The 121238-nt window shown below is 39.9% G+C and overlaps 1 protein-coding gene, 1 long non-coding RNA gene and 1 pseudogene across 3 annotated transcripts; 1 reads left to right on the top strand and 2 right to left on the bottom strand.

The window, feature by feature from the left end:
* Positions 1 to 1832: 1832 nt before the first annotated feature.
* Positions 1833 to 30389, bottom strand: ASAH1 (N-acylsphingosine amidohydrolase 1). 2 transcript variants are annotated; one of them, XM_003256719.4, is made up of 14 exons: positions 30195 to 30389; positions 21093 to 21139; positions 16856 to 16946; positions 15289 to 15375; positions 12800 to 12878; positions 10076 to 10150; positions 8499 to 8544; positions 7595 to 7739; positions 7004 to 7058; positions 6728 to 6809; positions 4943 to 5074; positions 4712 to 4835; positions 4209 to 4265; positions 1833 to 2995 (listed from the first exon to the last, which is right to left on the bottom strand). In XM_003256719.4, exons 1-14 carry the CDS (start codon positions 30318 to 30320, stop codon positions 2906 to 2908), a joined length of 1236 nt encoding a protein of 411 aa, XP_003256767.1. In that variant the 5' UTR covers positions 30321 to 30389; the 3' UTR covers positions 1833 to 2905. The 2 variants fall into 2 exon arrangements, with proteins under 2 accessions (XP_003256767.1, XP_003256766.1); XM_003256718.4 differs by lacking the exon at positions 30195 to 30389 and adding an exon at positions 29499 to 29784.
* An 87-nt stretch (positions 30390 to 30476) lies between these two features.
* On the top strand, positions 30477 to 64131 carry LOC105737909. Its single transcript, XR_004029811.1, has 3 exons — positions 30477 to 31002; positions 32408 to 32463; positions 63571 to 64131. It is a non-coding gene; the product is annotated as an uncharacterized LOC105737909 (long non-coding RNA).
* Positions 34219 to 35529, bottom strand: LOC100583882 (annotated as a pseudogene).
* Positions 64132 to 121238: the final 57107 nt, after the last annotated feature.

The following is a 121238-nucleotide window of genomic DNA, read 5'->3' as shown; positions in this document are numbered from 1 at the left end:
TGTCCTCTGCCTAGACAAGCATCCTTGAAGATGTCCAGAACCGCCACAGAGAATGGCCCAACACACACCAGTGCCACCTGGCTGGGAAACCCACTTTATCAACATAACAGGGAGGGAGTGCCCTAGGGAAAAAGAGAGGACTGATTTTCATGTGAGCTGAGCAACCTCCGCAAGTTGTGAAGGTTGAGGAGCCCAGCCACGCTTCCCCAGGCTTGTAGACGGGGCCGGCATGCAGCTCGGTATGGTCTAGAGCCTGCTGGCCACATCTGTCATGTGATGCTAAGCTGGCAAGTATTTTGTAAATTGTCACCAAGAAACAAAAACTATCCCTCACTTTGTGAGACTAACTTCAATAATGACTATGTGAGATTTTATAGTGACTTTTCATAAATTTCCAAACTATTCATATTTTTCATGTACTCCTGGGGTCACAGCCACAGAAAGACTGAGGGGCTCTTAATGCATTCCCCACAAGCTGAGCACGATTCAGACTCAGGGTAGTCAAAAACAAGTGACCTGTTAGCTCCTAACACCAAAGGGTTTCTGATCCCTGTGGGAACATTAATAATTGACACAAAACAAGTAGAAGGCAGTGACACAGTGGTGTCCAGGCTCAGCACGGTGGTCTTGTCCATGGCAGCAGAAGTGTGGGTCTCACAGGACAGAGCTGTTTCTCAATCCTACTTGTAAAATTAAGAATTCGGGTGTCATAAGAGCACAGGAGTTGGACAGACCCGGCTGAAACCCTGGCTCTAAGCCCTTCTGTTAATGCAACTTTCAGCAAGTTACCCTTTGTTCCATGGTTGGCAAGTGTGATTACAAGTGATACCGGTGTTTCCTGCGGAGGTAATCTAGGTCAAGCATGTTATCAATCACATGGCCTGGTACATAAATGGATAAGCAGGAGCTCTAACTAAGATGAGTGACTGAGGAGCTCGATGTGTGAAGGAATACAGGTAGGATTTAGCCTTCCCTTCAATATCAAACTCCCAAAACCTTGGCAGGGAGATTAGATATAGCCCATGGTTTGGCTCCAACCTGGACCTTATTTTTTTATAGTATTTCTAAAAATAGAGTCTCATTAATGTCCAATGGCTACTAAGCTTTGTCCTCTCAAAATTAAAATAGCACTTGCCATTATCCAGAAGGAATTAAGTCAGCATTGTGGTTAATATCCTCCCAGTCATCTTTTGATATTCTAGATGTGTATCTAGTTATGCATAAGTACATGTATAAAGTGTTACATAAATAGGCTCATCCCCGTATATCCTATTTTAAAACTGCTTTACCACTAAACAATTACTTCCTAAAACCTTAATACCTGTTATTTCTTGTAAACTTTGATTTACTCCTGAGAAATCGGTCTGAAACAATTGGCATCTCGCCTCTTTATTATCAGGCATATCAAAGGTTATTACATTAACAAAAAAATACATCAAGTTTACCTGACTTCATTTTTATAAGAGGTAGAAAATCTGAGTAAAGTTTTTTTTTTTCATTAATGGAATCCTATTTTAATATAAATCCTCTTATCATTCCTCTTGTTTCACTAAAGTAATCGTGGAATCACTAAAGTTTTGTGGAAGCACCTCCTGTCTGGGGGAAAAACTGCCTTTAAACACCTGCAAACTGGGTTGATAGTATCTGGTTAAGAGGTGGTATTAGTCATGTAAGAGTAAGATTGTGACCGTTTAGTCATATTTAATAACCCACTTACATAACCCTTGTTATTTAATTCAGATACGATGTTCAGCTTGTATTTCTTGATAATAACCCCCCACCTCCAAACCAACACAGATGTACACACCCAATCAGCGTGCATGACTGCTGACTGGCACTCTTTCCAATGACTGTTTATTAAATGTCAGGAACACAACTGTGATTATACAAAATGAAGTGGACACATGGTCTTGCATAAATGGCAGACATTTCAGTTAATCGTGAAGGTTGGAAAGGTTAACAAGTTCTATTAGTACTTTTCATAACTAGTTTGATTTCTGAAAAATAAAGTAACATAATTTTAGTAACTACTAAAATTTCTTTAAAACTACATGTGCATCTGAAGAACAAACTAAAAACCTGTTTATTACATGAATGCTACTTAAAAGAATTTAAAATATGCGTTCACTTCCTATTTTCCACAAGTCTTTGACTTGTTCGTTTACTAAATTCACAGAACCTGGGATGCAGTTTTTTAAGTTACCAACTTCCTTAGGGTTACTTGGAGGTAGAGTAATCATGAAAAAGGGAACACTTCAATTATTGTATAAAAGACTGCCTTGCATACTCATTACTTCTTGAATCCCCAAAAGTGCCATTTAGAGGCAAGGGCCCATTAAAAGAAACATACAGGTGAGTGTCTGTCTCATCCCTCTAATCATACGTAATAAAATTATATCACTGTCAATAACAGCAAAGATAATGGTATATTAATTTTAACAGTAGTTAGAACCAGAGGGAAAAGGCTGTTATATAGAAAAACAGACAAATATGTAGGTAAAAGTGAAAAACTGAAGAATGTGGAGTGTTTACCGTTCCGTTACTCACACAGATGTGCTGGATTCAATACCCACGCTGAATCTCCATTGATTCTATGGAGGTGGGGCTCACCATGGTTCAACTGCCCACCAGATCCCCAAAGGTCAAACTGAAACAAAACTCAATGAATTCTAGATGATTGTTTTACCTCCCCTAAAGAAGTTATCTGTAAATAAGAAAAAAGGGGAAAGGGGGAAAAAAAAAAAGTCTTGTCAATTGTCAACAGATGGAGGAAGACAAGCTTGTGACCCAAAGAGAAGCTGCCCCAAGTCTTAGTCTTTGGAAGGTCAGACAGCTGCAGTATTCGGTCACATGGAGATGGTGTCTTCATGTCTCAGAGGCTGCATTCTGTAGGCTAGGCGTGTGCTCACCAACCTATACAAGGGTCAGGGCAGTCCCGCAGGTAAGTTTCGAATTGACCTTTGGTAACATCTATCAACGTTGTGAATGTGGTCAGCTGAAAGAAAAGTTATTTTTACTTTAAGGACGTTTTCAATTCAGAGATGTTCTGATATATATTAGCATTTCTATACTTGTAGAATTTGCTTTAGAAGTTATTTAATATTAAATAATATAATTATGTTAATATATGCAAAGCATGTTATATAATGTATATATTTATATTAGTATAGTATAATCATACAAAATTAGCTATAGTCTCATCAAATAATTAAAGCAAACAACTTCAACAGGATCACTGTTTCAGGTCATGAACATACATAGGCTCAGGAAAGAATCTCCAACTCCTTACAGGAGCTTATCCCTGACAGCACATTGCTTCCCCCTCAATGCTTTAAGACTGCCTTAACCCTCCACACACAGCTGGCAGTCCTGGGAGGCCTGCCGGTGTCCTATGGAGTAAAAACCGTAGAGCTTTGGCTATCCCTATCCTTAAAGCATTTCCAGTACAGTGGGGGAAACTGCGGGCACCCAGATCACAAGGCACACACCCAAACACAAGTCACGAGATTGTGACTTGCTCAAAGATGGTACAGGCAAAACGCAAGTATGGCAGGGCCTGTGAACTGAAGGCGGGCTTCCTGTGAGAGCCAGGATGACCTGGATGCTAAAGGCCAGAGGGATTTGTCCCGGCAGAGTAAAGGTGGCGTGTTTACTTTAGGGAGAGCTGTGGAGAAGGACCAAGAAAAGAAGGAACAAATGGGATAATTAGGGGGGCATATTCAGAACGTTCAGGGAATGATTGTTAGCGAGTGGTGGGATGATTAGGAAACTTTTTGCATGTTTTAAAATCTATAGTGCAGGGAAAAGATAAACAGATGTAGTGAAGTTTAAGGGAAACCCTAACCCACCAAGACACAGAGCTCCGTCTGAAAATGGACTTCAGGCTTTGTTTTGTTGACATTTAGGTGTTAGTTATATAGTGTGAGATTTTTAATAGATACCAGTAAGAGTAAAATGCTAGACTTAATTCAAATGCCATGTAAATACAGCTATAAACAATACTCTGACCTACCAAGCCTCAGTGATCAATTTCTTTCTTGTATTCCAAAATACAGTTTTAGCCACACAAAAACATTTTTTAATAAAAAATCAGTCCTAAGCTGAACATAACTTCTGTGCTCAAACTGATCAAAGATAACAGAGAAAGATAAAACATAGGGCCAAATTCTTTCCCTAAAAGGCAAATATACACATAACATTTAAAATACCTTGTTGAGGACAGGTTTTGTTGACAGGACATCATACATGGTTTCAAATGAGATATTCTAAAACACAAGCAAACAGTTTTATTCAGTAAGTTAAATACAGAAGCCAATAGCCTTATCTACACACATGGATCACTAGAAACCAAGACATTCTTTAATCAACCTCCCCTCCATCCCCGCAGTGGAGTTTCCGTGGGAGTCACTGTTACAAACACAGGTAACAGTTTTAACGGATTACTTTCCTCTCTCTCCTTCCCCTTTTTAAATTCTTGCCTGTTTGTTATTCAACTTCAGAGTGGTATACAGCATTAGAACCAGAAAGGGAAAGTACAGCACAATTTTGCTCTTTAAGTTAAAAAAAAAAAAAAAAAATCAGTGGAGAGTGGCTAGAGATACTATGAAAAACAGGAGGTTTATAAATTACTTGAAGGCCAAAGAAAAATGCCAGAACCAAGAGAATCTTTCATGGCAACAGTTTCTTTCTAAAGATGACCCTGCAAAGGTACCTCTTGGGTGGTGCGGTTCAGACACATCTTTGCAGGCGTTCTGCGATCATCAAGAAAGAAGGGATGTTTCCAACGGTCATAATTTGTTTGCACCACATACCATCTACCCTGCTTAGCATCGAGTCTAGATACAAAAAGAGAGATTCCCTCTTAGGCTACATGCCTTAACACTCAAAGTATATCAGTGTACGCTTTTGTTTCTACTTCTTTTGCTTTAACAAACCTACTTACTCATATACATCCAATGATTCCTTTCTGTCTCGTGTAATCACACAACCTTCCCCAGACTGGTTGCCTCCCAGGATAAAGTAGGCTGGGGCCAATATCTTGGTCTTGGTCAATATATTCTTGGCTTCTTCATAACTATATAGAAACATTTAAAAAGAAAAATGAAACTTTTTTGTATTTTAGTAAATAACTGTATTTTTAAATTTTACTTTAAGTTCTGGGATACATGTGCTGAACGTACGGGTTTGTTACATAGGTATACATGTACCATGGTGGTTCACCGCACCCATCAACCCATCATCTAGGTTTCAAGCCCTACATACATTAAGTGTTTGTCCTAATGCTCTCCCTCCCCTTTCACCCCACCCCCCGACAGGCCCTGGTGTGTGATGTTCCCCTCCCTGTGTTCATGTGTTTTCATTGTTCAACTCTCACTTACCAGTGAGAACATGCAGTGTTTGGTTTTCTGTTCCTGTGTTAGTTTGCTGAGGATGATGGTGGGAAACATTTTTAGATGACTTAGAATGGAAATGTTTAGCTCTGTAGAAACTAAAGGAAAACAAGTATCTAAGGAATGTGTTATTTATTTTTATTTTTAGAGATGGGGTCTCACTCTGTTGCCCAGGCTGGTCTCCAACTCCTGGGCACAAGCGATACTCTTCCCTTCGCCTCCCAAAGTGCTGGGATTACAGGCATGAGCCACCACGGCCAGCCACAATGTGTTTTTTAAAAAAGGATGGTGAGCAATACCTCTGGGAAAAGCAATCCCTGACCCTGTACGGTGAACACTGAGATGGCAAGTGGGAATCTCAGGAAGCCCCTCTAATCTGAAGGAGAAACAAAGTGACCTCGAGATCATCTTCCACCCTTACTGTCCATGCCTTTCACTCAACAACAGAACAAAGGGAAATAATATCACAGTATATAGGACCTAGAGAATAGAAAGTAAACCTTTTGAAAATTAGGACTATTAAAAATTGAAGTGGGTTATCAAAGAACACTACTAACATTAAATCTTACTCCCTGGGAAGTATTAAAAATAGGATTGATGTCATTTGGACGCAGTGCAGGCTGAATGAAGGAAAGGCAGTTTTGCTATTGTAAGATTTCTATACCAAGGCAAGATATAACTTACAGGTTAATATGTAGTACATTTTGTATTTATTTATTTTGTTTTTTTAAGACAGAGTCTCACTCTGTCACCCAGGGTGAAGTGCAGTGGATTCATCCCAGCTCACTGCAGTCTCTACCTCCTTGGGCTCAGATGATCCTCCCACCTCAGCCTCCTGAGTAGCTGGGACTACAGGTACGTGTCACCATACTGGCTAATTTTTCTATTTTTTATAGAGACAGGGTTTCGCCATGTTGCTCAGACTGGTCTCAAATCCCTGGGTGCAAGTCATCTGCCCGTCTCAGCCACCCAAACTGTTAGGTTACAGGCATAAGCCACTGTGCCTGGTCTGTACTACCATTTAAATGAAGATTTTACTGTACAATTGTTCTTTTGTGTGTGGGTGATTTTTTTTCTGTACACCAAAAATATTCATAGGCGCCTTTCATAATGTCAGTATCCCTAGTGCGTTTTAAGTAATTCATTTATTTGCTGTAAAACACACAATCTGCACAAAGAAAACATGAATAATTCCACATGAGTGTCAGAGGTTCACCTAAGAAATTCTGCAATAGTTCCTCAAAGGATTGTTAAGCTGGAGCTTGACAAATATTTTTATTTTTTAATATGCATAATTTAAAATAAATATTTAATAGTAAAGTAACGAAACACTTTACCTTGTGCTATTTTCCAGAACTGTTCTGGTGAGAAACCCTATCCACATGGCATCTTTCTTTCCCAAAATCCATTCGAGAACACCTGGAAGAGATCCAGCACACTGTCAGGAACCGGAAGAGGTTATACTATGTAACCAGTCAGGATGCGGAAGAGGCTGGATTATGTAACCAGTCAGGAACCAGAAGAGGTTGCACTATGTAACCAGAAGGCACAGTCCAGCCTTCCTCATAAAAAAGCTCTGAGATTCCCATTTCACTTGAGAGTGCTCTACTTACCCAGATAACCACCGTTTATACTGAAACGTTCATTCAGTGTAAGACTGAACAGTCCCTGAGGAAAAGACAAAGCAACGACGTCAGAAACATCAACCATGCGCTTTAAGGCCCTGTCGCTCACTGTACTTCTGAGTGGGATATAAAGGCCTAGCTTGGGTAATGGGGAAGGCAAAAATAAATCAAAACCATGCAAGGCTTTTTAAAAAGTTCAAAGCATTTTTGATTCCCGTATGTGAGATAAGTAGGTGGGGTATCACTGGCTACGCTTTTTGGACAGGAAACTGAAGGGCAGAGAATGAACGCCTGACTTGCCTAAGTGAGTGGAAGACCCAGGACCAGATCCCAGATTGTGACTCCCAGCCCTTGACACCCAGCCACATGCTGTTTATCCCAGAACAGGCTCAGAAACCTCCATTTCCTTTCAACTCTTCTCTACCACGGGATCTCATACCTATGAAGTGACGAAGTACAAGGGGGTGAAATGGGGCTTCGTATTCTCTTTAGGTCCTCATATTCTTAGATTTCACCTTTTACATAACAGTAACAGGACAAAAAGCTACCTGTAAAATTATATAACAACAGACTCCTTACTGGTTTGAATCCTGTTAACATGCCCACATAGCCAGCAAAGCTTGAAGCCTTGAAGACAGTTTTGTTGTTTCTTTGGAAGTCCAAATTCACTGTTAAAGGTTTTAGCTCCTCAGTTATGACCCAGGTATCATTATTTATGTTCCACCTATAAAAGACACGTTTCAGTGACATTTAAGAAACACAGTGATAATGACGATGAACATGATGATGAGGGCCAGGCATTACACTGGGAGCTTTATCTACCGAGTCACCACTATCAATCCTAACAAGACCTTTACAATATGGTACCTTTATTCTGTTTTCCAAATGATAAAACTGAGGTCCAGAGAAGTTGAGTAACTCTCCCAATATCACACAGCTTATAAACAGTGAGCCTCAGATCCAAACATAGAATGCTAATTACAACACTCTTATTTTTTCAGAAAGGTCAAGATGGACACATAAAATAGAAGAGCGTGCCCCTCTTACCTCAACACTCGGTAATCCATTTATCTTCACTTATGATCACATTTTGGGTGTGACTTGGGACTTACTTATCATCAATGTAATACAACCTACTCTTCCTACAGAACAAAACAGTTCTGTGTTCTTTTTTTTTTTTTTTTTTTTGAGATGGAGTCTGGCTCTGTATCCCAAGCTGGAGTGCAGTGGCGTGACATTGGCTCACTAAACCTCCGCCTCGCAGGTTCAAGCAATTCTCTGCCTCAGGCTCCCGAGTAGCCGGGATTACAGGTGCCCACCACCATGCCTGGCTAATTTTTCTATTTTTAGTAGAGATGGGGTTTCACCATCTTGGCCAGGCTGGTCTTGAACTCCTGACCTCGTGATCCACCCGCGTCAGCCTCCCAAAGTGCTGGGATTATAGGCGTGAGCCACCATGCCTGGCCCTGTGTTCTTTACTTACCCAAGAAATACTCCAAAATCCATGTTTCTCCCATGTATTAGATGACCTATTTGAAGGTAGACAGAAGAGATGTGTAATACCAGTTAAGATTCTAAATCAAAGCTGGACAATTAATTTTGATTAATTAATTTATTTTTGAGACACAGTCTCGTTCTGTTGGCCAGACTGGAGTGCAGTGGTGCGATCTCAGCTCACTGCAACCTTTGCCTCCCAGGTTCGAGCAATTCTTCTGCCTCAGCCTTCCACATAGTTGGGATTATAGACACGTGCGACCACACCTGGCTAGTTTTTTTTTTTTGTATTTTTTTTTTTTTTTAGCAGAGACAGGGTTTCACCATGTTGGCCAGGCTGGTCTTAAACTCCCAACCTCAGATGATCCGCCCACCTTGGCCTCCCAAAGTGCTGGGATTACAAGTGTAGGCCACTGTGCCTGGCCTCTAATTTTGATTAATTTACATTCACAAAACCCTGTTTCTTCAAACAATAAGAAGAAACATCCTAATATCCTAAGCCTTCACCAGATGGGACTGTTGTCACTGTCAATCTGCCAGATAACCCCACAAATCAGAGAGCACGGGTTTCCAGGTAAGATCAGAATGTGGGAAAAGGGGCCGGGCGCGGTGGCTCACACTTGTAATCCCAGCACTTTGGGAGGCCGAGGCAGGCGGATCACGAGGTCAGGAGATCGAGACCACGGTGAAACCCCGTCTCTACTAAAAATACAAAAAAAATTAGCCGGATGTGGTGGTGGGCGCCTGTAGTCCCAGCTACCCAGAGAGGCTGAGGCAGGAGAATGGCGTGAACCCGGGAGGCGGAGCTTGCAGTGAGCCAAGATTGCGCCACTGCACTCCAGCCTGGGCGACAGAGCGAGACTCTGTCTCAAAAAAAAAAAAAAGAATATGGGAAAAGGAATCAATGGTCATGTTTTGGTTCACCATCACATGGTTCTACGAGGACACAGAAATCTGAACCTCAATTACTGTGATTCATCAAATGTTTCCCTTCAGGCATCATCCCCTAGAGCAGGACATCTCAAGGGTAAGATACAGGCAGATTTATATCCAGAGTATAGGTCGAAGATCAGGGTGAGTTAGCGAAGTTGTCCTGTGCTTTGTACTCTGGGAACCAGTCAGGAAAAATACGGGAAAGTGAGGCTGGTATCCATTGGGCTGCCTGGCTGGGAAAGGATGGGAGAATGTGTGTTCTGGGCCTCAAGAAAAGGACAGATGTCATGACGTACATGAAGATAAGGAAGTACCTCCTGCAAGCACTTCCGTCAAATCATGTGGATGGGTATAAGTAGACTACCAGGAAGAGAAGAATGTTTCTAGCCCCGAAACATTTCTTCCAGGTTTTTTGCATGTTTGAAATCAACTTTAATAGGCAGTATAGTAGTCTGAAAATAAGGAGAATTTTCAGTACAATCACAAAAATTTACCAAGAAATAAAAAGCTGTATGCAAATACACAGAATTTACATAGCAAGCCCAAATTTTAGAAGTTCTAATTTCATTTATTTAGAAGATTTTTCTTTATGTAGTGCTTCACGCTGCCCACCCTCCCTCAGTGCACAATTACCTTTTTTGTCTTCTGCTACTATTGAAGTACAAATGGTAAATAATTCATAAAAAATATTGAATGAAATAATCTCTCCTATGAGAAAAGGAAAGAAAATTTTGTGTTAATGTACAGAACCATGACAATGGGAGAAAAATTGGTTTTAAGAAAAAGTTTAAGTGTTTTCATTGTGTGAGTGTGTGCTTTGGCCAGTGGGGCTGTGCTGGAACGGCCGGCTAGATGTGGTTTTCTTCCCCAGCCTGGACTCTCTAGACTCAAGATGAAACAAGTCACCAAGGAGGCAGCCTTTGGGCCAGCTGAACATCCGGGCAAGTTGCAACTGTTCTCCAACATCACCTCCAAAATGTTTATCAACATGCTTCATTTTGAATTTTCTTTTAGGAGCGTAAATATGATCATTTAATACATCTGGCTCTTGGCTGTTTCCTGGAAATATATTTTGCCCAGATTTTTAAAGTGTGACTAAAATTTCTAAGGTGAAAAAGGAGATTCAAGAACTATTAAAATTAGTACAGAGCTGCCAAGAAACTCCATTCTAGGGTATTTTATTTTTTGAAAATTTTCCCAACATGTATAATACTGCTATTTAGCATTTAATTCAAAGGTAGGCAGCACATTGTATTTCTGTCCCATTTAACATTAACATGTTAAGCTCAACATGTTTTTTTCACCCAAATCCAATGTTTATTTTATTGCCATTAAATTTCTAATTTGGTGAAATTCTAGTTATTTTATTATAAATTTATAATAATTTATAATAATTATATAAATTTACACCACTTATACATCAGTTATTCTTCTTAATCCATAAGGTATTTCCATTTGGCATTGACTTGCTAGAGTTCTTTACATAATAAAGGAATTAGACTTGCTTTTCATAAAGGCAGCAAGTATACATTTCCAGTAATGTTGACTATCTTTTAAATCATTTTTTTAAAGAAGCAGCACACAAAACTAGCCACTTTTGTTGATAAATACTACTGATTTTCACAAATTCTCAATCATCTCTCTTATAAAATGAAGGTACTATTGGCTATTTAAAATAATGACACTAGTGCTTTGCTAGCTTAAAGATAAAACTTTTAGGGTCGTGGGGAAAATCTTTATCGTTACATGCCATAAAGCTTAAACTGAAATTTAAAAAATAGCTTCCCAAACCATCAATATCTAAGAATAATTTTAATGAATGACATGCAAGGCCTTCTCCCTGAAAATAAATATACTGCTCAGAGAAATCAGTAACTTAAATAAATGTTGAGAAAAACAAAGTTGGAAGAATTATACTACCTAATTTGAAGACTTACTATAAAGCTTTAGTAACTGAGTTAAAATAGTATTGATACAAGGGAAGACAAAAAGACAAATATGTTAATGAAACGTAATAGTAATTCCCCAAACAAAAAAATATATATACAATCACCTGATTGTATATACAGATACACGCTGTGTGTGTGTGTGTATATACATATATGTATTGTATATTTATATCAAAGACACCACTGCAATTTGCTGAGGAAAGGATAGCTTTTTGAATGAATGGTGTTTAACTAACTGGATATACCATATGAGAAAAACCTGATGCTTGACCCATAAGTCATAGCATATACAAAAATAACTCAAAATAGATCATAGGCCTAAATGTAAAAAGTAAACATTAAACATCTAGAAGAAAATATATAAGCATACATATGACTTTGGGGTAGGCCAAGATTCCTTACATGGGTACAAAAGGCAATACTCATAAAAGAGAAGACTGAGATATTAGACTTCAGTAAAATTAAAAATTTCTGTTCAAAAGACACCAGTAAGAGAATAAAAATGAAACTCATAGACTGGGAGCAGATATTCAGAATCCATATATCTGACAAAGGGCTTATATTCAAAGTATGTAAAGAATTCCTTCAATCTAATTTTTAAAAGGGCAAAAGACCTTCACAAGCCCTTCTCCAAAAGAAACAAAGAAACCAAAAAAAAAGTCAATAAACTGTTCAATCTCATTAGTCATCAAGGAAATGCAAATTAAAACTAAAATGAGATACTATGACACTTAACAAAAAGGCTCAAATAAAGATTGACACTATCAAAAAAATGAAAAAGAAAAGACTGACACTATCGAGAGGAGAATTATCAAGTGGAGAAAACTGAAACTCTCATACTCTGCTGATTGTCCACTGCTGTAATCACTTTGGAAAACTGTCTGGCAGAATCTACAAGGCTAAACACACAATTACTCTACCACACAACAGTTCACTTCCTAGGTATATATCCAGAAAATGAGTACATAGGCCCCCCCCCCACAATGTACTACAATATTTATAACTCCTTTATCGTTAATATCGCAAATCTGAAAACGACCCAAAGACCCTGTTGATACAATAGCACACCACCCATAATGAAATACAAGAAATCACACAGGACAGTTCGTATTGTTCAGTTCTATTTATACAAAGTTCACGAAGAGGCAAAACTAATCTATGGTGACATCAGAATGGTGGTTACTGGAGGAGGCAGTATTTTCTGCAAAGGGGCATGATGGAGCATTGTGGAGTGCTGGGCTCTTCCATATCTTGATCTGAGTCATGGCTACATGCATGCATGCATTTCTGAAGCTTCACTGAGCTGTATATCTAAGACCTGTGCACTCTGCTGTATGTATATCACACCTCAATGGAAATTTGTAAGAGTTTAATTACACTTTTTTTAAAGCTTCCAAGTGAACTTTACCTAAAGGTATATCAGTAACAGCGGCAATACCCTTCATTTCCTCTTCAAAAGGGCCAGGAAAGTTGCCAAGTAGGCCAGGCTGGAAAACAAATATATTAATAAAAGCATTTAACCTAAAAAGCGTCCTTTGAAATCTAGTTCTTTGACATATAATTTGTTCTAGACATTGCTATCACAGTAAGTGATAGGAGTTATTTTTTAAAAAAGCATTTTTACATCATATAGTTATAAAAAGATTCCATGTAATACTCAATATTGGGCCCCTATACAGAGATCAGATTCTCAGATTGTTTTTCCTGCATTATTTTTCCATCATTCTCAAGAGAAGGCAGGAACGAGAGTAATTCCACTTGGATGACCTAACCTGACCTACACCACAAAAACATCATAATAAGCACTCCTTATTTCTCTGCACGAATTCACTCTCTAGCCGTTGGCATGTACCCTTCTTACCATTTCCTTCCCACCCCCACAGAGACAAACCTGAACTATTCTATCCACAGCCTTGTGTCATGGTTAATGGCTGATCTTCAGCTAAGATGAAGTAACTGCATTCTCTTAGCAAACCACAGACATTGAGCAAATTCAGTGGTGGACATCATATATTTATTCTCAATGGCAACTACTAACATCTAGATCACAACTTAAGTTCACAGCCTTTTGCTGATATAATGTGCTTAAAATTCACGAATCTCATTTTTTTAACCAACTTGGTAATTATATGTAATGTCACGTAAACATATTATTTTTTTTTCCCTAGGAACTAAAAGCATTGCCCAAGTGGAATGTTCCAGCCATTTAACAAACAAATGTGACTTAATGGGTATTTATTAAACACTTACTATATCCAAGCACTATGCTTTATACACAGTATCTCATTTAACCCTTACCACCACCATATGAAATACGTATTAGTAAGTATTATTCTCCCTGATGAGAAAACTGAGGTTTCATAGCTTAAGAAACTTTCCCTAGGACGCACAGCTATTACGTGACTGATCCAGCCTTAAAACCCAGTATTGTCCGATTCCAAGGCGTGGCACAAAAACACTCTGCAATTTTGCCCTCCCCGATAACATTCAGAGTAGAGGGGAGATTAAGGCATATGGGGAACGTGGGGACCTCATCCTCTTTTGCTCCTGCCAGCATTTTTTGTTTTCAGGAAGTCCGGTAAGTATGAACATAAAGGATAGCCTGAAACAAAAGCTCCGAGAGCACGAACATGAGGGATAATGGGTTTGGTGCTTGGCAGGTACAAGTGTTATAGCGAGGATGTGCCCAGAGCACTCAGCCGCTAGGGCAATGATTCTCGACCACAGCAGATTCGGTAATATCTAGGGACATTTTTGGCTGTCACAACTGAGGGGGTGTTACCAGCATCCAGTGGGTAAGGGCCAGCGACGCTGCTAAACATCCTGCAATGCACAGGACAGCCCCACAACAAAGAGATACCCACCCCAGGCCAGGCCTCCTGAAATGTACAGGACCACCCCATGACAAAGAAATATCCAACCCAGGCAGGGCATGGCAGTTCACACCTATGATCCCAACACTTTGGGAGAACACTTTGGGAGGTTGAGGCGGGAGGATCGCTTGAGCCCAGGAGTTGGGAGACCAGCCTGGGTGACATAGCAAGCCTCCGTCTCTACTAAAAGTTCAGAAAATTAGCTGTGGGTGGCAGCACGTGACTGTAGTCCCAGCTACTCAGGAGGCTGAGGCAGAAGGATCCCTTGAGCCTGGGAGATCAAGGCAGCTGTGAGCTATGATCACGCCACTGCACTCCAGCCTGGGCTACAGGGTGAGATGAGGTCTCAGAAAAAAAAAAAAAAAAAAAAAAGCTGCCCAACCCCAAATGTCATTAATGCCCAAAATCTGCCATCAAGAGCGATGAGGATCCCTTTAACAGTTCTAGGGGCCAGGCCCTAGGTGTTTCATTGGTTCTGCGTAAACAAAAACGGGGCTGAGAAATGGAGTCTTCCTGCATGACCAGGATGCAAATGAAATGGTTTGGTGATTGCACAGAAACACTCAGCCCCAACAAGTTTCAGGGTCAGAGCTACTGAGGAACTCTGCAGAATATGGGGCCAGGCTGAGTATGTCATTTGGTCACATCTAGAAAAAAAAAAATCTCTGGATGTCCCTGAGATACTTAAGAAAAAAAAACCAGGTCTTCAATAGTGAACTCACTACATAAAGGGAAGGAAATACCACACTCCCAGATGAAATATGTTTATTTGACCAATGTCGTAATGTAGTCCCATCCCCTTTTACGAAACCATAATTTGCTATGCTGTTACCCTAATATCACCAATTCCCCAAATTTAAGTCCCTCTGAAGTTCTGACAGTGAGCTAGATGCACGCAGATTTGCCCAAGCCCCTGCGAAGAGGTTGCTGAATTATGCCTTTAAATAAATACCAGAGCATTTTCTGATTTCTGTGTGTAATGAGTATGTGCTTAACATTTATTGTGAGAAATAATATTTCTTACCAATTTTTCATCCACCACTTGCACAATTTTTCCACTTGGCACGAAAGTATTTATCATATTCTTCAGAGAATTCACTATAACCTTTAGCTGAAAAATAAATAAAATGCTTACTAAAAGACATAATGAAATGCTGTCAAGATTACCTTTTGGCTTACCCATATGTAGCTAAAAGAGAGTGCTATTTGACAATTTATACATATATATATAATATATATCTATTTTATATATATTTTATATATATATATATATATATTTTTTTTTTTAAACAGAGTCTCGCTCTGTCACCCAGGCTGGAGGGCAGTAGCACCATCTTGGCTCACTGCAATCTCTGCCTCCCGGGTTCAAGCGATTCTCCTGCCTCAGCCTCCCAAGTAGCTGGGATTACAAGCGTGCATCACCATGCCCAGCTAATTTTCGTATGTTTTTTTTTTTTTTAAGATGCAGTTTTGCTCTTGTCGCCCAGGCTGGAGTGCAATGGCACAATCACGGCTCACTGCAACCTCCGCCTCCCGGGTTCAAGCGATTCTCTTCCCTCAGCCTCCCAAGTCACTGGGACTACAGGAATGTGCCACCATGCTTGGCTAATTTTTGTATTTTTGTAAAGACGGGGTTTCACCATCTTGGCCAGGCTGGTCTCGAACTCCTGACCTCATGATCCACCCGCCTTGGCCTCCCAAAGTGCTGGGATTACAGGCATGAGCCACCGCACCCGGCCTAGTTTTTGTATTTTTAATAGAGAAGGGGTTTCACCACGTTGGCCAGGCTGGTCTTGAACTTCTGACCTCAGGTGATCCGCCTGCCTCAGCCTCCGAAAGTACTGGCATTGATTACAGGCATGAGTCACCGTGCCTGGCCTTGATAAATATATTAATACAGTAAGTCTAATTTTATCTTTAAAGTGAATTTGATTCTTAATTATTTACACGAAGGGAGATGACATAAAGGGAAAGAAACAAAGGTAAAGTTTACAAAAAAGAACAAAGGCTACAGAGGAATGACCTCTTTTCCTCTACTGTCACTTAATGTATATGGCAGAAAGGTATCAAAAGCACAATTTTAAACTATTCTCTGGGTACTTTCATAAAGTGTTCTTTTAAAAATACAATAATATTCAATAAAGTTAGAAATAAAAGATTTAATACAGAATCTTCACGGTCCTTGGGGGGAAAATAAATAAATAAAATAAAAAATACGGCCGCGCACGGTGGCTCATGCCTATAATCCCAGCACTTTGGGAGGCTGAGTTGGGGGGATCACTCGAGGTCAGAAGTTTGAGATCAGCTTGGACAACATGGCAAAATCTTGTCTCTACTAAAAATACAAAAATTAGCCGGCATGGTGGCAGGTGCCTGTAATTCCAGCTACTCTGGAAGCTGGGGCAGGGGAATTGCTTGAACCCAGGAGGTGGAGGTTGTGGTGAGCTGAGATCGTGCCACTGCATTCCAGCCTGGGTGAAAGAGTGAGACTCCGTCTCAAAACAAAAAAAAATCAATAAATACATAAAAATAAAGAAATAAAATAAAAAAATAAAAATAAAGATATAAAAGATTTAAGCATCATAGCATACCATTGGTGCCTTGTCAACCATCAATTCATGCCATCTTTTGTAGGGTGGTAAATCAAGATTTATGGTGTACCATGGAACTGGACCTCTGTACCTGTAATGAGAGGTGTATCATCTTGAAATGATGAAAGGGTTTTTTGTGAGGGTCAGTTAGATTCATCTATAAGGATATATGAGAGGCATAGTCTTAACAATAGTGTAGAATTTGGTTACCCAAACCAAAATTTGGAAAGAAAGTTCATTCTCTACCTAGTGCTTCTAGGTTGAGAACACAATCACAAGCAGTCACAGAAATCTTGGAATAGAATGATCTAGTAGGGAAGGTTCATGTGAATTGGTTTTCTATGAAAAAATCAACCATGGCTTAAGAGCTCTAACCTGATTATCACTGACGGGAAATACCTGCCATTTTTTTTCTCCTAAATATCTGCAAAGATTTAGTCTAGGCTCTAGACAATTCTCCAATTGGTTTCCAGTTTCAGAATTCTCTCTCACAGAGTGTAACACTATTGCCAAACCACTGTCTCCAGCGTTGGCTTCAGGAAGATCACCTTTTAAGCCCCAGATGGCAACATGTATTATCTTCCCATGATCAGCTTCAAGAACCTTCATGATTCTGTCAGCCATCCTAATCTTCCCTACTATATACCTCTTCTCTTCTCATTTTTCTGTACAAAGTCCAAGCCCAAGCTGTATTCTGTCATATCCTTTCTCCAACTTCCTACTCTTTAACTTACGTGCAGCAATTTCTGAGGATATAGCAACATCCAGTCACTTACCAGTGGAGCTGGGCCATATTTCTGGTGGATGAATCCTACAACTATTTTTGTTGCTATAGGAGCATTATTTTCTGGCCCTGGTTACTAAACTGAAATAGCTTTTAACGGTGTGCCATTTAGTGGTTTATCAGTACAAACCTATGCCTAAAAATAACCATCATCTGTTCCACTGATCTGCTCCTGAGACTGGCAGGGTGACTCTGGTATGTGCCACAACGATACCAGTCTCCTAAATAGAAATGTTGCCTAGATTTACGTCCATAGCTGGGGATGGGTTGTTACCTAAGTCATGAACTGTGGTTCTATTTATATTTCCACTGTCATAAATAATTACTTGGTTCTCTAAATAATGCTGTGTAACTTGGGGCCCTGGTATACGAGGTTTTATGAAACTGTTAACCAGCAGATATTCAGGTTGTGATTTAGACAGAAAAGAAAAGCATACTCAATTTTGGAAACGTACATTTAAACAAAATCATAGTGAACGAATTTTGTTCTTCTCAAAGCATTTTCAAGTTCCCCATTTTCTTAGGAGCTGATATCTACATGAAATACTGCAATACTTATATTCTAGAAAAAAGCTTTTCATCACAACAAATTAATTCCATTTCGGAAGGACCATAATTTCACATGTAAAATTTTGTCCCACAATTCAGTAAGTAATTATTGTTCCCCATATTATGGGCAGCTGTTACTAGTCTCCCCTCTCCCTTCAAGTGTGCATTTAGATTTCTATGTCTAGTAGCAAAGATAACTCAGTGGCCTGTTGGAGCTATGCGTGTCGTCCCTGTGAACTCCAATCAGCTGCTCCTCACCTCATAACATCCAACCAATCCCAAATCATGCCTCTATATGCGCCATAAATTCCTGATTCTTTTCCAGCCTAGAGTCTTGGGTAGCTCATGGATCTCAGAGAGGCGATGAGAGGGGATGAACACAACACAACAGACAATGAAGGGATTACAATGAAGTGGGGATGATGAGACCCCACAAACCTCTCTACCATCAAACCTGCGCTAATCAGAATTCGAGAGAACTGGTTAATCTAATAAACTAATTAAATAAATTTTAATGACTAAAGCTTAGCCATAATTGCACATTTTATCTTTCATTAGTTTTCTGAAACATTCGAGCATTTAACTTGTGCGCCTCAATTTCCCCATAAGAATACAAGAGTATCCACCTTATGACAGCAGGGAAGACACTACATGAAAAATGCAAAAATAAAAAAAAAACCTTAGCAGCATTGGTATTCAGTCAACGGTAGTTATCACAGTTCATCTTCCTACTTCACTGCAAACAAGAAATATCATTTCATCATTTTTGAGACTTAGTGTTTGCAATGTCCATGCCATTCGTAATATCAGCAACATCGCCTGAACCCACATGGCTACCCAGGTGGCATGGAAACTAGTCCAAGTGACACAACACACACATATACAAATAAGAGAGCAGGTGCTAGGCACCCTGTGAGCAGTGGGAAAGAAATGCTGAATGGGACTCAGATGGATTCAGGGGTGATCTGGCTATCAGTTCCTTTATCTCCAGCATTGATTTGACTAGTCATGCTGGACAAACAGGTTAGCTTTTTCTTTCCTCATATTTGCCCATGGATGCTGCCCAAATCTATGCAATTAATTGAAAAGGATGATCTCACAGGAACAGGACGACTGTCATTCAAAGGTACATAAATACCACACTTATCTCCTAGATGTCAGGATTCATTGATAGAGTTCAGAAAGGAGAAGGATAAGAGCAAAGCTGAGGCTTTTTGCATAGGAAAGCAGGCTAGTGAGGTAAAAAGAAACTTAGCGAAAAAATGAAGGCAAGAAACATACAAGTTATGCCCATGTATACATGTGTATGTGTTTAGGAGTATATATGTATGTATACATGTAGGTAGGTATGCACATATGTAGACACACACTCATATGCACATGGCAATAAGGAATCAGTAAAATGCTCAATCAGGGAAGTTTATGGTTTGCAGGGCATTCAATTTATAGACACATGTAAAGTGCACCTAAAAGGGAGTAGAAACGGCCTCAAACATGGAAGGCACCTTATTAAATGTTCAATGAATCAGGGTAGTGAGACCAGCCGAGAGACATAATCAATCAGTAAGGCAGACATGTCACTGAAGGCCAGAATGATGCCAGTGATGACAGAAAGGAAGACTTTCAGACACCAGGCCATTGAAGAAAGAGCTGGAATGAACACTGGCCCCGAACAACATCCAAACTGGCTACCTCTAAATTGCTTCCTGCCAAATATTGGTCTCTTTCTACATACAAGCGAGTAAGTCAAAAGAATTTAGTTTATTACAGTTTCACGCTATCTGGGACACAGCCTATTTAAAATACATCGTTTAGACAACAGCAGTACAACATATGTAATTTAGAATGTTGCAGAAACTGAAAATGTCATCTTGATATCACTAGATAGAGTTGTACTGTTTTCCCCTACAAACAGCAGGCTACTTTCAGCGAAAGGGCAGCATAGAAGAAAAAGATCACGACCCCCTATACCTGTTCCTTCTTTCCTCTGTTCTGTACCCACTGGGTCTGTGAGCTGTTATTATGGCTTTCTCACAGGCCCATTTAAACACTGAGGATTTGGAAAGACCAAAATCCAGACTAAAAATATTAATGTTAAACACTGAATCATGACATTCGTCCTCCTCTTAGGTGTTCCAATCCTGTTTTGTCCTCGACAGCTTTGTCGTGCCAAGGTTTATTTTGAGAACGTTTCACATACGAGGTCCTGTGCTTTTTTGTTACGATATAATTTGGTGGTTTATATCCAGGCACCATAGAGAATCACAGGTCATTTCAAATACAGCCCTTACATTTGTCAAAGATGAGAAAAACACTTTGCGGTAGACAGGAGAATTTAGTGGAGAATGAAAATCCTTTTCTTTTTTTTTTTTTTTTTGAGATGGAGTCTTGCTTTGTCACCCAGGCTGGAGTGCAGTGGTGCGATCTCGGCTCACTGCAAGCTCTGCCTCCCGGGTTCACGCCATTCTCCTGCCTCAGCCTCCCGAGCAGCTGGGATTACAGGCGCCCACCACCTCGCCTGGCTAAGTTTTTGTATTTTTAGTAGAGACGGGGTTTCACTGTTAGCCAGGATGGTCTCTATCCCCTGACCTTGTGATTCACCTGCCTTGGCCTCCCAAAGTGCTGGGATTACAGGTGTGAGCCACCGCGCCTGGCTGAAAATCCTTTTCTTTCCAATGATTTTGATGGTCTAGCGACGGGCATTTGAATCGGAAGATATTTTCGTATTTGTCCAAGATCTCAGCCAAATGCATAATGCACAAATCTGAGAAACAAACCTCTGTCTCGGAATGGAAAACATGACTTAAGATTTTATTCACTATCATTAGTTTATGAGCTATTATTACATACAGAAAAAACTTCACAAAGGTCAAAGGGAGTTTTGATCATCTGATGTTTACTCACGTTGGTCCTGAAGGAGGATAGGTTGATTTTCTGCAGTCCTCTGTCCACTAAAAAGCAAAGAAAATTAAGTTTCAGAAAATAACAAATGCTTGCTAATGGAATATGCAATTTCAAAAGCAGTTAACAATCTGTGAAGACAACATCAAGTCTGATTCTGCTCTTTTATACCATTTTGACGCCTCTTAAAATTAAGTCTTTTCCTTCCAAGAAAACTTCTAAAATCCTAAACCATTAAGTGGATTTTCAGTTTCAATTCAATTTGCAAAAGTGCTAGGTGTTATAATTTGGCTCTAATATTGCAAATATATTGAGTAACGAACAAATGTAACAAAGTAGATGGAAAATGTTTATGTTAGAGAGGCTGACTTAGCACTGAAAGTAAATGACCTGATAGGATGTATTATCTGAACTTATCAGCCGTGTGTATTGCAATCTGTCCTGGGATTTGCCTCCCAAACCAGATTTTCAGGGCACACAGCACAGGGCCCTTAATCATCTTTCCCTAACTTAGCATCCCGGCCTCATCTCCTGACACTCCCCTTAGTATTTATGCAGGCACTTCCTATCATCTCTCACCCTTCCATGCCTGTGCCTGTGCTATTCCCTCTTGCTAGAATGCCTTTTCCCTTACCTGGTGAACTGCTGGTTCTAACTTCCAAGATTCAGTTCAAGCAATTTCTTTCTTGTGAAGTCTTCGTCTACCTTCCATATGAAAATAGTCATACCCTCCTTTCCTCCCACAGCATTTGCGCACATGCTTATCAACAGGTTTATGACACTGCTTTATAAACATTTGTTTGTGTTCCTCGTCAATACCAGACTCTGTGCTCCTTGAGGTGAGGACAGTCCCCAACACTGAGGTCACTGCCTGAGACCATGAACGAAGACTCTTTTAGGGAGAGTTGTCCAAGCTTAGTGGCAAAATGGAATCTTCTCCTAAACTTATCAAAAAAAGTCCACACAGATTTATGATTCTTTTGTTACTCATTCAACATATCAAGTGTCTTTATCTCCTTTCCTCTGGAGAACCAGTTCTGTGAAAGTAAGATAATTGTTTTAAAAAAGTACAAATCCAAAATAAGATAAAGTAGAGTAGGTAAGAAAACTCTTCGAACTGTAGCTTGAGCTCAGAAAACTCTTGGAACTGTAGCTTGAGCTCAGAAAATGTATCTGATGCAAAGCTGTGTAAGAATGGAGGTCTAGCATCTTGTTTTAACTTTTGATAACAGTGGAAATATATAAAGTAGGTTGAAATTACCTGTGATTCAAACATTAGCTGTCAAATCTGCCTTACCACACTGTAAGTTTCTCATATATGTGTGGCTCTGTCTTGTAATTTTGGGTTGAATTCATTAAGAAACAATATCAAGTCTGTAGCAAAAGCTAATTTCCAAAGCCATTCGCGTTCAGTAATAGTGGTTGGGGGCAGCTCTTGTTTAGAAACACTTCAGTCTGACCTGTGAACTCAAAGACTGCAAAACTTTATAGCTAGCAAGCTATCTAATGGCTCTGTCACAAGAGGCATCAGGATATCCGGCCTCTACTTCTGATAAAAATTCACTGAAATGATGATGGTTATATCCACAAGAGCAAATGAAGCTCATGGTTTATACTGCTGGTTCAGTAACACATGCGAGATTCCAATATTTTCCACAAAGTATCTAAAAAGGAATACTATAATAAATAACCGTGAGCTTTAAACACCTTGCATGTTCACAAGTTTTGTGAAATTGCTGAACTCAGCCTTTTTCTACTCACAAACATTTTTACCACTGTCAATTTTTATATATCTTGGCAGATTCCATTCCAGGTTATACTGAATCATTATTTTCTCAACTTCTTTGAAAACATCCTAGCCTATAGTTGTTTTTTACAGATGATTCAGAGGCTAACTCTTCAGTCACTTCAAACTTGGCACTGATCATCTAATAAATATCAACAACTGATCAGTTATTGGTATGTTGAGAGTCAAGATAAATCACTCAAAATCACATGCTTTGTTCTTTAATTGATATTGACGTTGCTCCGAAAGTGCAGGACAAGGGTTCCCATTTAATGACATGTAAAATAATTTCATTTTCGCTGGACAGGATACTTCTGCTGCTACAATCAAATACAATTTAGTTAACCCGCCATTGGTAAATGGCTTTCCTTATTTTGCTAATAAATGAGCTACTTAGAGACTTATTTGGGTTGCAGCTTAATTTTACTTTGTAAAATTTGTAAATAAATTCTGCGGTGATGAGATACTCCGCTTTATATTTTCTTGTTTATCTGACCATTGTTTTCCTATAAGTTGGGAATACTGTGATGGGTACTTAACCCAAGTGCTTAATTTTACGATCATGTTGTAGATGTAAGACCCTGCTCTGTTAGTGACTTGCAGAAAGTTACACAGCTGGTGACAGAATCAGAGTCAATGGCTTTCCCTGCTCTATCAAATAGCTTCCCACAGAGATAATAAAACCAATGCCTCAATTTAATTCCTAACAGAATAATCTGCGCTTAGTTCAGGGCTTCTGATGATCACTAGAATCAACTTGGCAAATTAAGTGAAATGTAATGACTCCTATCCCTCCCTAATAATTACATTTGCATGCCCTGGCTTCCAAAGCCAAAATAAACTCAAATTACAGGCACATTTCCTATTAGACAACTGTGAGCAAAGTTGAAAATGCTCTGTCTAGTATTAGGAGAGAATGTGACCTGCCCCAGAGGTAAGAACTAAAGAGCAAGCTAGCAACAATACATGTGGGAGTCTGAGGTTGATAACAACTCTTGGTTGCAATAAACAAACATGAAATTGGCATAGAACCTGGTTGCAAGAAAATAGGATAAATCTGAGAGAAAATAAGAAAGTCAGCAGCTATGAGACTACAGTATTTCAGGGGCTCACATGGCATGAATGCCTAAGTCATTTATGCAAAAAAGGTTAGTTTTAGGGGTAGGGTGGAAAAAAGAGCTACTTCCTCCCCCTCAAAAAAGACTTCTACAGGGAGACACAGCTTCAAAACCCAGGGGTAGCCCTAAAACAGAATTCTAATGAACTTATTTAATGTTATTTAAAGTTTCTTACTATCCCCACGTTTATACACAGTTTAGTAACAGACAACTCTATTAAGGTAGGTAAAAAGTTAAATAGATCATAGGTAAACATTAGAAACAGATGATACGAAGAGCGATTATGTGGTCTGGATGGTATACTATGTTACACCCTATCACAGGAAACAAAATCCAACTTAGAATCAATTCTCTCTAACCCTCTCCCCACAGTACCTCTCTTTCTCTCTCTCTCGCTCCTCTTCCCTACCTTTCTCCCTGCCCCCCAGTGGTCTCCTAAGAGTGAAGATAAGTGGTAAAAATCTGATGTTTCAATGCATTTGAAACTCTCTGGGCCGGGCGTGGTGGCTCATGCCTGTAAATTCCAGCACCTTGGGAGGCTGAGGTGGGTGGATCACCTGAGGTCAGGAGTTCAAGACCAGCCTGGCCAACATGGCGAAATCCCTGTCACTACCAAAAATGCAAAAATTAGCTGGGTGGCATGTGCCTGTAATCCTAGGTACTCAGAAGGCTGAGGTAGGAGAATCGCCTGAACCCAGGTTGTGGAAGTTGCAGTGAGACGAGATAGTGCCACTGCACTCCAGCCTGGGAGACAGAGCAAGACTCCATCTCAAAAAAAAAAAAGAAACTCTCTGGGAAGTGCTTTTAAAAGACTGCTCGGGTCAGCAAATTCTCTAATTTTCCTGGTTATTTGATAGAAACTTAAGCCACTTTGTCCTCCCCATTCATTAAGAGAAACTAATTACAGAGCTACTGAACAAAACATTCTAAAAAAAAACCCCAAAATACAAGGAGAACATTATTAAGGTCTCAATGAATGCTCCACACCCTTAAAAAATGGCATAACTTGTACAGCTCCTTAAAATACTTGAGCCCTAAAGAATTAGGAGACCCTCAATCAAATAATGTATGCTTCTAATAATGAATTTTAAAAGTCCAGAAAGCCCTTGTGTGCTTGTCTTATTGAAATACTCAGAGACAATGAAAGATAATCTAAAATTACATACCTCATGTCAGTTTTCATACCCATCAAAAGCCAAACAACTCTAGCAAGACAATTTTTCATTCATTCAATTCTTGAATTCATCAACAACTATTTTGCAGACAAGTTTTTCCTATAATGTCCTCTTATGTACAACTCAGCAGAAACACTGAATACAAAGAGGCATGTTTCCTACGTGTATAACAATTCACATGAGCTTGAAAATGTTTTCACTTGTCTTCTGGGCTTTGATGGGATGGCATCCTATTACGCTACTGGTATTTAGGTCAAAGGAATGTGAATAAATCCTCCATGAGAGGAAGGACCTCATGTATCTCACTGGCTGATGCATTCCCAGCATTTAGGAGTCTGGCACATAGTAGGCCAGCAGTACTGTTGAATAAGTGAATGGATTACACCTGTCTGTTCCTTCTTTGGGAGAAGTAGGGAAAAGCAGATGAAGTGCAATAAATTCCTAGGCCACATGGGGTCTATGAGATTTCTGGCAACTGGGTGAAAATCATTGCTAAAGCTGATTCAATAGCTAATGTCAACAATGTTGACATATGCTGTTAACTCATATGAGAAGCTGATGCATAAAAATAAGTTTACAAGTTTACTTAGGCAATTAATTACTAAGCCATTATGTTTCATCTTCACACATCTTATGAAGTGGGTCAGATTTATTAGTCAGAGCAGCCATCTCTCCCCTCTAGTCCCTTTCCTGCCAATCACCCTTAGCCTATTGCAAGCTATTTTCTACCCCCAACACTGCTCTAGCCGAGGTGACCAATGACCTCCAGTTGCCCAACATCATAATACTATTGACATCTCAATAATATTCAACATAGTTAACCTGTCCCAGTCTCTTCCCTGAGCTTCCTGTTCCACTTACTCTCCTGTTTTTTTGTTTTTTTGTGACGAAGTTTCGCTCAGTGCCCAGGCTGGAGTGCAATGGCACGATCTTGGCTCACTGCAACCTCTGCCTCCCAGGTTCAAACAATTCTCCCGCCTCAGCCTGCTGAGTAGCTGGGACTACAGGCGTGAGCCACTATGCCCAGCTAATTTTTGTATTTTTAGTAGAGACACAGTTTCTCCACGTTGGCCAGGCTAGTCTCAAACTGCTGACCTCACGTGATCCGCCCACCTTGGCCTCCCAAAGTGCTGGGATTACAGGCATGGGCCACCGTGCCCGAATTGTCCTGTTTTAACTTTGGCAATTTCTCTTCTTCTTGACACATACATGTGCAAGTTACTTAGCCTTTGCTTAGTTCTCTTTTCTTCTCTTTCTCTATCCTATTTCTAGGTGAGTTCATCTGCTCCAAGCACTTCAAATATAATATCATTATGCCAGTGACTCTCAGTGTCTCTCTTCGGAGTGCCAGTCCAAGTGGCCTGCTGGATGTCTCTCTGCCACCTGAAATTTAACATATACCCTAAATGAAAACGATCCTGATTCTTTAGCCCCCAAACTTTCCCCCCCCATGTTCCCTGGAATTGATGCCACCATTCGCCCAGCGAAGCACTTCAGCAATGTGCAGGTCACGCTGACACCTCACTTCCTCATCCTCACCCAATGCTTCCTTCAGCTCATTGGAAGGAACATCTAATTCTCTCCCTCACCCCTGGTGCCACCATCCTTCAATGCACCCTGTTTTCTTTTCTGGACTAGTCTCCTCATATCTACCCTTGCTGCCCTCCAATCCAGACTCATCTTTTTAAAGTGAAAATGTTATCTTGTCTAAAACCATCTAATGGCCTCCCATTGGCTGGTTCCAGATCCTCCCATTTTTTTAGGATAAATTTCTGAATCCTTAATAAGAGTCTACAGAACCCTGGATGATGTCATCTGGCACTATCTCTCCAGACGTTTCTTGGGCCACTGTCTTCACCATCATCTCTTAATAGACTCCTAAAAAATTCAATAATGAAGAACAACACAGAAGAACCTTAACATACGAATATTGTGAAAAGCCTCAAAAACAAACACACAAAAAATCCTTACAGATGTTCTAAATCAAATGACTTGTTTCCAATTTAAAGCTGGTTCTCATTATTCATATTTATCGAAAGTACTTTTGAAATATCTTTTGTTACCATGAGGCTATAGTTTATTACATAATGACTCCAGTTGAAAAACTGCTTATTCTTCTCAGAGAATGAAGTCACTGAACTTCTGTAAGGTTCTAAAGGTCCTTCAGTCCATGGATCCCAGGATTTTCCAGGCCAGTAAAAAAAACTAATGAGGCCTTGGCACAGGAGGGTCCAAATTTTTATTCTGCCAAATGGAGATGTTAAAACAAAACAAATTCCATGCACATAACATCTACCTCTGCCGTTAATTTTTTTTTTTTTTTTTTTTTGAGACAGAGTCTCGCTCTGTCGCCCAGGCTGGAGTGCAGTGGTGCAATCTCTGCCGTTAATTTTTAAGAACGTGTTAGCAACAATGAAAACTGGAAGTCCATACAATCAGACTAAAGATTAACATTCTTAATTAATAATTTTAGTTTTGCATTCTTATTTTTCTAATTTCACTGAAAACCTGTGAAAACAGCTTCCCAAACTGACACCAGTGGCCAGACTAGACTTTGACATTCGCTGTTCTAGATCAGATTATATCCATTGAGAGGTTGCTGATTCTTCTTCTGAAAATAGCTATCAAAATACTTTTGCTAGAATAAATAAAGCTATTGAGAAAGAAGAAAAAACAGCCTCCAACACCTGAAACTGCTCTGACTCCCACAGCTATCCCTCAATATTATTACAAGCCAAGGTAAGCTCTGTTTTCCTCCTGGACATAAACAATCTCACAGATACCTACCTCGGATAAAATTACTCTGAGACATGACACAATAAGACAAAGCAATGCCACTTGAGGATTTTGTCTAAGAACAGACAAAAACAAGGGCACCTGCAACGCACAAAACACCAAACATCCCCTTCTCTTGCTAAACAGAATGGCTGTTCCTTCTTTACTCAGTCACAGAATTGCCCCACCTTCTAACAACATTCTACCTACAGCAAAGCCCGGTTCCTCAGTCTTACCCCAAATCATGCAACCAAAGTTCAAATTCTGTAATGGGTTTTTTTCTATAACCTACCGTCGCTCATAGTGTGTGTTCTCCTTTGCCTCAAAGAACACTAAATCCAGTTTGTTCAGCTCATGGTGTGTTCCTGGTGGTCTCTGAATGAAGGGCCCTGACAGTATCAAAGTATCAAATTCTTTCAGAATTCCCATAATACTAACTACCCTCAAGCAAATTAATTCCCTACCCACAGTACAGCAATTTTATTTTAAGGCCTTTCAATCGTGTGCACATATATTTTCCTGTGTATTTTCCTATTACAGGAAAAACTGTATATACTATTCTAGATTCTACTTTTATCTGCTGAACATAATATCAATTTTAATGGCTAAGTCATATCCCACCATGATTTTAAAGAAATTTCTCCTTACAGGTATAAAAGAAGAGAATGTACATCTTGCTTCCACTTTCAATAACCTACCTAAGCTATTCAAGACCATCACCATCTAGCCTCAGGCCAGATGCGCCAGGTTCCTACTTATCCGATCTGTTGGCAAAGACAAACGCAGTCTGACTGCTTTATAAAGAAATGAATTATGAAAGAGTACTGGGCGTCAAGAGGCTCAGGCGTTAGGCATGTTGAGTAAACAATAGTGTAACCTCTGGCTAAATATTTTCTCACTCTAGGTCTACTTCCTCTTCTGAAAAATGAAAGAGTCACGCTCGTCCCTCACTGTCTCTTGCAGTTAGGAAGTCCGTGGCCCTGTGACTTGCTCGTGGGAAAGAGCCACGGGACAGGCGATCCCATGACTTGGGTGCAAAAGGCCACAGGGGGCCTTCTGGGGCCTGCTCTGGCTGCTCGCACCGCCCAGGCTTGGGACCACTCAGCGTTTCCCAGGGCCCTGCAGTATCCTGTGCTGAGCTCCTGAACTTCTTCGGGAGAAAGCACCTGACCATCAGGCAGTCTGTCCTTGATTGAGTAATGCACACAGGTCCACCAGAACATTTTATTCAAACAGTTCAAAATGCAAAGGCCTGGAACTGGTTACTCAAGTACACTCACTCAAATTTGAGAATGTGCGAATCACACCCAGGTATCCTGCAGAGATTAGGATTTCCTCTAAAGGTGTTCTAGTTGCAGGTAGAACCGAATCTACCGAGCACGGGGTTCGCCAGCCCGCTCTGCACCCACACCCCTGTGCACGAAACCACAGACCCCCGTAAAGACGCTGCCCAGCACCGGGTGTTCCTTGTACCCGCTCGCGCCGCCACACCTGCGCCTCCATCCGCGCCCGCATCTGCACGCCCCTCTCCGCGCCTCGGCTCAAGCTCACTCACCGGCGGCGCGTGCTGCGCGACGGCACAGCTGACGGCGGCAGCCAGGAAGACTAAGGCGACGCGACTCCGGCCCAGCATCGCTCCAGCAGCCAACGCCACTCCCCGGACTCCAGCAGAGGCAGAGAAGAGCCGGCTGGGCCGGGGGCAGGCCACGCCCCCCTCCGCCGCGTGACCCGCGACCTGGGACCGCACCATTCCAGGCAGTGGGGGGAGCGCTCGAAGGAGGCGGGACTGGGAGGAGAGGACGGGGCTTTTCAGGGCCATGAAAAGGGTGGCGTAGAGAAAGAGAGAGAGCCTTCCAGGCTACCCGCAGAAGGAGAGTAGCGGTTGCCTTTGGCGCGTAGCGTGATCCATCCCCCTCCCCCACCGCGGGCAATGGTCGGACCGAGCCGGAGCCCCGCCCCGTGGGTGGGGCCGGGAGCCTCACCCGCACCGCCTCGCTGGGGATCCTCTTGCAGGCGGGTGGAGCCTGTCCCGCCTACCCAGGCGTCCTCGGTACCCACGAAACGGATCCAAAGAGTCTCAACACCAATGTAACATCCCACCCCGACCCATCTTTGCCCTCTGAGGAAAGGGGCCCGAAATGAGTTGAGTTATTCATCCCCACCGCGGGGTCAGGGACAAGGAGCGGCTGAGTGGCCGAGGAGTGAGAGAGAATCGAATCCACTCGGGTCCTCCAGGCTGTTGGTTACCCACTTGGGCTTTCACAGCAAAGCTGCCAAATCCTAGAATTGAGGCCTCGGTGAAAAGCGCGCTTAGACTTGGGTAGGAGGCCCGGTGGGACCCGCGAGCTTTCTCTCCCAGCCCGATGCAGCCGTTCATTAAGCGGCTGTGTTTCCTCCTAACTGGCGAAGGACTCAGGTGGGCGGAGCAGAGCTCAGCTTTGCAGGAGGCGGACGCGAGTAGCTCGGCAGGGGAACTCGCTTGGCTTTCGTGCCATCCGTGGACAGTCGCGCGGGTAGGTGACCGGGTTGGATTTCAAAGTCCAGCAGGAAATCCTGCCCTCTGGGTTGCACTTCCTGGTTGAGCCTCCGACGTCTCAAGCAGCATTGTTTTAATGCTTTGATGAAGCTCAGCACGCTGCCGAAATCTCCGTGTATTTTTTTCTTTTCTTTTTTTTTGCATATGAGAGAAGGGACAACAAATTGCAGTTTTATCCATTTGTATTATTTCTTTAGAAAACTCAACACTCTTTTTGTTGGAGGTGGGGAAATGAGAAGGTGATGTTTTGTTTTGCTTTTTTTCCTTTTTTTTTTTTTAAAGGAGGAGTAGATGAGTGTGCTCCTTAAGGAGGAAGTTTGTCTTTTGAAACATACCACATGCTTGAAGCACATTTGAGCTCCTGCATGAACAACAGTAAGGTAGCAGATGGTAGAAATATTCGTTATTAATTCAAAAAATACTGCGGACCTACAATGCGCCAAGCATGTCTCCTGACACTGGGGATAAGCAGGGAGCAACAACAAAAAGACAAAGTTCTTCCACCCTGAGGCTTATGTTCTAGGTGAGAAATGGGCAATAAACATAATACCTAAGAAAAGTACATGGGATGTTAGTGATAAATGCTGTGGAGAAAAAGGGAGGCCAGGGGCATCAAGTGTGGAGATCAGAAGTGGCAGAGTCACAGTTATAAATAAGAGGGACAGATAGACATGATTAAGGAGGTGAAGTTTGAGCAGACATTTGAGGGAGGCCAGGAAGGCAGTTTTGTGTGTGGCCAAGAAAGAGTATTCTAGGCAGAGACAGCAGCTGTTAAAAGGCTTAAAAGGGAGAATGTGCCTGGCATGTTCAGTTACAGCAGACGTGTGTGGGTCTGGCACAGAAAGAACAAGGGGAAAAGAAGAAAGAAGTATTAATAAATAAAGTATTTAGTTAAGGAGAGCAGGGCAAATTCTGTAAGGCATTCAGAGCCATTTCACTCCGGAAAAAAAATGTGTAATGTTGAATGCACGTGTTAAATGTTGAATCTATGGAATTACCTTGGAGCATGAAATAAGTGTGCCAAGAATAGGATTCCCATTTTTTAGTTGTTACTACTAAATCAAATATCTACTTGATTGGAAGATCATCCGTCTTCAGTACTCTTGAGAGCGATTTAAACATGTCACCAAGCATATTTTTTTCCCTACTAGAGGATGTTAATTGGTGATTAGGTAGTCTAGCAAAATAAGATTCTTTATGGAAAAAATTTGTCAATTGACATACTACTCTTAGGCACCACTTTCGTAGAACTATGCATCTAACTTTCAAAGGTCTATTAAATATTATTGATACTCTTTTCAGATAAAATGTAAGTCTACTTCCCTAAAATTAAACCATTTCATGTATCTCTTTTTTTCTTACACATATATCTTTTTTTTTTTTTTATTTTGCCTACGCCATTCTTTAACACTAGAAATATACAGATGTCAAGGCAAGGTGTGTGTAGGCGACTTTGCAGTGTTTTTTGGCATACTGATCTGTTCATAGAAAATGGTATTTAAATGTACAAATGCATGATTATCTCCATGGAAAGGGTGGTTCATACTGCACAAAAGCATCAAGTTTAAGACTTGGATAACCTGTTTAGTGTGCAAGAGTAGGGATACGTAATCAGATTGTTTATGGAATAGCTGAAGTTCTTGGCAAGCTGTGGACTTCCTAATCTCCTACCTAACATTCCTAGGTTCCTGAGGTGGAGCCTTGATTTAAAAGAGTTGCAACCTAGCCACCCCACCCTAAATGAAACCTATCGTGTATAACATCACATTACCTGGAACAGGTTTGACTTGATTTAGTAAAACCGAATATACAAAAATGTGTACTAAAAGGTCAAGAGATAGAGAAATAATGTTTCAGTTTGAGAAATAAACTTTTTTTAACTTTAAATATTGATATTTTTATGAATAAGGAAGCTTTTTATTTTACAGGTCTCTGTGGAAAGAAACAGAAATCACAAAAGCAATTAAGAGAGCTCAGATAATGGGTAAGAAAGAGCACCTCAACAACTGAATTGAGCTAGCTGAAATTTTGCTCATTATGCTTTGTCGAGAAATTTAATTATCTCTTTACAGGGTATATGCCAGTTATATACAAGGATCCTGCATATTTCAGGGACCCTAAAGTTTATAACATCAGCTATCGGGAATAAATTCTATCACATTACCACCAGTAAACTTCCTTTATATTAAGTGGTTGTATGATGCCAATACTGATTCAAACCAACCTTTGGACAGAAAAGTGTTTCAGGAGTGAGGTAAAGAATGACACTTCCCCTTCACACCAATCAATGTTCATTAAGCAGATCGCTTATTTAAAATGTTAACACTCATCACATTTTACATACGTTGAATGAAAGTGGTTCTGTGTGATTGTCATTTATATCTGGTCCACAAATAGCTCATACAATGTAATACACCATTCAACTGAGTGGAGTTAAAACTGCTCAAAATGATTTTCTAACTAGCAAATGTAAGTATGCCTGGTCAGAGATCTTCCCTTTGTAGGAATGTTACATTGGGATGCATAGTGATGCTGTCACAGGAGGACAAAATATTCCTAGACAAGTCTATCCTCAAACCAGTAGTGTCTTTTACATAAAAAGTTGATTTACACCTAATAGACATTAAATGTGATAGACATGTATGTATGTATGTATCAGTTCTGAGTTCCACTGGCCTATCGCAAACACACTGGATTACCAGGCTTGTACTGTACTCAAAATTAAGGATTTGCTAAATTTCGTGGAAAGGACTCTAAACTAGGGGAGATATTACCGTTTGTGTTGCGTTATAATTGCGTAATAAGGCCGCCAGATTTAGCAAGTACAAATGTAGGACAAATTTAAATTTTAGATCATGTTTTGCAAATGTACTGCGTGATAGCCAGCATTTTATCTGGCAACTCTAGCCATAATGTACTTCTAAAAAATTATCACTTAAGGATAATTTTAATGACTCAGATAAATTTCATATAAATTTCTTTCCACATTGTAAAAATAACGCTATTCTAACTTTTCTAATACTTTTATTTTTTAATAGAGATGGGTCTCACTGTATTGCCCAGGCTGGTCTCTAACTCCTGGCCTCAATCAATCCTGCCTTGTCTTCCCTAAGTGCCGGGATTACAGCTGTGAGCCACTGTGCCTGGCCTCACTTTTCCAATTCTAAAGAATGTGTCTGTGTAAGCCTTTCCCTCAACAACTTAATGAAAGGTGAAAAAAGGTTTGGAAACAAAGGCATGTGATATTTGAAAAAATCCTTTGTAAAATAAATGCACTAAGATTTAGCTATGGATTACTGCAAACGGGTGGACATAGTAGAAACAAATGAACTTATCTGTATTACTGCAAGTAGCTCAACCTAGTAAAAACAATGGAAGGCCGGGCTTGGTGGCTCACGCTTGTAATCCCAGCACTTTGGGAGGCCGAGGCGGGCGGATCACGAGGTCAGGAGATCGAGACCATGGTGAAACCCCGTCTCTACTAAAAAATACAAAAAATTAGCCGGGCGTGGTGGCGGGCGCCTGTAGTCCCAGCTACTCGGAGAGGCTGAGTCAGGAGAATGGCGTGAACCTGGGAGGCGGAGCTTGCAGTGAGCCGAGATTGCGCCACTGCGCTCCAGCCTGGGCCACAGAGCGAGACTCCGTCTCAAAAAAACAAACAAACAAACAAAAAAAAACAATGGAAATGTTTTTTACCCATCAGCCAAATTAAAAACATCTCCTTTTAAGGTTAAAAGGATCAAAATGTAGGAGACCGTGAATATTCACCAAAACATTCATCTTTTCAATCTCTTCATCTATTTCTGGGCTGCTCATTTTGGATGCTTTTTTTTTTTTTATTGGTTACTACTATCAGTATCTGTTTTAGATGGTTTGTCTTGTGTGTCTAACAGCCGTGATCACTTTTTTTTTTTTTTTTTTTTTGAGTCGAAGTATTCCTCTGTCGCCCAGGCTGGAGTGCAGTGGCACGACCTCGGCGCACTGCAAACTCCGCCTTCTAGGTTCACACCATTCTGCCTCAGCCTCCTGAGCAGCTGGGACTACAGGCACCCACCACCACGCCCGGCTAATTTTTTGTATTTTAGTAGAGACAGGGTTTCACCATGTTAGCTAGGATGGTCTCGATCTCCTGACCTCCCAATCTGCCCACCTCGACCTCCCAAAGTGCTGGGATTATACGCATGAGCCACCGCGCCCGGCCAATTTTTTTGTATTAGAGATGGGGTTTCACTGTGTTAGCCAGGATGGTCTCTATCTCCTGACCTCGTGATCCTCCCGCCATGATCTCTTGAATTGCCATCTGCCATCTAAGTCTAAGGCTTTATGCTTAACCATTTGTGGTGTACTAGCTGGACTAGCTTCAGGAATGTCAGTGTTTTCCACCATTAAGGTCAGATTGTCTACTACATCGAGATGGTAGTGGTTGTTAGAGCTACCTTTAGAAACATGTCTATTGTTTTAAAGACATAACACATGAATGAAGAAATTCACAATCTGGAAAAAAGGTCCTTAATGGTTGACAAAGAAAAATGTTCTCCTGAGGGTTTTTGGATGCTCTTCTCTCGTGCTGCCTGAATCTGGGCTCGTCTCCTTTTTTCAATTTCTTGTTTTAATCTGTTTACATCCTTTACTAGTTTATCTACTGCTTATTCACTGTCTTCCACTTTTTTTGCATATACTCTTTAATTCCTCTTGTAATGAAGCATACATTTCATTTATCTTATGTACCTTCTTTAAGGATACATCTTCTTCAAAAAAAATTAGAGCTGTGTGTTTGTACTGCTCGGCTAAAACCAGTGGACATACAGGAACCTGATACAGTTTTACAATCTAGTTGTTCAGACATGCCCAGATTGGCAACCACTAAAGGTACCCTGTGAAAAAGTCCTTTTTGAGGTTTATATAAGGCATGTTCGAGTCGATGAGTAGAGCGGCTTTCTGTTATTATACTTGGTGTTCATAGCAGAAAAACAAGGTCTTGGTTTGAAAGATGCTCCTGCAAGTTTTTGTGAAGCAGCCTTTCTCTAAACGTCATGATCTGATCTGAATGATGAGGGAATTTGTACCAACCTACCACATTCTTTGTGAATTTGATAATATTTTCTTCAGTGCTTGCTCATTTACTTCACCTGAAGAATTATAAAAGCTAAAAAACTGATAACATGGAATATATTTCTGAATGTCAATTGTATAAACAACTTCAATATCATCCATTTGGGAAACAGTAATACTATTTTTTTTTTTTTTTCTGAGATGGAGTCTAGCTCTGTCGCCCAGGCTGGAGTGCAGTGGCCCGATCTTGGCTCACTGCAACCTCTGCCTCCCAGATTCAAGCAATTCTCCTGCTTCAGCCTCCCAAGTAGCTGGGATTACAGGCGCCCACCACCACGCCCAGGTAATTTTTTGTATTTTTAGTAGAGACGAGGTTTCACCATGTTGGCCAGGCTGGTCTCAAACTCCTGACCTCAGGTGATCCACCTGCCTCAGCCTCCCAAAGTGCTGGGCTTACAGGCATGAGCCACCATGCTCGGCCTTGTCTTCTCTCTTCTAATATGAAAGAGGAAGCTAGGAATCTCCATTGCTGCTGGCATGCATGCTATAAACCTGAAGGGAGCCGCCTAAGATGAAATTGATACTGTGGACTGCACAGTGGAAAGATGGAAAGAAACTGGGTCACTGATGACATTGTCAAGATGCTAGATCAACCGACCACAGATCCTGTCCAACAACTGGACTCTTCATTTACATCAGCCACTACTCTGTTATTGAATCTTGGACAAGTTGGTTTGCTTACAAGTTAAATTATTGTATCTGAGAGCATCCTAACTGATACACACATAAAAATAGACATTTCTCCTTTGTTAAGAAAAGGATGTATTGTTGTATGAAGCTTAAGTTTTAGTACCTTCGCTTGCTCATGCCCCTTCCCAGCCTTTTACCAAATTTTATACTTGTAATTTTGTATTCTTTTCCTTAAGGAGGACCACTCAAATTGCATAAGATTCAGGTGTCACAAAACCTGGATCTAGCATCAGATGTTTTCGGAAGAAAACGTCCACCTTTCTCTGCATTCTCCTCCATTCATGTCTCCCTAGGGAAGGAGAGATGTATCTAATTGGTAAATAGTTGAAAAGGTCACAGAATGTGCGTGGCCTGGCCACTCTTCTAGCGCTGTCATTCAGATCTGCCTACCCACAGTAGTAGATCTGCCTGCCCACAGTGGTAATCCCACTGCAGCAAACCTTGGATGACAAGAGTGGACGTGAAAGTAGTTGCTTCCTTTGACCACATCTTCCCAAAGTGGCACATCACCAACAAACTTTAAAATCATGACGTTATAACGTAATGGCTGTGAAGATTTGGAAGAAAGCACTCTAAAATGAGAGCTCTGGGAGATGTAGAGAGAAGGTAGTCAAGGAATGGCGCCTATAAGCACCTCCTGCCACCAGGGTGCACATCCGGTCCCTACGCCTCCATCCTCACCCTGCCCTCAGCTCACTTCCCTCCTATTAGAAATTGGCTGTGCCCCTGAAAAGTCATTTGCATGTGTCTAATGACTGAGTACACAAGCTTACTCCAAAGTAGAAGGTGTTGGAATTCCATGTTCGCCTCAGGTCAAAATTGTTTTCTCTGTTTCAGCTTAATGAGCAAGAAAGCAGAATCTGATCTGTGTATATTTCTAATGCCTGTGTATATTTCTCAACTGTTTCCAAGCTCAGAAAGGTGAGGAGTATGACAGTCACCCTGAAATGACAGCAGAAGCCAACAATAACAATTATAGTAATACTGTGTATATAGAAACTACTAAATGACCATTAAATGAAGAGCAGGTTACTAGGTGCTATGGAAGATACACATGCAGTGAAATACAAATTCCAGATCTCATGGAGTTTGCAACTGAAAAAGAATATAACACTAATATATATATATATAAGGGGACTTCAAAAAGTTCATGGAAGATGAAGTTAAAGGATAAAAAGTATAAACTTTATTTCTTTTTATTTTTTATTTTTTTGTGTGAGACAGAGTCTCGGCTCTGTTGCCCAGGCTGGAGTGCAGTGGCGCAATCTCGGCTCACTGCAAGCTCCACCTCCTGGGTTCACGCCATTCTCCTGCCTCAGCCTCCCAAGTCATAAGCACCATCAAGGTCAAGACACTTTTGTCAGCGATGATACCAGACATTTAGTCCATCCTTAAAAAAATGAGGGACCTGGGAATTTAACCATGTCAATGCAGTCTTTATTAAGTGAAGAAAAATGGGTGTCCTTTACAGATTTTTTAAGATTAGGAAACAAAAAGAAGTCAGATTTCCTGTGGAAGCTCTTGCAAAATTGCACTTGTTTGATGAGAGGAATGGGCAGGAGCATTGTCATGGTGAAGAAGCACTTTCTGGTGAATCTCCTGGGTGTTTTTCTGCTAAGGCTTTGGCTTTGTCAAAATACTCTAATAAAAAGGAGATATTGTCATTTTTTGGCCCTCCAGAAAAATCAACAAGTGAAATGCCTTGAGCATCACAAAGAACCGTTGCCATGATCTTTGCTGTTGACTGCTTTGTTTGTTTTTGGAGACAGAGTCTTTTTCTGTCACCCAGCCTGGAGTGCAGTGGCGCAACCTCGGCTCACTGCACCTGCACCCTTCACCTCCCAGGTTCAAACAATTCTCCTGCCTCAGCCTCCCAAGTAGCTGGGATTACAGATATGCACCACCACTCCTAATTTTGTATTTTTATATTTTTATTTTATTGTTATTTTTTGGAGATGGAGTCTCGCTCTGTCACCCAGGCTGGAGTGCAGTGGTGCCATCTCAGCTCACTGCAACCTCTGCCTCCCAGGCTCAAGTGATTCTCATGCCTCAGCCTCTGGAGCAGCTGGGATTACAGGTGTGTGCCGCCACGCCCGGCTAATTTTTGTATTTTTAGTAGAGACGAGGCTTTACCATGTTGACCAGGAGGGTCTCAAACTCCTGACCTCAAATGATCCACCTGCCTCGGCCTCCCAAAGTGCTGCCATTACAGGTATGAGCCACAGCGCCTGGCTTCATTTTTGTATTTTTAGTAGAGATGAGGCTTCACCATGCTGGCCAGACTGGTCTCAAACTCCTGGCCTGAAGTGATCCACCTGCCTTGGCCTCCCAAAGTGCTGGGATTACAGGTGTAAGCCACTGCACCTGGCCCGGTCTGCTTTTGCTTTGACTGGACCATTTGCAATTCTTGAAAGCCATTGCTTTGATCATGCCTTGTATTCAGGATCCTACTGGTAAAGCCGTCCTGTTACAGTTATTCAAATAAATGCTTCAGCATCCTGATCTCACTTGTTTAAAATGTTCATTTAAAAGGTCTACTCTTGACTGCAGCTGATCTGGGTGTAATGGTTTTGGCATCCATTGAGTGGAAGGTTTGCTTAACTATAATTTTTCACTTGTAATTGTGTAAGCTGAACAAGTTGAGATGTCTATGCTGTTGGCTGTTATTTGTGCTGTTGTTAGTCCTCTTCAATTAGGGCATGAAGATGATGAATTTTTTTCTCACAAATTGATGTAATGATCTGGCACTGTGGGTTTCATCTTCAACGTTGTCTCATCCCTTTTTAAATTGAGTTGTTTGTTTGTAAACTGCTGATTTCTTTGGGGCATTGTCCCCATAAGCTTTTTGTAAAGCATTAGTGCTTTCACTGTTCTTCTACCCAAGCTTTACCATAAACTTGATATTCTTGCTTCAGTTTTACAGAATTTGTGTTGCTCAGATAGGGACTTCTTTCTAACTGACGATCTATCCTTCCTGTGTACCTCCAGCTAGATCCTTTGAGACATATTACAGTAAGATAGTTTGAGTTTATTTTGGTGCAAACAAATTTTGAAATCATACATAGTTATTTTTATAGCATGCATTTTCCATGGACTTTTTGAAGTCCCCTTATATATATAGACTTGACTTATAAAGGCAGCTTTAACTGAAGCATACTTTACACATGTTCTATTTGGTTGAAGATACGAAATTACCATTTTTGTAGATAAAATGTATTTGAATATTAACACTTTCATATAGCCAACCTAATTGTTACCAACACCCGAAACATTCATAATTACTTGACTTGGAAACTCCAACATTCCAGAACATTCAAAATTACCTGGCTTGGAAACTCCAACATTCCAGAACATTCAGAATTACTTGGCTTGGAAACTTCAACATTCCAGAGCATTCACAATTACTTGACTTAGAAATTTCAATATTCCAGAACATTCACAATTACTTGATTTGCCATCACACTGTAGTTATCTGTAGACCTCTGGGGTCCCCCGCTTCTCCTCACTCCTTGAAGGTTTTGACACCTGACTCACTATCACTCTTTTAAACGTGACTCTTGGCAACATTCTTGGTGACTTCAACATCTACAAAGACAATCTTTCCAATATTCTGGTTTCCTGACTTCTGAAATAAATATCTGTTCTTTATAAATTAGCCAATCTCAGGTACTCTGTTATAGCAGCACAAATGGACTAAGACAGTGATTCCCAAATTTATGTCAGTAGCTCAGACCTGTCCCCTGAACTTAGATTCTTACATGTAGTTGCTTCTCAGCCTCATCTACTTTGGATACATCATAGGCATCTTAATATGTCATGTATAAAAAGGAACTTATGTTCTCTCTGTCCCAATATACACTGTCCCTTTCCCAAATCATCCCCATCTCAATAAATGGCATTCCCATCTTTCTAGTTTGCTTAGGCCAAAGAATCTTACAGTCAATTTGATTTTTCTCTTTCTTACCACATACTCAATGCACCAGCAAATCCTATTAGCTTTACCTTCAAAATATAGGATACCCAGAATCTGACCGCTTCTCACTACTTTCCACTTCTGCTTTCTTCCAGGTTACTCTCATCTGGATTATTGTAGTCACCTTGTCATTGGTATCTCTGCTTTCTCCTATCCCCCATCTAATCTCCAAAAAATCAGAGCATGTCACTCCTGGCCCCCAAATCCCCCCAATGACTCCGCCCTCCCCACCCCACTCAGAATTAAAGTCAATGATGTTTTTTTTTTTTTTTTTTTTTTTTGAGATGGATTCTTGCTCTGTCGCCCAGGCTGGAGCGCAGTAGTGCGATCTCAGCTCACTGCAACCTCCGCCTCCCAGATTCAAGCGATTCTCCTGCCTTAGCCTCCTGAGTAGCTGGGATTACAGGTGCGTACCATGCCTGGCTAATTTTTATATTGTTAATAGAGTTGGGGTTTCACCATGTTGGCCAGGCTGGTCTCAAACTCCTGACCTCAGGTGATCCACCCACCTTAGCCTCGCAAAGTACTGGGATTACAGGCATGAGCCACCATGCCCAGCCCAAAGTCAATGATCTCACCACAGGCCACAAGGCTACTTTGATCCAACCAGCCCATCTTATATAGTACCACTTTCCTGTTTTCTCACAGTGCTCCAATCACATTGGCCTTCTTTCTGGACTTCAAACGTGCCAAATATACTCTCCTTGAGGGACATAGCACTTACTGCTGCCTTTGTTTGGAATGTTCTTTCCCAGATACCCATGTGGCACACCCAAATGCTTGCATGGCAACTTATTAGTGAGGCCTTCCTATAACATTATATACAAGATAGATATAAGGTAGGACTCAGAACATACTCCCTATCCTCCTTACTCTACTTCACTTGACTCCAAACACTATCACCACCTGACGTAGTACATATTTTACTTTTTATTTGTTTAGCATCTGTCTCCCTCTAACTAGAATGCAAGCTCCATGAGGACAGAGATTTTTGTTTTGTTTACTGCCATATTGTCATCAGCTAGAGCAATGTCTGGCATGTAGTAGCACTCAATGAATATTAATTGAATAAATGAGCTACCTAAAAAAAACTGCATTGATATCATAACCCAAGTCGTGTCTGAAATAATATAATAAATTACCAGAATGCAAATGAATTATTTTCCAGATGTCTTTAAGTTGGGTGTTGGAAAGTCAATATGCATTTTTCCTACAAATATAAAGTAAGTGCTGTTATCCCCATCTTATGGATAAGAAATCTGAGACTTAGCTTATGCAACTCTGCCTGTTTTCTGATTTTGAGGCATGTACCTCACCACTTATACTAAATTTCCAGGTCAGATCATAAAACCTTACGTAAGCCATAAAATTCAGATACAAAGTAGTCTATAAAAAGGAAGGACTAGAATGGAAGATACGTATCTTACACACAAACAGCTGTATCTAGAGTATAGACTTCTTAGCTTTCTAGATGTTTCACCCAATTATATCTGTTCTTTGATAGTGATACAGTGATAGAGGCAGGAGGCAGATAAATTCTAGGCAGATGGGAAGATCCCTGGCGAAGCGCCACCCTAAAGCTGAAAAGCTTGAAACCACTGCCTAAAGTGAGAACTTGTATTCCCGTTTTCCTGCTTGAATGCTATCTTTTCCTAAACTACCCATAGCCTGCCCCACCCCATCCTGTGCCTATAAAGACCCCAGACTCAGCCCAGCAGAGGGGAGAAACAGCTGGACATCAGAGAGAAGCAGCTGGACTTCAGAGGGACAGCTTGATGACATGACTTTGGAGAAGAATGCAGCCAGAGATGGGTGGACTCCAGGGAAAGATTACCTACCGCCCCATCCTCTTTTCAGTTCCCCTTCCTGCTGAGAGCCACTTTCATTGGCAATAAAATTCACTGCATTTGCCATCCTTCGATTTGTTTGTATGACCTTATTTCTCTTGGACGCCGGACAAGAGCTCAGGAACCATCAGTGCAGATACAAAAGGCTGTCACACTGGCCCTTTGCCCTCGCCAGAGGAGGGCAGCCACCTCATGCAAGGGAGCAGAGGGCCCACTGAGCTTTTAACACTCAAGCTGTCCACGGGTGGCAGAGCTGAAAGAGCACTGTAACACACCCTCTGGGACTTTGGGAGTTGCAAGCACCCTGCCGGGATGTTGCTGTGGGGTCTGTACGGAGTTTGCTCCTGCTGGTGCCCAAAAGTGCTTGCTCTAGCTCCTGTACCTACTCACCTGTGTGTTTCCTCCTGTGGGGCGGAACACAGTGGGTCCAAGTGAGTGGAGTTTGATCCCGCTGGTGCCAAAGTGGCTGGCCGGTTCCAGTGCTTGTGCACTCCAGTTCCTGCCTTGTTTGCTGGTGCGCTGCCTCCCGTGAGGAGTTGAGAATGGCAGGCAGAGTAAATGAGGCACCCCTGTCGCGAGTCCTGCAAAGGGGTCAGGGAAATATTCTCCTCCAGGAGGATTTTCTGTTTTCATCAACCTATCTGCTTTCTTCCTCTCCTCTCCTCTGCAGCTTAGGTTCCAGGGGCCACCATTTTAACCACTTACTTGCCAATATATTAAACTGTCTCCCTTTTTGTCCTTTCATTGCCCATTCTGTAAAACCCAACCCTTGGTGAATACAACTGTCTATATCCTCTATATACGTACACCTGGACTATTGACTTCTACTCAGCAGATTTGGTGTCATTGTAAACTTATGGCAGACAATCTACTGGGCCCTCAATACTATGCAGCAAATCTGTGATTCTCAGGCATGTTATCTCTCTTAGCTCTTTGAAATCTTCTCGAAACTTTGTCTATTATTTCTTCTGTTGCTCTTAGACTACCATGTCTTCTTCTTCTTGGAGAAAATGTAAATTTCAGAAGGGAATTGCCTCAATTTTCTGCCATCAAGTCTACGTATGGTCTACATCTATCTCTATACTTTTCTACTTCTGCTACAATGGAGAGGTTGCCCTTTCTGTTTTAGCTCAATCTCTTCTTCCTTTTATGGAATACCATGCCATAAATTATGACTTCTCTTCTCTTGCATCTTCAGCCTCCTCTTTTCTATTGGCTTCTTGATATTAACATTTACATATACTCAAGTCTCTCCTATGTTAAGAAAAAGTCTTCCTTGGATCCTGTTACTAACCTCACTCTCCATCATTCATAGCCAAAGTTCTCAAAAGAAAACTACACTGGAAATTCCCAAATACTGATCCATGGACTGTAAGACCATCGGGAGATATTTTTAGGTGTCTGTGGCAAAACAAGAAAGAAATAAGCTAATGTTGCCCATGTTTACCCATATAGCAAGTTACAGAGATATGAGTCAGATTAAGGTTACTGTTTTCTCCTGAAGACTGTTCATGATTCTTTTATATCCTTCCTGTTTTTCTGAAATTGAATGCTTTTTAATAAAATCATGGCAATAGTAGGTAGAATTAAAAAAATTCTGCTTGGTAAAATAAAAACCCTGTCTATATAATACAAAAATATTTTGCATTTATTACTGTTGCTTTAAGTTTAAAAGTGTTGAATTGACTTTGTTATATTTATTTCCTCACCTCTAACTCACCCACCAATACTTCTCCATCTGGATATTGCACCAACAACTCTGCCAAAAATGCTCTTGCTGAGGTACCCAGTGAGCTCTGTAAGGCAAAAGATAATTTTCATTTTATTAGATCCTTCAGTACATTGGATAAAACTGACAACTTCCTCTTCCTTAAAAAGCCTCCCTTTTATGGCTTCCATTATGCTCCAGCTGCTGGTTTTCTGCACCCTTTCTTGACTTCATTTCCACAGTCTTTCACCACCTCCTCCTCTACTAAATCACACTAGTGTTGGAAATCCTTGGTCTCTGTCCTATCTAACTTGTATTAGTCTACATTGTCTCCCAGGGTGATTTCATTCCCTCCCAAGGTCTCTGTGTCCAGATTCTGTGTCTGATTTCTTTATGTGGCATTTGCTAGGTGACTTGAGACAAGTCAGAAACTGAGTTCATCAGTTTTCCCTCCTTTCAAATCTGCTCATCCTCCATCTCAGTAGATAGCATTACCATCTACTTTCATGCTCAAGCCTGAAATTTAGAAGTTGCCTTGACTTCCTTCTTTCCTTTATCACCTACATTTAATTCTAATCATTAAGACAGTTAATAGTTTTAAACAACTCTCAAATCTGTCATCTTCTTTCCACCCTCCCTGCTGACACCCTAGTCTAGCCTACCATCATTTCTTTCCTTTACCACTGCAGTAAATTCCTACGTGGACTCTCTCAGTCTTCAAAACGTCCTGTAAACTGCAACCAGAATGATCTTCTAGAAATGCAAATCTGATAATATCACTTCCCTGCTTAATGCCTTTTAATGATATCCCCTTATCTTATGGGCTTCTCACCCTGGCTCCAAAGGCTCTGCTCAGAAGCCAGATTGGGTCTGACTTCCTCTCTGGCTTTTTTTTTTTTTTTTTAATCACTCTTCATCATTCATTCCCTTCCAGCCAAAAGGCAGTTCCTCCAAGACACCCTGCTGTCTCCTATCTCAATGTTCCTGCTCACAGGATTCCAATGCATGGAATATTTTCTCCGATGTGAGTCTTCACACTTATAACTCCTACTCATCCCTCAGAGTTGAGCTTAACTCTTGTCCTCCTTAGGGAAGCCTTCCCTGGCCCACATTTCTCCAAACCAAGTTTGTTCACCCTATTAATCAATTCTCAAATATCCTGTAATTTTCCTTTTCAGTACTTTGCACACTTATAATTATTTGATTGATCATTTATGAATTGTTTGATGTCTGACTTCCTTAATAATTTGTAAACTCTATCGAGACAGAGATCATGTCTATGTCATTTATCACCACATTCACAATATCTAGCACAATGCCTGACATAGCTTAGGTGCATAATAAACATGTTGATGATTGATTTATTGACTATTTTTAGAGCTGAGAAACTGACCTCTCTAAATAACAGTGCTTTGTGGAAAAATGCATTCACGTTCTAACATGACTTTTCTTTTCTTTCCTCAACCACACTTCTTTCATTTTTTTGTTTCTCTCTCTTGCTCTCTTTATATACATAGAAATAGTACTCTCACTCTCCCGCCTATATTTTAAAAGTCTCTAATGTGATGGGCATTGGAAAAAGTGTGGGTTCTGGAAGAAGGCTTAGGTTAAAGTCCTAAGGGTGAGATACCTTGGGGATTAGGTTTTTATCTCAGACTATGTCTGAGATAGGTTTTCTCTCTATTCTCCAGGCTCTAAAGTTTCTGGATTTTTGTTTTTGCTCTAGTAAAGATACAGGAAGCATAGCTAAGCCAACCACAACCCTTTACTTTCTTTTACCAGAATCATGTAGGAAAGATAAAATCTACTCTTGGATACCAACACTGAGTCCATAACTTAAATGCAAAAGTCCAAAAAAGTGGAATCTATGAGTTGTGGAATATTCAGATAATCAACCAAAGTGATGACTCCCACTTACTATCACAAACAATGGATGACAGTTCTCATTGTTTCCTATTCTTGCCAACTCTGGTTTTAACTGACTTTTAAATTTTTACCAGTTTGGTGACTGCAAATGCTATCTCATTGAAGCTTTATTTTGCAGTTCCCTAGTTATTAAAGTATTGGGTGTTGAAGTTGGCTCTTAACACTGGTAACTTGAATAGTCTATGATATTTACTACACAGAAATAAGAAAATACTACAAGTCAGGGCTTTCCTCACATTGGAGGACCAGTTGTTAAATATTACCAGTCCACAGCTGTTGATAAGGCTGAATATTTACTCATATCTTTATGGGATTTCATGTTTTCTCTTGTTAAAACACCTGTTTGTTTTGGCCTAGTTTTTAAAATTAAGCTATTTTTTTCTTTGTAACTCATGCACAGTTGCTCTTTATGTATCATAAATACTAATCCTTTACTAGTTAAATGTATTGCCAATATCTTCTCCCAGAATGCGGCTTATATTTTCAATGCCTCCTCATGTCATTTAAAAAATAATCCTTAAAAAGTTATTTTGGACATGTGAAAATCTTTACATTATTAATGTATATAACTTGGTGAGTTCAGAGATTAGCATATATCCATGGCACAATCACTATAATCTATGCTATAAGCCTATATGTCACCTCCAAAAGTTTCCTCCTGACTTCTTATTTAGTACTATTATTTTTGTGATAAGACTTCATATAAGATCTACTATTTTAGCAAAATTTTAAGCATAAAATATAGTATTGTTTCTATAGGCACTATGCTGTACAGTATATCTCTAGGACTTATTTATCTTGTATGGACAACATTTTGTACCTGTATTAGTCCATTTTCATGCTTCTAATAAAGAAATACCTTTATTATTTCCAAATAAAGGAAAGAGGTTTATTTGACTCACAGTTCCACATGGCTGGGGAGGCCTCACAATCATGGCAGAAGGCAAAGAGGAGCAAGTCATATCCTACATGGTGGCAAGCAAGAGAGTGTGTGCAGGGGAACTCCTCTTTATAAAACCATCAGATCTCATGAGATTTATTCACTATCATGAGAATAGCATGGAAAAGACCCGTCCCTACGATGCAGTTACCTCCCACTGGGGCCCTCCCATGACATGTGGGAATTATGGGAGCTATAATTCAAGATGATATTTGTGTGGGGACACAGCCAAACCATATCAGTACCCTTTGACTAACACCTTTCCATTTCCCCTTCTCCAAGCCTTTGGCAACCACCATTCTACTCACCTTCTACAAATTTGATTGTTTTAGATTCATCATATAAATGTGATATGCTTTGGATGTCCTGCCCAAATCTCATGTTGAATTGTAATCCCCAGTGCTGGAGGTGGGACCTGTGGGAAGTGTTTAGATCATGGGGGCAGATCCCTCACGGCATGGTGCTTTTTGTGATAGTGAGTTCTCATGATATCTGGTCATGTAAAACTGTGTTGCACACCCTCCCCCCTTTCTTTCCCTCTTGCTATTGCTTTCACTATATGAGATCCCTACTCCTCCTTTGCCTTCTGCCATGATTTTAAGCCTCCCAAGTCCTCCCCAGAAGCTGCTGCAGGTGCTATGCTTCCTGTACAGCCTGCAGAACCATGAGCCAACTAAACCTCTTTTCTTATAAATTACCTAGTCTCAAGTATTTCCTTATAGCAATGCAAAAATTGCCTAATACATAAAATTGTTACCAAGGAGTGAGGCATTGATATAAAGACATCATACCTGAAATTATGGAAGCAACTTTGGAATTGGATAACAAGCAGAGGTTGGAAGAGTTTGGAGGATTCAGAAAAAGACAGGAAGATGAGGGAAAGTTTAGAACTTCTTATAGACTGGTTAAATGGTTGTGACCAAAATGCTGGATAGTGATAAGGACAGTGAAGTCCATGCTGATGAGGTCTCAGATGGAAATAAAGAATTTATTGGGAACTGGAGCAAAGGTCATGTATGTTGTGCCTTAGCAAAGAACTTGGCTGTATTCTGTTCATGCCCTAGGGATCTGTGGAAGTTTGAACTAAAGCATGATGATTTAGGTCATCTGGGGGAAGAAATTTCTAAGCAACGAAGTATTCAAAATGTGGGGGAAGAAATTTCTAAGCAACAAAGTATTCAAAATGTGGTCTGGCTGCTTCTTACAGCCTATGCTCACATGCAGGAGCATAGAAATGATTTAAAGTTGGAATTTAAATTTTAAAAGGGAAGCACAGTGTAAAAGTTTGGAAAATTTGCAGCCTGGACATGTGGCACAGAAAAAAAAGCTTTTTCTAGGGAGGGAAATTCAAGCAGGCTGTGGAGTAACCGCTTGCTAGAGAAATTTGCCAAGAGAAAGGGAGCTGAGTGCTAATAGCCAAGATAATGGAGAAAAGGCCTTGAAGTCATTTCACAGACTTTCATGGCAGTCCCTCCCATCACAGGCCTAGAAGCCAAGGAGCAAAGAATGGTTTCATAGGCCAGGCCCAGGGTCCCACTTCCCTGCTCAGTCTGAAGACACTGTTCCCCACACTCCCATTGTTCTGGCTCCAGCCTTGATTCAAAGGAGTCCAAATATAGCTCAGGTCATAGCTCCAGGGGGTGCAAGCACTAAGCCTTGGTAGCTTCCACATAGTATTAAACTTGTAGGTGCACAGAGTGCAACAATAAAAGAAATATGGCAGCCTCTGCCTAGATTTCAGAGGATGTATGGAAAAGCCTGGGTGCTCAGGCAGAAGTCTGCTGCAGAGGCACAGCCCTCACAGAGGGCTGTCTACTAGGGCAACGCCAAGGGGAAACATGATGCTGAAGCCTCCACAGAGTCTCCAGTGGGGCATTACCTAGTGGAGCTCTTAGAAAGGGGTTACTGTCCTCTAGACCCCAGAGTGGTAGAGCCACTGGAAGCGTATACCCTGCACCTGGAAAAGCTGCAGGTACTCAACAAACCATGAGAGCACCTGTGGAGGCTGAACCCTGCAAACCACAGGGGCAGAGCTTCCCAAGGCCTTAGGAGTCCACCCCTTTCATCAGTGTGCCCTAGACGTGGGATATGGAGTCAAAATAGATTATTGTGGAGTTTTAATGACTGTCCTGCTGGGTATAGAACTTACATGGGGCCTGTACTCCCGTTCTTTTGACTAGTTTCCCCTTTTTGGAATGGAAATGTTGACCCACTGCGATATTCCCATTGTATCTTGGAAGTAAATAACTTGTCTTTGATTTTACAGTCTCATAGGTGGAATGGACTTGCTTTGTTTCAAATGAGACTTTGGACTTTTGAGTTAATGCTGAAATGAGTTACAACTTTGGGGAACTACTGGGATGGCATGATTCTATTTTGCAATGAATGTGAGAAGGACCCTTGGGAGGGGCCAGGGAAGAAACAATATAGTTTGGATGCCCTGCCCACATCTCATGTTGAATTGAAATCTCCAGCGCTGGAGGTGGGACCTGGTGGGAGGTGCTTAGATCACAGGGTTGGATCCTTCATCGCTTGGTGCTGTCTTCATGACAGTGTGTTCTTGTGAGATATGGTCATTTAACAGTGTGTGGTACTTCCCCCAACTTTCTCTCCTTTTTGCTCCTGCTTTTACCATATGAGATGCCTGCTCTCCCTTTGCTTCTGCCATGATTGTAAGCTTCCTGAGGCCTCCCTAGAAGCCAAGCAGATGCCAGCACCATGCTTTCTGTATAGCCCGCAGAACTGTGAGTCAATTAAACTTCTTTTCTTATGAATTACCCAGTCTCAGGTATTTCTTTATACCCATGCAAAAACAGCCTAATCCAAATGGCATTATGTAGCATTTGTCCCCCTGCATCTGGCTTATTTCACTTGGCATGTCTTCAAGTTTCATCCATAGTGTAGAAAATATGCAGGATTTCATAATTTTTTAAGGCTGAATAATATTCCATTGTGTTAAATACATTCATTTGTCATTCATTTGAACATTTAGGTCATTGCCATCTCTTGGCTATTGTGAAAAATGCTGCAATGAACATGGGAGTGAAGATATCTCTTTGAGATTTTGATTTCAATTCCTTTAGTTATATGACCAGAAATGGGATTGCTGGATCATATGTAGTTTCATTTTTTGTTTTTTTAAAGAACTTCCTCACTATTTTTCATAGAGGCTGAATCAATAATGTATTTCCACCAACAGTGTACTAGGATTCCCTTTTCTCCACACCTCATCACTTATTATCTTTTTAAAAAATTTTTATGTATTTTTTGAGACAGGATCTTGCTCTGTAATCCAGTCTGGAGTACAGTGGTGTGATCATGGCTCATTGTAGCCTCGACTTCCTCGGCTCAACTGATCCTCCTACCTCAGCCACCCACCTGATTTTTGTATATTTTTGTAGAAATGAGGTTTTGCCATGTTGCCCAGGCTGGTCTCAAACTCCTGGCTCAAGTGGTCCACCTGCCTCAGCTTCCCAAAGTGCTGGGATTATAGGCATGAGCCACTGTACCTAGCCATCTTTTTATTTTTTTACTGATAAAAGCCTTCCTAATAGGTTCAAGGTGATAGCTCATTGTGATTTTATTTTATTATATTATTTTTTATTTTTTTTTGAGATGGAGTCTTGCTGTGTCACCCAGGCTGGAGTGCAGTGGCGCAATCTCGGCTCACTGCAACCTTTGCCTCCCGGGTTCAAGCAATTCTCGTGCCTCAGCCTCCTGAGTAGCTGGGGTTACAGGCACCCACCACCACACCTGGCTATTTTTTTTGTATTTTTAGCAGAGATGGAGTTTCACCATTTTTGCCAGGCTGGTCTCCAACTCCTGAACCCAGGTGATCCACCTGCCTCGGCCTCCCAAAATGCTAAGATTACAGGCATGAGCCACCGTGCCTGGCTCATTGTGATATTAATTTGCATTTCTTGATTAGTGGTGTTCAGCACCTTTTCACATACCTGTTGGCTATTTGTATGACTTCTTTAAATAAATGTCTAGTCAGTACCTTTGGCTATTTTTAATCTGATTATTATTACTATTATTTTTTGCAATTGGGTTGCAGAAGTTTCTTACATATTTTAGATATTAACCCTTTATCCAAGATATGGTTTGCGAAAAAGTTCTCCCATTGTGTACATTGTCTTTTTGTTTTGTTGTTTCCTTTGCTGTGCAGAAGCTTTTTTAATTTTGATATCCCAGCTTCTTTAAAGAAACATGTGCTTTTTTTCTCTCAGTGAATGGAATTGTTTTTCAGAGAGAAAAAACTGTAATCAGGTGTTTGGAACATACTTTCGAAGGCTGTTTCTTACCTTTGTTTTTAAGACGTAATTTTGATGGGCTTCCAAATATACATTTAAAAGCTAAATCTAAAAATGCTTCTTTGGAGATGCATTATGTACTATTTTCTTTCAATGAATGGAACTATCTCCAAAGGAGAACTCTCTAAGCAAGTGTTTAAAACATGCTTTTGAGGAATGTTTCTTACCATTGTTTTGTAGGTCTCAATCTTAACTTCCAGTTTAATGGAATCTTTGTTGTGTCTCCTGGTGGCAGCATTCCTTCCTCTGGAACTAAGACCTCTAGGCCAGCAGAACGTAATGTGGGAAAAGGAAGCAAAAATTTTGCTAGTGGATCACTAGGGCTGATGATGAGTGGGGCCACTTCCATTTCCACCCCTTGACTCCTGTACCTGTGAATCCTGGCTATGGGAGAAACAGTATCAGATATTGGATGCTGATTCAGAGCACACATGACCTTCTGGAGAACTTTGCCCCAGCCCTGCAAAATATTGTCACCTAGTTGGCATTGTAATTGTGACTTCAAAAGGTCATTCCACCGTTCTATCATCCCAGCTGCTTCAGGATGACGAGGAACATAGTAAGACCAGTGAATTTTATGAGCATGAGCCCCTGCCGCACTTCTTTAGCCATAAAGTGAGTGCCTTGGTCAGAGGCAATGCTGTGTGTAATACCATGACAGTGGACAAGGCATTCCATGAGTCCACAGATGTCAATCTTGGCAGAAGCACTGCGTGCAGGATAAGGAAACCCATATCCAAAGTAAGTGTCTATTCCAGTGAGGACAAACCTCTTCCATTTCCATGGTGGAAGAGGTTCAGTATAATCAATGTGCCACCAGGTAGCTAGCTGATTACCTTGAGGATTGGTGCCATATTGAGGGCTCAGTGTTGGTCTCTGCTGCTGGCAAACTGGGCACTCAGCAGTGGCTGTAGCCAGGTCAGCCTTGGTGAGTGGAAGTCCATGTTCCTGAGCCCGTGCATAACCTCCATCTCTGCCACTGTGGCCACTTTGTTCATGGGCCTATTGGATGATGACAGGGTGGCTGGGAAAAGAGGTTGAGCAGTGTCCACAGAACAGGTCATCCTATCCACTTGATTATTAAAATCTTCCTCTGCTGAGGTCACCCATTAGTGAGCACTCACATGGGATACAAATATCTTCACAGTTTTTGACCACTCACAGAGGTCCATACACATACCTTTTCCCCACATTTCTTTGTCACCAATTTTCCAATCGTGTTTCTTCCAAGTCCCTGACCACCCAGCCAAGCCATTGGCTACAGCCCATGAATCAGTATATAATTGTACACTTGGCCATTGCTCCTTCCATGCAAAGTGCACAACCAGGTGCACTGCTCAAAGTTCTGCCCACTGGGAAGATTTCCCTTCACTGCTGTCCTTCAGGGATATCCTAGAAAGTGGCTGTAGTGTTGCAACTGTCCACTCTCGGGTGGTGCCTGCATATCGTGCAGAACCATCTGTGAACCAGTCCCTAGTCTTCTCTTCCTCTGTCAGCTGATCACAGGGAACTCCCCATGAGGCCATCGGTGCAGGCTGGGGGAGAGGACGCAGGGTGGCAGGAGTGGAGACCATGGGCACATGGCCCCTGGCATGTGTGTGTTATGTGCATATGCACTTTTTTTTTTTTTTGAGATGAAGTCTTACTCTGTTGCCCAGGCTGGAGTGCAGTGGTGCTATCTCGGCTCACTGCAGCCTCCATCTCCCAGGTTCAAGCGATTCTCCTGCCTCAGCCTCCCAAGTAGCTGGGATTACAGACGCATGCCACTACACCCAACTAATTTTTGTGTTTTTTAGTAGAGATGGGGTTTCGTTGTGTTGGCCAGGCTGGTCTCGAACACCTGACCTCATGTGATCTGCCTGCCTTGGCCTCCCCAAGTGCTGGGATATACAGGTGTGAGCCACTGCGCCCAGCCTGCATTTTTGTTTATCCTCTTTGTAAGTGGTGCAACTGTGCTTTCTGCAGGCACTGTAGATCTTCACCTGAGCCTGGCAATGCAAAGGCCTGCACTGATCACCAGGACCAATGCTGGCCATGGACCTGGGTCCTAGGCCCTAGGTTTTCTGAGCATCACTGCCAGTCTTCAGGAGACTCATGCATGTGCAGGTCACTTCTGCCAGACCCATGTGCACCTGCACCTAAGGTGCTGCGTCAGCTTAGCCAGATCCCCAGATCCCCAGCTCATTAAACTATCCACCCCTTCCCTAAAGAGATTTGTATCAGGGTATTTCTAACAGTGCCACTTGTGTGAAAAGATCAGGCTTCAGTTGTTGCTTTGTAACACTGTTTTCACAGATCTGTGCTTCATGGTATCTGCTCTGTCAATATAGATGTATAAAAGAAGAATCTTAGAATGTGATTTGCAAGAATGAGTCAAGGTCAGGTTATTTCTGGGAAAACTGTTTTAGGCACTCTGTGCTGCATGCTCTACATGCTAATAAGCTATGTGTGAAAGTTGTGAATACGAATTCTTGATGCGAATATCAGTCAGGATGTGCAATTGCTCTGAAACACTGTGCCTCGGGTTACAGACACTCTAATGACATAATGACATGTATAAACACATCTCCAAGAGTGCGCTAAGTGAGGTTTCTTTTTTTTTTTTTTTTTGAGACAGAGTCTTGCTCTGTCATCCAGGCTGAAATGCAGTGGCGCGATCTCGGTTCACTGCAAGCTCCTCCTCCTGGGTTCAAGCCATTCTCCTGCCTCAGCCTCCCGAGTAGCTGGAGCTACAGACGCCAGCCACCATGCCCGGGTAATTTTTTGTATTTTTAATAGAGACGGGGTTTCACCGTGTTAGCCAGGATGGTCTCGATCTCCTGACCTCGTGATCTGCCCGCCTTGGCCTCCCAAAGTGCTGGGATTACAGGCGTGAGCCACTGTGCTTGGCCCTAAGTGAGGTTTCTAAATGTAACTATGTGACTGAATGAAGATAGTGTTTTTTTTGTTTTGTTTTGTTTTTGAGACGGAGTCTTACTCTGTCCCCCAAGCTGGAGTGCAGTGGCATGATCTTGGCTCACTGCCACCTCCACCTCCCAGGTTCAAGTGATTCTCCTGCCTCAGCCTCGTGAGTAACTGGGATTACAGTGGTGCACCACCATGCCTCGCTAATTTTTTTGTATCTTTAGTTGAAACGGGGTTTCACTATGTTGGCCAGGCTGGTTTTGAACTCCTGACCTCAAATGATCCACCCACCTTGGCCTCCCAAAGTGCTGGGATCACAGGCATGAGCCACCGCGCCTGGCCCATTAGCATTATTTTGTGAAATACTATGTTTATCACACTGTGCTGCGTGTTATGTATTTTCTAAAAGAGACATCTGTTAAAGATATGCCTAATATGCTAGTTGTGTGTAGTGTATTAGACACATCTATTTTTGTGAAACCCTACATTCACCAATATAAAGATGTGTCTAATATGCAAATTAATCAGCATATTATTTTTTGTCTGAAAGATTTGTATTCACCAATCTCTACTGCTTGTATACACTCCCCACAGATGTGTGAGAGACGATTCTAAGGTTTTCTTTTTTGAGATGGAGTCTCGCTTTGTCACCCAGGCTGGAGTGCAGTGGCACAATCTCCTCTCACTGCAACCTCCGCCTCCTGGGTTCAAGCAATTCTCTCTGCCTCAGCCTCCCAAGAAGCTGGGATTACAGGCACCCACCAAAATCCCCACCACCACACTGAGCTAATTTTTTGTATTTTTAGTAGAGACAGGGTTTCGCCATGTTGGCCAGGCTTGTCTTGAACTCCTGACCTCAGGTGATCCATCTGCCTCGGCCTCCCAAAGCGTTGGGATTACAGGCGTGAGCCAGCATGCCCAGCCATTAGGCTTCCTTTTACATGAACAAGACACCATTCTTTCTGTATAACACTGGGCTCACCACTCTGCTGTATGATACACACTCCCTAAAGAGACATGAGCAAAAGATGTTTATAAGAATGTTTGCTCCAGAATGAGTCAAGATAGTGTCACTTGTGTGAATCACTCTCTTTAGCACTCTGAGGTGCATGTTATATGTTCTGTAAACAGACATGTTTAAAATATATTTCCAACAGTGTTTAGTAACACTACTCTAAAAATCAGGACAGTTTTATTTCTGTTACTTGTATAAATGAATCAGATAAATCAAGATAGTGGTATTTGTGTGAAACACAATGTTTACCACCTGGGATGCATGTTACACATTCACATATTAAAAATACATGTTTTTCTGTAAAGAAACATGTATAACATGTTTCTAAGAATTCTTTTTCTTTAATGAATCAGGATACTGTTCTGTGTAATACTGAGAACATTCTGTGCTTAGAGAGAGATATATATAAAAGTTGTTTCTAAGATTGCTAGTTATGTGAACGAATCAGGATAGTGGTATTTTTGTGAAACCCTACATTCACCAATTTGTACTTCAAATGTAAAAGATGATTGTAAGAAGACTACTGGCCTGAATGAATCGGATTAGTCTCATTTCCTAGAATTGCTATGTCCAGCACCCTGAGTTGCATGTTATTCATTCTCTAAAAAGATGTTTATAAGAATGCTTGCTCTGTGGATAAATGAGGACAGGGTTATTTCTGTGAAACACTGTGTTCGACAAATCAGTGCTGCAGACCCCGCCTCCAACACTGGGGATTATAATTCGACATGAGATTTGGTGGTGACCCTGATATGGTTTGGCTCTGTGTCCCCGCCCAGATCTCATCTCGAATTATAATCCCCGTATGTCAAGGGAGGATCCTGGTGGGAGGTGATTCAATCATGAGGGTTGTTTCCGCCATGCTGTTCTTGTGACAGAGTTCTCACGAGATCAGGTTGTTTGATAAGTGGAACCTCTCCCTTCTCACTCTCTCTCCTGCCACCATGTAAGACATGCCTTGCTTCCCCTTCACCTTCTGCCGTGATTGTAAGTTTCCTGAGACCTCTCGAGCCATACAGAACTGTGTATCCATTAAACCTCCTTTCTTTTCTTTTTTTTAAACCAGTGAAACCATTTTATTACTGTTAATCAGTTACTCAGAAATCACTTTTACTAGAGTTTAGATTACTAACACCTTAGGAAGACCATTTTCTCTTTTTTCATTATTATTTCTCAAAAGAGAATGTTTCTGGTATTACTGAAATAAGTATGTTGAGAAAATCTTTCCATTATCAGTATCATTTAAACAATGTTGAAGTCTGGGGAAAAATAAATTTTCTCCAAGGCTACACACATATCTATTCTTTGAATACAGGAAACTGAATGTGCAAATCCAGACAGTTGCAGAATTTTCACCGAGAGTCTAAGAATGGATGAGTGTGTTATTGTGAATGGACTCTATAGGCAGTATTAATTGCTTCACTTTCAGGCACCATCTCTCAGTGTGAGATCTCAGAGTCCCAGAAATCCAGTGCTGTCTCTTCAGTCTTTGTTCCTTGCTTTTTTCTTGCTTTTTTTTTTTCTTTTAAATTATTATACTTTAAGTTCTGGGATACATGTTCACAACGTGCAGGTTTGTTACAAAGATATACACAGGCCATGGTGTAAACCTCCTTTCTTTATACATTACTCAGTCCCAGGTAGTATCTTTATAGCAGTGTGAGAATGGACTAATACAGACATAGATCCAAAGCACATCAAGCACTCTGTGCTATATGCACTCTAAAAGCCATGTATAAAAGCTATTCCTAAGAGCGCTAGTGGCATGAATGAATCAAGACAGTGTTACTGTGGTATTTCTGTGAAACGCATTGTCCACCACACTGCCCTACATGTTACAGACTCTCTATATACATAGCGTGAATATGATTTTAAAAGCTCTTCTTACCTGAATAAATTAGGATAATGTTTCTTCTGTCTATCCTTGGGTTCACCAGTCTATGCAGCATGTTGCATGCTCGCCAAAGAGACATGTACATACAAAATATAAGAATACTTGTGTGAATGAATCACTATCATGTTCTTAGTGAAATGCTTTGTTCAGCAGTCTATACCTTAGGTTATCCAATATCTATCGAGCCATTTAAAAGATTTTTCAAAGTGTTCTATTTGCATTAATGAATCAGGATAATCCGTGAAGCACTTTGTTCAGTACGCTGTTCTGCACATTATAGTCTCTCCATAGACGTAAGTGTGAATGATGATTCTAACAGCTCTTTTTCCCTGAGCGAGTCAGAATATACTGTTTTGTCTGCCTAACACTGGGTTTCCTAGTCTGTGCTGCATTTATACATTCTTTTTAAAAAAATGTTTCTAAAGCTGCTGATTGCATGAAAGAATTAAGATAGTTATATATGTGAAACACTGTGTTCAGCACCTGCCACATGTCACACATGCTTTAAAGACACATATATAAGCATGTTTCTAACAATGCTATTTGCGTAATTAATGAGGATAATATTATTTCTGCAAAACACCGTGTATTAGTTTTCTAGGATTGACATAACCAAATATAATTTACTGGGAGACTTACACAAGAGAAATTAATATTCTCACAGGTCAGGAGGATGGAGGTTCAAGCGTTGGCAGGTCTGATTTCTCCTGAGTCTTCTCTTATGGGCTTGCAGATGGCTGTGTTATCACCGTGTCCTCACATGGCCTTTCCTCTGTGCAGGTGCACCCGTGGTATCTCTGCTTATATAAGGACACCAAATAGATTAGGCTTCTATGGCATCATTTTAACTTATTCACCCCTTTAAAGACCTTATCTTCAAAATTCAGTTACACCCTGAGGTACTGGGGTTCGGGATCTCAACATAGACACTGTATGGAGACACAATTCATTCCATAACATTCTACCTACTGGGCACCCAAATTTATGGTCTTATCATATGCAAAATAAATTTACCTCATTTCAAAACCCCAAAGTATCAGCCCATTTCAGCATCAAATCTATGTCCAAAATCTTATCAGAATATCTAAATCTAGTGTGGGTGAGACTTACTCAGAATATCTAAATCTAGTGTGGGTGATGTCTCCTGAGGAGAAATTCCTTTCCAGGTATAAACCTGTGAAATCAGGCAAGTCATCTGCTTTCAAAATACAGTGCTGGGACAGCCATAAGGTAGACACTCCCATTCCAAAAGACAGAAATTGGAAGGAAGAGAGAGGCCATGAGTCTCAAGCAACTCCAAAACCTGTCAGAAAATGTCATTAGCTTTTAAGACTCAAGAATAATTATCTTTGGTTTGATCTTGTGTCTTCTGAGCACACTGTGGTTGCAGTCCCACCTTTCTGGCCCAGTGGGGAGGAAGCTTTGCCTCTGTGACAATGGGCAGCAACTCTGCTCCCGTCACCCTGGTTGGCAACCCTCCCAGGAAAACCCAGGGCAACACCCCCAACCCCAAAGCCTGAATGACAGCCCTGCCCTGAGGACATAGATGGTGATGACCTGGACTGCTGAACCCAAGGAGGTGACAACCTCAACCCCTGGTTCTGTGCTCTCTTTCCTTGTGGTGGTAGTCGAAGCCCTGCCAATCTCGGAATTACTTTCAGAGTCATTCCTTTCTTTGCTTGAAGGATAACACGTGTTCACAACTCTAGCGTTCCCTCCTGTACAATCCCAGAAATCTGATATTCGTCTTTCATTGTGTACCATCTCTGTCCTCTTTGGTCTAAGCTGTCAGTGTATCTGATGGTATAGCCCCATCCCTCTCCTGGCTTCTGCTGAGATGGCTAAGTAGATCTATGAGTCACACCCATAATCTCATTACTGGGCGATTTTCCAGCAAAATTCTTGGTGTTCTTTTCAGAAATCACTTTATTTTTTTTCTGAAATATGAATAGTCTCATAATATTCCAAGTCTTCAAGTTCTAGTTCCTTTTTGCTTAATAATACCTTCAATTTATCTATTTTCTATTTTCTATTTTCTATTTTCCCACATTTTATTATAAGCAGCAAGGAGAAATCAAGCCACACATTTAATACTTTGCTCAGAAATCCCCTAAGTCAGCTAAATACCCAAGTTTATCACAAATTCTACTTTCCACAAAATGCTAGGGCACAATTCAACCAAGACTTCACCACTTTATGTAACAAGGTTGGCCTTTATTCTCCAGCAAGATTCTCATCTTTTCCACTTGAGGTCTCATCAGAATGGTTTTTACCATCCACATTTCTACCAACAATCTCTTCAGGGTAATCTGTGCTTTCTAACGGTACCTCAAAACTCTTCTAACCCCCACCCATTACCCAGTTCCAAAGCTGCTTCCACATTTTTAGAACTTTGTTACAGCCACACTCTGCCTCCCAGTACCAAAGTCAGCATGAGTTTGCTAGGGTCACTTTAACAAAACCCCATACCCTGGGAGACTTAAACAGCAGAAGTTCATTTTTCACAGTTCTGGAGCCTGGAAGTCTAAGATCAAGGTGCTGACATATTTGGTTTCTCCTGAGTCCTCTTTTCCTTGCTTGCAGATGGTCACTTTATCATTCTGTCCCCAGATGGCTCCTTTTCTGTACATGCTCACTCCTGGTGTCTCTTTCTGTTCTTATAAGGACACCTGTCCTATTGGATTAGGGCTCTATCGTCATTGCTTTTTTTTTTTTTTGTGAGACAGGGTCCTGCTCAGTCGCCCAGGATAGAGTGCAGTGGTGAGATCACAGCTCACCGCAGCCTCCACCTCCTGGGCTCCAGCAATCTCCCTACCTCAACGGCCCAAGTAGCTGGGACCATAAGCATGTGCCACCAGGACTGGCTGCCTCGTTTTAATTTAATCATCTCTTTACAAACTTATTTCTAAATATGGTTATACCATTTTTTGTTGTTGTTGTTGTTGTTGATTTTTTGTTTTTTTTGAGATAGAGTCTTACTCTGCAGCCCAGGCTGGAGTGCAGTGGCACCATCCCTGCTCACTGCAACCTCCACCTCCCAGGTTCAAGCAGTTCTGCCTCAGCCTCTCAAGTAGCTTGGATTACAGGCGCCCACTACCACGCCCAGCTAATTTTTGTATTTTAGTAGAGATGGGGTTCCACCATGTTGGCCAGGCTGGTCTCGAATTCCTGACCTCAGGTAATCTGCCTGCGTTGGCCTCCCAAAGTGCTAGGATTACAGGCATGAGCCACCATGACCGGCCAGTATCGTTATATCTAAGTATGGTTACATCCTGATCCCCTGCGGCTTGGGACTTCATATGAATTTTGTGGGGGTGCACAATTAATCCCATGACACACTGTATTTCCATCTGTTGTGCCTGTTATGTACTCTAAAGAGACATGCATAAATCACGTTTATGAGAACGCTTGCTGTGTGGACCAAACATGAATCAAGTGTTTTGATGTGACACACCCTGTTCAGTATGGGCTGAATAGTGTGTAAAGACACATGTTCATACCTGTAAACCCAGCACTTTGGGAGGCTGAGGTGGGTGGATTGCCCGAGTCCAGGAGTTTGAGACCAGCCTGGGCAACATGGTGAAACCCCATCTCTACAAAAAATGCAAAATTTAGCCAGGTGTGGTGGTGCACACCTACAGTCCCAGCGACTCGGGAGGCTGAGGTAGAAGGATCACCTGAGCCTGGGAGGTGGAGGCTGTAGAGAGCCAGGATCATACCACTGCACTCCAGCCTGGGTGACAGAGCGAGACCTGTTTTTAAAAAAACAAAAGACACGTGTATGGGCCGGGCGCGGTGGCTCACGCTTGTAATCCCAGCACTTTGGGAGGCCGAGGCGGGCGGATCACGAGGTCAGGAGATCGAGACCACGGTGAAACCCCGTCTCTACTAAAAATACAAAAAATTAGCCGGGCGTGGTGGCGGGCGCCTGAGGCAGGAGAATGGCATGAACCCGGGAGGCGGAGCTTGCAGTGAGCCGAGATTGAGCCGCCGCACTCCAGCTTGGGTGAAAAGGCGAGACTCCGTCTCAAAAAAAAAAAAAAAAAAAAAAGACACTTGTATGATGGTACTTCTTTTTTTTTTTTTTCTCTGAGATGGAGTCTTGCTCTGTCGCCAGGCTGGAGTGCGGTGGCACGATCTCGGCTGACTGCAACGTCCACCTCCTGGGTTCATATGATTCTCCTGCCTCAGCCTCCTGAGTAGCTGGGACTACAGGTGCACGCCACCATGCCCAGCTAATTTTTTGTTTTTGTTTTTGTTTTTGTAGTTTTAGTAGAGATGGGGTTTCAGTGTGTTAGCCAGGATGGTCCCGATCTCTTGACCTTGTTAACCGCCCACCTCAACCTCCCAAAGTGCTGGGATTACAGGCGTGATCCACCACGCCCGGCTGTATGATGGTATTTCTAAGAGCGCTAGTTGTATGAATGAATCAGTACCGTGAAATGTCTGGAAGACTCTTTGCTACATATTATACATTCTCTAAACAAACATGTTTAAAAGCTGTTTCTAAGATTTCTACTTACCTGAATGAATCAGATACTATAATTTGTTTGAACCACTGTGTTCCCCACTCTGTGCTGCCTGCTATACATTCTTTAAAGAGCCATGGGTTCAGTATTTTCTAAAGTACTCATTTTAAGTAAATAAGGGCCATTTTATATCTGAAATACTGTATTTGATAATTTGTGCTTCATGTTATATATGCTAGGGCACATGTATGAAAGACACTTAGAGGGCCGGTGGTAGGAATGGATTAGTATGGTGGTATTACTGTGAAGCACGGCATTTAGTATTCCATGCTGCAGGCTATACATTCACAACAGATACACGTGTAAAAATATTTTGAAGATTACTGTGCTAGGCCATTTTGGCACTACTACAAAGAAATACCCGACGCTGGGTAATTTATAAAGCAAAGAGGGTGTTTTTTTCTTTTTCTTTTCTTTTTTTTTTTTTTTTTGAGACAGAGTCTTGTTCTGTTGCCCAGGCTGGAGTTCAGTGGCTCAATCTCTGCTCACTGCAAACTCTGCCTCCTAAGTTCCAGTGATTCTTCTGCCTCAGTCTCCCAAGTAGTTAGGATTACAGGCGTGCACCACCATGCCCAGCTAGTTTTTGTATTTTTAGTAGAGACGGGGTTTCACCGTGTTGGCCGAGCAAAGAGGTTTAACAGGCTCACGGTTCTGCAGGCTGTGCAAGCATGGCACTAACATCTGTTCAGTTTCCGGTGAGGGGCCTCAGCAAGCTTACAGTCATGGCCAGAGGTGACGGGGGAACAGCACATCCCAGGGTGAGGGTGGGAGAAGGAGAGAGAGGGAGAAGGGCCCAAGCTCTTTTAAACAACCAGATCTCGTATGAATGCAACACAAGAACTCACTCATTTATCATGAGGATAGCACCAAGCCACTCATGAGGGATCTGCCCCCATGACCCAGACACTCCCTATCAGGCCCTACCTCCAACATTGGGGATCACATTTCAACATGAGATTTGGAGGGGACAAATATCCAAACCATATGAAATATAGTTATGTGACTGAATCAGAAGAATTTTATTTCATAGAATCATGCATTCAGCAATCATCTGCCCATTACACACTTTTTTTTTTTTTTTGAGATGGATTCTCCCTCTGTTGCCCAGGCTGGAGTGCAGTGGTGAGATCTTGGCTCACTGCAAACTCTGCCTCCCAGGTTCAAGCAATTCTCCTGCCTCAGTCTCCTGAGTAGCTGGGACTATAGTTGCCCACTGCCACACCACGCCTGGCTAATTTTTTATTTTTATTTTTAGTAGAGACAGGGTTTCACCATGTTGGCCAGGCTGGTCTCGAACTCCTGATCTCAGGTAACCCGCCTGCCTTGGCCACCCAAAGTGCTAGGATTACAGGTGTGAGCCACCACGGCTGGCTCCATTATACACTTTTTAAGGAGATGAGTAAATGTGTTTCAAAGAGTGTCAATTGAATAAATAAATCAGTCCCAAGTTATTTAACGAAGCGTTTTGTTCCGTTCCCTGTGCCGCATGTTTTACACTCTCCAAAGACACATGTGTAAAGGAACTTCTAACAGGTCAACTTGTGTGGATGAATCAGTTTTATTTCTATGAAGCACTGAGTTCAGCACTCGATGCTGCACGGTATGCATTCTTTATGACACATGTGTAAAAGATGCTGCTAAGAATGCTGCTAAGACTGCTATTTGTGTGCATAAACCAGCATAACGTCGTTTCTGTAAACCTCATTGTTCAGGACTATTGCTGAACGTTATACGCTTCATAAAATTTTATGGGTAAAAGATGTTTCTAAGAGTGCTTGTCAGGTGAATGAATCAATATACTGTCATATCGATGAAACATTATTTGCAGCATTCTGAACTGTATTGTATAATCTCTGTAAAGAGACACATGTAAATTGTGTTTTGTTAAGGGATAGTTGTGTGATGAACCAATGTTATTTTCATGAAACCCTATGTACCGCTCTCTCTGTGCCATGTTATACACTGGAAATACAAATACATAAATGACATTTGTAACATTCTTATGTGGCTCCGTAAATCAGTAGAGTGTAATTTTTATGGCCTACACTGCATGTAAATATGCTTGTAGTAGTGCTGGTTGGGTGAATGAATAAGGATAGTGTTATTTCGATGAAACATTGTTCAGCACTTTATTGTTTATTGTACAGTCTAAATACAGCTGTATAAAAGATATTTAATGTGGCCTTAAACTGCACAAGCACACTTACATGTGGATTTTCTTCTGTCTCTGCCACCCCTAGACAGCAAGACCCCCCACAGACAGCAAGACCCATCTCTCTGCTTTCTCTTCCTCCTCAGCCTACTCAACATGAAGATGACAAGGATGAAGACCTTCCCGATGGTCCACTTCGCTTAATGAACAGTAAATAGTAAATTTTCTCTTCCTCATGATGTTTGAAATAATATTTTCTTTTCTCTAGCTTATTTTATTGTAACAATACAGTATACAATACACACACAAAATATGTGTTAATCAACTGTTTATGTTATTGCTAAGGCTTATGGTTAACAGTGGGCTCTTAATAGCTACATTGTGGTGGAGTCAGAAGTTATATACAGAGTCTCGACTGTTTGGGGGTTTGGTGCCCCTAATCTTTGCATTGTTCAAGGGACAACCACAGTATTATTTCTGTTAGACATGTGTCAGCACTCTACGCTGTTACTGTGACTTGCAATTTTTTAAATATCCCTTATAACTGTAGGATAACTCTCTGTATAACTCTAGTGAATCCCCAGTAAGTGCAGATTAAAATGGTGACCTGTATCTTTAAAGAAAATTAAATCTTTATACATGCTCATGACATCTTGTGTTTTTCATAAACCATTAAGTACATCAGAAGGTTAGTCACATATGTGATGGCTTATGTATTAAATCTCTCAATCGGTAACCAGCAGAACAGGTTCTAGTCCTCAATCTGCCACTAACTAGCTATTTCACCATGAGTAAGTCACTCTGCTTGTTTGGATCTTAGTGTATAAAGTGGGGAGTGTTAGGCAATAGAGCACTGCCGTGCCTTTCAGTGCCAACTTTCTCCAACTCATTATGCGTAAGCTACATCAGTATGTAGGTTTTATTTCTGTTCTGGAAACTACAGCCTCTATCTCTGTATTTATACCAATTGCTTAGGTTACAAGTTAATCAGAGCCACCACTGAATGAATGTGGTCTATACATTTGCCTAGTAGTCAGTTTATGCTTTTATTTACCTTTTGCCTGGAGCCCAGCTCATATTTGACTACAGAAAAAATTATGGCTGTTAGATGGAGGCTTCTCTGTGAGGAATAAGGAAAAGCAAAGGAAGAGATGAGACCAGAGAGCAACTCATGGCATTCACAAGGCACCTGATGTTGCGCGTCAGGACAGAGGCTTGCCAATAGACACCGGCCGGGTTAAAAAAAAGTCCTAAAAATACGTGTGTTTTCCTGTGTAGGGAGGTGTTGATACATGCATGTATAAGCAGGCACTTTCAAGAGCATATGTGCATGTCTAATCATTTTTCAAAGATATTTGTAATCCAGAAAATGTTCGGAGCCACTGACATAATGGAATATGCCATTGTTTTTTTTTCGGTCAATGAATTCACAGTCACAAATATGCTCTTTGGAGACAGGTACAGCAAAATGGTCCAATGGACCCCTTGAGCAATTGTCCTCCTTACCCCCACTCCCATAGGAACATCAAATTAAACAACTACCCATACAATAATACACCTTCATAAGAACTAAAAAACTGGGTGAGACATCACATAGTACCTGATTTTTGCATTATAGCAAGAGAAGAAACACTGAAGGGTGTAGGAAGGACAGTTTCATATTGCCTACACTACCCTCCTCCAGACCCAGGCAGTACAGCCTGGAGAGAGAGAAAAAGACAGAGAGAGAGAGAGAGAGAGAGAGAAGTGCCACAGAGTGCCACCCCATCACAGTGGAACACAGCATTGGGTAGAATTTTACCATTGCCCACAAAGCAAGAAATTAGACCAGTCCTGTGCCAAAGAGTAATCCATTGCCCCAACAGAAGGTACCCAAGTTCCAACTTGCTTTACCACCAGCTAGCTGAAGTGGCCTCAAGCCCTGGATAAATATGAGTGGCAGCAAAGCCATGGCACTGTGGACCTCGGGCAAACTCTGGTACTGGTCTCAAAGGCTGTAGGCTTGGGGTGTGACCCAGCATCACACCAGGTATGGCAGCCATGGGATTGCCTGTGTCACCCTTCTCCTGACTCTAGGCAGAGCACTGTGGAGACAGACTCCTTCTACTTGGAAAATGAGAGAAAAGAGTACAGGGAATATTGTCTTGCAATTGGGTACCAGCTTAGCCACAGTAAAACAAAGCTCTGGGCAGAGTCCCACAGCTCCTGATTCTAGGCCATTGCTCCTGGATGGTGCTTCCAGACCCAGAAGGGAATCTGCTGTCTTAGTGGGCCAAACACATGTCCTGGAAAGCTTCACCACCTGCTGAATAAAGTGACTTTGGGCGTTGAATAAACATCATTGGGAGTCAGGCAGTAGCAGATGTGAGCCTTGGGTATGCCCAGGTACTGTACTGGTCTGGGACACTGTGCACTTCGAGTGTGACCCAGCACAGTGCCAGCTATGGTAGCCATGAGAGTGTTTGCATCACCCCTTCCCCAGCTCCAAATAGTCCAGCACCATTCCATGTGGAAAATAAGAGGGAAGAAAGTGAGAAACTTTACTTGGGAACACAGGGAATCCTTTTTTATTTTCCTCAAGTCCAGCAGGGCTAGGTATATAGGAGTCTGCAAGAGTTGCAGCAGACCTGAGCTTAAGGTGTTCTGTAGTGCTTGAATGGCTGCAGTGACCATGCAGGCGTAGGGAACCCAACTCTCTGTCCCCTTTAAATGCTTGGAAGGCCCTGTGAGGAAGGATGAGTAAAAATAAAGCCAGACACCAATTACTGGAATAAATACCCAACTTTTCAATGCCCAGACATCAATGAATGTCCACAAGCATCAAGAACATCCAGGAAAACATGACCTCAACAAATGGACTAAATAAGATCCCAGTGATCAACCCTGGAGTGACAGAGTTATGTTAACCCTCAGACAGAGAATTCAAAATAGCTATTTTGAGGCAGCTCAATGAACTTCCAGAAAACACAGAGAAGGAATTTAAAAAATTTATCAGAGAAACTTAACAAAGAAATTGAGAAAACGAAAAAGAATCAAACAGAAATCCTGGGGTGGGAAAATATAATTAACAAACTGAAAAATGCTTCAGGGTGTCTCAACAGTAGAAATGATCAAACAAGAGAAAGAATTAGTGAACAGAAGACAGGCTATTTGAAAATGCACAGTAAAGACGAAAGAAATAATAGAAAAGAATGATGAACACTTATAAGATTTAAAAAATAGCCTTAAAAGGGTAAATCTAAGATTTATTGGCTTTAAAGAGGAAGTAGGAAGAAAGGCAGATTTAGAAATCTTATTTAAATAAATAGTTAAAAAAAAAACTTTCCAAAGCTTGAGAAAGATCGAAATATCCAGGTATAAGGAGGTCAAAGCTAACCCAACAAATTTAACCCAAATAAAACTAATTCAAGGCAAATAATAATCAAACTCTCAAAAGTCAAGGACAACGAGAAGACCTTAAAAGCAGCAAGAGAAATGAGGCAAATAAAAAATAACGGCGCTCCAATTCATCTGGCAACAGACTTCTCAACAGGAACCACAGAGGTCAGGAGGGAGTGAGATGACATATTCAAAATGATGAAGGGAGTGGGGGTACCCCTGTCAACTGAGATACCCTTTAAATATCAAGGAGAGATAAGTCTTGCACGGATAAACCAAAGGTAAGGAATTAATCACCGCCAGACATGTTTTACAAGAAGTACTAAAGGGAGTTTGTCAATCTGAAAGAAAAAAATACCACTAATGTGCAATAAGAAGACATTTGAAGGTATGAAACTCATTGGTAAAAGTAAGTACACAGACAAAGTCAGAATACTCTAATACTGTAATTGTGTATAATTCAAGATTTACTGTATTATGACAATTGCTAAAAGACAAATCTATCAAAAATATAATAGCTACAGTGACCTATTATAAGACAGGCAATATAAAAATATATACATTGAGACAAAAAAAGCAAAATGTGTGTGTGGGGGGTTAATGTAGAGTTTTTTTTTTCAGTTTTTCCTTTGTTTCTATTCTTTTCTTTATAATAGATGATAAATTGTTATCTGTTTAAAATAACTTATTGGCTGGGCATGGTGGCTCATGCCTGTAATCCCAGCACTTTGGGAGGCTGAGGCAGGCGAATCACCTGAGGTCAGGAGTTTGAGACCAGCCTGGCCAACATGGTGAAACCCCATCTGTACTACAAATACAAAAATTAGCCAGGTGAGGTTGCAGGTGCCTGTAATCCCAGATACTTGGGAGGCTGAGGCAGGAGAATCACCTGAACCCCAGGCAGCAGAGGTTACAGTGACCTGAGATTGTGCCATTGCACTCCAGCCTCAGTGACAGAGTAAGACTCCATATCAAAAAACTACAGAAACCAAAAAACTTGTTATATCTCATGGTAACCACAAAGCAAGACTGTATAATAGATACACTAAAAATAAAAAGCAAATAATTGAAACATATGACCATAGAAAATCACTCAACCACAAGGAAGAAAGGAAGAATAGAAGAGAGGAATTATAAGACAACCAGAAAACAAATAACAAAGTGTCAGTAGTAAGTTCTTACCCACCAATAATAATAAAAGTTATTATAAATATATAATTTTAGTATAATAAAAACTAAAATCTTCTGCACAGCAAAAGAAATAATCATTAGAGTTAATAGACAACCCACAGAGTGGGAGAAAATCATCAAAATCTATACATCTGACAAAGGACTAATATCTAGACTCAACAAAGAACTCAAACAAATCAGCAAGAACAAAACAAAAAGTGGACATGAATAGACAACTCTCACAAAAAGATATACACATGGCCAACAAGCATATGAAAAAATGTTCAGCATCACTAATTATCAGCAAAATGCAAATCAAAACCACAATGTGATACTACCTCACTCTTGCAAGAATGGCCATAATCAGAAAATCAAAAAATAGTAGATGTTGGCATAGATGTGGTGAAATGGGAGCACTTTTACACTGTTGGTGGGAACGTAAAGTAGTACAACCACTATGGAAAACAGTGTGGAGATTCCTTAAAGAACTAAAAGTAGATCTACCATTTGATCCAGCAGTCCCACTGCTAGGTATCTACCCAGAGGAAAATAAGTCATTATACAAAAAAGGTATTTGCACACACACGTTTATAGCAGCACAATTTGCAATCGCAAAAATATGGAAACAGCCCAAATGCCCACCAATGAACAAGTGTATTAAAAAATATGGTTTACATATACCATGGAATACTACTCTGACATAAAAAGGAACAAAATAACAGCATTCACAGCAACCTGAATGGAATTGGAGACTATTATTCTAAGTGAAGTAACTGAGGAATGAAAAACCAAACATCATATGTTCTCACTCATATGTGGGAACTAAGCTATGAGGACACAAAGGCACAAGAATGATATATTGGACTTTGGGGACTTGGGGGGAAAGGGTGTGGGGTAGTGAGGGATTAAAGACCACACATTGGGTACAGTGTACACTGCTCAGGTGGTGGGTGCACCAGAATCTCAGAAATCACCACTAAAGAACATACTCATGTAACCAAATACCACCTATTCCCCCAAAACCAATTGAAATTAAAAAAAAAAAAACAGGCCGGGCGTGGTGGCTCACGCTTGTAATCCCAGCACTTTGGGAGGCTGAGTCGGGCAGATCACGAGGTCAGGAGATCGAGACCACGGTGAAACCCCGTCTCTACTAAAAATACAAAAAATTAGCCAGGCGTGGTGGCGGGTGCCTGTAGTCCCAGCTACTCGGAGAGGCTGAGGCAGGAGAATGGCGTGAACCTGGGAGGCGGAGCTTGCAGTGAGCTGAGATTGAGCCACTGCACTCCAGCCTGGGTGAAAAAGCGAGACTCCGTCTCAAAAAAAAAAAAAAAAAGATAGAGTGGCTGAATGGATGAAGAAACATGACCCAATTATATGCTACCTAATAGAAAACCACTTCACCTATAAAGACATATACAGACTGAAAGGGAAAATATGGAAAAATATATTCCATGCAAACAGAAACCAAAAAAAGCAGAAGTAGCTCAAGTTATATCAGATAAAATAGATTACAAGTCAGAGACTGTGAAAAAAACACAAAACCACAAAGAAGGTCACTATATAATGTTAAAGAGGTCCATTCAGCAAGAGGATATAACAATTCTAAATACCTGTGCACTCAATGCTGGAACACCAAAGCATATAAAGCAAGCATTAATAGCTCTAAAGGGAGAGATGGACTGTACTTCAATAACAGTCGGGGACTTCGGCACCTCAGACTCAATAATGAAGAGTTCATCCAGACAGAAAAATAACAAAGAAACATCAAAGTGAAACCAAAAGTAGACCAAATGGGACTAACTGACATTTGTAGATCATTTTACCTGACTGCTGCAGAATACACACTCCTCTCATCAGCACATGGAACATTCTTCAGAATAGACCACATTTTGGGCCACAAAACAAATCTCAACAAATTTTTAAAAGTTGAATACAATTAGAAATCAATAAAAAGAAGAATGTTGGAAACTACACAAACACATGGAAATTAAACATCTCCTGAATGATGAATAAATCAATGAAGAAATTAAGAAGAAAATTGAAAATTTATTTATACAAATAAAAGTGGAAACACTACATACCAAAATCTATGAGCTATAGCAAAAACAACACTCAGAAAGGAGTTTATAGCAATAAACTCCTACAATGAAAAGTAGAAAGACTTCAAATAAACAACAATGCACCCAAAGTAGCTAGAAATGCAAGGTAAAACCAAACCGAAAATTAGTAGAAAGAAAGAAATATAAAGATCAGAGCAGAAATAACTGAAATTGAGACAACAAAATTTAAAAATCAAGAAAACTGAAAAGTTGGCTTTTTAAAAAAATAAACAAAATGGACAAACCTTGAGCTAGACTAAGAAAAAAAGAGAGTGGACTCACATAAGTAAAATCCGAAACAAATAAGGAGATGTAACAACTGAGACCACAGAAATACAAAGATTCGTTAGAGAGTATTATGCTTCTTTTCTCTCTGCTGGCCGAGCCTGGGGTTTTTATGGGCACAGGATAGGGGGCAGGGCAGGCCATGGGTGGTTTCGGAAAAGGTAACATTCGAGCAGGAAACCAGGGATGTAAGTTCTCGCTTTGTGCTGCAGTTTCAGGCTCAAGGGTGGGACCCTCATCAGGGACCTGTCCTCCCAGAATTTCTCTCCCTCCTGTCCCTATCATTTAGAGAACTCCTAAAAGCAACAACAATATAAAACAACCCAATTCAAAAATGACCAATGGATTTGAACAGTTATTTCTGCAGATGATATACAAATTGTCAACAAGCACACCAAAAGATGCTAAGCATCACTAATCATCAGGGAAATGCAAATCAAAACCACAAGAAGATAAAACCACAAAAAGATAAAAAAAGATAGATGGCTATTACCAAAAACAGAAAATAACAAATATTCATAAAGACATAGAGAAAGTGGGACCCTGCGCAGTGTTGGTGGGGATAGAGAATGGTGAAGTCGCTGTGTAAACAGTACTGCAGTTCCTAAAACATAGATATTTTTATATAATTACCATAGGATTCAGCAATTCCACTTCTGTGTATAAATAAAAAAGACTTGAAAGCAGGATTTTTGAAGTGATACTATTACACCTATGTTTATAACAGCACTATTCACAATAACCAAGAGGTGAAAACAACCAATGTGTCCGTAGATGAGTGAATGGATAAGCAAAATGTGGTACATAGATAAAATGAAAGGAAATTCTGACATGGATAAACTTTGAAACTCTGACATGGATAAAGCAAGCAAAGACTCCTGGCAGCCTTCAAGATCTGGTGCATAATGAAGACATTATGCTCAGTGAAAATATGCCAGGCAAAAAACGACAAATATTGTATAATTCCACTTCTATAAGGTACCTAGAGTAGTCAAGTTTATAGAGGCTGACAATAGAATAGTAGTTTTCAGGGGCTGGGGGCTGGGAAGACTGGGAGGAGTTGTTTTTCAATGGGTACGAGTTTCATTTTGGGAAGATGAAAAAGTTCTGGAGATGGAAAGCGATGATGGTTGCTTAACAATGTGAATGTTCTTAATGTCACTGAACCGTAGACTAAAAATAGTTAAAATGGTAAATTGTATGTTATGTATAATTTACCACAATAAAAAAGTGTATATGAGATACAATTAAGGGAACCTAGTTTTCTCCAGGGGAAAAAGGAGGTGTAGAAGGATGGAGGGGTGTGCATGTGACTGTTGAAACATTAAAAGTACTCTTTAAGTAAGAGAGAGAGTAACCAGCTGTGTCACTTATCAGTTATCTGACTTTTTGCAAGTAGGTAAACCTCTCCATGCTTTAGTTTCTTAAACAATACGAATAAAAAGGGTCATATTTTTCCATCATTGTTACTCTTTTCTTTTCCCCCTTATTCCCTCAAATGATTGCATAGTTAGTGGTTTGGGAAAATGGTGATATGGTTTGGCTGTGTCCCCACCCAAATCTCAACTTAAATTTTAGTTTGCATAATCCCCACGTGTTGTAGGAGGAGACCCAGTGGGAGGTAATTTAATCATGGGTGGGTTACCCTGATGCTGTTCTCATGATAGTGAGTGAGTTCTCATGAGATCTGATGGCTTTATAGGGGGCTTTTACCCCTTTTGCTCAGCACTTCCCCTTGCTGCCACCATGCGAAGAAGGACATGTTTGCTTCCCCTTCTGCCATGATTGTAAGTTTCCTGAGGCCACTCTAGTCATGCTGAACTGTGAGTCCGTTAAACCTCTTTCCTTTATAAATTACCCAGGCTTCGGCGTGTCTTTATGAGCAGCATGAGAACGGACTAATACAGATGGTTAACACTACACTTCTCTAAAGCAGGAACCCTCCGGTTATACCTGCCTATTTCCATTCATTCCACAATAGAATTAATAAACAAATTCATCCTGTAGACTGTTTTGTTTCTATCTCATGCTGTCCATCTACCCAGTGCATGAGCACATAGACACACAGAAACACACAAACACATACACACAAACATGCAAATTTTGTAAATCTGCTTTCCTCCTACTCTAAGAATCACCAGATTTATTTTATTGACTCTCTTTCATGGCCAATTTTCTTCCTAGCATTTATATCTTTTTTGGCAGTTCCCTGAAGGAGAAGGAAGTATGCATTTTGTTGCCAGGCAACGAGTATCTCCAGAATGCACATTACTTTTTTTAGATGGAAAAGGGAGTGTTTAATTTTTGTAAATGGGGTTTAATTTCAGTTCTTGAAAGGTCACTCGAATAATTCAGTTATGAAGAGTTGCTCAGCACAAATTGTAAGCCTAGTCTTTCCCTTAGTCCCCAGAGACAGGACCAGGAATTTTCAGCCAAGTTGTCCCTGGTCAAGGTCTCCCAACGTACTGTGAGACATTTCTGTTTACAAATGCCAACAGGCCCAACAGAAGAAGGGCATGTTTGCTTCCCCTTCTGCCGTGACTGTAAGTTTCCTGAGGCCACTCTAGTCATGCTGAACTATGAGTCCATTAAACCTCTTTCCTTTATAAATTACCCTGGCTTGGGCAAAATGGCAGACTTTACCTAGCCTTAGAGACAGGAGCAAATAGTTAAAAAGAGGTAATTTAGGTAGATATGCATAAGAGAAAATTCATGGAAATAAAAACAATATAAATATGTATCTTTTATAGGGGGAGGGAGTTTTGGGGTGACTGTAGGTAGGAAAACATTGTTTCAAGATAAGAATGGAGCAGTGAGGGCCAGGTGCGGTGGCTCATGCCTGTAATCCCAGCACTTTGGGAGGCCAAGGCGGGTGGATCACCTGAGGTCAGGAGTTCGAGACCAGCCTGGCCAACATGGTGAGACCCCCATCTCTACTAAAAATACAAAAATTAGCCAGGCATAGTGGCAGGCCCCTATAATCCTGGCTACTCTGGAGGCTGAGGCAGGAGAATCACTCCACTTGAACCTTGGAGGCGGAGGTTATAGTGAGCTGAGATTGCACCATTGCACTGCGGCCTGGTCAATAAGAGCAGAACTCTGTCTCAACACCGCCCCCCCACAAAACACAAAAAACCAAAAAGAATGGGGCAATGAAGTCAGATGCCATCCACTGTACCATATTTCATGTAATTATAACTCACATAAGCCCACATGCAAATGGCCAAAGCACATTTATGATTTTCTATTTTTAAAAAACATTTTTTATTTAACTTTATTAAAATGACTGATAAAACATAAGGTTTGAACTCCTTAAAAATGACATATCTGTCTCCTTCCCTTACGGTCTATGATCCAGTGAGAAGAAAGAATATTTTCAACTTTCTATCTTATCTTTTTAGAGATTTATTTATAATTTACCTTATCTATATGTCCCTATGTGCTCTATTGTCCAGTCACATCTTAGGATGCCACTGCCATTTATATCATTCTTTTTTTTTTGAGATGGAATTTCCCTCTTGTTGCCCAGGCTGGAGTGCAGTGGTGCGATCTTGGCTCACTGCAACCTCTGCTTCCTGGGTTGAAGTGATTCTCCTGCCTCAGCCTCCTGAGTAGCTGGGATTACAGGTGTGTGCCACCATGCCCAGCTAAGTTTTGTATTTTTATTAGAGATGGGAGTCTGGCCATGTTGGCCAGGCTGGTCTTAAACTCTTGACCTCAGGTGATCTGCCCGCCTTGGCCTCCCAGTGCTGGGATTATAGGCGTGAGCCACCCTTACATCATTCTTAAACAGATATGCTCTTATATGCCATCCTCCAAGATGTCCTCCAGTTCCCAATTATTATTTTTCCCTCTGCAGTCTATGTGTCTTGTTCCTTTATGTTTGACTCACGATAACTGACAGAAAAGTGAATTAGTTAAAAGGTGAGACTGCCCAAATAGTTTATAAATAACTAAATAACAAGGTTTGATTCATTTCTATGTGCCCCTCATGTTTAACATATAAATGCATACTCACTGCTTACATAAATGAGCCACAAACTAGCAAGTATATCAACTGAGACTTGGAGTATTCTTAAAGTATAGCACAGTCTCTTTCTCTCATGTGAAAGTTCAGAGTCATCATTCAAAAACGTATGGCAAGATCTTCAAGAATCTCCTAAATGAGAAAACATATCCAACTGTTTGATTGTTTAATGTATCTTCTAATCCTTTGAAAATCAGTAACCTCTATGGAGTTAAAAAAGCAAATAACCAGTCAATAAAAACATTAAATTAACCAGAGCATCTGAAAATAAAGCTGTACCGAGCCACGAGTGAAAGGAAAAGGAGTACTAGATGCACTATAATCACAATGACAAGCAGCTTCATTTTTGCCCTTGCCCATCGAGTGCTAGATGCTATAATGCCTTCCTCAGATAGGCAAAAAATCCACTTTCTAAAATAGAAAATATTCACTCTGGTTCTTTAAATAGTAAAGGGTAGCTGCCATCTAGTGACTTGCCGCTTAGTAATACTGCTGTACACCTTCTCTCCTCTCTGAGGCAGGGAACCCTTCCCATTCTCTGTTGGAATTGCAACCTTTTCATTTTTCTGGAAAACCATTTCTCTAGCCTTCTGTTTTTAAAGCTGTTACCAGATCAAGTGGAGTGATTAATGAATTCTGAGTTTTCAAGCCCAGGCAAATGAAAGGGCAAAGTGAGAGCTCACAGATGTAGAGAGGCTTCCATGTATAAACCAGAAACCACCTAGTGGCACAGAGGAGGTGAGAGAACCTTTTGTTTTTTTTTCAAAGCAAGCAGTGACTCCTGGCAGCCTTCAAGATCTGGTACAAAAGAGAAGAAAAACCAACAAAAAATATTCAGGAGGACAGTAGTGTAGTATCAGCCTTTTGTTTTGTTTTGTTTTAAGTTTTTCTTTCTTTTCTTTTTAGTTGAAGTAAAATTACTACACATAACTGCTAAAAGTTAGGGAAAAGCCTTGTGAGGGATAATTGACCAAAGTTCTTTCTTGATAACCTTTAAAAGCTTGCAAATTGGTAATACTAAGCTTGCAAATGAAAGCCAGGAACAAGCTAAATACATCCACTGTGTGACTGTAGAAACACTCAACAAGGGATGGGAAATCACTCTGTGCACGAATACCTCGGCGATATTGCAGGGTTGGTTCTAGCACACTGCAATAAAGTGAATATTGCAATAAAGCAAATCAGACAATTTTTTTTTTGTTTTCCCAGTGCATATAGATTTATGTTGACAGTGTATGGTAGTCTATGACGTGTGCAATAGCACTGTATCTAAAAAAATACGTACCTTAATTTAAAAATACCTTATTGCTAAAAAATGCTGAAACAGAGACACAGAATGAGCACATGCTATTGGAAAAATGATGCTGATAGACTTGCTCATCATAGGGTTGCCACATACCTTCAATTTGTAAAAAATGCGTATCTGTGAAGTGCAATAAAGTGCAGTAAAACAAGATATGCCTGTACTCACAGAGACGAATATTCTAATTAACTGCAAGCCCACATGAGGATATGAAAACCTCAGAGCATAAAACATTGCATAGGTTTTACCATGTCACAACTTGCCCATTCCAATGTCTTCCTTTGTCTAATATTCAGAAGTAAGAAAGGTGATTTTTTTCCACTCTTGTATTCTTGGGTGGTGAAGGAGGCACTGTGGTGCAGCAGAGAGGGATGTGAGGCAGGGTCTTGCCTCAAGTCTGCTGAATGACCTGGGATAAGATACTTATGTTTTCTCGGTGCAGGTTTTCTCATCAGTCAGACTAATTGATCAAAAAATTATTCTTCTGATTTAAATTTCTTATTCTGAGGTTGGTCTTATCAGCTATGAATTCTGAGAAAGTCACAACCTTTCTTATCCTCTGCCTCCACCAGTGCAATAAAGATCAGGCTATAAACCAAAAATAAAATCCTGTGTCTCCCAGCTGCCTGAACAGACCCCTTCCTGGCCAAGGGAACACCAGAGAAACCTGAAAAGTGGAATTCCAAGCCATGATGGGAAGGGAGGTCAGATATGCCTTGTCATACCCACTCCTTTTTGGAGTTTAGGCATGAGTGACCAGCATTAAAGTTAAAATAAAGATCCTAATGTCACCGGAAAGGGCTCCCAATCCTGTCCCCAAGAGATGGTTCTTGGACCTTGCACGAGAAAGAATTTAAGGTGAATCCATACAGTAAAGTGAAAGCAAGTTCATCAGGAAAGTAAAGGAATAAAAGAATGGCTACTCCATAGACAGAGCAGCCCTGAGGGCTGCTGGTTGCTCATTTTTGTGGTGATTTCTTGATTACATGCTAAACAAGGGGTGGATTATTCATGCCTCCCCTTTTAGACAATATAGGGTAATTTCCTGATGTTGCCATGGCATTTGTAAACTGTCATGGTGCTGGTAGGGGTGTAGCAGTAGCAACGACTAGAAGTCACTCTCATCACCATCTTGGTTTTGGTGGGCTTCGGCCAGCTTCTTCCCTGCAACCTATTTTATTAGCAAGGTCTTTATGACCTGTATCTTGTGCTGACCTCCTATATCATCCTGTGACTTAGAACGCCTTAACCATCTGGGAATGTAGCTCAGTAGGTCTCAGTCTCATCTTACCCAGCTCCTATTCAACATGGAGTTGCTCTGGTTTAAACGTCTCTGACAATAAGACTCACAAAACAGAATCTGTGTGGCAATTGATACCAAATTAAAAGCAAGGCCTAAGGCCATGCAAAGCCAAAGTCAAGTCACACTGTACTCATCATAAAATCTTGTTAAACGGGTTTTTATTATCCTGATATAATATGGCTTACTTTCCAACCTGACTCTGGTATAACATCACATGACTGATAGCAAACTCTGAAGGAAATCAAAATATTTTACCCCAAAATATATTTCTTTGACATATTTTGAAAGGACCCTGCAAAGTTGTCTTTTATGGGGGAAATTTGCATCTGTAGAGAACTGCCATTAATGCAGCCAGGCCTTCGCTTTCTAGGTCTTTCCATGATCTAGGATCTAGGAAAGATTAGCTTAGAACCTGACATGTTTAAAGGCTTGAAAAGAGACATTTACAGTCTATTATCTTGGATGACTACCACCTAAGAGGCTTCCTCCACATAACAAGGGGCTTACTCCCCACCACCACCTTATCTTGACCTGATTATTCCTTTCTACTAACTTCAAGTCTTTAGAAAATAGCCTAACTTTCTCAACAGGTTGTCAACTCAAGAATCCCTAAAACCCACCTGTAAGATACAATGAATCAGTTTCTCTTCAAAGGTTTAGCCTGTTAAATTCCTTGTCCTTTGTTGTGGAACTCAATTTTCTTGTTCTACAGGCCTCCTTGCCCCTAGTTACTGTAAACAGCCTACCTGCTTCCCATCAGCTCTAATCAATAACTCACATCTGTTCCCTTGATTACCTGCACCTATTGTTCCCCCGAAACTTCACATCTCACACACTTCACCACTGTACCTGATGTCCCCCTTCCCTTCCATATTTAGAAAAATATTTGCAAGTTGTCAATCGGGTCAGCTCAAATTGTGCGGTCTGACCCCAGTCCATGCGGGAATGACACAGAGGTAAGGACTACACGTCAGAGATAAAAACCCCCTGCTCTCCTTTGTTCAGTGTGCTCTTGCGATCCTGATTGACATGAGTGGCACCTTCTGCAGAAATAAACTACCTTGCTGTGAAAACTTTTGCCTGAGTGCTGGTTTCACTTTGCGGCACCAAGCATTTATCCCTAGAATATTTTTATATTCAACACACCTATGACTTTTAAGCCCCCCGGTTTGAGATGTCCTGCCATTTCAGGCTGAACCAATGTATCCCTTCTATGTACTGGTTTATGTCATTGCCTGCAACTCCTGTCTCCCAAAATGTATAGAACCAAACTGTAACCCCACCACTTTGGGACCACTTACTCAAGGATTCTTGGGTTTGTGTTTTCCCTGGGCTGCGGTCAAGCATTGGCTGAGAATAAACCTCTTTAAAATATTTTTACAGAGTTTGATTTTTCCACTAAGGAGGGGAACTGGACACTTGAAAGAATTCTAAATTCTTTCTAGTTCTATATGTCAGTGATTTCTTGTCCCTTCACTAAGGAGATAACAGAATGAAAAGGACTCATATTTGAACGAACAAGGCCACATAAATCAGAAAGAGGCTGTGGGAAAAAGAAGGATAACATGTGCTACCTGAGATCATCAACACTGGAAAACTAAGCTTGAAGTGTATTCAGAAGGGAACTCTTCATCAGCGAAACAAATCAAGGCACAATATCACCCCTTTCTCTAAATCCTTTTGTCAGATGATATTTACAAAACAGAGAAAGGCAAATAGAACAATGATAACTTTCACCCAGTGTCAACAAGTGTAGGGAAATCTGGGTAATGAAAAGCTGATATGCGCAATGTCATTTCATGCATAAGTGTTTAATACCCAGCTCTCCAATGCAGATTTCCTAGATATGTACCTGCAACCAACTAAGCATAACACTAGATGTCAGTAGACATAGTTGAAAAAAATGGAGCCTCATCCAGCAGTTTGAAAATCAGAGGAAATAATTTCCATTTACAGAACAGCTTATTCCAACAAACTTGTTGGACCAATTATTCTGTTTCCCAGCAGCCATCCATCTTTTTTAACTCAAGTGTTATATGACCTTGGAAATCATGGTTTTTACAGATGTTTGAATTATGCCTTATGAAGTCATCTTGATGGTTTCCAGATGATAATAAGTTTATAAAGTATTTTAGTACTGGCATGCTAATGCATTATAATTAGCATAAAACGAGCAACGAGGACCACCGGAGGTCACAGCCTCAGAATGGGTGGTGAACCTCCACTCCCTTTCCTTTCCCACACTATACTCCCATGCCTTATGCACATTTATTCACCTACGTGCTTGTTAAGCACATACCATGCTCTCTCTCTCTTTTTTCTTTTTTTTTTTGATATGGAGTCTCACTCTGTTGCCCAGGCTGGAGTGCAGTGGCACGATCTCAGCTCACTGCAACCTCCGCCACCCAGGTTCAAGTTGACTTTTCTGCCTCAGTCTCCCGACTAGCTGGGATTACAGGCGTACAACACCACACCGAGATAATTTTTTATATTTTTAGTGGAGACGGGGTTTCACCATGTTAATCACGCTGGTCTCGAACTCCTGACCTTAAGTGATCTGCCTGCCTTGGCCTCCAGAAGTGTTGGGATTACAGGCGTGAGCCACCACGCCCGGCCCATATTCTCTTATCTGGTTATATATTTCCTTAGAAGCTCAGCAGTCAGATTCTGATAGGGATCAGTCACCTCTGGAATTCTTTCTTCAACAAAAGATTACTTTGAGGATGGAACCCACACCTGGCTGAAGAGTGACTTATTTATAACCTGGTAGGATCCATGATGGTGCCAGCCCCTAAACCAATTGTAACAATAATTTAACAGGACCACAAAGCAAGTCACGCCACCTGGCACCTCCTGCCCACTTTCTTCTGCATTCCGAACCCTTTCTTTAAAAACCCATGTTCCCTCCACAGATTGGAGAGTGGAACTTTTTTCTGCTCTTCCCCTGCTAGCATGAATAATAAATCTTTCTCCCCCTTATTACAACTCATTATTATTTTTGACGTCTCTCTGCAAGCAGTGGGAAGCTGGACCTTTTCTGCTGGTTACAATACAACCTCTACAAAAAAAGAGCAACAGTTTAAAGTAACAGTCCTTTTTCTCATCAGGGGACAAACAAAACACTTGAGAATAACAAAAGCTTTTTCTGGTAACAGTACCTAACGGTGGGTTGTTTGAATTTTTGGCCAAAAAAAAAGAGAAGAACACTGAGACAAAGAGCACTCGAATTCTTTTGTTTAGCCATCAAGAAGTAATTACATTTCAGTTTTCCCAATACCTGCTAGAAAAATTTATCATAATGTTTAAACTATCCACAGAAACAGACCCAAGGGGAACCTAGACCCTAGAGATGGATATAGATGGATAGGTCCAAAAGGCATAAAGAAAGCCTCCATGCTCACTCACTGCATGGACAGAATTTCCAGCCTTGGATTGACATCATTCTATCATCATCAGATTGCTCTACTATTCAAAATGTAAATACCACCCTAGATGGGGTCACAGGGAAGCTGATATCTATTGGTCCCTTAAGGTGCATTTTTTCTGTGATGTCCCTCCCTCCCTCCCTTCCTTCTTTTTCTCTTTCTCTCTCTCTTTCTTTGTTTTTTTGTTGTTGAGATGGAGTTTCACTCTTGTTGCCCAGGCTGGAGTGCAATGGTGTGATCTCAGCTCACTGCAACCTCCGCCTCCCGGGTTCAGGCAATTCTCTTGCCTCAGCCTCCCGAGTAGCTGGGACTACAGGCACATGCCACCACATCGGTCTAACTTTTTGAATTTTTAGTAGGATGGGGTTTCTCTACGTTGGTCAGGCTGGTCTAAAACTCCCTACCTCAGGTGATCTGCCCGCCTCGGCCTCCCCAGTACTGGGATTACAGGCGTGAGCCACCGTGCCCAGCCTGGGGCGTCATTTTCTCTGTAGCATTTAGCAGATTGACAACCTTGAGAAATGGAAACTGTGAGAGACAAAGGAGTGTATGGGAGAAATTGTGGGCTGTAGCCTCACAGACAGAAATATCTTCTGCAATATTCCTAGCTACTTCAGATTCTCTGGTTTGCAGACCCTCCAACATCCCTAACAACTTTACATAGTGATCACAGTTGCCAGTGTACCTCTTAAGACATGTTTCAAAGAACTATGCGTCAGTCAATTACCTGTCTGAATGGCTAGGATGCCAAGCTGCTGTGTGCAGACATCAGGTCCCTGAAAGAGGAAGATGAGTGGAGAGGTGGATTTTACCCTGGGCTTATTTTCTCTGCACCTGCCAGACTTCTAAGTTGCAACCACCTATATTAACTCTGCTTATTTAAATAGAGAAGTAATTTCTTATAAGAAGTTCCAAAAATTTTTAAATTGATACAGAGGTTTTGGCAACAAGGCAACCATACAAAGAGACAAAATTTACTAAAAGTCATACCACAGAAAGAGCTTGTTTGAGTCACTGGACACCCAGAACCACTGCTGCTGGGCTGTGCCCCTCCCCATACTCGCAGCCACATGGTAGGACCCTAGATCCATCACAGTCACCACAAGAAGACACCCCTATTCTTTGTGTTACTCTTCAGGATTCAAAGTCCATAATGTAGCATCAGATTGGCTGAGTCTAGGTCTCACGTCCACCTTCCTAGCTGCCACATGATCATTAAGACAGAACAGCTGCCCAGCCTTCAGCTTCCAGTGTAGAATGTTGGACCTGCTTCTCCATCTTGAAATTCATTCCAGATAGGAATGATTGGATGCTGAGAAGTCCAAAGCAATAGTCCAATATTTTAGCTACAAGGGAACCAAAAGATTGGAGATGAAAATATGCATAAAACAGGTCATTCTATGGTTCTGTCTCGTTTCATGACATCAGACACTAAACATAGTTCTGTATTATCTCTATCCACTAGAAATGAAGAGCACGAATTAAAAAAAAATTCTCTAAAAACAAAGACCTTGAATTACCTGGGGAAGAGTTGTTGGAATTTAATAGGATTTTACCTTTATCTTTACTTGTCTCCTAAAGTTTAGGATCAATATTCTAACAGCCACATCCAAGGTTTCTTTATTCTTTTCACTTTGAAGAAACCAATTTTAACTAAGCCCACAGACTGTGAAGAGGAAAGGTGAGAAGCCAGAGGCAGCTTGTCATTCTGGGCTTAAATAAGGAAGAAACTTGAACCCAGTCACCTCGAATCTGAATGATGAACAAACTGACTAATTTTCTGGGTTGATTGAAACTCAAAGCTGAATACTCCCACTATCTAACCTGGAATTTTGCCTTCATATAGGCATACTGGGAATTCTGACAGGAGTGAGTGACAGCCCTAATCCCTGTCTCTCTCTATTTCAGTGACCTTTTGGAGAGGGCAAACTCAAATATGCTTGAGTTTGCAACCTTGTACAGCTTGAAGAGAGCTGAGGGTAATGTGGGAATTAAGGACATAAAAAGGAAAAAATGATTTCACCTAAACAGACATGTTCTCTAACTATGATAGAGTAATACATTTTGAAATATATCCCATTTTTTCCCCTTTTGAGTCCCTTAGAGATTCTCCACCCCTTCAATTCCCAGCAATCCTTAAACCATTGAAACTAGAGTAGGAGATTGAGGCTTTTACCCCTGGAAAATGGCAAAAAAACTTTTCTAAGAAGGGGGAAAATGTAAAGATAAAATAGAATCACCTAAATATATTTGGTTGAGAGGAGGTTTTGAACAACAAAATTGGTGCTCCATTTCTTCAGAGTATGTCATTATGACCCATCATGATACCAGATGAGCCACAGGTGGCTGATGGAGGTCCCCATTTGTGTGGACAGTAGGGTGGCATCTTAAGGCTCAAGTGGAGTCTAATAAACACTTGAGAGTTAAACTAATTGTGAGATGGAACTAGAAGTGCTGAAAACTGTAGTCAACTGGGAGATACACCTGAGGCCAAAATGTCAAGGGTGCAAAGTGCAGGAACCTCAGAACTGGAGGTAACAGCAAAGTACATGATCATCATAGCAGACGCCAGCATTATGCCTAAAACACCAGGAAGGACCACCCATATTTTAAGAGATTATAGCACAGGATTCCAAAGACCAGCGGATGCTGAAATAAAGAGGCTGTGTTCAAACATCAAACGATGTCAGACATTAGAGCAGAGGTCAACAGCAATATATATACAAACCAGACACTCTCCCTGACCACCTAGGATGTTAAATGTAAGTTTCCCACTGCTTCCAAATGCCATCTTATGGAGAAAGAGGAAAAGGGAAAGAGAAGAATAGCCCAAATAAGGAGTTAATACTTCAAATGGATCATTCGAGTAAATTTGTTGTGAAGCTGGCTAAATATTGACACAAATGATACAAATTTTATGGCAAAGATGAATACAATAACTTGAAGAAGAAAAATCAGTGCCACTGGTAATAAGAGTTGCAGAAAAAATTGAGTTCAGAAATAGGCAACTCTTTAGAAAGGTATTTCTCTGTGTCTCAGCTGAAGTGTGTACATTTTACCAACTATAGGAAGCAGTTTGGAATAGTTGGCAACCAGAAAACATATGCGACTTTCTGTAATTTGCATGGCTTTCTGTTGGCACTACTTGGAGGCACCAAGAACAATTTCTCCTTCCCCACCTGCATCCCTCAGAATTCTGTCCTCTGGTCTTCGCTTTGGGCCTTTCTCCCATAGAGACCTTATTATGGCACAAGACACATAAAAGTAGCCACTTATATGCACACTTGTTTTGCTATAGATCAAAGGGCCATGGAATTAACAAATAGAACTACAAGGCTGGAAGGCCCCTGAGGGATCAATGAGTTTATCTTTGCCATCCTACACAGAAGGCTGAGACTCAAAGAGGCAACACCACTTGGCCCAGATCTCACAGATAGACATTGACAAAATTTGACATAAAATGCACCATCTCTAATAGTGGAAAAACTTGTAAATGGTTGTACCAAAGTGTGGTTGCTTCTACAGTAAAAATGTATACAAAGACTCTGGGAGTAAGAAAAGAAAGCAACTTCATGACGGGAGTCATAGAAACAACACACAAACTGGATCTTAAGTGAGAAGACTTGTAAGACTTGTAAAAGAGGAAATGGAGAAAAGGTATTTTTAGCAGAAGAAAGATGCACAAAGGTGTGTAGTGGACATATGAGCATGACATATGGATGTATGAGGAGTGAGAGAATTTGAGGTAGGAAAGGGATCTAATGACCGCTAATCTCATGTTCCCTTCTCCATTCCAGGCTCTTCTATAGACCTTTATTTCTTCCTATACTGTCCAGGAACATGGTTCTCTTATGTCCCTTGTCCAATGTACATGTTTCCAGACTGAGTTCTCATTTACTCAGGCTGTCTGTGAATAGGGATATCTGTATCCCTTCTTGTAGCACATATTTCAGCTTTGTGAGAATACCAGAATCCAGTGTGGAAGTTGCAGCATCCTAAAAGAGCACAGAAGCAAGAATGGCCATATTGAAATAGGTAGGAAGAGCAGTTTCACTTTGCCCACATTTCTCTCTCCTTCAAGTTGGCACAGCTCACCACTGACAGAGATCCACTTGGCCCACAATTTCTTCCAAGAAGAAAAGACAGCGAGAGTGCATCCAACATCCCCACCTTGTAGGGCACTGGCCCAAGAGAACTGCTCCTGTCTTGACTTATTCAGAGGACTGTAGGATCCAGCATAATTGGAACACCTATGCATAGCTAATAACAGATTTGGGATAGGTAGCTTTCAGCATTTGGCATGGCCTCCAACAGCCAGTGAGGGCTCCAGCAGCCACATGGCCTCCAACAGCCCTCATACACCTAAGAGCAGCCTTCATGGATCCAGCACACAACTCCTAGTCCTTGGTGGGTCTCCCTGCAACTGATGAGACTTTCAGAAGCCTGCAAGTCCAGACAGCCATGCAGCGCTGGATATCCAGCATGGGTTGCAGCTGCCAGCACTTATTGCACTAATTGCAGTTGTTGGTACTGATCACAGCTGCCAGGGCAGATTGCACCTGCCAGTCCAGTCCCTAGTGGCTGGCACAACCCCCAGCACCAAGCATGGCCCCTAGCAGTGGCAAGGATCTCAGTGGATGTCACAGTTCTTAGCAGATGGTATGTATTTCTGCAGATGTCACAGATCCGCAGACAACACGTGTCTCAGCAGCCAGCTTAGGTCTGCAGGACTGGGAGAAGTCACACAATCCTGAGACTACTTCTGCAGGAGGGATAGAGAGAAGCGGAGCTTACACCTAACATCCTGGCATCTCAGGGCACTGCCCTAGGAAAAAGGAGAGGATGACTTTCAGTACCTGGCATGCAATTGGGGAAATGCACACAATCCTGAATTTTCTCTTCAGGAGAGAGGAAGGGAAGTTGAGCTTGTACCTAATGCTTTAGCATATCGATGCACTGTACTACAGAAAAGGAGAAGGCAGCATTTAGCATCCAGCACAACTCTGCAGGATTGGAAGAAGAAGCACAATCCTGAGACTTCTCCCCAAGGCAAAAGAGGTAGTAGCAGAATGTGTACATTTATAAAATAGTTTCGAGAGATTCACAAAATCTGTAGCCAGGCTGATTGTTAAAGGTTTTCCACTGCTAAATCCAATCTGTAAAGACTACAAAAAGTGGCTGCTTATTTAAATGCACAGATACCAATGCAAAGCTACAAGGAACACGATGAATCAGAAAAATATGACACAAGCAAAGGAACAAAATAAATCTTCTGTAACCAATCTTAAAGACATAAAGATCTATAAATAGCATGATAAGCAATTTAAAATAATCATCTTAAGAAGCTCAGTGAGCTACAAAAGGACGTAAACAACTAAACAAAATCAGAGAAAAATGATACATGAACAATATGAGAAAATGAAGAAAGAGATAAAAAATGTAAACAATGGCCAGGCACGGTGGCTCACGCCTGTAATCCCAGAACTTTGGGAGGCCGAGGCGGGCAGATCACGAGGTCAGGAGATCGAGACCACCCTGGCTAACATGGTGAAACTCCATCTGTACTAAAAATACAAAAAATTAGCAGGGCATGGTGGCAGGCACCTGTAGTCCCAGCTACTCAGGAGGCTGAGGCAGGAGAATGATGTGAACCCGGGAGGTGGAGCTTGTAGTGAGCCAAGATTGTGCCACTGTACTCCAGCCTGGGAGACAGTAAGACTCCATCTCAAAAAAAAAAAAAAAAAAAAAAAAACAGTAAATAATAACCAAACAGAAACTCTGGAGCTGAAGAATATAATAACTAAACTGAAAATTCAATAAAGAGCTTCAACAGCAGAATTCATCAAGCATAAGAAAAAAAATCAATGAACTTGAAGATGGGTCATTTGAAATGATCTAATCAGAAGAAAAAAATAAAAAAAAATGATGAAAGCCTAAGAGACTTATGAAACACTGTCAAGCAAACCAACATACATATTATGGGAGCCTAAGAAAGAGAAAAAAGAGAGAGAGGCAGCCAGCTGTGGTGGTTCACACCTGTAATCCCAGCACTTTGGGAGGCTGAGGTGGGTGGATCACGAGGTCAAGAGATTGAGACCATCCTGGCCAACATGGTGAAACCCTGTCTCTACTAAAAATGCAAAAATTAGCTGGGTGTGGTGGCATGTGCCTGTAGTCCCAGCTACTCAGGCAGGAGAATCACCTGAACCCTGGAGGCGGAAGTTGCAGTGAGCTGAGATCATGCCACTGTACTCCAGCTGGTGACCGAGACTCCATCTCAAAAAGAGAGAGAGAGAGAGAGGCACAAAGTTTATTTTAGAAAATAATGACAAGAAAATCCCAAATTTTGGGATGGAAATGGATATTCAGACTCAGGAAACTCAAAAGACACCAAATAGAACCTAAACAGACACCAAACAGAACCCAAAGAAGTCTGCTTCAAGGCATGCCATAATTGAATTGTCACAAAAATACAGTTAGATAGAAGAAATAAGTTCTAGTGCTTGATAGCACAGTAGGGTGACTATAGTTAAGAATAATTTATTGTATATTTCAAAATAGCTAGGAGAGAAGATTTGGAATGTTTCAAACACAAAGAAATGATAAATATTTGAAGTGATGGATGTCCTGATGACCCTTATGTGATCATTAAACATTGTATACATGTATCAAAATATCAGATGCACCCTATAAATGTCTATAATTATTAGGCATCAATAAAATTAACTGAATTAATTTTTAAAATTAACAAATCTCTGTCTTTACAGAGAGAAAATTTTGAAAGCAGTAAGAGAAAGCACACTTTATATTAAATGACCCATCACATAAAAAGGACTTCTAATTGCAGTGTGCTGAGATCACACCACTGCACTCCAGCCTGAGTGACAGAGCAAGACTCCATCTCAAAAAATAAAAATAAAAAAGAGGCCTCTAATAAGACTGTCAGTGGATATCTCAGCAGAAACCTTGCAGGCCAGAAGTGAGAAGGATGATATATTCAGAGGGCTAAGAGGGGAAAAAAAAATGGCAACCAAGAATTCTATACCCAGCAAACTGTCTTTTTAAAATGAAGGAGAAAATAAAGATGTTCCTAGATAATGCTGGGCATGGTGGCTGATGCTTGTAATCCCAGCACTTTGGGAGGCTGAGGCTGGTGGAACACTTGAGCTCAAGAGTTCAAGTCCAGCCTCAGCAACATAGTGAAACCACAACCCTTCAAAAAATACAAAAATAAACCAGGCATTGTGGTGTGCACCTGTAGTCCCAGCTACTCAGGAGGCTTAAGTGGATAGCTTGAGCCTAGTAGGTTGAGGCTGCAGTGAGCCAAGATCATGCCACTGCACTCTGACCTGGGTAACAGAGGAAACCTACTCTCAAAATAAAAATAAAATAAAATAAAATAAAATAAAATAAAACAAAATAAAATGTTCCCAGATAAATAAAACCTGAGGGAATTCATCACCATCACATCTGTCTCAAAAGAAATGCTAAAGAGAGATTCTCATGTTGAAACAAAAGAATGCTAAATGACAACATAAAAGTATGTAACGGTTGAGACAAAAGGATGCTAAATGACAACATAAAAGTACATGAAAGTATAAACTCACTTTATAAAGGTAAATGTAAAGACAAATAGCTGATACTGCATTACTGTACTGTTAAAATCATTCTTTTTTTTTTTTTTTGAGACAGTGTCTCACTCCATCACTGAAGCTGCAGTGCAGTGGCGTGACCAAAGTTCATTGCCACCTTGACCTCCTGGGCTTGGGCGATCCTCCCACCTCAGCCTCCCAAGTAGCTGGTGCTACAGGTGTGTGCCACTGTGCCTAGATAATTTTTGTATTTTTTGTAGAGACAAAATTTTGCCATGTTGTCCAGGCTGGTTTCAAACTCCTGAGCTCAAATGATCCCCTGGCCTCAGCCTCCCCAAGTGCTGGGATTACAGATGTGAGCTGTAGCGCCTGGCCAAAATCATTCTTAATTTTAGTGTGAACTACGGAAAATAGTATGACGCTTCCTAAAAATATATATATAATTACTATATGATCCAGCAATCCTACTCCAGGGTATATATCCTCCAAAAATGAAATCAGGATCTCAAACAGATGTATGCACTCCTATGTTTATTGCAGTATTATATACAATAGCCATTGTGATAGTTAATACTGAGTGTCAACTTGATTGGATTGAAGGATGCAAAGTATTAATCATAGGTGTGTCTGTGAGAGTGTCACCAAAGGAGATTAACATATGAGTCAGTGGCCTGGGAAAGGCTGACCCACCCTTATTCTGGGTGGGTACCATGTAATCAGCTGCCAGCACATAAAGCAGGCAGAAAAACATGAAAAGGCTAGACTGGCTTAGCCTCCCTGCCTACATCTTTCTTCTGTACTGGATGCTTCCTGCCCTCAAACATTGAACTCCAAGTTCATTAGCTTTGGGACCTGGACTGGCTTCCTTGCTCCTTAGCTTGCAGACAGCCTATTGTGGGACCTTGTGATCATGTGATTTCATACTACTTAATAAACCCCTCTTTATTTATATATTATATATATATATTATATCTATATCTATATATATATTATAATATATATATATCTCCTATTAGTTCGGTCCCTCTAGAGAACCCTGACTAATACAGTCATAATACGGAAGCAATCTAAATGTGCATCAACAGATGAATGGATAAGAGCTTGTGGTATATACATAAAATGGAGTGGTATTTAGCCTGAAATAAGCATAGTCCATTATTTGCAAAAACATGGATAGACATAAGTGAAATAAGTCAGTAGAGAAGGACAGCACTGCACAATTTTACTTATATGAGGTATCTGAAATAGTCAGACTTATAGAAGCAGAAAATAAATTGTACCAGGAAAACTAGATATCCACATGCAGAAGAATGAAACTAGACTTGCATCTCTCACCTTATATAAAAATTAACTCAAAATTGAGTAAAGACTTAAATGTAACTCCTTAAGCTCTAAAACTACAAGACAAAAACAGAGGAAAAAGCATCAGGACATTGATCTAGCTGAAGATTTTATAACTAAGACTTCAAAAGCACAGTCAAGAAAATAAAAAAGGAGTATATCAAACTAAAAAGCTTCTCCACAGCAAAGGAAGCAATCAGCAGAGTGAAGAGACAATCTGTAGAATGGGAGAAAATATTCATAACGTATACTTTGCATAACCAGGGGCAAATATGCAAAATATACGAGGAACTCAAACAACTTGATAGCAACACCCACATAATTTGCTCAAAAAGCGGGCAAAGGATCTGAATAGACATTCCTCAAAAAATACAAATACAAATAAAATACATACAAACAGCCAAAAATATATGAAAAAAATGTTCAACATCACAAGTCATCAGGGAAACGCAAATCAAAACCATGAGGTATCATCTCACCCCAGTTAAAATGTCTATTCTAAAAAAGACAAAAAATAACAGATGCTGGTGTGGATGTGGATAAGGTGGAACACTTGTACACTCTTGATGGGAATGTAAAGTAGTACAGACCTTGTGCAATACAGACAGGAGGAGTCTCAAAAATCTAAAAGTAGAACAACTATGTGATCCAGCAATCCCACCACTGGAAATCTATTCAAAGGAAAGAAAATCAAAATAGCAGAGGACTGTCTTCACCCTGCCCCCATCCCAGCTCCATGTTTACTGAAGCACTATTCACAATAGCTAAGATAAGGAATCAACTTCAATACCCGACAACAGATGGATTAAAAAATATGATATATACTATATACCTAATGGAATACTATTCAACTATAAAAGGAATGAAATCCTGTCATTCACAGCAACATGGATGAGCCTGGAGGATGCTAAGTGAAATAAGTCAGGCACAGAAAGATAAATACCACATTATCTCCCATGTGAGAGCTAAAAATTTAAAGTCATGAAAGTACAGAGTAAAACTGTGGTTATTAGAGACCAGGAAGCGTCAGGGGAGGGAAGGATGGAGAGAGGTTTGTTAAGAGATACAAAATTATATCTAGATAGGAGGAAGGAGTTATGTTGCTATGTAGTATTATAGGGTAAATATGGTTAACTATAATTAATTATATGTTATAAAAAAGCTAGAAAAGAGGATTCTGAATGTTCAAAACACAAAGAGATGATACTTGCTTGAGGTGATGGATATGCTAATTTTCCTGATTTGATCATTACACATTGCATACACATATCCAAATAACACTCTGCATCTCATAAAGATGTACAATTATTACATCCCAAATAAAAATGAAAGGATAAAAATCTCAGGCTCTGATGGTGGCACTAATGAATTCTACTGAATATGTAAAGAAGAACTAATACCAGTCCTTCTCAAACTCTTCCAAATATCAAATACAAGGAAATACTTTCATATTCATTTTATGAGGTCTGTATTACCCTGATCTAAAAGCCAGACAAGGAAATAAAATTACAGGCATGTGACCCTGATGAACATACATGCAAAATTCTACAATGAAATAGTAGGAACCTCAAATCAATGGCACATTAAAAGAATCATTTGCTATCATCAAATATGATTTGTTTCTGGGATACAGGATGGTTCAACATAGGCAAATCAATAAATGTGATATACCACATTAACATAATAGAGCAAAAACATCATCATCTTAATTAATGCAAAAATAGCATTTGACCAAAATCAACATCCCTTCATGTTAAAAACTCTCAAATTAGGTACAGAAGAACTGTACCTCAACACAATAAAGGTCACATATGACAAGGTCACAGCTAACATCATACTCAGCAATGAAAAAGTGAAAGCTTGTCTTTTAAGAACAAGAATAAGACAAGGATACCAACTCTTGCCACTTCTATCCAACACAGTACTGGAAATTCTAGTCAGAGAAATTGGGGAAGAGAAAGAAACAAAATGGGAGCCAATTATAATCCTGGAAGACACAATTCGGAACACCAAAACCCCAAATGTTGAAATTGTGAAAGATCAAAATTTCTAAAGTCTAAAATCACATAAATCACAATCCTGAAAGACCAAAATCCCAAAAGTATGATTCTGGAAAAAATAACACAAATTATTTAAGAGATACTTATTTAATTTTTAATAGTGGTTTTATTTAAGACATATATATAACATGACAGAACATTTTCTAGGCTACTTTGTACAATAAAATAGGCAATAATAACATATATGTTTTTGCAAGCATAAAGACTCAGATATACTAACGACATTCCATGGATGTAATGATTATGAGCAGATAAACCATATTCATAAAGAAATAAGTCAAAGGTGATATGTATAAATGCATGTCACTATGATTGGTAATAGTAGGTTGGTGCACCTAGCTTTATAACAGCAATCATCTGAAATAACGTGACAAACAACCTAAGTCTTTTGATGAAATTTGTAAAAAAAAAAACACAATGGGTCACCATACATCACCACTGCACCAGCTGCCCAAAGAGCCAAGATTTCAAAAAATTTTATCTTTCACAAATGCAGTTGTACAAAAGGACATCTCTTCATTTATTGATGATTCCAACAATTTTATCTATATGCACAATGCTTATACACAGTCAACGTTGTATAAATGCACCCTCATGAAGTCATATTTGCAAGAAATGCATAAAATAAATTAACTTTCTAAAAGTCTTTACACAATTTATACTTCCCATACTGGAAGTGATGTGACGGTGAAATACAAAGCATAGTGAATTGTAAAAAATAATGATAACAATCTAAAATAATGGAAAAAAAAACTTAAAAAAGGAAAAGAAAAGCCAAAAGCAAAAAAAAAAAAAAAAAAAAAGCTAAAAAGTAAAAGCATATTAAAGGCATAGATTATGGGCAATTGCCAGGAGGTGGAGGTTGCAGTGAGCTGAGATTGTGCCACTGCACTCCAGTCTGGGTGACAGAGTGAGACCCTGTACCCACCACATCAAAAAAAAAAAAAAAAAAAAAAAGATTATGGGCAATTCCATGAAGATTGTCCATAAAAGTCGGTCAACTTTCATAATCATTAACTGTATCTGATGTCTTGCAACACAATAAATGACTACTTTTTTTTTTCCTTTTTGGACATGCTTTTCCTCAAGAAATACATACACATTCATTTTCTATGTGGTCCTGCTCTTTTGAAATTCTTTAATATCTGTTGACGTCGGCATTCCCTATTAGATTTTCTCATCTTCTGTGCCATGCTTCTCTGTTGTTTTGGGCACACAGAAACCATCCTGCAACCCCGTTTATACAGACCACAAATTTGGTAGAAATAATACTGGTATTAAACACAACACCATTGTGTAAGTGTCTTTTTACCTGCCCTGCACATAATTATTTTCAAACCAGTCAGTAACTTAGCTGGCTTCTTCAGGCAAATGGGGCTAATTTATTAAAAGCTTTTGGGATGTCATCAGCTGAAAGGAATGCCAACTCAGGCAAATGATGCATTTTTAAACTGAAGTTTACATCGTTGCCATATTACATGGCCAATTCACTCATCTGAATTTTTCACCAAGCGTACTGTGCTGAACTGAAAAAAACAACTTCATTGATAACACATTGGAATTCACTTTTAGAAGTTTTGGTTGCACCTAATTCCAAATCTGTCACTATGGTTTGGGAATTTAACTGAAACCCATTTTTTCCTTCAAAAGGACAAAGTCAAATAATATTTCTGCCTAACAATCCTGTGGTTGTGATTTTCAGCACTTTAGATGTTAAGAATTTTAGACTTTGGAGATTTTGATCTTTAAGGGTTTCAACATTAGGGATTATAATGTTTGGATTCTGTCTATTGGGATTATGACCCAAGCCCATGTAAAAGACATCTAAATCAGGAAGGAAGAAGTTAAATTGTCTCTGTTCGCAGATGACAACGTCTTATATGGGCAAAACACTTTAGACTTCACTATAAAACTGTTAAAATTAAAAAATAAATTCCGTAAAGTTTTAGAAAAATAAGCAAACATACAAAAATCAGTAGTGTTTCTACACTAACAACAAAATCTCATTTATAATTGCCACAAAAATAAAATACTTAGAAATAAGTTTAACCAATTAGGTGAAAGATTTGTACATTGAAATCTATAAAACATTGATAAAAATGAAGACAAATAAATGGAAAGAATTGTCATGTTTATGTATTGGAAGAAAGGATGTCATAAAATATTCTATACTATTCAAAGCAATCTACAAATTCAATGCAATCCCTGCCAAAATTCCAATGAAATTTTTCACAAACATAGAAAAGATAATTCTAAAATTTCTGTAAAACCACAAAAATTTCTGGATTGACAAAGCAGTGTTGAATAGAAAGAACAAAGCTAGAGACATCACTCTACCTGATTTCAAAATCTACTATAAAGCTTTAGTAATCAAAAGAATATCAGGTTGGGTACGGTGGCTCATGCCTATAATCCCAGAACTTTGGGGGGCCAAGGTGAGCAGATTACCTGAGGTCAGCAGTTTGAGACCGGCCTGGCTAACATGGTTAAACCCCATGTCTACTAAAAATACAAAAACTAGCTGGGCGTGGTGGCAGGCGCCTGTAGTCCCAGCTACTTGGGAGGCTAAGGCAGGAGGATCACTTGGACCCAGGAGGTGGAGGCTGCAGTGTGCTGAGATCGTACCACTGCACTCCCGCCTGGGCAACAGAACAATGCAGTACCTCAAAAAACAAAATACCAAAAGGGGATAAAAACGAACAAAGAGAGCAATGGAACATAGTAAGGAGCCCAGAAACAAATCCACACATTTACAGCCAAATTAAGTTTGACAAAGATGCCAGGAATACAATGAGGGAAAGGACTACCTCTTTAATAAATGGTGTGGAGAAAAGTGGATACACACATGTCAAAGAGTGAATTAGACCTTTGTCTCACACCATATACCAAAATCAACTCAAAATGAATCAGAGCCTTAAATATAAGACCTAAAACTGTACAACTTCTAGATGAAAACAGAGAGGAAATGCTCCATGGTGTTGATCTGGACAATGATTTGCATATATAACCTTGACTTAACGAAAATGAAAGCCCAATTTATCATCAAAACTTGTAGGATGCAGTGAAAGCAGTGCTTAGAGGGAAATTTATAGCATCAAATACCTATATTAAAAAAGAAGAGAGATGTAAAATCAATACTCTAAATTTCTACCTTAGGAAATTAGAAGAAGAAGAGCAAATTAACCCAAAGCAAGCAGAAGAAAGTAAATAACTACATGAGACTGAAAACAGGAAATCAGTAAAGAAAATCAATGAAACCAAAAGCTGGTTCTTTGCAAAGAAAAATAAAATTGATAAGGCTCTAGTCAAGGTAACTGAGAAAAAAAGAGGAAAGACACAAATGAGTAATATCAGCAATGAAGTAGGAGACATCACTACAAATCTCATGGACATGAAAATAATAATAACGGAATACCATGAATAATATATGCCCACTAATTTGATAACCTAGATGAAATGTACCAATTCCTTGAAAGGTGCAATCTGCCAAAACTCATTCAGAAAGAAATAAACATTCTGAATAAACCTAAATATATATATTTTAAAAGAATTGAATAAGTAATAACTTTCCAAAGCTGAAGGCATCAGGCATAGATACATTCACTCTTAAATTCTATCAAACATTTAAGAAATTATGCCAATTCTCTACAGTCTCTCTCAGAAGACAGAAGCAGAGATAATACTTCCTAACTCATTCTATGTGCCCATTATTAACCTAATACCAAAATCAGACAAATATATTAAAGGCAAAGAAAACTACCAACCAACATTTTCTATGAATATAGACACAAACATCCTCAACAAAACTTTAGCAAATAGATTCCAACAATGTGAAAAGAATTATACACCATGACCAAGAAGGATTTATCCCTGTTATGCAAGACTGGTTTAATATTAGAAAATCAATACTGTAATCCATCACATCAACAGGATAGAGAAGAAAAATCACTAGTTTATCAATAAATGCAGAAAAAGTACTTGTCAAAATCCGACACTCAGGCATAATAAAAACTCTCAGTAAACTAGGAATAGTAGAGAACATCCTGAACTTGGTAAAGAATATCTACAAAAGTCCTACAATTTACAAACTTGATAGTGAGAGACTAAAAGCTTTTCCACTAAGGTCAAGAAAAAGGCATGGATACTCCCTTTCACCATTTATCATACTGGAAGTCCTAGCTAATGCAATGAGAAAATGAATGAAAGGAAAGGGTATATAGATTAAGAAAAAAAATAAAACTATCTTCCTTTGCAGATGACATGTTTATGTAGAAAGTCCAAAATAGTTTATCAAAAAACCTCCTGGAACTAAGAAGCAATTATAGCAGGATGTAGGGTTCAAGGTTGATACAAAAAGGCTATCACCTTTTTATATACCAGCAATGAACAATTGAATCTATAATTTAAAATATCATATTACTTATATTAGCATACAAAAATAAAATACTTGGGTACAAATCTAACAAAATATATTCAAGATCTATGTGAAGAAAACTATAGAACTCGGATAAACAATATCAAGGAAGAACTAAATAAACAGATATTTCATGTTCTTGGAGAGTAAGACTCAATACTGTAATGATTACAGTTCTTCCCAACTTGATCTATAAATTTATTACATTCTCCACCAAAATATCAGCTAGTTATTTCATAGATATCAACAAACTCATTTTAAAATTTATATGAATAAATTAAAAACTGATGCTGTGCTACTTTAAGACACCAGAAAGCTACAGTATTCAACAATATGTGGTATTGCCAAAGAATTGGCAGATAGATCAACGGAAGAGAATAGAGTGTCCAGAAATAGATCCACATTAATAAAAGCAAACTGATCTCTGACAAAGGAGTAAAGGCAATCAATTGAGAAATGATAACCTTTCAACGAACGGTGTTCAGACAATCTACACGAAAAAAATATGAATCTAGACACAGAACTTACACTCTTTGCAAAAATTGACTCAACATGGATCACAGATATAAATGTAAAATAAAAAACTATAAAACTTCTAGAAGGTAACATTGAAGAAAATCTAGATGGAGTTGGGTTTCGTGACGACTTCTTAAATGAAACACCAGAGGCATGATTCATGGAGGAGAGAATTGATAAGCTGAACTTCATTAAAATAAAAAACTTCTGCTCTGCAGAACACATAGTCAAGAGAACAAAAAGACAAGCTACAGATTGGGAGAAAATATTGGCAAAAGATCTATCAGATAAAAAATTGTTATTCAAAACATACAAAGAACTCATAAACTCAAAAATAAGAACACAAACAATCTAATTTTAAAAATGGGCCAAACACTTTAATATACATCTCATCAAAGAAGACATGCAGATGACAAATAAGTATATGAATAATAATCAGGGAAGTGTGAATTAAAGCCACAGGGTGATACCACAGCACATCCACTGGAAAGGGCAAAATCCAGAACACTGACAACAACATATGTTGGCAGAAATGTGGAGCAAAAGACACTCTCACTCAGTGCAGACAGGAATGCAAAATGCCACATCCACTTCTGAAGACAGTTTGGTGGTTTCTTATAAAATTAAACATACTCTTCCCTTATGAACTAGCAATTGTGCTCACCAGTATTTAGCCAAAGAAGTTGAAAACTTAGGTCCACATAAAAACATGAACACAAATATTTATAGCAAGGTTATTCATAACTACCAAAACATGAAGCAACTGAGATGCCTTTCAGTAGGTGAATGGATAAACTGTGGTACATACAGATAATGGAATATTACTCAACACTATAAAGCAAATGGAAGATGGATGAATAGAATCCTCCAGTGACTACCCCCACCAGCCCTGCGAAGAAAGATCAAAATGAGCAACTATCTAAACAAGAAAGTACCTTCACAAAAACTAAAAAATCAGGTGAGAGATTGTAGCATGTAATCCCAGCACTTTGGGAGGCCGATGCAGGTGGATCACTTGAGGTCAGGAGTTTGAGACCAGCCTAGCCAACATGGCAAAACCCAGTCACTACTAAGAATACGAAAATTAGCTGGGTGTGGTAGTGGGCGCCTGTAATCCCAGCTACTCAGGAGGCTGAGGCAGGAGAATTGCTTGAACCCAGGAGGTAGAGGTTGCAGTGAGCCGAGATCACACCACTGTACACTAGCCTGGGTGACAGAGCGAGCTTCCGTCTAAAAAAAAAAAAAAAAAGAATTCCACTGCTCCTGATTCCAGGCCAGTGCCCATGTAGGAAGAATTCAGACCTGCCCCAGGCCAGATGGAAATCTGCTACCCTAACAGGAGAAACCTGAGTACAAGTCCCCTTTAACAACAGCTGAACGAAGTGGCCTTGGGCCCCACCCTGAATAAATTTCAGTGGTAGCCAAGCTATAGCAATCATGGTCCTTGGGTAAACCCCAGTGATGCACTGTTCTGGGAGGCTGTGGGCTTGTGGCATGACCCAGAGTGATACCAGCTGTGGTGGTCACGGGAGTGCTTTTGTCACCTCTTCCCCAACACCAGGCAGTGCAGCGTGGAGACAGAATCTTTCTGCTCTGAATATGGAGAGGAAAAAGTAGAAGGGACCAGCCCCGCCCACCACAGAACAATGCAGCACTAGGCGGAACCTCAAAATCTGAATTCATGCAATTGTTCCAGTATGGTGCTTCTAGACCCAGTCTTGGCCTGAAGGGAATCTGCCACTCAAGCAGGACAGACCCAAGTCTTGGCAGACTTCACCACCAGCTGACTAAAGTGGCTTTGGGCCTTGAATAATCATCAGCGGCAGTCAGGCAGAAGTGACTGCAGGCCTTGGGTGATAGCAGTACTGGTCTGGAAGGCCACGGGCTTCAGGTGCAACCTTGCTTTGGGCCAGCTCTAGTGGCTACAGAAGTGTCTTTGTTGCCCTTCCCCCACTCCAGGCAGCACAGCACAGAGAGACTCCTTCTGCTTGGGGGAAAGAAAGGAAAGTGACCAAGAAACTTTGCCTAGGAACTCAGGGAATTCTTCCTGTTCTCCAAGTCTATCAGCGCTGAATATCTAGGAGTCTGCACTAGAATCACGGCGTATATGGTCTTAGGGCACTCTCCAGTGCTGTAATGACTGCAGTAACTACAGGTTTAGATAACTTATCAGCCAGTTTACTTTTAATTTCTGGAAGGCACTCTGAAGACAGATGGGTATACACAAGGCCAGAATATGAAGACTAAAATAAACACCTAAATCTTTAATGCCCAGACATCAATGTATGTCCACAAGCATCAAGGATGTTCAGGGAACTATGACCTCACCCGAAAGGTAGCAGTGGTACCATGAGGTACCAGTGACCAACCATGGAGAGATGCAGATGTGTGGACCTTTCAGACAGAGAATTCAAAATAGCTGTTTTGAGGAAGCTTAATAAACTTCAATAAGACGCACAGAAGCAATTCAGAAACATCAGAGAAATTCAACAGAGATTGAAATAATTTTCAAAAAACAAATAGAAATCCTAGAGCTGAAAATACAAGTGACATAGTGAAAAATGCATGAGAGGTCTCAACAGTAGAATTAGTCAAGCAGAAGAAAGGATTCACGAGCTCAAAGACAGGCTATTTGAAAATACATAGAGGAAAAAAAAGCAAAAAAGAATGAGGAACATTTATGAGATAGAGAAAATAGCCTCAAAATGGTGATGTTAAGGCATTAGTTTTAAAACGAGTGTAGAGAATAACATAGGAATAGAAAGTTTATTCAAAAAAGTAATAATAGAAAACTTTCCTAACCTAGAGAAAGATATAAACAACCAGGTATAAGATAGTCAAAGTCACTAAGCAGATTCAACCCAAGGAAGACTACCCCAAGTCATGTAATTATCAAACCCTCAATGATCAAGGACAAAGAAAGGACCCTAAAATAAGTAAGAGAAAACAAAAACATAACATATAAAAAGTCTTTGATACATCTGACGGTAGCCTTCTCAGTGGAAACCTTATGGGTTAGGAGGGAGTAGGATGACATATTCAAAATGCTGAAGGACAAAAACTACCAAGCGGAAACACCGTACCAAGCAAAGCTATCCTGCTTACATGAAAGAGACACATAGAATTTCCTAGACAAGCAAAAACTGGGGAAATTCATTACCACCACCTGTTTTACAAAAATGCTGCTTCTTCAATATGGAAGAGAGAATGCTAACATGCAACAAGAAAACATCTGGAGGAATAAAACTCACCAGTAAAGTAAATACACAGATAAATTCAGAATACTGTAAGAGTATTCTATTGAATTTTTTTTATAATTTATACTCATAGTATGTAAAGCCCTTATATCTTCAGTTTGAGGAATAAAAGACAAATTTATCAAAATAAAAACTACAACAATTTTTTTTCCAGTTTTAACACATATTAATATATTTTCATATTGGCTTCAGCTCTTTTTTTAATTTTTTTAAAATTTTTTTATTATTATACTTTAGGTTTTAGGGTACATGTGCACAATGTGCAAGTTTGTTACATATGTATCCATGTGCCACGTTGTTTTGCTGCACCCATTAACTCATCATTTAGCATTAGGTATATCTCCTAATGCTGTCCCTCCCCACTCCCCCCACCCCACAACAGTCCCTGGAGTGTGATGTTCCCCTTCCTGTGTCCATGAGTTCTCATTGTTCAATTCCCACCTATGAGTGAGAACATGCGGTGTTTGGTTTTTTGTCCTTGCGATGGTTCACTGAGAATGATGTTTTCCAGTTTCATCCATGTCCCTACAAAGGACATGAACTCATCATTTTTTATGGCTGCATAGTATTCCATGGTGTATATGTGCCACATTTTCTTAATCCAGTCTATCGTTGTTGGACATTTGGGTTGGTTCCAACTCTTTGCTATTGTGAATAGTGCCGCAATAAACATACGTGTGCATGTGTCTTTATGGCAGCATGATTTATAGTCCTTTGGGTATATACCCAGTAATGGGATGGTTGGGTCAAAGGCATTTCTAGTTCTAGATCCCTGAGGAATCGCCACACTGACTTCCACAATGGTTGAACTAGTTTACAGTCCCACCAACAGTGTAAAAGTGTTCCTATTTCTCCACATCCTCTCCAGCACCTGTTGTTTCCTGACTTTTTAATGATGGCCATTCTAACTGGTGTGAGATGGTATCTCACTGTGGTTTTGATTTGCATTTCTCTGATGGCCAGTGATGATGAGCATTTTTTCATGTAAACTACAACAATTTTTAAGAGATAAAAAAGGTTTAAAAATATAAAAATACATACATTGAGATAACAAAAAGTCAAAATGTGAGATGAAGGAATGAAGTCAAAGTGTGAATTTTTGTTTTTTTCTTTGCTTATTTCTTTACTTTGTGATCAAGGATAAGTTGTCATAAATTTAAAATAACTTAATATAACTATAAGATGTCTTTTTGTAAGCCATGGTAACCACAAAGCAAAAACCTATAATAGATACACGATTAATAAAAAGTAGGGAATTAAGACGTGCAATGAGAGAAAATCACATATCCACAAAGGAAAACAGTAATAAATGAAGACAAGAAAAGAGGACTTCCAAAGCAACCAGAAAGAAAATAATGTGATGGCAGTAGTAACTCCTTACCTATCAATAATATTGAATGAAAATGGAATTCTCCAATTAAAAGAAATATAGTAACTGAATAGATTTTTTAAAAGATATAACTATATGTTGCCTGTAACAAACTAACTTCACCTATAGAAATACACAAAAAGTGAAAAAATGAAAACCATAAAAGAACAGTAGTAGCTATCCTTATATCATATAAAATAGACTTCAAATCAAAAACTGTAAGAAGAGCCTGAGAAGGCCATTATACCATGATAAAAAGATCAATTCAGCAAGAGGATATAACAATTGTAAATGTATATGCACTCAACATTGGAGCACTCAAATATGTAAAACAAATATTATAGATAGAAAAGTGAAGATAGACTGCAATACAATAATAGTAGGGGAGGTCAACACCCCACCCTGAGCAATGGACAGATTGTTCAGACAGAAAATTGTAACAAAGAAGCATTGGAATTAAACTGCATTCTTTACCATGTAGACCTAACTGACATTTACAGAACATTTCATCTAACTGATGCCAAACATACATTCTTCTCATCAGCACATGAAACATACTTCAGGATAGATCATATTTTAGGCCACAAAACAAGCCTCAACAAAGTCAAAGTCATATGAAGCATCTTCTCAGATCACAATGGAATAAAAGTAAAAATCAATAATAAGAGGAACTTTGGAAACTGTACAAATATGCAGAAATTTAAAAAACATGCTCCTGAAAATCAAGGGGTCAATGAAGAATTAAGAAGAAAATTAAAATTGTCTTAAAGCAAGTTAAAATGGAAATACAATAAACTAAATCTACTGGATGCAGCAAAAGAAGTACCACAAGAGATGTTCATAGCAATAAGTGCCTACACAGAAAAAAAAAAAAAAACCAGTAAGACTTGAAATAAATAACCTAACAATGTACCTCAAGGAAAGTAGGAAAACAAGAACAAACCAAACCCAAGATTAGCAGAAGGAAATGAAATGATAAAGATAAGAGCAGAAATAAATACAATTGAGAATAGGGAAACAATACACAGATCAATGAAAAGTTTAGCTTTTTGAAAAGATAAAAAAGTCAACAAATTTTCAGCTAGACTGAATTTTTTAAAAGATCTAAATAAATAAGTTCAGAGACAAAAGAGGAGACGTCACAACTGATACCACAGAAATACAAAGGATAATTACAGAATATTATGAACAACTTTGTGACAACACATTGGAAAGCCTAGGAGAAATGGATAAATTCCTGGATACATACAACCTTCCCCTACTGAACCATGAAGCAACACAAAACATGAACAGACAATGAGCAATGAAATCGAAACAGTAATAAAAAGTCTCCCATCAAAGAAAAGCCAGGACCGGGTGGCTTCACTGCTGAATTTTGGAATTTAAATTAACCAGACATTTTTAAAGGGAACTAATACTAATCCTTCACAAACTCTTCAAAAAGTCAAAAACGAGAAAATACTTCTAAATTCTTTTTACAAGGCAAGAGTTACACTGAATACCAAAGGCAGATAAGGACATCCAAAGGAAAAAAAAAACAACTACAGACTAATATCCTTGATAAACACAGATGCAAAAATCCTGAACAAAATACTAGTAAACTAAATTCCATGGAACATTAAAATGATCATTCACCATGATAAGTGATGCAAGGATGGTTCAGCATATGCAAATCAAAGATGTAATATGCCACATTAACAGAATCAAGCACAAAAACCATAGATCATCTCATTAGACATAGAAGCATTAAAAAATTCAATATCCTTTTATGATAAAAACTCTCAACAAATTAGGAATAGAAGGTATGTGCCTCAACACAATAAAGGCAATATATTATAGGCCCACAGCTAAACTCAATGGCAAAACATTGAAACGCTTTCCTTTAAGATCTGGAACAAGAGAATAATGCCCACTCTCATTACTTCTATTCAACATAGTAATGGAAGTCCTAGCCAGAGTAATTAGAATAGAAAATGAAATAAAAGGCATTCAAAACAGAAGAGAAGAAGCGAAGTCATTTCTGTTTGAAGCTACATTCTCTTATACATACAAAACCCTAAAGATGTCACAAAAATATTAGATCTAATAAACAAATCCAGTAAAGTGGCAGGATACAAAATCAACACACCAAAACACTAGCATTTTTATACAGTAACGATCAATTTTCTGAAAAAGAAATCAAATGAAAAATCATATTTATGATAGCTATAAAAACTGCTTAGGAATAGATTTAACAAAGGAGATAAAAACATTTACACTGAGAACTATAAAATTTTAGTGAAAGAAATTCAAGAAGACACAAATAAATGAAAAGATATTTTGTCTTCATGAATTTGAAGACAATCCAATCCATGAAAAAATATTGTTCAAATGTTCATACTACCCAAAGTAATCTACAGATTCAATTCAATGACTAACAAAAGTCCAATGTCATTTTTCAAATGAATAAAAAAAAAATCTGTTTTTTTTTTTTTTTTGAGAGGGAATCTTGCTCTGTCACCCAGGCTGGAGTGCAGTGGTGCGACCTCGGCTTACTTCAAGCTCCACCTCCCAGGTTCACACCATTCTCCTGCCTCAGCCTCCCAAGTAGCTGGAACTATAAGTGCCCACCACTATGCCTGGCTAATTTTTTGTATTTTTAGTAGAGACAGGGTTTCACCGTGTTAGCCAGGATGGTCTTGATCTCCTGATCTCGTGATCCACCTGCTTCGGCCTCCCAAAGTGCTGGGATTACAGACGGAGCCACCGCACCCAGCCAAAAATGCTAATTTTTTTTTTAAGAGATAGGGTCTTTCTCTATTGCCTAGGCTGGAGCATAGTGGCATGATCATAGTTCACCATAACCTTGAGCTTCTGGGCTTGAGTGATCCTCCTGCCTCAGACTCCTGAGTAGCTGAGACTATAGGCATGGATCACCATGCCTGGCTAATTCTTTTGTTGTTGTTTGTAGTGATAGGGTTTTATTTTATTGCTGGGCTGGTCTTGAACTCCTGGGATCAAGCAATTCTCCTGTCTTGGCCTCCCAAAGTGCTGGGATTACAGATGTGAATCAACGTGCTGTGTTTAACCATCCTCAAATTTATGTGGAACCACAAAAAACCATCAATAGCCAAGGTAATCATGAGCAAAAGAAACAAAGCTGGAGGTATCAGACTACCTGAGTTAAAACCATACTACAAAGCAATAGTAACTAAAACAGCATGGCAATGGCATAAAAATAGACTCACTGACCAATGGAATAGAAGGAAAAGCCCAGAAATGAACTCTCATATGTACTGTTAATTGATATTCAACAAATGTGCCAAGAATACACAATGTGTTGGCTGGGTGTGGTGGCTCATGTCTTTAATCCCAGTACTTTGGGAGGCTGAGGTGGGCAGATTGCTTGAGCTCAGGAGTTCGAGACTAGCCTAGGCAACATGGCAAAACCCTGTCTCTACTAAAAATACAAAAATTATCTGGGCATGGTGGTGCATGCCTGTAATCCCATCTACTTGGGTGGCTGAGGCAGGAGAATCACTTGAATCTGGGAGGCAGAGTCTGCAGTGAGCCAAGATTGTGCCACTGCACTCCAGTCTGGGCAACAGAGTGAGACCCTGTCTCAAAAAAAAAAAATACACATACACACAAGCACACACACACACAGACACACACACACACAGTGGGTAAAGGACAATTTCTTCAATCAACAGTGTTAGGAAAACTGGATAGGCATATGTAGAAGATGAAATTGGACCCTTATCTCATGCCATATATAAAAATAAACTCAAAATAGATTCAACACTGAAACATATTACTAAAACTATAAAACCTCCAGAAGAAAACATACAGGGGAAATTACATGACATTGGTCCAGGCAACGATTTTTTAGTTTTGACCCCAAAAGTACAGGCAACAAAAGCAAATGTAGACAAATAAGATTACATCAAACTAAAAATTTTTTGCACAACAAAGGAAACAACAGGGTGAAGCAACAAGCTATGAATTGGCAGAAAATATTTGTAAGCCAAAAACCTGACAGAAGTTAATATCCAAATTATATGAGGAACTAAAGCAACTCTACAGAAAGAAAACAAATAATCCAATTTTAAAAAGAGCAAGGGACTTGAATAGACATTTCTCAAAAGAAGACATAAAATGGCCAACAGGTATACAAAATAATGCTCAACATCACTAACTATTAAGAACAGGCAAATTAAAACCACAAGGAGATAGCACTTCACACCTGTCAGAATCACTATTACAAAAAAGATGAAAGATAAGTACTGGTGAAGAAGTGGAGAAGATGAAACCTTTATATACTGTTGGGGGATATATAAATTAATACAGCCATTATGGAAAATTATATGGAGTTTCCTTAAAAAAACACACACAACTAAAAAGAGAACTAGTATTTGATCCACTAATCCCACTGCTGGGTATTTACCCAAAAGATTAAAATCAGTTTATCAAAGAGATGTCTACCACTGCCAAGTTCATTGGAGCACTGTTCACATTCACCAAGTTATGTCATCAACCTAAATGTCCATCAGCAGATAAAAATAGTTAAAGAAAATGTGGTATGTAGACACAATGGAATATTAGAGCCTTAAAAAAGAAAGGCTGCGACAACTTACATGGAATTGGAGAACACTAAATGAAATAAGCCAGAAACAGAAATACAAATAGCAAATTCTCACTTATTTGTAGAATTTAAAACAACCAGCATCAAATAAACAGAGTAGAATGGTGATCAAAAGAGGCTGGTGGGGGATGTGGGGGGAATGGGAAGATGATGGTCAAAGGGTACAAAGCCTCAATTAGACAGGAGGAATACATTCTTATGATTTTTCAGTTTTTAGAGACAGTGTCTTGCCCTGTGGCCCATGCTGGAGTACAGTGGTGCAATCACAGTTAACTGACTGTAGCCTTGAACTCCTGGGCTCAAGAGATCTTCCCACCTCATCCCCCCGAGCAGGTGAGACTACGGGTGCACACTACCACACCAGCTAAAGTATTGTTTTTTTTTTTTTTTTTCCTTGGTGATGTCTTCAGTGTGTTAAATACAGTGTGAGATTAAGTTTGGCTCAAAGTGTCCACTGTACTTGGGTAATAAGGTTTGTCCCCAGTTGGTCTCCTTACTTTGCGAACTTTACCTTCGTTGATACGTAAACAAGTTGTAACCTAACCTACAAGTTTACCCTTGTAACCAAGTGATCCCAGGCTGAAAACTAACACATTCCGCTCAAATAAAGCCTAGGCCAAACTGCACAAATCAGGTAGTCTCTTTATGTCATTGCTTGTTTTCTGGTTATAAATGTAGCTCACCTCATCGGAGGTAGGGGCATTCCGAACCGTCTTCAGTGTAGAGGGCTGCTTGGTTCTAGAATCCTTCTCTTGCTCAAATAAAGTTTGTTTAATTTAATTTAACTTGGGTTTTTCTTTAACAGACTGACCCAGGTGACAGGATCTGAACTTCCAGTGACCGCCCCAGGAACAGAAAGCAACTGTGTAAGTGCCCTCCAGGGCTCACTGGGCCCAGGGATCTCTTTTCTGGGCCTAAATTGCTGGGTGAGCCTCTCTGGGATTCTGAGTTCCACTATTTTGTGTTCTGAGCTCTCCACGTTTATCTGAGCAACCTTTGTTGCTTTTTCTCTCTCTCCTTTTTTTTTCCTTTCTTTTTTCTCCTGTTTTACTGAATTGGATTCAGTTAAGAGGCCAGGTATCTGATTAAGTTAGACTCTGAACAGGGTTCCAAATCAAATTGGATTCAACAGTTAACTAGATTGGATCCAGTTAAAGGCTTTGGGGTAGGTAATTTTGATCTTTTTCGGCTTTTGAATCCAGGGTTTTGTGCTTGAGAGAGCATTTGAGAATCATGACAGAAACAGGACCTCCTACAGGGAGGCCTCAGTCTGACTGGGTCAGACAGAACACATAGGGGCTCTGTAGATAGGTAGAGTTAGCCTTTCTAAAGGTAACCTAGAGTTAAAGTGGCCACAATGGTGACATTTAATTTGGACAGAATTGCAGAATTGTTTACTTGTGAGGCATGTCCAGAAAAAACAGAGATCAGAACCACCCCCCCAAAATACTGGGATGTAGTTTTTAATTGGTACCTGGAGGCATGCAAAAGAGTACCAAATTGCCTCCTTAAAAGATTCTTTGCAAAAAGCAAACAAAAAGCTAAGCAACAGACTAAGGATGTGAAGAAAGGGGTGGAGTTTGACTGAATTAACCCTGGTTTTCTTCCTACATGTTTTTACCTCAAGTTTCTGAATCTGTTAACCTTTTTGCTCAATTACCTTTTTGCCAGAAAGAGCTAGGAGGATTTGTTGAAAACCTCTTACATTTAATTCCTAATAGCTAAAGTATTTCTGTGCAAACAAAACAAAAAAACCTCCAAAAGAAAAAAAGACAAAACAACAACAACAACAAAAAACGCCTGATTGGTCTGTTACACAATTCTGCAGACAAAAGGACAAACCAGATTGCACAGTTTATTTAGAAACACTGTGGAAGATGCTGAGCTATAAAGGCAACAAAGAGTATTTCCTTTAGGGACTGAAACAGTATTAACTTATAGCCTGCAATTAGACCCAGTAGCTAAGCCATAACCTAATTATTTCAAAGTAGTAGCAGTGGTTGCCAAATTGGTGGCGATCTTCTCTGAAGTAGTTTTGGGAAACATTTTTCTTGCATGTTCCACATGCTATGGAAAGCCTACTGAATTCCAGGCTAACTCACCGTCTTTCAGTAAACAGACTAACATCTTATGAAATTCTTGTCTTCTAATCGTTATTTAAAACACTGAAATGTACTTAATCCTGCTGCTCTCCTACCTCTAAGGACAACAGTGAAAACTGCAATTGTGTGAGTGTAGCATCAGAATTAGCAACCACTTGTGTTGATTTATAAGATTCTCCATTAGCTAATCAGGAGTTAATGCTTTATGTTATTGGGTCTTAGGCCAAACACTAGAAAAAGAAAATAGCAGGCAGTGTATGCTGTTACAATAGAAACTTTTAAGCTCCACACGTTTTATAAGACTGGTTGACATTTAACTGCTTCTATCTCCCGACATGCCACTTTCCTCAACTATAGCTTTTCAAACTGACTTCTGATCACACTGTTTCATCAAAACGCCTGCTGGGAAAGTCACCGGTAACCTTCTGATCACCAGCTGGGTTGATTCTTTCTCCATCCCTGTCCACCATATATCCCAATTTGTCCTTCAGCCAGGCTTGTCATTTATTCTCCCTCATGCAATCCATGTACCAGTCAAAACTAATACATGCTATTTCCCCTAGCCTGTGCCCACGCTGTTTCCCTGTGCAGAACACCCTTTACTCTGGTGGTTCAAATTCTACCAATACCTTGGCTCAGCTCAGTGGTAAACTAGGACTCTTAACACCCAGCCTTTTATTATCATGATTCAGATAAACATCTTAATTCTGTTATAAAATTAACTCCTTGAAAGAGTATAGCTTATTAAACTCTACATCTTTCACGGTTTGTATTTAATACACTGCTGTGCACATAATTACTGTTTATTAAATATTTGAGAAATTGACTTCAATTTAATTGAATTTCTAGATGGAGCAAATTATACCCCCAAAGAACTTGAGTGGATGCTTCAAGGTCACCTGCCAGGCAGACATTCTAAAACGAGCTGTTGTATCTGAAAAGTGCCTCTGAGCAGTGCCCCTGTGGAAGAACAAAAGCACGTGAGGCCAGATGCACACATTTTGTCATCCTCAGTCCGTTCTCATGGGGAGCCCAGGACCTCTCTTCAGGGGCGAGTCTTCCATGGTGTTTTATTGTCAGGCAGAGAACAGTGCTACTGCTGCTGGAGATTTCTCTGACTGGGCTCTCCTGGCTGTGCCCTGTTAGAGCACATGTGCACACAGAGATGCACACACACACACAATGCTCATGTACACAGCACAGTATATGAGCAGAAATACATCACATTTCTTTGATCCTTATTGCAGTCAAGGCACATGGGTGCAGCTACAACCTGAACTTTAGAATCAGGGTGTCTCGTTCCTCAAATGAGTTCAGACTATCTAGCATTTTCATTCTTGCCATCTGTCTTCTACAATAGGTCCCTCTTGTTTTCCACCTCATGGAATGAATGTTCTTTTATCGTCCTGTTTATTAAAAAATCTCCAACATATCACTACACAGAGAAAAGCAAGGCTGTTGTGGATACTCATGTGCTTATGCTGTGCACCTACATTCAGCCCCAGAGACACATAAAGGGCTTTCTAATAACTGGGATGGCAATTGCAGATGGCCAACATTATAACACTGAGGCACAGAAAATAGCCTCACCTCTTCCCAGTGCTTAGGAACCCAGTCTGGATAGCGGAGAGTGCACATTCCACATCTCAGTGCTGACACTTTCTTGTTGTATAGTCTTGTTTCTTCACCAATAAGAATGGGTATAAGATTATGTACCTCATAGATTTGTTGTGATTATTTAAAAATATAGCATCCTAAGCCAATGCCTGGTCCCTAATGGGTGGTTCCTTTTAACAAGCAGATATTCTCGACTACCCCATAACATCAGACAATAGCCTTGAAACAATGTTATTGACATTTTAAAAATCAAACAATATGCACCCCATATTATAGTTATAGTTGCATTGCAATTACATAAAGGAGCGAATAGACAGACTCACCTTTCATATCCACTTTTAATCTAACTAAGAATATCTCAAGACAGTCTATTGAGATGGATAAAGTAAGAAACAGAGACAGAGCTTATTGATGTGTGTGTGAGTCATCCTCCTTGCGAGGTTCTGTGTGTGATGAATGGCTCACTAGCGCCCTGGGGTCACTAAGAAGAGAGAAAAAGATGATTAGAAGAAACTGAACATTTTGCAATAAAATAAATTGCTGTCAATATCTGAGCAAGTGTATGAATAGATAAGCCACATGAATGTCTGTTTCCCAGGGTGAGGGAAAAGCTGTGAGGTAAGGCTGTTCAGTGACTGGACTTACATCCGCCATGATTGATTAGAACATTTTCAGCAAGCCATATTTCCTCTGGACACATTCTGTCCCTGCCCTTGCTAATGAAGATTAAACACATCATTATTTTAGCTTTCCACTCATTCACTGACATCCCTGTCAGATGTCACCTCTCCCCTTAGTTTCCTCCTCTGTAAAGTTCCTACTGTTTTCTAGCTACCATAAAGATATTCAAGGATGGCTGGAAAATTCTCAAGTTCTCAGAGGAAGGCACCACAGGTCAAGTCCCATTAAAAACACATACAGAAAAGTATTACATTTTCTCCATCACAGTGAACCTTCAACTTAGCAAATAATTCAAAATCTGGAGGAGTCCTCATGCCCTGGAGAACCCAGCTTTAGAGGGCGGATATTGTGATTTTTCCCTGTAATAATATTTATTTATTTGTGTAGCAGAGATAGCAAGCATGAGAATAGCAAGCATCAGATAAGGAGTCGGGAAACCCAGGGTTTTTTCTAGCTCTATAACTCTGGGCAAACCTCAGCACACAAGCCTAAACCCCGTCTTTTACAGAAAAGGGTTATCTCTATAACCCTTTTACCTCCCAAATGTGAACTCTCATGCTTATATAGCACTAAGAAGAATGAAAGAAAACATACACAGTCCTCAAGGGATTTACGGTCTCCCCTCACCTCTGGGCAACAGAATCTGAGAAGAAATATGTACAAAGCTGTGTTGACCTTCTTATATTCCTGCCGCCTGGTTTTATTAAGTTCAATATTTCTGCGTCATATTCATGATTCCTTAATTTTTTTGTACAGAGTAAGTTTTAGTTTTCTTAAATATTTATTTATAATTGACAAATAATAATAGTCCACATTTATGGGGTACAGTGTGATGTTTTGATCTATGTATACATTGTAGAAAGAGTCAATCAAGTTACTTAACATATCTATCAACTTATTTTTTTTGGTGTGATGAGAATGTTAAAAATCTATTCTTTTTGGTAATTATGAAATATACATTATTATTAATTATGGTCAAAATGCAGTGCAGCCAATCACTAAATCTTATTCCTCCAGTCTAACAGAGACTTTGTACCCTTTGATCAACATCTTTCCATTCCCCATCCCTCCTCCTCTCCCCTAGCTACTGGTAATCCCTCTATACTTTTTGTTTCTATGAGATCACATTTTTTTTGAGTCCACAAACAAGTAAGATTATACAGTATTTGTTTCCATGCCTGGTTTATGTCACTTAGCACAGTGTTCTCCAGCTCCATCTATGTTGTCACAAATGACAAAATTTCCTTCTTTTTCAAGGCTATATAGTATTCCATTGTGTAATATAGTATTTTTTCTTTATCCATACTATCATTGATGGCCACTTATGTTGCTTCCGTATCTTGGCTATTGTGAATAATGCTGCAAGGAACATGGGAGTACAGACATCTCTTCAACATACCAACTTCAATTCCTTTAAATATATATCCAGAGTGGAATTGCTGGGTCATATCGTAATTCTATTTTTAGATTTTTTGAGGAAACTTCATACTTTTTTCCAAAATGACTGTACTATTTTATGTTCCCAACAGCATACAAGAGATTCCTGTTTTCCAGATCCTTGCCAACACTTATCATTCCTCTTTTGGATAACAGCCATTTTAACAGATGTGAGGCAATACCTCATTGTGTTTTAAATTTACATTTCCCTGATGATAAAAGATTCTGAGCATTTTTCATGTATCTGTTAGCCGTTCCTTTCTGTTCTTTTGAGAAATGCCTGTTCAGATCCTTTGCCCATTTTTAATCACGTTTTTTGTTTTCTTGCTATTGAGTTGTTTGAGTTCCTTATATATTTTGAATATTAGTTGCTCATCAGATGTATGGCTTGTGAATAGTTTCTCCCCATCCGTGGGTGGTCTGTTACTTCTGTTAATTGTTTCTTCTGCTGTGCAGAAGCTTCTGACTTGAATGTGATCCCAATTTGTCCACTTTTGCTCTTGTGGCCTCTGCTTTTGGAGTCCTATCCAAGAAATCTTGCCCACACCAATGTCATGGAGAGTATCCCCAATGTGATTTTCACAGTATTGAACATTAACTGTGTAGTGTCACAGTTTCAGGTCTTACGTTTAAGTATTTTATTCATTTTGAGTTGACTTTTGCATATGAGTGTGAGATAAGTATATCCACATGCAGAAGAATGCCATTTATTAAAATGACTGTTTTTTCCCAATTTGTATTCTTGGCACATTTGTCAAATATCAATTGGCCATAAACACTTGGGGTTATTTCTGGGCATTCTACTGTGTTTCATTGGTTGAGGCGCCTGTTTTTATGCCAGTGCCATGTTGATTTTTTTTTTTTTTTACAATAGATTCATAATATTTCAAATCAGGAAATGTGATGCCTTCTACTTTGTTCTTTTTGCTCAAGATTGTTTTGGCTATTCAGGGTCTTTGTGGTTCCATATGAATGTTAGCATTTTTTTTTCTATTTTTTTAAAAAAATAACATTGAAATTTTAAAAGGAGTTGTATTGAGTCTGTAAATCATTGCTTTGGGTATTATGGATATTTTAACAATTCTAATTTTTTCAATCCATAAACACAGAATATCCATTTATTGTGTCATCTTCAATTTCTTTAATCAATGTTTTATAGCTTTTAGTGTAGAGATGTTTCACCTCCTTGGTTAAATTTACTCTTAAGTATTTTTTCTGATGCTATTGTGAATGAGATTATTTTTAAAATTTCTTTTCCAGATAGTTTGTTGTTAGTGTATAGAAACACTACTGATTTTTGCATTTTGATTTTATAACTTGCACCTTATTGAATTGATTACTTTTAACAGTTTTTTTTTTGGTGAAATCTTTAGGGTTTTCTATATGTAAGATTATATCAACAGACAGTCTCATTTATTCCTTCCTCATCTGTCTCTTCCCAATGAAAAAGAATTAATACTCAGAATTACAGCATCTTTTCTTGTTCCCTCTTTTCCTATCCCGCTATATTCCAAGAATAGTAAATATTAAAAGACATTGAATAGGTTTTGGAATATACAATGAATTAACTTAGATATGATCTTTGATATTAACCCAAAAGTTTTATTTATATAGTTATATGAGCATTAGTCAGACTTATCCTCTAAGTCCTAAAATTTTGTGTTTAAAAATTGTACAATTTACAAACAGTTGCTTATGACATAAGAATAATGGGAAAATTGCTTTATTTTTATAAGTCCTGAATTCCCAGCTTATATTCATTTGGTGTCATTGTCATTACCCATAAATACTATTAGGTATTAGACAAAATTCCATTGTATATAATAATGGGTTAGTGATTTTACCTCATTTTAGAAATGAGGATATACGTGTTAATAATAAATGCAGTGGGATGAAAGACATTCGTATCCCACTGTCCTAAACCAAACAATAATGTTTATGTTGACCTTTCAGATTTGCTCATCACTTTCCTTAGCTGGAATCAGATGAATAGAAGTCTTAGTTTTAAGTTTTGGATTACACAGGTTACAACTTTATTAACATGTGCATCGTTGTCCAGGAGAATCCAAAAGGCAGCTTAGAAGATGGATGTTTCTAATTAGCTGAGTGACTTCGGGCACTTTTTATTTAATGTAGCCTTAAGGACCCTTCCAGTTTTGAGGTTATCTTAGCCTTTGATTTTCACAGTATTGAACACATGGGATTAAGATTCAGTGAGAAATACCTGAGTCAGCTATTAACTTTCTCTCTTCTTACATCCTCCCTGGATTTTCTAACAAATGGTGCAATTAACCTAATGTAGCTAAAAGGCATTATCAGGTCACAGGAGTGGAGTCACGGGACAGGGGGAGGGAGATGGGAAATGGCAAGTGCTAGTTGACACTGCAGGGAAGAAATAAAACCACCAGAGGCAAATTTAAGAGCAGGAGATGCAAGAACTCGCACTGTATGTTTCTAGGAACCTCTGTTTAGCAACTGTTTTGTATATTCTTCTGGATTTGTAGCTACATGACAGAAAATAATCAGTGGTGACTTCTTAGACAGCATTCCTCTGGTCAAGCTGGTCTTCAGAATATTAAGCTACTGAACATAAGTCAGAAGAGAATAAAAGTTTAGTGTGGATTTTCTTGTATATTAAAATATGTGGCTTTGATATACTATTTTATTTCTGAGCTGAGTTAGCATCAACTTGGTAACAAAAGAGACAATATCTCTTCACTCCCAGAACCTGGATTGAGGTTCTATTTCTGGGTCTTCACTGGAAGTTTTGCTACTTTGGCCAGGATGTGTAGACAGCAGAGAATTACAGTGCTCAGTGAGATGTGAGCTATAGCTGAAGAGCTCATGAATCAAGTTTTCCTAGTGAAAATTATCACTGTTCTTTCCATTTAAGTGACAGATGAATAGAATTGTAAGGCTTTCAGCAAATCCATAATGTGGACAATTGAATCATATTCCTTTGAGAGAGGAAGGAGTAGATAAAATATCAGGACTGTGACCAGTTTCCCTAATAGATGAGCGAGCATTAGGAGAAGGAATGCCGGGTTTTTAATAGAGACTTCTATGGGCTCCATTCAGAGTTTCCTCTCTGTTCAAATTCTAGAGTTTAGCTTACAAGCTTTTCAAGTCTAATACCACTTACTCCTCTAGATTTGTCTTTTCACCTTACACTTCAACCTCACTAAACAACTAGTGTTGTCCTCCAAATACTACAAATCCTTCTCTAGAGAATACCTTCCCTCAACATTTTCAACTTACCCTTCTTGTTCCTGCGTGCCTTTAATTAGCCAACATTTATTCCTCTATATTCCACTGTATGCCCAGCCTTCTCTCTTGTCCTCTTCCTCACTCTGTCCTGGCCAATTTGTCCTTACATCTCTCCATCTATTGCACAGTATTTGCCTGATATTTGGTGTCTGTTCCTTGCCTAAAACATTGGGAAAATCTCCATGGTGGGGATTGTGTCTTAGTCATTTGGCACATCCGGTCCCAGGACACTCTTCATATCCTCAATGTGTTAATACTACATAATCATTCATTTGATAATAGCAGGAGATAAGGTGAAAAGGTAGATAGGGAAGAGACAGAATGAAATACTTGATTTTAGGGAATTGGTCTAAGGTAGAATTGAATTTTGGAGCATTTTCTATGGCCACCCAAATTAGTAGCATCCTCTTTAGAACCTTGGTTTTGAAGCACCAGCCTGGAAGTGGCATGCATCACTTTCACTTTTTCCCAATTGTCTCAGTGTCAGTGATGTGCTACAGCAAAAGGCTAAGAAATGGCATATTGAAATGTGCACAGAAATAAGAGCAGAACCTATTTTGGTGCATGACTACCAGTCCCTACTGGAGTCTGCAGACCCCAGAAAAATCGTACATGTGTTCTGAAATGTCTGTAAGGGATCAAGTTTCAGAGGCGTGGGACAGAGAATCAGAGCATGAAGCATACTTCTGCAGTCATTCATAGTACTAGGGCCCTAGGGATAGATCTACACATGTGCTATCACAAACCAAATCAAAGCAAATATTTATTTTGCACTCATATGCACGGCATTGTGTTTAGCCTCATGAAAGACACACAGAAATACAAGGAAGGCACTGTTCCTGCCTGCCTCTAATGATTTGCAGTGTGGAAAGATTAAATCTTAAGCAACTTTACAAGATACACAAAGAATAGTAGAGGAGATGTCATAAGGCAACAATAACTAATGGCCCAAATTACAGACTAGGCGGGCGGTGGGGGGCGCACAGTAAGAAGTCAGAGGAGGGAGTATGCTATGCAGTAGGGGTCAGGTAAGATTTAAAGAAAGGTACTGAGGCATGAAAGACATGGTGTGTAGATAAGCAAGGAAGAAGGAGAATTGGGGGAGCTAGAGGGAACTCACTGAAACCCCAAAAATCATTGAGGACCGCCAGTTGCAAGGTTCTGGACCAAGCCTGGGTGGGCTTGATGAGTGGACTTGATTCTGACATCACGGTGGTGTTGAGTTAGGAAAATTAGTGTTAGAGTTGGATTTCACACTTAGTTGAAGGCAAAATGAACTTTGGCAAGGGGGATGCTATTTGACTAGGGTCTGAGGGGTTGAGAAATGGTTTTTGCAGTCCAAAAGTACAGACTGAGTAAAGGCAAGCAGGCATGAAGCCTACAGTGGATTTGGGAAGGAGAAACAAAGATCTATTGAGCACCTGCTCTGCTCCAGTATTTTGTTGAGGATTTTTGAATCTATGTTCATTAGGAATGTTTGCCTATAATTTTCTTTTCTTGTAGTGTCCTTATTTGGCTTTGATACTAGAATAATGCTGGCCTCATAAAATGAGTTTGAGTTCTATTGCACAATATGGTGACAACTTATATTAAGATATGGTAAGACAAAATATCGAAAAGAGAGGCTTTTGAATGTTCTCACCATAAAGAAATAATAAGTGCATGAGGTAATGGTAACACTAAATACCCTTATTTGGTCATTATACAACACATATGTATTAAAACATCACGTTATACCTCATAAATATATGTAATTATAATGTATCAGTTTTTAAAAATGAGGTGGCTGGGAGTAGTGGATTTATTTCTGGGTTCTTTGTTCTGCTCCATTAGTCTGTGTGTCTGTTCTTATGCCAACACCATGCTGCTTTGGTTGCTATAGCTTTATAGTACAATTTGAGACAGATAATGTGATGCTTCTAGTTTTATTCTTTTTGCTCTGGATTGCTTTAGCTATTCAGGGTCTTTTATAGTTCCATACACATTTTAGAATTTTGTTTCTATTTCTGTGAAGTATGTCATTGGTATTTTGATAGGAATGCATTGAATCTGTACTTACTTTGAGTAGTATGGCCATTTTAAGAATATTAATTTTTCTAATCCATTAGTGTGGGATAGCTTTCCATTTTTTGGGTCCTCTTCAGTTTCCTTCATCAATGTTTTATATTTTCCTTGTGGAAATTTTTCATTTCTTTGGTTAAACTTATGCCTAAAATTTTAAAAAGTGGCTATTCAGTAGGATTCAATGGGATTGCTTTTTAAATTTCTTTTTAAGATTTTTTGCAATTGGCTATTGGCTGAGTACAGATTCAATGCAATCCCTATCAAAATAACCATGACATTCTTCACAGAAATAGAAAAAAAATAGAGATGCTATGGATTTTTAAATGTTGATTTTGCATTTTGCAACTTGAGTGAATTTATCAATTTGAACAGTTTTTTGTGGAGTCCTTATGTTTTTCTAAATATAACACCATGTTATCTGCAAACAAGGATAGTCTGACTTCTTTCTTTCCAATTGAGATACACTTTATTTCTTTCTCTTGTCTGATTACTCTGCCTACAACTTCTAGTACTATTAATATGTATAAAAGTGGTAAAAGTGGTAAAAGTGGACATACTTGTCTTGTTCCAGATCTTAGGGCACAGGCTTTAATTTTTCTCCATTTGGTATGATGTTAGCTGTGGGTTGTCATATATAGCCTTTATTGTTGTGAGGTGTTTTCCTTCCATATCCAGTTTGTTGAGACATTTTACCATGAAGGGATGTTGTATTTTATTAAATGTTTCCACTTCAGTCAGCTAGTGGTGAAGCAGGCCAGGACTCGTTTTCCTCCAGTTGGGGCAGTGGATTCTCCTCTGTCCCAGGGAAGGTCTAAATTCTCCCTCCCTGGGTTTGGAATCAGGCACTGTGGGGGCTCTGCCTGTGCTGTGTTGCACTGTGGCAGGCCTGACTCTAAATTCCAGAACAAATTCCCATACCCACTTCCCATTCCCTTCCCCAAGCAGGAATTGTCTCTCTCCTCTCTGGTGCCTGGGATTGAGGAGAGGTGGTTTTGGCAATGAGTGATTATCCTTCTTACCTTCTTCGGTGTGTATCTTTTCTTGTTATTATGCTAAAACCAGGTACTGTGATACCTCACCTGATTTCTTTAGCTCTTTTGAAGGTGCCTTCTTGCAAGGATAGTTGTTCCGTTTGATGTTCCTGTGGGGGGATGATTGACAGAGGGCCTGTTCAGCTATTTTGCTCCCCATATTTGAAACTCAGCATTTCTTTAATATTCCAATGTATCAGTCTTTTTTTATAATTAGTGCCTTTTATGTCTTATACATACTATTAGTGCATTTTGTGTACAAATTTTCTTATAGCCCAAGGTCATGAAGATTTCTGCACTGCTGTTTATTGGAAGCTTCATTGTTTCACCTTTTACTTTTAGGTCTACAATCAACCTAGGATTGATTTTTGCTTATGGTGTGAGCTATAGATTGCTTCATTTTTAAAAAGAAACTCTTTTCACTGCTTTGCAGTGTCATATTTGTCATGAATTTGGTGTCCACATGAGTGGGTCATTTCTGAGCTCTCTATTACTTCCTTAGCCTGTTTTTCAATCTTGATTTCTAGAGCTAAATAAGTCATGTTATCTAGCAGAGCAATTCTCCCCACATTGTTCTTCTCTAAGACTGTCTTACTATTTTTGACTATTTGCATTTTAATATGCATGTTAAAATTAACTCATCAATTTTCACTCAAAAACTGTTGGGATTTAGATGGGGATTTCATTGAACATACTGATAAACTTAGGAATAAATTACATGTTTTCATTAATTTCTATCTAATCGTCATTTATTTAGGACTTTCAAAATGTCTCTAAATAATGTCTAATCATTTTCTGCAGAAAGATCTTATGCATCCATCATTAGATTTATTACTATTTATTTGAAGTTGTTTATGCTATTATAAAGTCTGTTTTAAATTAATTTTTGTCTTAGTCTATTTTGTGCTGCTATAACAGAATGACACAGATGGAGTAATTTATAAACAGAAATGTATTGGCTCATAGTTCTGAAGACTGGGAAGACTAAGGTCAATGCACCAGCCAGAGGGGAGAAGAACACTGAATCCTCATGTGGTGGAAGGTGAAAAGGACCAAGGGAGAGACCACTCTTGAAAGCCCTTTCTACAATTGCATTAATCCATTCATGAGGGCTCTGCCATCATGATGTAAACACCTCCCATCAAGCCCCACCTCTCAGTAGTGTTTGCATTGCAAATTTCAACATCAGTTGGGGAGGGGACAAACATTCAAACCATTTTAAACCACAGCATTAAACTCATGTCCTCGCATATAAAATACATTAATTCTTTCCCAATAGCCCTGGTAAGTCCAAAGTCCAGAGTCCCATCTAAATGGAAGATAATTTGCAGAATTAGGAGTTTGTAGGCAGATATTCAGAAGAAGCTGGCAGAAGAAGTTCCTTACCCATGTAGTGTCTGAAAGGCCATTAGAGATAAACAGCCCTGAGGAGTCAGAAGAAGCTTCCTAGATTAATGGTTCATCATTTTCTGTGTTCCCTTACAGAACGGAAGATATGGGTGAGACCGAAGCATGAGTCATCCTGAGACAAATCCCCTCCCACAATAAACCTGTGAAATCAAACTATTTATTTATATGTTTCCAGAATACAGTGGTGGGACGGGCACAGGATAGACACTCCCGTTCTAAAAGGGAGGAATAGTCAAGAAGAAAGGGGTAACAGGTTTCAAGTCCCAAAGCCAATAGGGCCTTACATCTTAAGGCTTGGAAAAAAATCTTGACTCTATGGCCTGCCTTTCAGACACACTTGGGTTGGGCTCCCAAGGCCTGAGACAACCCTGCCCCTATGACTTTGCTGGGCTCAGCCCACACAGCAACTCTCATAGGTTGGAGTCTCATGCCTGTGCTCTCCCATGCTGGCAATGTATACTGGTGGCTCTATGCTTTCAGGGTCCCTGGGCGGGGTGGGGGGGTCCCTGTTCCCATTGCTTCACTAAGCATTACCTTGGTGAAGACTCTCTGTAGTGGCTCCACCCATGTGACAAGTCTCTGCCTGGGCCCCATGACTTGCCGTAACATCCTTTGAAGTCTAGTTGAAGAAAGTCATGCCTCCTCAGCTCTGGCACTATGTGAGCCTGCAGAATTAGAACTACATAGATGTCTCGAAGGTTTACAATCTGCCTTCTGGAAAGCTAGGTGTGGCCAAGGAGAGTTGCATTAGAATGCATGGATCAGAGTCCTGACACAGCCCTGATAGAGAGCAGCCCATGGAGGGCACCCTGGGCCCATCATCCAAAACCGTTCTGCCCACAAGGCCCTAAATCTCTGGGCCTGTGACTACAGGGGCAGCCTTGAAGATCTCCAAAATGCCTTTGGGATCATTCTCCCATTTTCTTGATGAATAACAATTGGCTTTCTTTTATCCATTTAATCTACAAATTACTGGAATTAATCAGTGTAATTAGCAAAGTTGTTGAATATGAGGTTAATACATAATAATCAAGAAGAGTTTTATAACAGTATTTTAAATAATGCTATTATTTGAATGTTTGTCTCTTCCCAAATTCATGTTGAAACAATCTCCCACGCAACAGTAGTGAGATGTAGGGCCTAACAAGAGGTGTTTAGGTCATGAGGCCTCTCCAGTCTATTAATGGATTAATGCTGTTGCAAATAGAGCTTTCAAGAGCGGACTTTCTCTCTTGGCCCTTCCACTTTCTGCCATATGCAGATCCTGCATTCTACTTCCCTCTAGAACATTTCACCAGTTTTTGCATGCACTCATTTTTCTAATGCCTGCTTGTGCAAAATTCTATAACATTTTATCAAATGTACAGTGATACTTGACTAGTAAGCTTATCTCAAATTCCTGGAATAAATTCAACTTGGTTGTGGGCTACCATCTTTTTTAGATGTTGCTGGCAAATCTAAACATTGGTTAAAAAAATGTTTAAATGTTACTTTTTCAGGTTTCAGGAGTGCTTGCTTCAGTTTCAGGAGTGATTGTTCTGTAATTTTTCTTTCTGGAATGTCCATATCGAGTTTGTGTACCAACATTAGATTAACTTCATAAAAGAAGTTAGGAGAAGAGTTCTTATTTTTTCTATTCTCTTGAGAAGTTTATAAAAGTTTTGTAAATATTTAGTAGAATTCACCAGCAAAGCCATCTAGGCTGGATGTTCTGTTTGTATGAATTTTTTATTATAGATTCCATTCCTTTAATAGTTTCAGGATTATTTATAATTTTTGTTTTTCTTGTGACAGTTTTATGCATTATATTTTTTCAGAAATGTGTTAAGTTTACCAAAATTTTCAAATTTCTTGCCATAATACTGGTCATAATGTGGTGTCATTTTCTTTTTTACTGCTTCTGAGTCTATGACAATGTTCCCCTTTTCCATCCTATATTGTTGGTCTTTGTGTGTTCCCTCTCTGTACCTGTCTTTTGGTC

This window comes from Nomascus leucogenys, chromosome 4 (genome assembly GCF_006542625.1).
Source record: "Nomascus leucogenys isolate Asia chromosome 4, Asia_NLE_v1, whole genome shotgun sequence".
NCBI classification, from domain to species: Eukaryota; Metazoa; Chordata; class Mammalia; order Primates; family Hylobatidae; genus Nomascus; species Nomascus leucogenys.
The sequence above is the reverse complement of the archived record's forward strand: the minus strand, read 5'-3'. Positions and strand labels throughout refer to the sequence as shown.

What these genes read in the sequence shown, in the direction of transcription:
- ASAH1 (XM_003256718.4), bottom strand. Translation starts at nt 29,762, where the DNA reads ATGGCCCTGAAAAGCCCCGTCCTCTCCTCCCAGTCCCGCCTCCTTCGA. An exon ending in TGTTACTGATATACCTTTAG is followed by an intron (nt 10,151 to 12,799) that starts GTAAAGTTCACT and finishes CTTTTCTCATAG; the next exon opens with GAGAGATTATTTCATTCAAT. An exon ending in TGAACCGCACCACCCAAGAG is followed by an intron (nt 4,266 to 4,711) that starts GTACCTTTGCAG and finishes CTTGTGTTTTAG; the next exon opens with AATATCTCATTTGAAACCAT.